The 121,976-nt window shown below is 40.5% G+C and overlaps 12 protein-coding genes and 10 non-coding genes across 30 annotated transcripts; 11 read left to right on the top strand and 11 right to left on the bottom strand.

The window, feature by feature from the left end:
- Positions 1–4,752: 4,752 nt before the first annotated feature.
- Positions 4,753–10,789, bottom strand: LOC116247246 (uncharacterized). 4 transcript variants are annotated; one of them, XM_031619317.2, is made up of 15 exons: positions 10,399–10,788; positions 10,253–10,315; positions 9,689–9,741; positions 9,485–9,565; positions 9,295–9,368; positions 9,130–9,212; positions 8,907–9,013; positions 8,030–8,169; positions 7,901–7,948; positions 7,238–7,290; positions 6,098–6,182; positions 5,956–6,022; positions 5,749–5,859; positions 5,376–5,471; positions 4,753–4,994 (listed from the first exon to the last, which is right to left on the bottom strand). In XM_031619317.2, exons 1-14 carry the CDS (start codon positions 10,656–10,658, stop codon positions 5,425–5,427), a joined length of 1,272 nt encoding a protein of 423 aa, XP_031475177.1. In that variant the 5' UTR covers positions 10,659–10,788; the 3' UTR covers positions 4,753–4,994; positions 5,376–5,424. The 4 variants fall into 4 exon arrangements, with proteins under 4 accessions (XP_031475177.1, XP_031475169.1, XP_031475161.1 ...); XM_031619309.2 differs by having other exon boundaries at positions 4,753–5,036; XM_031619301.2 differs by having other exon boundaries at positions 4,753–5,471.
- A 2,657-nt stretch (positions 10,790–13,446) lies between these two features.
- LOC116264951 (F-box protein SKIP27) lies at positions 13,447–15,336 on the top strand. The gene is made up of 5 exons (XM_031645427.2): positions 13,447–13,594; positions 14,020–14,360; positions 14,464–14,538; positions 14,632–14,723; positions 14,818–15,336. Exons 2-5 carry the CDS (start codon positions 14,076–14,078, stop codon positions 14,942–14,944), a joined length of 579 nt encoding a protein of 192 aa, XP_031501287.1. The 5' UTR covers positions 13,447–13,594; positions 14,020–14,075; the 3' UTR covers positions 14,945–15,336.
- A 1,168-nt stretch (positions 15,337–16,504) lies between these two features.
- Positions 16,505–16,576, top strand: TRNAD-GUC (transfer RNA aspartic acid (anticodon GUC)). Its single transcript has one exon. It is a non-coding gene; the product is annotated as a tRNA-Asp (tRNA).
- Positions 16,577–18,171: 1,595 nt separating this feature from the next.
- On the bottom strand, positions 18,172–18,278 carry LOC116246541 (small nucleolar RNA snoR97). The gene has a single exon (XR_004170725.1). It is a non-coding gene; the product is annotated as a small nucleolar RNA snoR97 (small nucleolar RNA).
- Positions 18,279–18,498: 220 nt separating this feature from the next.
- On the bottom strand, positions 18,499–18,616 carry LOC116246522 (small nucleolar RNA Z278). Its single transcript, XR_004170707.1, has one exon. It is a non-coding gene; the product is annotated as a small nucleolar RNA Z278 (small nucleolar RNA).
- Positions 18,617–19,102: 486 nt separating this feature from the next.
- LOC116246519 (small nucleolar RNA Z223) lies at positions 19,103–19,194 on the bottom strand. Its single transcript, XR_004170704.1, has one exon. It is a non-coding gene; the product is annotated as a small nucleolar RNA Z223 (small nucleolar RNA).
- A 258-nt stretch (positions 19,195–19,452) lies between these two features.
- Positions 19,453–19,538, bottom strand: LOC116246545 (small nucleolar RNA U36a). Its single transcript, XR_004170729.1, has one exon. It is a non-coding gene; the product is annotated as a small nucleolar RNA U36a (small nucleolar RNA).
- Positions 19,539–19,649: 111 nt separating this feature from the next.
- Positions 19,650–19,802, bottom strand: LOC116246548 (small nucleolar RNA snoR134). Its single transcript, XR_004170731.1, has one exon. It is a non-coding gene; the product is annotated as a small nucleolar RNA snoR134 (small nucleolar RNA).
- Positions 19,803–20,324: 522 nt separating this feature from the next.
- LOC116246540 (small nucleolar RNA snoR99) lies at positions 20,325–20,429 on the bottom strand. The gene has a single exon (XR_004170724.1). It is a non-coding gene; the product is annotated as a small nucleolar RNA snoR99 (small nucleolar RNA).
- A 3,473-nt stretch (positions 20,430–23,902) lies between these two features.
- On the top strand, positions 23,903–29,641 carry LOC116246354 (uncharacterized). Of its 2 annotated transcripts, XM_031618203.2 has the most exons (10): positions 23,903–24,128; positions 25,189–25,952; positions 26,073–26,261; positions 26,387–26,495; positions 26,894–26,952; positions 27,059–27,221; positions 27,335–27,405; positions 27,721–28,054; positions 29,035–29,403; positions 29,487–29,641. In XM_031618203.2, the coding sequence occupies exons 1-9, from the start codon at positions 23,996–23,998 to the stop codon at positions 29,385–29,387; spliced, it is 2,175 nt and encodes a 724-aa protein (XP_031474063.1). In that variant the 5' UTR covers positions 23,903–23,995; the 3' UTR covers positions 29,388–29,403; positions 29,487–29,641. The 2 variants fall into 2 exon arrangements, with proteins under 2 accessions (XP_031474063.1, XP_031474062.1); XM_031618202.2 differs by having other exon boundaries at positions 29,035–29,641.
- Positions 29,642–32,273: 2,632 nt separating this feature from the next.
- TRNAF-GAA (transfer RNA phenylalanine (anticodon GAA)) lies at positions 32,274–32,346 on the bottom strand. The gene has a single exon. It is a non-coding gene; the product is annotated as a tRNA-Phe (tRNA).
- A 3,610-nt stretch (positions 32,347–35,956) lies between these two features.
- LOC116250880 (uncharacterized) lies at positions 35,957–38,077 on the top strand. The gene has a single exon (XM_031624858.2). The coding sequence runs from the start codon at positions 36,670–36,672 to the stop codon at positions 37,633–37,635; it is 966 nt and encodes a 321-aa protein (XP_031480718.1). The 5' UTR covers positions 35,957–36,669; the 3' UTR covers positions 37,636–38,077.
- Positions 38,078–40,917: 2,840 nt separating this feature from the next.
- On the top strand, positions 40,918–45,370 carry LOC116257316 (uncharacterized). The gene is made up of 3 exons (XM_031634339.2): positions 40,918–41,039; positions 42,291–42,871; positions 44,422–45,370. The coding sequence occupies exons 2-3, from the start codon at positions 42,496–42,498 to the stop codon at positions 45,114–45,116; spliced, it is 1,071 nt and encodes a 356-aa protein (XP_031490199.1). The 5' UTR covers positions 40,918–41,039; positions 42,291–42,495; the 3' UTR covers positions 45,117–45,370.
- Positions 45,371–46,461: 1,091 nt separating this feature from the next.
- Positions 46,462–46,541, top strand: LOC116246546 (small nucleolar RNA U36a). Its single transcript, XR_004170730.1, has one exon. It is a non-coding gene; the product is annotated as a small nucleolar RNA U36a (small nucleolar RNA).
- A 259-nt stretch (positions 46,542–46,800) lies between these two features.
- On the top strand, positions 46,801–46,893 carry LOC116246520 (small nucleolar RNA Z223). Its single transcript, XR_004170705.1, has one exon. It is a non-coding gene; the product is annotated as a small nucleolar RNA Z223 (small nucleolar RNA).
- A 3,186-nt stretch (positions 46,894–50,079) lies between these two features.
- On the top strand, positions 50,080–55,686 carry LOC116246029 (cyclic nucleotide-gated ion channel 4). The gene is given in 8 exon segments (XM_031617706.2): positions 50,080–50,732; positions 50,735–50,856; positions 52,512–52,712; positions 53,426–53,736; positions 53,830–53,938; positions 54,108–54,344; positions 54,440–54,526; positions 55,024–55,686. Coding segments are annotated over 8 exon segments (1,920 nt in total). The 5' UTR covers positions 50,080–50,395; the 3' UTR covers positions 55,540–55,686.
- Positions 55,687–68,101: 12,415 nt separating this feature from the next.
- On the top strand, positions 68,102–74,071 carry LOC116255333 (protein TRANSPORT INHIBITOR RESPONSE 1-like). The gene is made up of 4 exons (XM_031631147.2): positions 68,102–69,323; positions 71,049–71,541; positions 71,979–72,743; positions 73,930–74,071. The coding sequence occupies exons 1-3, from the start codon at positions 68,818–68,820 to the stop codon at positions 72,729–72,731; spliced, it is 1,752 nt and encodes a 583-aa protein (XP_031487007.1). The 5' UTR covers positions 68,102–68,817; the 3' UTR covers positions 72,732–72,743; positions 73,930–74,071.
- LOC116255349 (uncharacterized) lies at positions 72,750–74,906 on the bottom strand. Its single transcript, XM_031631148.2, has 2 exons — positions 74,191–74,906; positions 72,750–74,071 (listed from the first exon to the last, which is right to left on the bottom strand). Exons 1-2 carry the CDS (start codon positions 74,326–74,328, stop codon positions 73,880–73,882), a joined length of 330 nt encoding a protein of 109 aa, XP_031487008.1. The 5' UTR covers positions 74,329–74,906; the 3' UTR covers positions 72,750–73,879.
- Positions 74,907–76,582: 1,676 nt separating this feature from the next.
- On the bottom strand, positions 76,583–82,057 carry LOC116246374 (mediator of RNA polymerase II transcription subunit 18). 3 transcript variants are annotated; one of them, XM_031618232.2, is made up of 8 exons: positions 81,725–82,057; positions 81,583–81,646; positions 79,382–79,418; positions 78,335–78,381; positions 78,073–78,172; positions 77,932–77,989; positions 76,941–77,297; positions 76,583–76,853 (listed from the first exon to the last, which is right to left on the bottom strand). In XM_031618232.2, the coding sequence occupies exons 4-8, from the start codon at positions 78,368–78,370 to the stop codon at positions 76,751–76,753; spliced, it is 654 nt and encodes a 217-aa protein (XP_031474092.1). In that variant the 5' UTR covers positions 78,371–78,381; positions 79,382–79,418; positions 81,583–81,646; positions 81,725–82,057; the 3' UTR covers positions 76,583–76,750. The 3 variants fall into 3 exon arrangements, with proteins under 3 accessions (XP_031474092.1, XP_031474091.1, XP_031474090.1); XM_031618231.2 differs by having other exon boundaries at positions 79,346–79,418; XM_031618230.2 differs by lacking the exon at positions 79,382–79,418.
- A 3,983-nt stretch (positions 82,058–86,040) lies between these two features.
- On the top strand, positions 86,041–88,088 carry LOC116247273 (vacuolar protein 8-like). The gene has a single exon (XM_031619342.2). It carries the CDS (start codon positions 86,185–86,187, stop codon positions 87,982–87,984), a length of 1,800 nt encoding a protein of 599 aa, XP_031475202.1. The 5' UTR covers positions 86,041–86,184; the 3' UTR covers positions 87,985–88,088.
- Positions 88,089–96,034: 7,946 nt separating this feature from the next.
- LOC116250454 (uncharacterized) lies at positions 96,035–98,320 on the bottom strand. Of its 3 annotated transcripts, none has more exons than XM_050079673.1 (2): positions 97,140–98,320; positions 96,035–96,869 (listed from the first exon to the last, which is right to left on the bottom strand). In XM_050079673.1, exons 1-2 carry the CDS (start codon positions 98,125–98,127, stop codon positions 96,214–96,216), a joined length of 1,644 nt encoding a protein of 547 aa, XP_049935630.1. In that variant the 5' UTR covers positions 98,128–98,320; the 3' UTR covers positions 96,035–96,213. The 3 variants fall into 3 exon arrangements, with proteins under 3 accessions (XP_049935630.1, XP_031479937.1, XP_031479940.1); XM_031624080.2 differs by having other exon boundaries at positions 96,403–96,584; positions 96,659–98,320; XM_031624077.2 differs by having other exon boundaries at positions 96,035–98,320.
- A 5,853-nt stretch (positions 98,321–104,173) lies between these two features.
- Positions 104,174–107,985, top strand: LOC116259298 (sugar transport protein MST3-like). Its single transcript, XM_031637042.2, has 4 exons — positions 104,174–104,398; positions 104,815–105,137; positions 106,178–106,807; positions 107,359–107,985. Exons 1-4 carry the CDS (start codon positions 104,266–104,268, stop codon positions 107,815–107,817), a joined length of 1,545 nt encoding a protein of 514 aa, XP_031492902.1. The 5' UTR covers positions 104,174–104,265; the 3' UTR covers positions 107,818–107,985.
- The last annotated feature ends 13,991 nt before the right edge of the window (positions 107,986–121,976 follow it).

Raw genomic sequence — 121,976 nt, forward strand, 5'->3', positions numbered from 1 at the left:
TGAGTTGCATAGCTGCTGTGTGCAGGAAGCTTGTTCACAGCCGCCCTCTTTTGTTCACTTTGTTCTGGCGACCATCGAGTGGCTACGTGTTCTTATCACTAATAAGATAGTTACCTAATTAGAACTCATGAAAATCTCTTTTGGTCACTTCATGAAATAATTTATGGAAAACTGAAAATGGCGTCCTGCAAATGGTTCTAAGAGAGAAGGAAGCCGCACTAGATACATTGGTTTTCTTTGTTTTGATTCAAGAAAGGTTCTATGTATACCAAATTTGGCAGCAGTAGTTTATATTTATGTCTTTCTCAGTTTACCATGCTCTGCGGCTCACGACCGCAATGTGTTGCTTCCTGCTCTCTCTATCTCTACAAAGGAACATTTGAATGCTTCTTTTTAAAGTTTATTGATTCAAACATCATTCCTTGCTTGTTGACGTTGCTTCTAAAACCTCTAGAAAGCTCAGTAGATCCCACATCATGCACTAGCTTTCTATATACAGTGTGAGAGAGATAGAGAGGGATACATAGTGAGGTTGGATGCTATGCTGGTATGGAATTATTTTACTAAGAGAAGCATAAGGAGAAAAAATTACTCTTTATCTTTTTTTTCTTCTTTTTTCTCTTTCGACTGTCCATCTTGAACCATTTACCTTGAAAAGATGGATGACAAATGATTTTTTACAAGTTTAGCAACTAAAAATATGATTCTTTACCAGTCAGGTTCAGCACCATGTTATTAATCGGTTGTCAAATTATGCTACGAAAATTCTTCTCTTTTAAGCATATTAGAAACTGATAGTGGAGGGTAGAGAGAGGAGATAGATCCAACCATGGATCTACATTCTCGATTTTGTCATTCATTAAGGAGAAAAGAAAGTTGAAATTCCATACGATAGCATGAGCAGGAGTAGAGGGCAGAGAGAACAGTGAGAGAGAGATGGAGATGGCGATGGCCTCCCATTTACAGAAACTGGATGTGGAGATAGAAGGAAAGAAAGAGAAAGTTGCAGAACCAATTCGAGAAGATGGTGCAGGTAAGAAAGAGGAAGCTAACTGTAGGTGTGGAAGAAGTTGAGCTAGGAGAAGTCCTGATTGCGACAGATATGCCATCTAGCGGTGGTCCATGGAGATGATGCACAGAAAGTTGAAGAAGACAAGGAGGGGAAGGCATAAGAATAAAGTGATCTGAATAGCAAAAGCTTTTTATATCATGGACGTAGGTCATCTTGCCTACGTCCACAACATCTCCAACCTCAATCATCTATGGTAGACTTTTACCACTATCTAAAACAACTGGAACACAAGCAGACGGTGTGGGGGTAATCCCATGATTTTAAGGAGCTCTTTACATTTCAGGTTGGTAGATCAGGAAAGTTTATCTTGCTGGCCACAATTACAAGATTAATTTCCATTATCATTTGAGTCAACTTCCTTAACTACCACCTGCTTCCAATTGGCATCATATCTTTTGAGATTTTTTCATACATGCTGATGGAACTAATGTGCATTGATAGCTATCTCCATCCTCAATCATTTATGATGGAGATTTTCCACTACATAAAAATAGATATTATGTGGGGCAATATCATGATTTTAGAGAGCTGTTTACATCTTAAGTTGTATATAATCAGGCAAGTTTATCTTGCTGGCTATGATTGTAAGATTTCCCATTATCATTTGAGCCAACTTCCTTACGCACCACCTATTTACAATTGGTGTCGGAGGAGAAGTTTCTGGTTATAATTAAGGGGGCACTAGTAATGACTTTTAAAATTTGTAAGGACCATCAACCATGTAAATGAGAAAAATTATCCTGAGGTGTCAACATAAAAAAAAAAAAGCCGAAAAAACTCCTGACAAGGAAAAAGGAAACAGTCAAAGGCAAAAGTTCCCCGATGAAGGAAGCACCTCGGAGCAATTTGAGAAATACTCAACACCCAAGTCCTCGCATAAGACCAAGAATTCGCAAGAAGTATCTCCTTTTTCTTTCAAAGAAATGGCTTCATCCCAATAAATACGAACAAAAGGTTGGATTCAGAACTGGAGAAAGGAATAAATCAAAGTGAATGAAACAACCTCAATGACCGCTTTAAAATCTTAACAAAAGGAGAAGAAATTTTATGTCAACTAAGATACTCGAACTAAAATGTTTTTCGGATGGGTGCACGTCTTGGAGACGTTTTGTGTAGCGATGTCCTCGAAAGTTGGCTCACTTCAACCAACAAAACGTCTCCTAGACATGCACCCATCTGAAAAATGTTTTAATTCCACAGATCTTATTTGACATGAAAATTAATTTTTTTGTGGCTTCTTTTGGACAATTACCCACATTTGTCTCTGTCCCTGATGTCAGATCTTTTCAAGATTTTCTTCATGCATGCCGGAAGAATGGAAATGCATTGCGGGCTATCTCCATCCTCAATATGGTGGGGATTTTCCACTTTTTAAATTCATTGGTATACAAGCAGATAGCATATGGGGCAAGCCCATGCTTTCAGGGTGCTCTTTACATTTCAAGAGCTGCAAGTATCAGTAACGCAATTAATTTGTCACTGAAATTTGTATAAGCCAATTTATGCACCTGATTGCTCAGGTGTCTGAAAAAAAAAATTCTGTAGCGCTCGTGCTGAGCTACTGAACCTATTAAAAACGAAAACTTTTCCGTCATTGGTAAGTATCAGTGACGAGTACTTTCGGTAACGCATATTTGCGTTACTGAAATATTGGTCTGCAGACAACAACTTCTGTTATTGATTGTCGTATTCATCAGTAACGCAATAAGTGTGGGGCTGATAATTTTCTATACTTTGCAGGACATGAAAAAAATGCTAGCATTTGCACTCAAAAGAACACTTGCATTATGCCTAATAATAGTAATATTTGTAATAGTACAAGAAAAACAGGTCACAACACATAATAGTCAACATAATGCTTCTTTCACACTACAAGCACGGTCACCGGCAAGCGCAAAAAGTGTTTTAATCTATGTCACCTGGGTGCGTTTCCTTTGAGCTGTGCGGGTGCGCACCCAATCAGCACCCGATGATGAGCTCGCACCCAAACCGCACCCCGGGGTTGGATCTAGTTTCGAGTCGAAACCAAATCCAAATCAAGTTCATCTGCGTGTATGGTTTGGATCTGGATCTGATTTCAAAATGAAACCAAATCCAAAATCCACAAAATCAAATCCACCATTCTCACCCGTTACCGTTAAATCTAATTTAAGACATTTATAGATATATTATATGTTTTCTTTTCTCTTTCAAAAAAAACGATACAGGACTAAAGAATGGTGGCTTTCATATAAAACGATCTGTTTGTCTTTTTTTTCAAACATTTCTTTTTTTATTTTTTCCCACTATCATAAAATGTATAATTTTAATTGTGTTATTCAATTTCTACGAAAAATTAATAATAATAATAATATTACTATTAATATTAATAAAATATCTTCACCGCACCGCCGCACCTAATTTTTTTGAGATGTGCCGCACCGGTACCCGCACCCGCACCCCGCACTCAGGTGACATAGGTTTTAATGCATCGCAGATCCCAAATGTAGAGAAGGAAATACAAATTAAATATGTAATTCATACTTAAAATTACTTTAGGGTACTTAAACAGGAGACGGTGAATCTTTTCAGCAATCGTGCAAGAGGACTTGTGTTTATGGCACCGCCTAGAGATGGAATTGCACAATTCCAATCGTATCATGATACTTAAAACTGGCCGCTTCGAATGAAAACAAAATCTTGAAATCTAAACATGACTGAACTGGTATTCGGATCGAAACATTTATCCCAGATCAGCTTCTTCTTGGAACCTAAGTAACGGAATCAAGAAAGTGCCGCACCCATATCGACATGGCTCAGGCGCGGACTGCCTGCGGTCACAAACAGAGGCCTTTTCATTAAATCATTGACAAATCATAGTTTGTCAATTGCTAGTTTTATCCTTATATATATATATATATATATATATATATATGTTCTCGTGAAGGTCGTTATTCGTTCTGCGTTGCCACGGCCACGGTTCTGCACAACCCTCATAAGTAAGATAGCTATACCTGTGTCTCATTTTCAAAGATCATGTGATAAACACCGATTTTCTCAAACGATAATCTTTTAACGTGAGAGTATCATACAGACGAGTTTCAAATCTACAAGATGATAGAGGAAGAGCTCAGGAGAGAGTATTGATTGCGTCAGCTTCGCCACCTTGAGGCAAGGCAAAAGATAAGACAAGTTTTTTGCTTTACGAAGGAGCAATTCACTTGTTGGTCAATGTTATTTGTTAAATAGTATGTGCTTTTTGTGCTTTTCCGTCTTGGACTCGCTCTCACACTCCAGTATACAGGTAAATTAAAGTGGAATTAAATCTTGACATATAAGAAAAAATGGGATTTACCAGACCAACCCATTTGTAACATTAAATATATCCAGTGAATTACAAGGATGTTGGAAAATTTTAGGAATATGATTTAGCTGATAAGCAAGTCATGTTTCAAACCAAATACCATTTCATCCACTTTCCAATGGGAATACAGCAGCCACTTGCCTCCCATGGCCACAACAAAGCCTCTCTTAAGGAGAGAAACCAGTCAGGAAAACCTCATGGAAGCAGTGTCTTTGATAGGTTTAATATCAAGATCAACTTTGTGGAATAATAAATCACATCTGCTCATTTGATAATGAAAATTTTTTATTCTTTCGCTCAAGCATCTAACTGGTGAATCAGGAAGGGCACTCAACTCTAAAACAACTAAGAGCAGGGGATTTAATTTCCCAAATGACACAGCTTTACATCTTGCACGACATCCAGTGAAAATTACTACATGGTCTTCAGTTTATAATTGACGTTCACATTGCCCTTCACATGTTTACTAAGATGTGGATGAGGGCGTACCACGATACCCACCAGAAGTGCTTCCAGTACCTCAATTTTCCTTGTCATTTTGGTGCAATGACATTTACCAATTGGACGCCTGCACAGTATCTGCTAGGACAAGGCATCTTGCATCAGACCACCATGCAGCTTCTGTGAATTGAAGTGTCGTTGGGAAAATAATATTCTTCATAAGGAACAAACATACTGCAACAGAAACAAAAAAAAAGGATACTAGAAAAAAAAACACATGCTAGCAGCTGAAACACAATATTGTACTACAAAGTTACCACAAGATCACACTGATATGATGATTTACCGATTAAACGTTAGTCTAACACTTGTCATGTTCTAGTGAATGAAGGAGTACGAAAAGCCTATAACTATCAAGTAAGACGATATGTGAAGTATCTCAATCAGTACATAAGGTTTTAAAAAAGGAAAATTATAAAAAATTATTGGCCTTGAGACATTAAACATCGTCTAAGTCACCTTCCCCTGTCTGTGCGTTTGAATCCTCAAGATTGGCAGAACAACCTGTTCACCATGACCAAGAGCAGCTCCAAATGGAAGCACAGTTCTCTTCTTCTGTTCCCGAAAGGGAAAGAGTACATTAGTTCACAATAAAAAGGCCAAAAAAGAAAAAGAGAAATAAACTAATGCTTGTTGATTCCAAATAGGATCTCATCAAATCAACTCTTGAAGAACAACTATGTATAAGGATGGCAACATGTTGCCTTAGTGGAACAGGATATATATGTAGCCAAGACATGTAGGAATATCCATAAAGGATCATACTTGGAGGCCACAAGTAGCAGACAAAGAATAAAAGCCATAGATAAGGCAAAAGAAGTTAGGAATGAACCACTTAAAACTATTCTCTCTTCATCAGTTTCCGGTATGAAAAATCTGCGATGTCCTGATGAAGTAGCAGCCATTGGGAGGGAGGGATGGAAACAAAATCCATTTACAGTATCTGTCCAAAAAAAGTCATGATGATTAGCTTTCCAAGATAAATAAAGGAAAGATAAGTCTTTCTTTAACAGGGAATATTTGAAAGGACAATATTCACCTGATGCAGCCTGAAAACTTGCAGTCCATTGTCCAGTTTGAAGGTCATAAACATGAACATGCCCGTCCTGTTCAGAGAAGTGGAGTGAACAAAATATGGATAAAGGGGGAAAAGGGAATAAAGCAAAAGAATAGGGTAACACCTGCCCTCCAGTCCCAAGATGTGCCCCACAAGGCTCGATGTCAAATGCTATCCTCTGGTTTGTGGATTCTGATGATCTGTATAACCTAAGTTTATGGCCCAAATAAACAATGTTGGCACTTCATATGTGTTGAGTGGAAGCAAGACATTTCTGTCTGGTGAAAGCAAACTGGAATCAATTGCAGACAAACCAAAATGTGCAACAATGGACACAGTTGTGAAAAATATAGATTGATAAGCAAAGAATCATTTGTGTTGTTAAGACCATTAAAGTATGGGCTGCTACAACTATTATCTGCTTGAGCACCACTACCCAGACATTCACAAAGCTCCAAAGAAATTCATGGCCTTTGGACAAAAAAAACAATTGAATGCCTCTGGCATTCAGGCAAGAAAAGAACTGTATGATCTCGGTGATTAAATCAGACATATCTAAGATAAAATGGATGGTTGAACTTGTTGAAATGAGCTGCAGAAAAAGGAGTCCACGGTAAACAATGGGTTTCTCTTTTGCAACATGCATACGTTTGAGTACAAAATAGCAGGAACTTTGCATAGATAACTTAGCAGATGTTATTTTCTCTTCCTTGATTGAACATGAAAGTCCACCAATACTGGACTTCAAATGCGTTTACCGGTCAGCTGATTTTTTTCACAAAGACACTGATGAAGCTCAAAACATGACAAGAATGTTATTGATAAAAGGATTAGAACTGGAAAACTACAAATAGCATCAAGTTTTGGAGGCTTGACAGCATGTGAAATTGACTTGTAACATTTGGCCAGTTTTCACTTTGCTTTGGGCTACTACTAGGCTGATATGACTAGTGTAGTGCAAATACAAGCCAAACAATATACTGTGTAACTTCAGCCCGGACAACAACTTCCACATTACCATTCAGGTGTTTGTGTTCATCAAGTTGCAGCAGATCCATGAACCGTGGACTCAGATTTAAAACTAAACAGAATCAAGAACAACTTGGGGTCATGGTAGTGGCTTTTGCATACTATTTGTAGCAGTCTAAAAAGTAAATGTGATATGGGAGAGAAGTTTCATATTAGCAAAAGTATAAAAAGCAAAAGAAAAAGTGCATTGTGATGCCTTTACATTAAAGCATGATTTCAAGAATGAGCTTCTTACTTGTATAAAATACTGACTGTATTGCGGACATCCCAGCATAATATGTAAGGATCCTGTCAAAAAATAAGATTATTAATTTTAGTAATAGACAGGAGAAGGAAACTTGAAACGAGTTAGATCTAATATGACAGATCAAAGAAGTGCACGTTACTACAAGAAACCTATATCCCACAGAAAATGGCTACAAAATAATTCAAATTCTATAAGGAGAAACAAGATGAAGGATGACCTGACACAGCTTTTACTTACACATGGTAGAGGACAAAAGATTCCTTTGTACATTTGAAGTAAAAGTAAGCACGAGAAACCAAGATCAGTGGACAGATAACAATACTAGTCCTTGCAAAATGATTGGTATCAGAAGGTGGACAAACAAAATTTTCCTTTAAAAGGAGAAGAGACCCATTCATTAGATATGAGTGTACATGACAATTCCTACGGAGGTAAAACTGTTACCCATAGAATTTAACAACACAGTAAATCAACCAATAAATAAATAAATGTACACATGCACTAGCCATCGTTTTAGCTAAGTGTTTAACTTTGCTTGAGATAAAAGAAATAAAATTTCACCTTCATCTCTTTTCACATTTATTGAGCAAAAGATACACGTCATCAATTTATATGTCAAAAATGGTTACGTAAAACATCCAAATGTATTACCTTCCGCCCTCCTGTATACAGATAATTTCCATCCTTTGAAAAGAGAACCTACAAGCAAAAGTAAAAAGAAATCAGGAATATTTGAGCTTGTGAAATTGTGGACAAATTAGTATCATGACTCATGAGTACCTGTGTAACTCCACCTAATTGTCCATGGAGTAAATACAGAAGCTCCATTGTATTCTCTGCGTAAATTGCAGTGGTTTGACTGTATGACCCTGCTGCAAGCAGCCCATTGTAAGGACTAAACGAGATGCAGGATATAATCCCTGCAACAGTCAAACAAAGAAAATCACATAAACTGAAGTCCAATTATAGCAAAATGATGGAAAATTCTGAAGAAACCCAAACTCTAACCACCATGGAGACAGCCAAGAATCTAGATGCCAATAAAACAAACATAATGAACCAAGATCTCAAGCTGCACAACTACTAACTTGAGAAGCTAAGCATAAATATGAAGACTAGCAGTCTAAATGGTTACTGCGAATTTGGTGCTATTATTGCAGTTTTACAGACGGTAGTAAGCAACAAACTATCCTTTCATCCAAACAAGTATTACAAATAACTCAGAGAGACATAAGCATCATAAATCTCATCAGTATCATATTCCAAATTTTTTCACTGATATGGTAGTTGGTACCCCTCTTCCTTCCACTGTATGGGACATATGGTAAGTTCATCCACTCTTGTAATGAGTATGACATACAAGAGGATCTGAGGTCAGGCACTGGCCTTTAGCCTTCTTCACAAGTGGACATGGCAACACTAAAAAATATACTAAAGAAGAGCTTCAACATTTCTTATAGTTCACCACTATACTGACATCATAATAGCCTCTTATGGACAACAAGGAAACTGGAAGGAAAAAATTCTATAAAGCGAAAACTATATGAAGATTTCCAGGATGTTTCACAATTAGGCAGCATGATGAAGTGATGAAGAAAGCATTAAGAATAATGAAGGCCAACACAATACTGACATGTTATAGTGATATTTACAATACCTGGCAGACCATCCTTATTTCCACTAAGGGTTGGATAGTGCTCAAAATCTCGACCAGGACGATGAAGATCAAATGCTCTGATAGCCTTGTTATATCCGGCGAACAGCCTGTAGGAAATATCACATAACAGGAGGCAAGGGTAACAAATTCTGTTGATGAACATGGACATGTAAAAGTACTAATAAGTACAGAAGAATCCGTCTAGATGTACCCATGTGATTACTTTGTCCCGGAAGGACTGAAGGCAACTGAATATGCTGCAGTTATTTCATCCATATTATCATATGCACGGTATGTACAACGAAGCTGCATTAGCAAAAACAAGAGCTTTAACATCTAGAAGATCTACGATCATGTAATCATCATTTAATCGCAACAAGTTCCACACCTGACCAGATATAGAATCCCAAAGATGAACAGGGTGATCACGAGTAGTAGTTGCAAATACGCATGTTGCTGGATCTGAATGCAATTAATTTGGCAAATATAAGGGCCGTGAGTCCATTTTGGTACCGTGGTTTTGTTTCCAACATAATGCGATGGATCACATATACTACAAAGATTTACTAGAAACTCACCTGAAGAATGCATGAAAGGATACCAGCAATGGTCATATACAGATTCGCCCTCCTGAATAACAAGTTTTGAGTTATATGAATCTGCAGATTGGAGCAACAAAAGGTCAGATACATCTCAGAATCTGCAAGTAACTAGAACATTCTGATTGAAAGAACGTTTTAATCAAAGTATATTTATTTTACAAGTACTTTTATAGACCTCACCTTCCCCTGAGGCATAATCATAGGCAACTTGAGTACCGTCATCAACAACTGGGCTGCATAGATCAAGGCAATAAACAGGGCTCAGTATGGCTTTGCTGATAGAGAGGAAGGTAGCCAATGAGGTAAACGATTGAATCAGAACGATGACCAATTCCAACATGAGCATTTGGCAGAACAGATGATTGACGGATTGCAGGCGCTCGCATCACAGGACATAGTTACTTGGGCAGGGACAGATGATTTCTGAATCCCAGTGGAAAATGCAAACCAAGAAAAAAAAAAACCATGCCCATCCAACTGGATTAACAGGTGTTATGAGGAAAATCCATTTTCCTGATTTACTCGACCATTCTTCATAAGGGGGAGCCATCAGAAATCCCTTCGCCGCAGGCAACATAACTGTCCAGAGATCCAACAGACATATTCGAACAAATTCCCTTCACTTCCAGGAAAGCAAATGTGTGTGGGTGTGGGTGTGGGTGTGGTTGTGCGTGCATGGGTGCGTGCATGTAGGTGTCGGTGTGTGAGAGAGAGACAGAGAGACAAAGAGAGAGGCAGTGATACCAATCGAATAGCCGGAGAGAGTTATCCTCCACGCTAGTAATGAAGCAGGAACCATCCGGAGACCTAAAGAGAAAACCCAAAACGGCTCAACGAAGAAAATTTTCACAGGAAAGAGAAAGCGAGAGAGAGGTGGCGATTTTACATACCACTTGATTCCTTTCAAGAAGTTGCTTCGATTAGGGGAGGGAGTAGAGGATGAGAAATCGGCCCTAAATTGCCGATAGAAATGGTGGGTCCTGACGGGAGGTTCGTCGAACTTGAGGCGAGCCCATCCCAACCATTCTCCTCCGCCTCCCTCTCCCCTCTCCTGTTCTTGTTGCTGTTGCTCTCCTTCTCTTCCTGCAAGACCATGGTCGTTGTCAAGGACATCAGGAATCGACAGCTCCCTTTTCTTTCCCGTCTCCATCTTCCACAGGATCGAACTCTACCGCTCGCGCCTCTTTTTAGAGAGAGGGAGGGAAGGGATGGTTTTGAAAATACCGCGAATTTTATCGAGACACTCTTAGCCAAGAATTGTGGAACTGGAAAGTTCAGAAATGTGGAACTGGAATTGTTTCTAAAAAATTATGGCGCATCTAATTAATTTGGCTAAAGAATGTCGATTAATTTTGAAAAGAAAAAAGAAAAATTATTGTGCTGAATTGAAATTGTGGTATAAATACGGTTCCACATTTCTTTTCTTCCGTTTTTCATGTTCGTCTTCACTCCAGCATTCTTTCTTCTTGGCGACCGGCGGCTAATGGCCGGCGACATTTTCAATTTAATACCAAGATACGAAAACCATGGATTTAAAATCAGCCCACGCCTTTAATCTTCAATCCAACTTTTTTTTTAATGCAAAATAACAATGTCAAGTGAGGAACTTAGTTCCTTATTTTGATGAATCATGGATTTTACTATACATCTTTTGCCACATCGGTAAAGACATACCACATCATGTCCGTTGTTTTAAAATTTAAAGTAATCAAATGCCAGTTTATATCATCCCATCTCCTAGATCACAAGATCTAATTACGCAAAGGGTCTATCTATCTTAATTTTCGATTTAAGAACTGTAGATTTAATATCACCATTATGCATCGTATTCATGAGTCTCAAGTCGAACGGGAGGGCGTCTGCGCGAGATTTCAAGATGTAAGCAAATTCGCAGTGTAAACATAAAATTTGCAAATCCTTGTCAGAAATAAAGGATCCAAAATCCTAAGAACGGCAAGAGTTCATGCCATGAGATTCTAACTAAAACTACTTGAACGTGACAGCAGAACCTAATCATCCGAATAACTTACCTATGGTGATCTTAGATCTTGGGATTTTAGATTTTAAGATTCTAGATCCGGGGTTTTAATTTTTTATTTTTAAAGATGCATAAATTAGATGATGAAACTGTAATCTTTTTGCATTTTTATGCATGACGCCTAAGTCAGACCCTTTTCCATTCGACTTGATATACATTAAGTTTGAAAGGTTAATAAATATCTTAAACTTTTTGGTTTCTAAACATACGACGTGTGGGAACCTCGGTGTCTATAGAACAGGAAGACCGATGAAGGAGCGTTTGTTTGAGGTGGAACATACGTCCCTTCCACAACCGGAAACATTATTATTGTGGGACGTGATGCGCACAGGTAGTGTCCCCCGTTTGTTCCGCGAGAACAACTCCTTTTCCGGAACGAATTAAACGCCATCTTATACACTTTTCTATGATCCGATCTTCATATTTTTACTTTTACAGCCACTCAAAACCTATATAGACAAAACTAGAATGTATGCATTCTAATTTATTATGGTTGGCTGCCTTCTCTATCACTAAATCATAGTTTTCAAAATAAAATAAGTTTTTTACCTTTGGAAAATTCAAGGCCACCTATTGTTAGCATTTATAGAGGATAATAAGATATCGTTTATTGACAAAAAAAAAAGCAGGAATATTAATAAATATAAAGAAATCGTGAAGAATATACCGCATATTCTTATCTAATTGAGGCAACAAGCAAGCAAGCGTATATGTAAGTCTTCGGCAAATGGGTTTTAGTAAAAATGATATATCTGCAAGAACCACGATCTGTGGCCGTCTATTAGTAAAACGAACGACCAAGATTTGAGATGTCTTCGGTTTCATTATCTTAAGTTGTTTTTGTTCTTTCTGTTAATTAAAGCAAACATACTAAAACGGATCAACTTTTCCTTTCCCGGCGAGCAAGCTAGAGTTAGAAAGAGCACCTGATCTTGATCTTGATCTTGATCTTGACTCAAGTAATGGAGATCTTAACCTAACTACAGTTTGAGAGTACTGTTAACTCCAACTCAATTACTTACGTGAACCCGAGTGTTATGATCAAACTTAGATTTGGATTCAGATTCATTTTCAAATAAATATCATGTATCCCATTTTAAACGCCGGTTCTTCACAATGGCTAGATTGACAAGACCTGACCCATGTCCATAAGGACCATATCCAAGTCCATGTTCTCATTTATTGTGCAGGTCACTCCAGCCCGGATCGGATCGGATCCGGATTAACCCCATCGATGCTCCTTCCTTGCTCAGGAAGTTTCCCTCGGATCCGAGACGCAGCCCGGAGAGAGAAAGGGAGAAGAAAACAAACGCGTTCGAAATCCAAGCTGGGTCCGACGTGTCGACCCAACCCGAAGGAACCGCCCGCCCACTCAGCAGCCTCCACGTTTGACCTTCCCTCCAACGGCTAGTTTTCATGGAGAATCCGAGGCGGCAGATCGCCTGGTCCGCAAATATTGGCCGTAGATCGACCACGCGTGGAGCATCGATTGGCGGAGGCGGTGGTTTGGGCGGGAAAAGAGTTCCGCCGCTGGACATTCCAGGAAGATCCCGAAAGTTCAGCCCCATTTTTTGTCCTTTTCTAGAAAAATTGCAAAAAAATCACCCTGCTCCTGAAAGTGAGATCTGAACGAGTGAGAGCATTTGTGAAACAAGCCCAACAGCTTGTTCTCTGGATGTAACTTCTTCCGATCTGCTTTCAGGATATTGTACAACTGGCGGCACGCCCGCCACGGGCTTGACGTATGAGGATTGCTGTTGGGATTTTTTCTTTCTTTCTCGGGTTCTGGCCGCCGAATTTGGTTTTAATATTTTAACCGCATGTGAGAGGTGGCGAGAGTACGAAGGTAAAATTGGTTTTACCGCTGGTGGGTTAAACGTGGGGGAGTGGGGGTGTTTTAAGGGTGAAAGGAGCGAGAGCGGGAGGATTTTTTGTGTCGTTGCAGTTGGAGACAGACAGGAAAGATTGTGAGGGGCGCGGAAAATCATTTCTGGATTTGCTGTTGAGGCGGGAGTTCTTCTTTGCGGCTTGGCTTCGAATTGGCTGTTGTTGGTATTTCTTCTTTCTTCTTGGAGATATGGTGGTTTGCCGTTTCTGTGATTAATTTGTTTGTTTTCTTTGGGCATGATTAAGCCTTTTTTCCTTGTCAAAACTAAGATTTATTTTGGTTTCTTGGTTTTCTGTGGGAAAATCTTTTGTTAAGAGAAAGGAGATCCACCGTTTGGCTTTTGTCAAGATGGTGTTTGCCCTTTTTCTTCTTGGTTTGTGTTTGTTGTGGTTGTTCCGGTTGGTGAACTTCCAATACCAAATGAGGAACTTTTGATCCTTTCTTTTGTGATTTCTTTTGTTTAGAGGTCACAAACTCTTTTGTTTTATGTGAAATCGTTAGTTCTTGTTGGAGATTTTTTTTTTTTCTTTTGATGTTGGTTTCTATTGGGTCCTCATGTGGCTGTACTTCGTTTCTTTTTTCCAGATTCCGGAAGTTGGGTTTCTGAAACAGTTAGGAGTTTCATCTTGTGGTGGAATAAGATGGCGTTGGGAAGAAGTTGGAGTTTTGCAGAATATGGCCAGGAATGTTTGAAGTCTTCGTCGGATTTCCTGGAAGTGGGGAGCCAGGACGACGGATTGGAACTGACTTTGTGCATGCGAGCAATTGGAAGGAAGAGAATTATCGTCCCAAACCGATCCGAGTTACCGCCTATGAGTTGTCTCCGCGAATTCCGACCCGCAAAACGCCGGAATTCAAATGCGAACCTGGTTTCAACGGACCCATCGAGAAATTTGCATCTTGAGGCTCTTCCTCTGGACATCCTGGTTAGTTTTGTTTTGTTTCTTGCATTTTTTTCGCCTTCTGATGTTATCCAGTTGCTAATATGTGTATCTTCTTTATTTGTTCTCCATTTCTTGATTCGTTCAGGTGAGAATATTATGTGGCGTGGACCATGAAGATTTAAAGCAGTTGTATCTTGTCTCTAAGACAATTAAAGCAGCCGTAAGAGTTCTTTACCAATTGAAGCCAGAGTCTCTGTTTGAGCAAAAGATTATGCGATTTGTTTTCTTAATCATGTGCACAATGCATTTGCAGGCTATGGTTGCTAAGGATTATCATTTTGCATTTAGCACTCCAAAAGCTACGCGTTCAAGATCAGTAGCGCTGGATTCCTCAGAAGTCTCAAGGTGCGTAATTTGAACTCAAATTTCTTTCTTATAAAGTGTTCAGATGTATAGATAGATCGAACTAACATGTCTCATTCCTTTGATCATTCCACAGTATTTCGGCTGAAGGCAATACTGAAGCACCAAATGCTCCATTGCGTCATCGATACGCGAAAGCGCGATCTGGCAAGAAATTTGCTGAAATTTCAGTGAACTTGTTCTGCTCCGCGGCTGAGGATTAATGAAGAGTGCTGCTTTTAGTTGAAGGCTTGAAGCTAGTTTCTCTTTTTTTCTCTCTCTTGTAACGATATGTAAATACGGACACGGCTGATGCTCTGTACATATGTTCGTTTGCAATTCTTTGGTCACGGTGGCCTTGTCCCTCAATCTTCTCAGTTGAGGGATGAACACCATTGCATTAGGCAAAACTTCAGTTACAATTACGGTCTTTCTAGATATTGGTCTTCTCCATTCACTAGGCAATAACGAGTAAACAGCTATTTCTGCATATGGCTGTTATGTATATCAGTCCGATTACCTGAAAAGTTGTTTTTTCAGTTTTATGTAATTTTATTACCTTCGTACACATTCATGTTGTAGCTTTTTAAGTGGTCAATAGAACAGCTTTTATTTACGGTTCACGTTTGTAGCTTTCAAATGATCAAGAGAACAGCTTCTATTAACAGTTGTGAAGAATCTTTTCCTTGTTGCTGTAATAATGTTTGCTCGGAATTTTCGAGATATGAGAATTTGCGAACATGGTGGCGGAACTTCTATATAGGAATTCCTTTGCAGTTTCTTCGTGCCTTTCTTTTTTTAACATGCAACTTCAGAGAAGAACTTGAAATAGTTCAAACATTTCCATAATGTTTATAGATATAATCGAACATAAGATTATACCCCTAGCATGTTCGTCTGCTGACTGAATGTCCGACTTACTGATCTGGCTGAGTCTGGTGTGCACGAATGCTTTATAGCAAGATGACATATTGGGAAAAACAGCTCTCATATTCTTTGCTCTTACAAAAATTTGAAGCTATGTAAATCCAGACCGCTCCCTTGAGCGTGTCATAATCGTGTAATTGTGTATAACTTGAAAGAAAAACATTTCAATGTTTCAGTGAAATTGACAATCTCGTGTGATAGAAGCAAAGCAATTGAAATGTAGTTTTGGAGGGCAAACGTCATTTTGCCATCAAAAGCTGATTTTTCAGCGTGTATCCAGGCACTCCCTTAAACTTTTAGTAAACCTGGCTTTAAATTTTCTTCCTGCTCCTTAAAAAAAGAGGGCCAGATAATGCAGGCGAGGCACAGGCTTACGACAATTGAATCTTCGGATTCCTAGTCATAAATTTTATGAAAGGATGCCTTGGCAAGGGTATACTCTGTGTTGTTCTGCAATGTGGAGTAGAACTGCTGCACCTGTTCTGCAGGTGAGTCCACTGGCACACGACAACGTCGGAGGCAGTGAGCTCTACCATTAAAGTGTGGTTTTGTGCATTCTTTACCATTTCATCAATGCCCAAATGCAGAACAAAAAGTTGAGTACTGTTCTTCGGATCGAACTCCTTCGCCGAGTGCATTCCATTCCCATCCTTGTGAAGGGGCAAGGCAAATAAATTGTTATTCGATTCTTTTTCTTTGTTGTTTGATTTGTGAGTACATGATGGTGCCTTTGTCGGTACTTGCTAAAACCAGTTGCTTTAGCCATTTCCATCTTCCACGTACCCTTCATTAAGGCTTCAACTTTAACCGACGCCGCTTGTTAGCTTATACACTAAAAAAGCGATATTATCATCCAAGTCGTTGTAGTATAGTGGTGAGTATTCCCGCCTGTCACGCGGGTGACCCGGGTTCGATCCCCGGCAACGGCGCCAATGATTTGATTATTTTTTGTTTTTCTACTGGTTCGTATCGTACTTAAGTTCACAAGCCACTTACTGCATGTCAAGCACGTGCCTTCTGAGCTTTTCCATTGTAGCCCATTTTTGTGCAATTTCTCTTCTTACATACTTCTTTTTTGCCCCAAGCTAATGATATTTTCATTTTCTGCATTGCAGTCTTATTTATGTGATTCTTTAAACTAAAAAAGTTGCAGATGCAAATGAAGGACGCACGAGTTGTTGATTCTCAAATCCCAAACCTCTCAGCTGTAAACGATTCAACAAACTACAGAAAAGCTACCTCATTAATCATCTGTTTACATCAAAGTTAAAGCCGCTACATAGCTGTGTATGTCCACGAGACATGGTCAGTGCAAGGGGCTCATGTTCATTATAGAAACTGCATGGTCCAAAGGAGGAACTGGAGAACCGGTTGCTAGGTATAGATATTCTCGGCTGCAGTCGGATCGTTGCCGACTCAGCCCAAGAAGAGAGATTTGGCATCGAATCACGGCTAAAAGAATTGAAGTAAGAGTTATATAGACGGAAACTCGGAAAGTATGCTTTCGAGATCAACTTCTCTAATCGTCGAAGTATTCTTTGGGAGAAGGATGAACCCTTGGATAATCTGTCGTTTGTAAGTCACTTCTTAGAATCTAGAGTCAGGTTGTACAGTAGGACAGTAGTATAGATCTGAAATAAAATAATGTACCCGTTGTACAGCTTTAATTGTTATTCTTTTTGCTCTTTGGAGAAGTTCCCTCTTTTCGAATCCTTCTGGTCATGCTTTCAACTTCCGATTATGATATGGAAAGAATGGAAGAGGGCCTCCACATTTCGAGGAAAATTGGGAGGACATTTTGGTTTAGATTCCAAGCTTTTGTTACACCTCATGATTCAAAGCCGGACAGTCAATGAAGAGCATTCAGGAAAATAGGCATCGGTTTCCCATCATTGATCTATAACGACCTGAAAATACATAAAACATTTTGCTTTCAAATACATCAAATGAACTTGAATTTTTCATTGGACGAACCGGAATACACCTCTGACGAGTTTCAGTGTTCAAGCTTTATCAACTCCAAATTTTCCCAACAAAAATTTTGGGCTTGTCAGCAGCACGCTTTCAATTTCACAGTATTGTCATATAGAGTGAAACATTGTAGGTTGGTTTTCAATGATGTAAACCAGGTTATTTAACACCGGATCTGTTTCCTGAAGAAGACCGATCCCGATGGAACGCACGTTAACATGCGACGATCTGCAAGTAATTATAATTCAAGAAAACCAAGGAGCCGTTTTGTTGATAACAGAACTCATCAATAATTCAAGACAACTAAAGCAGCTTTTTATTGATAAAAGAATTATCGCCAACAAGGAAGAATTGACCACTCGAGGTAGTTCATAAGATAACTGACAATTCAAAGTCTAGTCCATCAACAAAACTGACGGGCAACAGATTGGGGCAATCGGATAGTCCCTCACGAGATTGCTCCTCGCGACTCTTGAGATCAAAATCCAAGAAAAATACATTTAACAAAGTTGAATACAGACAGCCCTGCATCGAAGGAACAAAACTTGTTTCCACATTTGGTGCGGTAGTTTTGACTCCATACTCACGGAAAAATGAGAAGAAGCTGATGAACGCACACAAATTTACGAGTTAATCAGCCTCTGCGCCTGGGTAATTAGACACAAAGGATAGTTTAACTCAAATATGTGAAAAAGCATACACCATATCAATCCAAATGACAATAATTTAGATAATCGATAGAGCCTTAACCAATCTACGAACAAAAAGACCATGTAAAGTTGGAGGTTTGAAAATCGGCTTCACGTCTGCCGCCAATAACAACGATGGATCATAAGATCAATTCGGCAACAAAACCACCGATTTAAAGAGAAGAAAGCAAGCCTCAGACAGAGTCCTTTTTTATCAATGGCAAACAATGGCAACTCCAAGTAGGTTCTCCTTGATATCAAGGTCTTGGAACCACTATAAGCTCAACAGTCGGACGGATCGTCATTGGCAGGGACAGAAAGTCTCTTTAGTGACTTTGCAGTCACGAACTGAAGATACGAGTAAAACAGATATTTCTTTAAAACAAAAAATAGACAAACATAACGCAAGCGCAGTCAAACAAGAGGAAAGAGCATCATGGTTTTAAAATCTCAGACAGGAAATCAGAGGAAAGGTATCAGAGGACGCATGAAAAGCAGAAGTTGCTAGGTTTGTGTATCAAATCTAGCACATTCTAAAAAAAGACGCTGAAGAAACCTATCAAACAATCGAATGACATCAATGACAGGCTTCAGTAAGGATCCAAGTCTTATCATAGAAGCCAGTGGCTGCTCCAAGTAGGTTCTCCTTGTAAACAAGGTCTTGGAACCACTGGGCCTCGAAAGAGGATCAATCATCACCAGCCACAACAATCAGGCGAAGATGCAGTGCAGAAATAAAAAACCATCATGACATACAAAAAAACTCATATGACAGGACAAACATAATATTTATTGACAAGGCTCAGTTCTTGATCAGCTCATCAATCACGAATTTTCAGAAGCAGAACTGGCATTTTAGAGCTGTCATTGTATCTTCACAGCCAAATTAAAAGTCGCTAGAGATTGACAAGGGGCTATCAGATTACTAAGAATCTCTGAACGCAGAAAAAACATCAGCTTTATAGCGTAGACAGGTATGATAAAGAGTGCGTTCATAATACAGCGGAAAAAGACTCGTGAAAACGGAATAAAATCAAACCTAACTATTTCAAAGTTCATATAAGCATCATAGCACAAACACGGTTTTCCTCAAAAATAATCTACAAAGGATAAATAGAATAAAAGAGATCTGATATTCAAAAAGTTGGCTCATATTAAGAAATTCAACCATTAACTTTCGTGTGCTTCATGGATTTCAATCAGAAGCGCGGATAAATTCAGATCATTGCCAACAATATCAGTACCTTTTGACAAACATATATTTCCACAAGAATGACGCAACAAAAACTATGATATGCAAACCAAGGAACAAAATTTGCATTCGGAAGTGAGGAGTTTGAAGAGTTGTGGGTGCAGCTTTGACACAGATCAACCGTGGAAAAAGATGTACAAATCGGTTGATCTGCAACACTCGGCACAGCTCGATCTAGCACATAGCAATGGGGCTGCCTTCGTCACAAGATATTTCAGAGGAGCCCGGGGTTTGCTCGTGCATCAATCAACCAATCGATGAGGAACCAATAAAAAAAACGAGAAAAAAGTAAAGGCAGTGAGGAATTAAACTTGCATTTCAAAAACGCAATTTAGAGCGACGTAGTCAAGAGCTTCTTCCCCACCTACGGATCACAAAAAACCACTTTTCTACCCATCTTCGTCCAGTTCACACGTCATCGCTTCTACACACCAATGAGAAACTACAGAGAGCCGCAGCCTCTTCTAACGCTCCTTAATCATGACCACCGGACCTCTATCCAATATCAGGCAACCAGTAGTGGAACGACTGAACCCGTTTCCAGCAATCCCTCCCCTGATGGAACGGATGTCAGAAACAGAGAGGCGTAAAACGAGCGATACTACTAAATGGAGCGGACTCTTATTTAACTAAGTGACCCACCAAAACAATGCCGACAAAGACAATGAATACATCAAACTTAAGCAGAACAGCAAATCTAGCTAATCTTCAACAAAAAGGGAAGGTGAAAACCGATGTTCTTTCTACTATGATTTTGAAGGGAAGAGATGTTCCATCGCAGAATGGTCAACTAAAGTCAATAAAGAAGATAGTTGACAAAGTGAATTGATGGAGTAATCCAATATCAGGGACGGTTCATCCCTGAGGCATCCAAGTGAGCCAAAGGGGCTATGTTGCAGTCCCTAGTTAAAAAAATCCACCACCCAAAACATCCCGAGTCACAGCACCAAGAAATCTAGTGAAGACTTCTAACAAAACCCAGAAAAACAGAAGATTATGGACACCCAAGTTCTGGAGATAGAGACGAGACTGCCAAACTTCAGCACTACCATACAGCTGATACTCTCATCACAGCAACACCAAAGCACCTTACAGAAGCTCTTCTTCCAAATAGCAAAAGATCACAACCCAAACCCTAGAGAGGAAGAAGATGGAAGAGAATCGCAAAACAACCACCTTTGACAAAACCTTCACTCAAGACCACAAGAGAGGGAGAGAGAGAGAGGCAGCAGCAGCAGCAGAAGCGTGATGAGAGGAGAAACAAAGCGCCTTTTTTATACATAGCGGGGGGCAAGCAAGGTGAAGAAAAAAAAAAACCCTAACTTGGATCGAAGTACAAAGGTTGCTTTTTACCTTCGCTGAAGGGTCGGATTTCGGATTATGACCTACCCCAGTAATCCAGGATCCAAATTTAAGTTCAGATCCAGTTTTTTGGTGAAATTTTCAAATGGTTATTTCTTGTTTTGAAGGTGTAGTACAATCTGGAAAAGAAATTGATTATCGTAATAATATTGGTAAATTATTTGTTCATCGACCAAATTTAGCATACGTACCTTCCAAGTTCATTGCTTTAAATGATATTTAATTAATTTAAATGGCAGGTTTTTTATTTTTAAATAAGAAGCAGAAAAAAAAAAGAAAAAAAAAAAAGGGGCATTACCGTAAAAAGAGATATTTTGAAATACCTCATTTCTCTTCTTTCTCTCTCCCTCTTCAATACCAGTCCTCGAATCCGTGACGTTTCATGGTACCGTCAACTAATACCACCACAACGTCAGGGACTGGCCGGTGGAAAGAAAGTGAGCTAAAATTTTCAACTCATATTTCTGCCGTCTTTTTAATTTATTCGGCAAAATATCGCTTCCTCCTCCCTGCCGCTTTTAATTTATTCGGCAAACTTCAGTACCTAGAGCGAAGATCTTTTCACTAATACAAGCTCCCCAAAAAATATTATGGAAGTGCTTTATATTCACAAGTTTCCTAATCCCCGGTAGAAATTCAAGCATGAAGATGGGCATTGGCCGACGTAGTTATTTGCCGATGCACCAAGTTAGCGTACATAACTTCTCTTGCTTCAACTGATCTTTGACTGGTTTTCCGGAATAAAGAGGAAACAAAAGACAAAAACTTAAAGTGTGATGAAGGGCGTAAGAAATTGAAGCATGGAGAAAAGAGGAATGTTGAAGTAACTCATTCTTTGTTCTTCTTTTGGCCCTATCTTTTCAATGGGGTGAAAAATACTTCGCCACTGTGGAGGGAGATTGTTTGAACCTATGCGATAGTTGGTTTAAATTGAAGCGGTTTAGTCAGAACGGAGATGGAAATTTTTCTTGAAGGGGGCTGATTTATATTGTTCAAATGCTTTTATTATAAAATCTTATAGGGGCAAATGAAAATTTTTAAAAATTATAACTTTAAAATTTAATTTTCTCAATTGCTATTGGAAAACAATAATACCCACAAAAATCAAAGTAGGGTTACACCCAGGGGCAGAGCCAGAATTTTTTCTAGGGTCGGGCCAAGACAATTTGCAGGCTGGGTCGGGCCAGGGTCGGGCCAAGAGGAACGACGAGGAGCGACCGATCGGGCCAAACTAAAAAAAATTGATTTTTTCAATGTAAAAAAAAAAAAATCTTGGGCTCACCCAGGCCATGGCCCAGGCGGCCCCCCCCCCCTCCCTCCGCCCCTGGTTACACCACCTATACGACCTCAGAGTAGTTATCGAATGTTCCTTAAAACCTAAACTATAGCTCTTATAGTTGCCCATCAACTAAAAATTTCTCGCTCTGATTAGCCGTAGTTGCCTAGCGTTAGGATTTAGTTAGATGGTTATTTACTGCCTTTGAAGTGGAAATTTTTTTTCACTAGTACAAACTGGGGAAAATAGTTGCTTGCCTCTTTTGATCAAATTGATTCCTCATTTGAATCGCGTTTATTTTTCATCCTTACGAAATGAATCCCTCTTATTTACACGGGTTCACTTACCACTTTAGAAACGGTTCTATGGTAGATAAGTTTGTTGTTTGCTGCCATGCTATTATTATTCACAAAAATAACCAAAATTAAAGCAACTGCTACGATGTTTAAAAGTATTTATTTCATGAGATGCAAATCATTTGGAAAAAGCCAAACAATTTAGCATAAACGTTTATAAAAGCTGAAATATGTAGACAAGTCCCAACTTGAGGCTAAGACTCTTATAATTGCCTACCCCAGTAATCCTGGATCCAAATTGAGGTTCAGGTCCAGTTTAATGGTGAAATTTTCGAATGGTTATTTCTTGGTTTGAAGGTGTAAGTGCTCCCTAGTGCAATCTGGAAAAGAAAATGATTATCCAAGTACTTTATATTCTTATATTTTGAAAGATTTTCAATGCATGGTAAGAATTCCTACCCTATACAATGTGCCCATAATGGGCTTTCTCAATAACATCTTATAGTGTTGATAATTTGTTTTGTAACACAACAAAGTTGGCATTCAGACATTTCCTTTTTCTGCTTTGGGTGGCTTTTAATGAATCTAAAGGAAACCAATGTTAAAATTTTGTTGGATAGTTATTCATTGTTTTTCTACGCTGGAACTTTTTCACTAGTAGAAAGTAGAAAACAAAATTATGGAAACGTTTTTAATTTTTTCTTGATGCCGGGCGGTAATGACTTGTATAATCTGCCAATGGCAGGTTTTCTTAAATAGGGAGCAGAACAAAAAAAAAGGAAAAAAAAAAAAAAGAATAGGTGCTACAAAAGGAGGTATTTTGAAATACCTCACCCTTTTTAAATAACTTAAATAAACCGTACCAGTCTTCGAACCCAAGACGTTGTAGAGTACAATCAACTAATACCACCACAAAGCCAGGAGCCAACTGGTGAATGAAGAGTGAGCTAAAATTTTTAACTCTTATTTTTGCGGTCTGTTTTTATTTCGGGAAAAAATCGGCAAAATATCGCTTCCTCCCCTCTGTCGCTTTTATTTACCACTGCATAAACGGTCCTATAGTACTTAGAGCGAAGATTTTTTCACTAATAATACAAGCCTATCTCTGTATATAATAAGGGAGTGAATTTGCCTATCCTACGACCAGTGTTTAATTAATTGAATTGTATTATAATTTAATTCATATAGCATGGTTCTTGGGTTTAAGGAGGAGCGAAGGGGGATCTCATCCTGTTGCATTGAACATGATCCAGCATCGGTCATGCTTGACCTGATTCGTTTGCCAATTTTGCTTCGAGCCTTTAACCGAAACCATACCGCCCTAGAAATCGGGTCGGGTCTGTGATCCACAAACAAGGTCATCCGGCGAACATAATAAATACCTGCCACCGCCCTCCCGAGCCGAAGCCTGTGCTTCGCGTTTGCAGCTTCCGTGGAGTAGGATTTCCCAGTGGCATAGAGGAGCGGGTGAGGGGAGAAATTGTTTTTTCCCGGCAATTTCAATGACGTCTAATGCTTCCCGAAGTCTTCACGTGGAGGGTGAACCGGAAGCCAAGCGACCAAAGGTCGCCGGCGACTCCATGATCTCCGGCGTTAGCGAACGCGTCGAACTCAACCCTGCCGATTGTAATCTGGGTTCGTGCTTTTTTTTTTTTATTATATATATATATATCTCGCTTATATTTTTAGCGTTTTCAGTTTCCCATTTTCCGCCGCAGTTCGATTTCGTTGCTTTGTTTCCGGCCTCTTCGTAGTCGGACGTAGTGAATTGGTGCGTTTGGGCTTCGGTTAAAATGATATGCAAAGAGCAACTGGTTTCTTGCTGAAACGTGTTGTTTGTGGGAGTTTTAATACTTTTTGTTGTTTCCTGTTGCATTTTTAATGGTTATGTCGTGAAAACATTATCCTTTTTCGCGTGTTAGGGCTTAAATTTTTTTTCTCGCGTGGATTGAAGTTCTTTTTTTTCTTTATTTTTTGATGGTTCAATGGAATTAGTTATCAAAATTCGAAAGCGTATGATCTCTTAGTTAGGTTCGTAATGTTGGTTGAATCATCGGGTTGGAGACTGGAGTAGCACAAGAGAATTATTTCAGTGGGGTGTTAAAAATACTTCGAGAATGCGGAGGGAGAATGTCTGAATTTATGTAAACGTTGGTTTAAAGTAGAGCAGTTGAGCTATCTGATTCGTGAAACGGCGTCTTAATTTTTTGTCATTGAGCAACTATGGCGAGGGAATGCGGATGCAAGGGCAGTTTAAGATGGGTGAATTGGAGGTTGTATTCTGTGTGGACACTGACCATGTTTAACATCTTTCTTTTTTTACAAGTAAGCATTCACCAAAACTAAGCAATATTGATTGTGGTGGGTTTGGGGTTCCTTTTGCATCCTCGCTAGTGATTGTGGGTTGGTCTTTCACTGTTCAGTGCAATAATACCACAGGAAATTAGAGGGTCTTCCATTGTTATTCAGTGCAACATGTCACCAGACTTAACATTCTTGATCTAGATGGGTTTTATTTGTTCGAACTTGGATGTTCGGTTTGAATTAGTTTTGAATATAATTTTGTAGAGGTCCTGACGGTAGTTTTCCTTTTTCAACCGAAGCATATCATGAAAATTGTGCTCTACAAATTACTCAAGTTTGAGTATATCATATGGTTCATTTTAGCTCTTACATCTGCATCTTTCTTCAACAGATTTCAATATAGAACAAAATGGTCTTCAAGGTCATGCACTTTACGATGGGGGATTTGCTTACTGCTGGTCTGGTGCTCGTGCAAATATTGGAATTACTGGAGGAAAATACTGTTTTGGCTGTAAAATTATCTCCCAGCAACCAGTTGATATGGAGGACACGCCTCCTGATCAGCAGCATGTATGTCGAGTTGGTATTTCGAGAGGCGATGATAATGTTGGAAGTCTTGGTGAAAGTGAACACAGCTTTGGTTTTGGTGGTACTGGTAAATTTTCAAACTCAGGAAAATTTTCAGATTATGGTACAAAATTTGGTGTTGGTGACACTATTGTCTGTTCCGTGGACCTTGAGAGCAAGCCGCTGGCCGTGATTAGCTTTTCAAAAAACGGGCAGTGCTTGGGGACTGCCAAACAATTTGATGCCGGACCTAGGGGCCTACAGATTATAGACTCTGTGGCCAAGACACTGGCCTGGGAGTCAGCTTTGTTCCCACATGTCCTCCTGAAGAACGTTTTGGTTCAGATGCAGTTTAGTATTGAAGACGGTTTGGTCCCAGAAGAAGGTTATAAACCTTGGAATTGTGCTGTCCAAGAAAGAAATATGATATCTGGGCCTACGTTCCTTGGTCCTGAAGATCGTGAAGTAATAATGATGGTAGGCTTGCCTGCCTCTGGAAAAACCACCTGGGCTGAAAAATGGATAAAGGATCACCCAGAGAAGCGTTACATTCTTTTGGGAACAAACCCAGCGCTTGATCAGATGAAGGTGTTTCCAGTTTACGGCTTTTCCCCTCCTTTTGATTCTATTAGTTGTGCATTAAGTTTGTTTTGTAGGCAGTGCACTTTCAAGTATGTAATACCAGTTCAACTGAGTTGTTTCCTGCAGGTACCAGGGTTACTGCGAAAGCATAATTATGGTGAGCGATTTGATCGTCTAATGGATAGAGCGACAGGAATATTTAATACTCTGTTAGCAAGGGCTGCCAAGACTCCTAGAAATTACATTCTTGATCAAACTAATGTTTATAAGAGTGCTCGGAAAAGGAAATTAAAGGCCTTTATTAATTGTCGTAAGGTAATGTGTATGAACTTCATTATACACATTAGAAGTTGACTTTTTCCCCCCTTGTTTTCAGTTTTTCATTTTGCTACAAGAATTCTGATCGCCCTTCATCTTGACTTCCTTACCAAGCTGTTTAGATTGCTGTTGTGATATTTCCAACTCCTCAAAACCTGAAGAATCGTGCAAAAAGACGATTTAAAGAAATGGGGAAGGAGGTGCCTGCTGAAGCAGTAAATGAGATGCTAGGTACTCCTGAAAAAGTTTCGTGACATCCTGACATTATGTTCTTTTAGTTTTTGTGTTGAGTTGAAGCCTGATATTCAATTGGACTGCAAACCTAAGTGTTTGCAAAGCTTTCTTTTAGATTTTCTCATCTCTATGGTACCCCATGGGCGCGTCTGTTTATGTCTATGAATAGCAAATGCACGTCTTAGGTGCCTCTTGCATGCACATACTGTTCAAATGCATGTGTCATTCATGTATAAACACACATGCATGAAATAATTTGATGGGAGAAAATCTATAATGTTGTTAATAAATGATCAAAGGAGCAAAAAATTATCTGCAAACCTCGATTAAAATATAAAGTAGGTAGGGGTCTTTTATGGTTCTAATTCTTTAAGAACATTTTTGTTGATTCACAGCCAACTATGTATTGCCAACAAGCAAGGACATGCCAGGGACTGACGAGTTGTTTGATGAGGTAGGTTAACTGGCTACATTCAGTTTTCCTTTCTGTTCCTTTGCTTATGTTCTTGTCTTGCAAATTGATGAGTATTTGTCGTTAATCCTTCTGTTCATTGGTTAAGATTCTCTTTCCAGAGTTGAATCGGGAAGATTCACAAAAATATTTGGATGACATGAAGCATGAATTAAGGTCCCCATTGAAGCCAACAGACGTTTCTCCATATTCACGAGAAGGTTCTGTTCAGTCATTTAGTAGATGTGGTCCACCTAACATGATTAACACAGGTTATCACTCGAAGACTTAACCTTCTGTCCTGTTCATTGCTGAAACTGAATTCTAGTAATGCTATTTGTGGTGTTTTTACTCATGTTTTTATGTGTGAATTCTTTAATCGTAGGAGCTCCTGGGTCTCCAAACTTTCATTCACCTTTTCCACGTCCAGATCCTAACTTTCCATGTCCTCAGCAGGTCAGAATTAAGCTTTGAACGTGATGTAAGCTTGATTATAGACTAAAGGGTTAACTAACTAAAGAGTTAACTATCTGGTTCTTATTAATGCACTGATAGCATGCGGTATTCAGACTACAAAGATTTAGTACATATGTTTCTTCTGTTGGTGGCATCAGAAATTAGTTAATCAATATGTAGGTTTCGCAATTTTTGATACTTTGGTGTTGCCTTCTGGTTTTTCATTTCATTTCATAAGATTAAATACCTTGCGGAGTAACTTTAGAAATCATGTTTTTAATAGTTTCATGCAAATCCTTGAATGGGAATCTGTAGGCAAGATCATATTCTGGTCCTGAGTTGTATGAAAGATCCGGCCCTCCTCCTGGTGGATATAGTCCAGGTTTCTCCACTTCGAGTCATGCATTTCCAAGGGATCATCCGTATGGCACCAGCTCCAGGTACGGTAGTTCTCTAGCAAGGGATGACTCCTACGGTGGCTATAGGGGCAGCGACACTTACAATGTGTCAGGGTTTAGAAGTCCCATGAGTTCCTTATCATATGATGGTCGAACTGGACCTTCTGGGGATTTCAGACTACCTCATGAGGGCCTGCCAGCGCAGACCATGCCTCCAGTTCGTTTGCAAAGTCCAAGCCCTGTGTCTGCTGGTGAGAAGTCCTTTCTCTTTTCCTTCCTTTTTTTTTTTTTTTGACTTTTTGGCTATTGAGGAAGTGCCTGTGAGTGGATATTGTGACTTTTGATGATGTCTAGTGTGCTTTGCGTTTTAGTGTTGGCTACAGTTTTGTTTTACTTGATTGCTGATATGATGTGTTTCGACATTGATATCTCAAATTCCAATAAAAAGTTTTTAGTAATCATATTTTTTTGGGGCTTTTATTTTCAAGGCGTTTCAACAACCAACTACCTTCGTTTTTGCTTATTTTACTAGGAGGCTGTCTGTGGTGTTGGTAACTTTCTTGTGTATGGTGCAAGGGTGTGGGATTTGGGGTTTGAAACTCTAGTCATGATAGTACTGGGGACAACCGATTCTTGCCATTTTCCCCTTATCACTTTAGGTATTATTTCCTCCTCATGCGGGGAGCAGTGAATGTATTGGTTTTTTGTAGTGCATCAGATCAAAAGTTTGTTTCGCTTCCCTTAGTTCTTTACCTTTTTAATCTCCGAAAGGAAGCAGAATACACTGATGTGTCTCAATAGTTAATACTTTGAACGTGGATACGTAAATGGAAGCATGTCATTGCTTTTTGCCTTCACCTGTTTCAATGGAACTATTTTAACTTGTTTCATGTTATATTTTTCTGGTCAATTTATCTTCATATCTTCACACTGCATCGTAGGACAAAAGAAACTCAGTTCATATTCGTTCAGTTTATGTACTGGTATATTATTTATTTTAAAGAGCTTCAACTCTTCCGGTATATAAGAAGTCTTTCTCGTCTTCATATGGTGGCTTCAATGATAGAACCCTTAGGAGGCCGAAATTTTTTTCTGTCGGATGTGTAAATGTTGGTTGGTGCTACATCTTGAGATCTCTCAAAGGTTATCTGTTGCATTTACCATCTTCTATGTTTAAGATCTTTCATCTTAATTTCCAAATGTCAACGTTTTCTCTCTTTGAAATTTGCAGGTCCACCTCGAATACATTCATACGGAGATCTGCCCTATGGTTCACCATATGGAACTCCACCTCCAAAGCGTCCATATCAAGATTTCTCACCTAGAGATTCATATTCTGGTCTGGTCCATGGCACCCCTCCACCAACGCATCCGTATGGAGACAGGCCCTCTGGATCTCCCTATGGAGTTCAACCTCAAAGGCATCCCTATGGAGGTGTCCGCCCTGCTGGTAGCTTTGCAGGCTCTTCCCCATACGAAGCTCCACCTCCAAGGCAACCATATGGTAATGGGGGCTTGCCTCCACCAGTCGGCCGCTATTCTGGACCATACTCGTCCTATACACGCCCAGACTCTAGTTTCTGATAGCTTCTGCTTAGAGGTATTCACATGGTGCATGTTTAAATTGCCAATTTTGTTGAGTGTATATTTAGCCGACTGATTTGGTCGTTGTATGTATTGTAGTGTGATGGCTACAGATGTTTCTTTTACCACCTACCACCTGTTGTTCCCGTGTAGCTCGCAAGCACATGTGCATATGGGCACCTGTATTTAAGGATACGGCCAACAGTTTAATGTATTTCAACATGGCTATTAAAATGAGTTAGTTTGATATTAAATTTAGTTCTTCAACGAATAAAAGCTAGATGATCTGCTCCAATTATTCTTGTCATGCAAAAATGAAACAAGAAAAAGTGCAAACAGAACCCACGTTACTGTCATCGAATCCGGGAATCTCCGCGACAGCGCACAGTGATACCATCATTTTTTTAGAAACAAGCTGGTATGGTGGCAGATGGATCTGAGATACGGTCATCACATAATTAGCATATGAATCATCAAATTCGTGTCACGGATAATGTACTGAACTGAAGGTGAATGGGTTGATAAATTTGGTGCATGTCCGGAGATAATTTAACAGTGTTAGGGTGTGTTTGGGTGATAACTTCAAGCGTGTTTGAATGATATTACATAAAATGCCCAAAGCCAGGAGTAAGCGGGTCCTTAATCTTACTGTTAGATAAACTGGGTTTGCGAGAAAGCTCATTGTTTTTATCTTGTCACTCAAACAAACAAATCAGGTTTTTAAGAATTATAAGTTTCGTTCAATCCCAGGCTATGCATCACCCAAATTCTTTCTTTTTAGTCCGGTTTGGAGGAATGCCATTCATAACAGGTCTGTAGTAGGTCCATGGTTGCAATGTTTCCTACTGCATTTCCTCAGGCATAAACGCGTCCGACTCACATTCAAATTCATAATCACAGAACTTTAGTTTGCAGGTTCACCAACTCGACTTACCGTGAAATGGCGAATATTCACATTCTCAGGGGCATTGAATTCCAAGTCGGACCCGGAGGCAGCTGCCTCTCCAACCGCGTAGATCTTAGAGACGACGTATGCCATTGAAGCGAGCCCAATCACAATGCTACACACATGTTTCCGAAGAAATTGGACTGGGTCTGATCTAAGGGTTTTATCAATGGCTAATATAGTGGATAAAATTCTGAGTTGTTTCTGGTTCGACATTTATGGGGCATTTGGTTACTCGGCATTTGAAATCCATAGATCTGACGTCGTATGCTTTTGCTGATATGGCAAAAGATACATGAAGAAATCCATGGTTTATTAAATTAAGGATCTTAGGTCTGACGTAAGACCCGACATTTAATATCCTTATATTACCTCTTTGCATTGAGAAAAGGGTGGGTTTAAGATAAGAGAGGAGAGAGTCTGACCTTAAAACCAAGGTTCTCAAATCCTGAAGATCTCAAATCAGGGGCCGTCAAACACGCCTACAATGTATTATTTTGTTGGTACATGATCTGGTTCTTTTGCAAACTTTTGCAGACACTCAGTTACTCAAATCTTTTTCATTGACAGAATCCGACTGGCCGAATTCACTTGTGTACACATTCCCATCGTCGCACATATATAGTTGATGATCTTGAATGAATGATGGAGAAGTGAGGGTTGAAACCCCTGACACAGCTAGACCTCGGTTGTGCTAAGCTCTTGCTCCATTTATATGCATGTTTGCTGTTTCTGTAACTGGTTATAGACGCTATGACATAGATCAATGTGAAATTGTACCATTACAGATCATCGCAGCAAAGCCCGCCCGACTTTGTTGCTGGTGATGATGGCGATGATTTTGACGATTCGATGCATGAGTTTGGCTTTGCCTCCAATCACCAAAAAAGGGAAGATATATTTGTTTGATGCGGACGCTGCCTTTGGAATCTCCGCCATTACCACAAATTTTCTTCAATTTTTCAAAGATCATAGATGAGCTCGCTCCTTCCACCAATATGCTTATAAGCCTGTTGACTCTGAGAGGTTCATTGATCACATATGATGTATGGCTGATAAAATTAATTTATTTTGTAATCCAAACAATTAATAGTTGACTGCCATCTTATGAACAACAAAGTTCTCAGTTGCAGGAGAGAACTTTGTCAGTGCTCTTGTGCAGTCAAATCATTGGCTGCTTTTGCTATTCTTTCAAACAGGTAGTGAAATTGAGAGGCAGTGAGGAGATTAAAAATGATATGGTTAGTTGTTGATGGGTGGACGGTAGTGAGGAGATTAGAAATGATATGGTTAGACTTGCTTTGTTGATGGGTGGTTAGTCTTATAATGGGGGACATCACCATACATTCACCGTAGCAGCAGTGAGAGAAGGGTGATGTGGGAGAGAGAAGGGGAAGGGGCTGCAGGTTTGTCAAGAAAAAGGAGAACCTGCTGGCCCTCCTTCCTTTCTTTGAAAGGGAACCATCAAGTCCCTTTTGATCCCTCTTTTAACCGACTGAAAGAACGGTGACTTTTTTGGTTCCTTCCTCACATACTCTCTCTCTCTCTCTCTCTCTCTCTCTCTCTCTATATATATATATATATATATATATATATATATATATATATATATATATATATATATATATATATATATATATCTATATATCTTAAAGAGTTATTTTGCAATCTAGAGCAACCCTACTCATCCATGTGATGACTCATTGTCCATTAGTTTTATGGTCACTGATCATAGACATTATGTACAATTATCTGACTTCGATCAACTAAGCACATGAAAATGAAGTTGAATTAACTTTGGTACGGCCAAAAGCCGAAACCTAAGAACGATAATGTATTTTGTGCTCGGGGTGGACATATGGGGTTTCAAACTTTCTTGAGAACGGAAAAGCAAAAGGCATATTTCACTTAAAAACATATATATTTCCTCAAAAACGAAATGCGGTGAGCGTGGATCGAACACGCGACCTTCAGATCTTCAGTCTGACGCTCTCCCAACTGAGCTATCCCCGCTTGATGACATCGTATCCCAGTGATTTTTTTTATTGGTTAATAATTCAGTGAAATTTCTCTGACTTCATATATTCTATGGAAAAAGGAAAAGAGTTCAACTGGTCAGGGCCTTATCTCACCATGGAAAAAGAAAAAGCTCCCCCTCTTTTTCCAGTGGAAAGCAAAGTGGTCACCTAACTTTGCAGAGAGAGAGGAATGTATGTAGGCTTCACTTTAAGACTTTCTCCTCAGCTTATGGTCCCCTCGAAGCCCCAACCACGTGCTATACCATCTCTTGCTACTTACTACCGTATTTTTCCTTCTTCCCAAACATGTAAGAATCAACAAAATTCTAATGCAATAATACGACTTTTATGACCTGCCGTTTATGTATATTTCAATGTTCTTAAGCATGCGGGTTCCTGGATCATAACAAATCCGGCCATGAGTTAAGGTTTGGCTTGACTCGCCCTGGCTCGTCTTTGATTTGCCCCTAACTTGCTTGATTCAGCTGCAGTAATTTGCATTATAGTTATTTCAACACTCGACCGAGTCGACAAGCCAACTCACTTATAGAATGATCCAGTCATCGGAGTCACGGATTTGCCAACTATAACAAGCAAGCGCCGGCCGGACGGAAGAAAGGAGAGGCATCGGCGCACCGGCAGCCGGCCACCACCCATAGCTTTTTGTGGTCCCAGGCGCCCATGCCGGAGCTTTCATGGCGGGGCCCTAGGGCTCGGCCTTTTAGTGCCTTTTGGCTCCCCGTCGTTGAAAAGGTATGACGCGCCAAAACTGCCGCTCTTAGTTTAATTAACACCATCATTAGCCTCTGCTTAATTCCGAAACTGCCCCCCCCACCCCCCTTCCAAGTCATCGGCTGAGCTTGGTCGTTGACCTTATGGATTGCAGCTCATTTCAGAAATGTCGCCAGCAGTGCTTCGATCGAGCAGCTGCTAGATGGTTTATTTGGATGATGTTTGTCTTTCACAATTAATTTTTACAAGACTTGAAAAATAACACCATATTCTTGACTGTTGAATTTAAAATAATATTCATAATCATATTCTATTTTCATGAATATGAACACATTAGCCTTTGAAGTATGTGTTATAAGAACATACACACAGCTATATTTCAAGAACACGATGTTTTTCTTATCAAATGACCAATAATACAATGCAAAACTTTATGTTTTCGGGTCGGGAAAACGGCACCTGATGAGTCTAGAAATCTGGAATCATAACTTCATCCCTTAGAATGGGATCATCATTCGAATCAAATTTCTTTGTTATTAAACCTCATATGTTATCTTGAACCAAAACACATGTTACTGTTATAGATGGATGATGCTATATAGCCATGTCAGAGACCCAGTATTAGGATTATAACCAGATTTAAGGGAAACTTAGTTGAGCCAATTAGAAGGTAAATATGTTTAAATGGTTTCGGGTTCGAACTCAGATCCATATGGTTTTTGAGGCAGGGACACTTCCGTAATTTCCCAACTTGAAGCAGCACCATCTAGAAAGTACAAACTTTCTAGAGGAGCCATTGGTTATCAGCAAGTGCCAAACAACAAGGAGGACCAACAATAGCTTATATGGATCAAATCCTAAAGGCAAATTTATCAATGTGGAAGTCAAAAAGATGACACCAACTTTTCTCATTGGCCCATACAAGCCCTGTACATGGCACCTCAGAGAAAGTGATCCACTCTAATTAATATATTAAATCAGTGGATCTGCTAACTTTTATTTTGGATATGGCCTATGGCCCCCCCAACTTTCAATGCCCAATGTCCTCAACCTTTTCATAAAAGTTATGAAGATCACAATGAGGTCAGATAATTATATTATAATCACTATAATCATGATCATCAACTTAATCGAAGCCAATTTACATTAACTTTTGTTTAGACGCGCACCCCGGTTAATGCAACACTAATGAACTTTCTTGATGCATGGTCTCCTTTTATTTTATTTGCTTTCGTCCAACTATGCTTAACTTCGTAATGTCAATAGAGTATAGTTGAGCGACGGAGCTTAAATTATTGGTTCCGCACATGCAAAGGTTCTAACTTGAAACTGCTCTTGGATGCTTTTCAAAAGTTCCGGTCATTTCACCAGGGAATCCTTGAAAATCAATGCAAAAAACGATCAAATCAGGTTACGATACAAAAAACAATAATAATAAGAGAAAAGAAGACCAAATTCTAAGATGTTTTCAGAAGTTCTCATCATTTCACCACCTGGAAATCAATGCAAAAAACGATCAAATTATAGAACTTTCAGTTTAGGATAAAACGATAAAAGGATGGTAGGCAATAACTAAGGCAAAAATGTTTCATATTTTATGATATAAAGCTTGCTAATGAAAAAAAATATTTGCTGCAATTGTAGCTCGAATAGATTAAAAGGTGGTTGATGATCAAATAAAAACAGTCTAATCCCACATCGCTTGTGTTCTCTGTGATGGCCAACTTTTATTGACATTCTTATAATACAAGAATAGCTGGCCCTCTCGCCTGCTCGCTCGCTCGCTCGCTCACTGGAAACGTGACCGCTTCACGCTGGCTGGGACCCACGGTTCGGGAGCAGCTGGGCAGCACCTTCAGTCAACCCCAACCGTCAATCTCCCCTTGTGTGTTGAATGATGGTTTTCTCTTTTCTGGAATATTTTCATTTTTTTTTTTTGGTTTTATGTTCACAAATATAAAGGAAAAACAATAATTTTGTAATTGCATGCATCTTTTAAATAATGAAAAACTCACTTCACTAATAATACACTTACCTGCTCATTCATTCGGTTATTTGACAGTAGAAACACTTTGTACATGTTTCATGAATATACTCTACAAATTTGAGCAATTTCATGGAACACTATAACTATTGTTCCATGAACTTGATCTAATCTTTTGGGTAAATTTATAAGAATCTTCACTTCTGCTAAACTACGTCTACGAAAACCAAATTTTCGATTTGTTATTTATTATTAGCTCTACATTAGTATCTACGCACAAGAGCCTTGCCCTTCTTGCTCCCCATGAAACCAGATTAGTTGTTTGTCATCTATTGAGATTCCCATCTTCAAACCCACGGGTATTCTATTCAAACAAGAGTAAATTCGTCCGCATTTGGGCCAAACGCGCAATGATCTACCAAAATGGACTGTGGTAGCTGTCCACAACATTAAATATTTGTTCCACTATAGCTTCAGATTCGACGTTTTAACAAAGAAGAAATTAGAGAAGATGCTTCGCCATTTAAAGCTCTCAATAACATTGATAATGAATTTATTCTTATTGCGATTGTCGTTGTTCAACTATGGCACCGTAATTTTCAGCGGCTGATCTGCTCGAGGTGTAATATAATGAGATGCCATAGGGGAATGTGAGACATAATAAACTGTGATGCCATGGGACAATGTGATTATAGGTGCCATTTAGCTTGTTTCCAATTTTATGAATTTTACAAGACGGATGTTAATGGAGAGAGAGAGAGAGAGAGAGAGAGAGAGAAGTTTTTCACCTTTTTAAAGAAAAATAATTAAATAGCTAGTCATGTCGCAGTGTGCACATGAGCTAGAAATAATCAAACATGGCAAAGTTGCAGATATTGGAACAAAGTTATTTCTACAGCAATGGTGTGTACCAAACTATCAGAAACTGTGCATATGCAGGCCTTTCGGTTGCGGCCTCTACATATTCTTTTCTTTCTTGCCTGCTATGACCTCTTCCAGTTTCCAAGACAACCGAGCCTCCACCCACTTGCAACCTAAAACAAAAGCCTCTCTCTCTCTCTCTCTCTCTCTACAGTATTCACAGATCAAGTACAAATTTGTTGTCTCGTTGATCTCCAGTCTTCACAGATCACGTACAAGTTTGTTGGATCATCAGTTCTATTCCTCGCCTTCCTCTTTAAATGTCGTCCTTGTTCACATGCAGAGTCGATTATTCTCTTCAGAAGTCTATCTTGATCAGTCCGTCAATTATTCTCTAGAATGTGTTCTTCTCTTTTCCCTTATGCGACGCACTCTACCAATTTTCTTGGGCCATTGCTCTCTTTCCCTCCCTCTCTCTCACGCCTGTCCTAAGTAAGGACACCGATTTCAAGCCATCGTTCTTTCTCTCTCTAGAAATATCAAAGTTCTTTGGTGGTTCGTCACATGGGTACATCATGATTTCTCAAGGCCAGAGAAAACCGATCGTGAGGACGGTTGGTTAGTGTGGATTTCCTCGGAAGTTCTAATCGTCAAGCTTTCTCTCTCTAAAGGGGATAAAAGATTCAGTCTGAGGAATGGTCGTTTGGTGCGCATTGGGAGTCGCTCGGCACTTTCACAACGATGGGTTCCATGTTATCGTCTCCGAATTCCAACCCCTTGATCTCCATTTTCGTCTGCTTCCACTTACTGGTCCTCCTCTACGCTCCCCACTTATTTCTCAGGCTACTTTTCTCGCCGGTTCTTATCTGCACCGGCGTCCTCTTGGCTGGAATTCTTCACCTGGGGGCGACCAAGAAGCAGAAACAACTCGAATCGACGACCGCGAGGCAGAAGCAAATCGAATCGACGACCAAGAAGCAGGAACTACTCGAGTCGACGACCCAGAAGCAGAAGCAACTCGAATCTCCGAAGTCGGCCGTTGAGATCGAAGACAAGGAGTGCGAGAAAGAGGAGGCGCGGGAAGACAGGGAGTGCGAGAAAGAAGAGGCGCGAGAAGACAGGGAGTGCGAGAAAGAGGAGGCGCGGCAAGACAGGGAGTGCGAGAAAGAAGAGGCGCGGCAAGACAGGGAGTTCGAGAAAGAGGATGCGCCGGAAGAGAGGGAGTACGAGAAAGAGGAAGAGCGGGAACCGGAGGTGGTTTACCAGCAAGAGAGGCGGTTCTCCGACATATTCGTGGAGTGGCACCGACGAGCCCCACTGGAGGTGATATACGAGGACTCCGAAGGAGAGAAGGATGAGGAGGCCGGAGATCGGCCAGAACGTCCCCCTGCGGCGAGAGAGCGGGTAGAGGCGTGCTCCCTGAGTCTTTGTTATCCGGACTCCGACTCCGACAGCTCGTCGGACGATGGCTTTCCGGTAATCGACGAGTGGGAACATCCGGAGAACCGATACTTCCGGTGGGAGGAGGAGAAGGACGACGGTCTGATCGAGATACCCATCTTCTTGGGCGGCGACAGGTGCCGGTCTGAGGGCAGGGGGCCGGGTTTCTTCCCTGCGGACGAGGACAATCTCATCGAAATTGATCTGTTTCATCAGACGGTTGTCAAGCGACCGGACTTTCCGGCGAGGATTCAGGCGGCCACCTGATACCGGTTCCTGCCTCCAGAGGCTTAATTAATCGGAGACATCCTGTCACTAATTCGTCTTTATCTCATATTAGTGGCTGCTTTCATAACTTTCTTCTTCTAATTTTACTCTGGCGGAAAAAAAGCTGTTCTCAGAATCCACCACCGTCCTTGCTTGCTTTATTGTTGCAAATGGGCGAAATACAGAATCGATGTTTTTGGCATTTTCAATTGGTACCAGTTCCAATCTCAATATGACTTTCATGTACTTAGTTGATTCATAACCGTTCAATTTGCAAGATCTAGATCTTGTCGCCTCAACGGGAGATGTTTTTTTTTTATTATTATCATGTAATCATACATATAACAATTGAGAAAGAAAATGTTCAAGAAAAATCATAATTTGGTTTAAAAGGGAGTGATCGTTTGAGTTTATGCTAATAACAATTGTTGATTTTGATGGATCTTGCAATTGTTTTCCATAGCCAGTTTGGGGTTTTTCTTTTCCTCTTGGAATCTGATTTTCAATCAATTTAGCCATTTTCATCCCCACAGGGCTTTCACATCAAGTGTTTGCAAGCTTGATTCATGCACAGACTTAGAAAGCCAATCCAGTGGCTGGTCATTGTCTGTCGTCGCTTGCTTGAACCAAACCATGCATTTCTTGAACAAACAACATTTTATATTTCTCTTCGACTGTCATCTAATGGTCTCCCCTTCTGGCTATGTATATATTGCGTGTTCAATGGATGCCAAAATTTTATATAAGTTTTTTTTATGAAAAAGTTGTTCTGTCTTTATAAGTAATCTGCTTTCATATGATGAACATCATAATGGTGTTGGTTCGCTTTTCCTTAAGAGGAAGGCAAAGGAGAAGTTCCAGCACTTTGTGGTGATGGAGTGAAATGTTTGAGCTTCTAACTAGCAACGCCCACAAGATACTCATTCCAACTGTGAAGCATTAGGATTTCTTACGTCTTTCGATCACAACTTTTTCTTTTTGGAGAGTCTTTGCTTCCACTCTAGTTGATGATTCTGTTGCCTTTCTTGGCTAGCAACACGGCTCACATTGGTTGTCGGATATTGTAACACCTCAGAAATTGGTCTTAGCCTTTTTGGAGTTGAAGCTGAAACTACTAAGGAACGGATTGGGATCTACGAAACCAAGTGTCTGAGCCTAGAAGTAAATCGAATTGTTATAGATATACCCAAGAAATAATTACAAGTCACTGCACAACAAATGGGCGATCACCACACAATATTTGAAGCATAACAAATAGGTGCTTAACATTTTTTTTTTAAATTCTCAAATGGACGCCGCATCACACATAACAATATGTAACTATTTCATGAACATAACCCAAAGATTGAAATAGATTTATATAACATCTTAAAAAGTGTTTGATGTATTTGCTCCAACTTTTATTGTAGATTCACGGAACAATGACGAATTGTTTCATTTGCTAAACATACATACCCTCAAAGTTTTTCATCGCCATCGAAATCACTACTAACTTGCGATCATATAACCCAAGATGTCTCTACATAAAGCAAGCAAAAATCTCCTACTTTTAAACACAATGCGGTTGCCCAAGTGATCAATGACCATGTGTTTGGTAGGTCAAAATTCTACAGCTACAGGATCGGCATGATTTGATACGAGTTAGGAAGAAGAAAAGAAAAGCAAATACATAACTGAAACAAAGGAGTAAGAGGAACTAGGGGAGATGAGAATTGTTCTCGCATCTAGAAGCTAGAATTTCCAAAATTATTAGAAGGGGATGGGCTACATTATATCTCAATCTCCCTATCTTTAGATGTCAGTTATCTCTTTCTCAAACTATTGGTACAGGCCTGAGGACGGCGGGTTTAGATCATCCGGTGCCGAACCCAGATCCGAAAACTTTTTTGGCAAGCCAAAAGGCAAGAAACTCAACTTGTACAACTTTTTTGTTTTCTAAAAAGCAAACAAAAGATTCTCGGGTCCCAATTATCTGGTTTGCTTGTTCGGTGCATGCACGTCTCTCGATAAAAAAATGTTATTCCTGTTCGTTTTCCTGCTATTATATGCTTGATAATCTAAACTTTCACTTAGGTCTAAAAAGAAAAAAATTTACTTCCCAGATTCTTTTGCCTTAGTGAGAAATCTTCAAATGTTTATGTTAGAGAAGAAATAGGGTCGACATTAATCAAAATAAATAATCGAGTCAGTTTTGAGACCTGAATGAAGAATATCATGAATTGTCCACAAATCCAAAAAAAAAAATGATGTTTTTTTCAGATTGATTTAAAAAAAGAGGTGGGCTCATTGAGATCTTAATAGGATAGAAAATTGCATGTACGTAAAAAATATCTAGATCTAGGAAGGAGGGGACCCAAGGAAAGGCTAGTGAATCAGACTTGCCACATCCAAATCAGTTTGAAACATGGCTCATTAATGAAACATGATATTTTAAAAAAGAAAAGATGACTTGAGAAGAGCAACAGACTGCCAAGCAGTCCCTACCAAACACATGGATTGTTGCATTCAAGCCTCCCCCTAAATTATGTGCGCTTCATTTGTCACCATCTACTGCTGAAAAGCCAAATGCAAGCAAGTTTCTTCACAGACTTCAAAAAGATGCACACATATATATATATATATATGTGTGTCCTCTTTTACACTAAGTGGGGAGTAACACCTCTTGTCTCTTCTACTACTTTACTTATGGCTTTGTAATTTTAAGCATCGATTCATCTTTATGTCCAGTGATGATGAGAGCAATGAAAACCTTCAACACTTTTTTCCAAATTAATCGATAAGAAAAAAAAAACAAATTAAGGAAAGAAACCATTATCTATGGATGTAGATTGATCAGATTCGGATTAGATATCCAATTGGATTGCTTCAAAAGATTGGACATGAGAAAAAAAAACTAGTTAAAAACAATTGAGAAGTAAGATCGGATTCAGTTGAGTTTCAAATAAAAGATTGATCGGCTTCAGATCTGGAATTTTCTGGTGAAACCCATGTATCTAAATCAGGTCCGGTCCATACTTGGCCAAAGTGTGAACCTCTTGGTTTGAGTTGGGCGGAAGTCATGCTTGAAGGGAAATTAGGGGAACTGAAAATCTGGTTAACTGAATTTGAACCAGGTACAGATTCAAGGGGATACTGATCCGTACCCGGATAACCGAGATCTGACATGGGCTACCGAGGTCCGAACCTGAGCTAACGGGTCGGACCCAGACACAAACCGGATGTGAATCTCGACAGTTTATTATATCCAAGCTGTTTGGGTTAGCTAGCTCCTGGTGTGATGGATCACAACCCAGACTCGACCCGATTTACTAATTTGTGCTAGGCCCCCTATCTTCATCGTCCAGGGTTCTCCTCTCTCTCTCTGTGACTCCTCCCGCCTCTTCGTCGGCCCTTCTTCCTCAAAGGTATGGCGGCAAACCTCAATCTTCCTTCGTCAGCTTTCTTATTAAGGATATTGACGCGTTTTCTTACCTTCACTTTCGGTTGGGTTCTTTGTAGGGTTTTAGGGGTTTTAACAGGCGAGATTTAGCATTTCAGTTGACTTCTTAGTTCCTGAACTTGGCTAAATGCGATTTTCTGTTTTTATTTCTGTTTTTAATGTCAATGCTTTCCCTGCTTTTTCTGGTTTTGTTCCTTCTTTCCCTGGTTTCATTTGTGGTTCCTCTTTTCTCGTAATGCTTAACGTTGGAATTATTGGCCACAGCAGCACTTTTTGGTAGTTGTAGATAGAGCCTGCTGTGCATCTTCGGTCGAACAACCAGTTTTGTGCTGCAATTTTGTCCCGTGAGAACAGGGTCATGTTTGAAGTCGTTGCTTTTGTGTCCTTTTGTATATTGCAGATCGTTGCAACTGAATTTCTTGGAGTTCTGGGTTTCTCAGAGATTCTGGAGACCTGGTGGGGATCGATAATTTTAGCTCCCCGGTTCTATGGTTACGAAAAGTAGTTTGATCATTTGATGTGCTTGTGATTTGTCCATCCATTTTTCAGCTTTTCTTGTGTTGATGAAGAGGCAGTCTGATTTTTGTTTACTTTGGGAGGCTGTGAGCTAATATAAAAGTTCTAAGCTAATGAGAAATGTGATACTCCGTGATGAAGTTTTAGTAGAAAGTCTAAAATGCAATTTTAGCATCGCAAGATGTGAACTCAGAAAGTCGAAAGCCTACAAGTTATATCTCGAAAGGAGCAGCACAAAAGGTGGAGCATCCTTTTCTGCCTTGGATCAACTCAATTATAAGTTGACCTGCCAGTGTCCATTAGGAATTTAGGATCATTTCTGACTTGGTTGGTGTCTGCATATCTTCTTCACTCCATTTGTTTTTTATGGTCTGAAGCATCCAAGTAAGTGAATCCAATTATAAGCTGGACCACTCAGCCATGAAGGAAACACCGGGAGCCACTACATGCTTCCTTCTTGATAAAAGCTCAAACAAATTTAGTGACTTACGTCTGTGAAATATTATTTGCATCTTTAATGATAATTAGATGGATAAACTGAATGCTAATAAATGTTCCATTATGTTAAGGTTGATTGTTGAAGTTTTAAGAGTTAGGGTTGAAAATCACTTGTGCGTACCTTTAACTTGAAACACAAGCACCCGAAATTTTCTCTCCTTTACTGGCCTATTTATGATTTGTTTTCTCCTTTTTTTTGCAGAAATTTTCAGGCGGCCAGCTGAATGTGATTTCCCTACATGTAACATGCTCGTTGGGGCATGTTGTCGTATGAATTCTGCTCTCCAACAGCTACTTTACTATTCAGTCACTATCTAGTGAACTCCATCTAATAGCTCCCTATAGTAACATGTTTTTTAATAGAGCGGAAACTTGATCTGGCTCGTCTCCTTTGAGTCTTCACAAGAATGTCTTTTTCTATTCTTTCTTGTCCGAGTGCAAACCCTGTGAATGTGCCCAGCATTGGTACCCGTCATAATAAACCATCTGCGTGGAGAGGATCCTTTGGGAGGAGATGGGTCATAAATAATAGGATTCAAAAGCTAAACTGCCTTGAAGGTCAGGGGTTGTCCTTTGGTTCTTCCTTGCTCTCGTCCTACTCACTGTTTTCCTTCCACAGGAAGGGTAAACTTGTCACCCATGCCACAGATGAGGAAAATAGCTTGGCAGATTATGTAGATGAGGCTGAGAAAGAAGCAAGAAAGACAAGTACGCTTCCAGATAGATTCAGGAACTTAACTAAGGAAGCCCCTGATCGTCCTGTTAGATGGCCTTGGTTGATCGGTATGTTCTATCCAAATTGAACCCATTCAAGCATCATTTCTAAGAATTACATGTGTGTTGTTCCCCTTGAAAAATAACTGCAGTGACCTCTGATATGCTAGTGAGCATCTAGCATGTGCCTGTACAGAAACAGTTGCAAAATAAATGTAGCTTTTGCACCATGGTTTTATGTAGTGAGGATTCCAGTGTAACTGAATTTTCTTAATATTTTATGTGATTGCATGAAATTCGATTGCATGAAATTCACGGTGTGCTATGGTGCTATCAGCTAAAAACATGATTCTCATTTGTAAGCTTATTAGTTTTGTTCTTGTCAGTTTGTTGAATGAAAAGTAACTGGAAGCGGAGCTTATTTTCTATTTCTTGTCAGCTTATTTTGGCTCTTTAAAGTACAAAAATTTCCATGGATTGGCTGCATGTTACTTGGCTGTAATAGTACCATTTGACATGTTAGACTTGCTTTCGAGGGGTTGATCTCTGCCTACCTTCTGCCACATCTCTTCAGCAATCCCCGTTCTACTACATTCCAACCATTTTCCTGCCAGAACGTTTCTACACTAGTACATCTTTTTTTTTAAGCTGAAACATGCCCTGACCTACATTATTGGATTGAGAGAAGAAAAGATCCATCTAGAAAACTATTATGATCATCCTTTCCTGAGAGGAAATTCGTGTTACCTTTATTTAGTGAAAACATAAGTACTCGATAAAAGTAAATGTTGATGCATTTGAGGACTACTCTTTCTCTCTCTCTCCCTCTCTCTCTCTCTCCACCCACATTATGCCACATCCATTAATCCACCCCCTTTTACTACCTTGTCCAACCATTTTCCTGCCAGAATGTTTCTGGATTAGTACAGCTTTTGATCGTTTTATTGCTGAAAAATGGCATGAAAGAATTCTTTATTTGGTTTTGAAAAAGGAAAGTTGGGCTAGGAAGCTGTTCATTACCACCGCCCTTTCCTGAGACCACATTCATGTTTGGCCTTCATAGAATGGTAAATATTGACGTATGCACAACTCTCTTTCTGTTTCACATGCACACATATACTCTGACACATACCCACAAACACATACTTGCAAACCCCCTCCTTGCACACACACACACACACACACAATCACATTAATGAGCGTTATGTTCTACTATTGAGTTTCATATCAACAGGATAGTTAAAATAATGCCAACAACTATGCGTGGTTTACAATGCTAAGGGTCATTATCTCATATTACATATAATTATTCGACTTGTGTTGCCATTCCATACTGGTTTTTAATTATTTTCCACCAATTTTTCTGTAACGTATGTAATTGTGCCATGTCCCTTTTGCCCCAATATATTGCCCGAATTAGAACGTTGTCAATGTCAGTCTGATATCTTTCACGTAATTAATTGGCATCAGTTGTGGAGTTTTATTGGAGACCAAATGACAAGAGTTGGGCGTGTGATCTTTGCTAATTATAATTGTTTTCGATACTTGATTTCTTTTGAAGTGAGATCTATTCCTGTTCATGGTCCAAAATAACCTCTGTGTATCTTGCTTATCTACAGCGGTCGTATTTCTTCTTTATGCTTGGCGAACTGTTCTCTGGGAACTTGCAAACTGGAAGAAGCTTGTGCTGATCATACCTCAGTTTTTGAAATATCTTTCCAAGTTATTATTGGCTTTCATATTCCATTTCGCCGGTGACCTGATCACTGGTATTATCTGGCTAGTTGAGACTGTCCTATACACTCTTCGATCATTCTACTTCAGTATAGTAGCTGCTGCTCCAGTACAGGAGCTGACCATTGTCATTTTATTAACATCATCAGTACTTGCTATTGCGGAAGCTGTAGTTCCAGAGTCCGTCAGTGGCCAGCCTTATCTTCTAACATTTGCTGGTTTTGTTGGTTTTGGAGCTGTTAAGGGATTTCTTCCAGAGGTGATATTTTGGTTGCTTTTGGTGGGCATGTTCTGTTTTTCACGCTTTGTTGGTAAGAGAGATCTTGTCTCTGCAACCTTGCCAGTAGCATCATTGTTGGTTGCCATTGGTCAGCCTTGGGTCAGGGCACTTGTAATGCTTTCCTACACGGCTCTTGCTATTACTCAGCATTCCAGGTCAGTCCGCGGCAAAGATGGTGTTGAAGATCTTCCTGCCATTGGAAGGCAGCCAATCCCATTGCTTATTGCAGCTTTGGCTATTGGGGTACATATAGCAGCAAAATGGATCCGTTACAGGCACTTGACTTGGATGATAGCCTAATGGCTGATAGCTTTGGATTGTGGAGCAGGTTCCTGTGCTTGAATGGTCAATGTTCTTAGTTTGGAAGCCTTGGTCACAGCTGTAGTGTGTTGAGGATTGCATATGGAATTGTCTGTAGTTCGTGCCATGGTTGAGGCGATGTCTACTTGTATATTTTGAGAACTTTTTGCTTTTTTCATGCTGATGTCTGTAGCTAGGCATTTGAAAATTTATCTTCCTTTTCGTTTTCTAATGCCAGAACATTAATTGGTAGAGTTCTGCGCTTCACACCGAGCCTATACGATCCCTGGAGTGCACTTTCCTAGGTTCCTAGGTGCTGTGAGTTGTAGAGTTCAAGTCAACCCTGCGTTGGCTCGTGTGGTGGTGGGCAATTCGAACATTGTAGCCACAAACATGAGGTAGAATCGGAGAGAAACAGTCTTTCTTATATGAATACTGCATTGTTATTTGTTATATAGAATCAAGAATTTCGCCTTCGGAAATCGAAAAGGGAAATTAGGATTTTCTGTAACCACGCTTTTCTGCCAAACCCGCCCGACTGATGGGGGTCAAATTTGCGTCTCTAATCTGATGAAGTCGTGGAATGCCAATGTGTGATCCAACGATTTAAAAAACACAGGTGTCGGACTCAGACTGGATGCTCTGGATACAACCCAGTAGTGTCGATCGCATCGATAAGTGTTCCCCCATGTTCTCTTCTATGATCTATCCAAGAGTTAGCGAGTGGGATTTAGGGCGTTCGAGATGGAATTCAAGCTGAACTCAACTCGGCTCCGGAGTGTCTTGAAAGAAGCTCCAACTCTTTTAATAAATGTATTATATATATATATATATTTTGAGCTTGACTGAGATTAACTGAGTTAAGCTCACTTTACTCGGTCTCGACTCGTTTACATTGTCGAGTTCATTTCTTAACTCGAGCCAAGTTTATCGAGTAGCTCGGCTTGTTGACTTTTTTCTGGAGAAAAAGCCTTTACCCCGGCAGCGAAACCATGAAAGAAAGATGAATTGGCGCCAAAATACTGGAAGGATATATTCTCCATTATCTCTGGTTGCCAAGGAAAACCAACATTAGAAGTTACATTTCTGTTGAATCATTGGGTTGCAGCGACGTCTATATTTTGTCCTTTTTATGCGAAGGATCCGATTTGCGAGACCTGAAGTCGTCTTTGCTCTTCACTGTAGTAATTCGGTTCGCCCCTTATATTAGCTGCGAAGTTTCGCGGTTCAGCTGATCTTGTACCTCATCTACCATGGCTGAAAGCCTGAACCATGCCAAAGCTGCATCAACAGCCGTTTTGATTTTCCTATGTCGATCCCTTTTGTGCGGCCGTATAGGTGCAGTTGGCAATGATCTGAACTTAGCCGCGCTTCTGAGTGCAAAGTGTGAAGCATACTAATGGTTGAATTTCTGAATATGAGCCTACTTGTACACCAATGTTATGCCTTTTCCGCCTTCGACGTTTATTTGGAGGCAGTTCGTCTTAACTCCTGTTGGTAGATATTTTGTTATGTTCAGTTGAGTTTGTCGATCCATTTGGTTATGTTTACATGGTATTGCCATTGGTTCCTCTTTTTGCCCTAGCAATGCTGAAAAATCTCCTGCTCTGCCAGTGTCAGGCATCTTAGTTGCGTGTTTTACCACATCAAGTGTTATTTGTGCGAGTGACTTACTGACATTTGCTTTCGTCAGTCAAGATAATTTGGCAGCTCCTTATGCCATTTCTGCTTCAGAAAATTCATGATCGATGAGCTGATCAACAAATTTGAGACACATGCAGTTTAAATTCATTCGGCTGCTTTTGTTTGGATCCAAAAAATCATATACTGTTTTTTAAGTTTACTCTCTTATATCCATGCAATTTTAACCAAGTTTAATCGCTGCTTAGTGGACCGTGAAAATTTAGAAGGGCAATTGCATTGACTCATCAGTCTTCTTATCACTTCATTCTGCTTGGGTTTTCTGTTGATGACGTAGTCTTTGTTTGTTTTCTGTCTCTGCATGCTTCCAGGTCCCTGAGTATAAGTCTGGCAAGCTTTTGATTTTGTTGGGTGACCTGCAAGATCAACGCTCCATGTTTCTTTTTGGTTTGTCTTCGTGTTACTGATAGATGCCTCGAAGATTCCTCTCTCCCTCCTTGGGATTGTGCTCCTATGAAATCTTATGTTGGATATGAAATTTGTTTATGGTTGTCATGTATACGTTGGTCTGAGAAGAGGAAAGCGGCTGGTGATGATTGATCCACTTTTGAGGTTCAGTGGTTCCAAGACCTTGTTAACAAGGAGAACCAACTTGTAGTAGCCACTGCTTCCTGTGGTAAAGCTTGGATCCATATGCCATTTCTTTGACATATCATATCGTTTGTTTTCTGTAACCCTTCCCCTTTTGCAGATTTATAGTTGTAACATGTACTTGTTCTATATCCTCCATTTAGTCAGTTGGGTGGTTGTGTTTTCTACCTCTGTAGGTTCTTGTGCTGGTACATGCTTGTAACTGGTTCATGGTTATGGTCAAACTCATTTAGGTTTAATGGGTATCGTGTTTTTTTAATGTTATGCTGAAGTTTCATCTGTTCCATATATATATATATATATATATATATATATATATATATATATATATATATGCATAAATATCCATATTTCATTGCCAATGAAGATATCTCAATATATTGAGCTGTAATGGTTCCAAACCTTTATTGAATTAGTCTGATTGGATTGGGCATTATGTTCTCTCCTATTTTATCAGGTTGTCATGATGTGTAGATACATTATTTGTCTACCTTCCATTTTATGATATACGAAGTTGAAAATATGACAAAGATTTATTCATGGTGATTTTCTTTTCTTCTTCCCTATCATAAGAGGAGAAACCTTTTCATAATTGTAAATAACTTTTTCGTGTGAAAAGTTCGTATTAAACACGACTTTCCAACGTGTGCTAGGCTCCGATACTATCTGTTGGTTAATTTCTGCAGGAAATGTATGTTCTGTAAAAATTTATCATTTAACCTTAGCCCGTGCCAAATTATTTGGAGTAAACAAAACAGAAAGATATACAGACCTACGAGAAAAGTGAATTAACTTGCGCCTTTTTTTAAAAAAGGGTTTTGCCTTTCGTAGAAGCAAAAATATACAAATAAGGTATTTAGACACTGTGGAAACGTTGTATCATACAATTTAACGGAATGCCAAAACCGATGAAACCGCTTCAATTGATCTGATATTACAATGAATGGCCAATTGTATATAAGCCGTGAACTAAATTTTCAACATATTTTTCTAGTATGATTTTTCTTTCTGGGCTTCTAAGAAGTTTTAGAATGACTGGATAATAGGCAATTAGACAGCCGTGGCCAAAAATATTTGACTTGTACCACCATCCTTCATCGGCGTAATCCTGGGAGTCGAGCCTGAACTACTCATAGACTCCGCAGTATTATCGGTTTCTCTGTTTGCTGATAATCGTTTTATTTTTTGGTGGTCTACAAGACACGCATAAACTGGCTTTGGAGTTTTGGCGTTCCATGAAAGGATTGAAGCTAGTTAGGATTTTTGGCACTTCGACTGCTTGTGTTTATGGGTAAAGAAAGTAACTTAGTTGATGTCACGAATTCCGTTTGTCTTCCTTGTCTCTTTCCACCATCGGGTTTCCCTGTTTCGTTTGTGTTGGTGTCTCTCTCCCTGTCGGGTTTGTGCTACTGGTTTACAAAGATCCTTCCAACACGAATTGCTGTCCAAGCCATAGCCACAGATCTTTCTTGGACCATATACACGACGACATTTGGCAGGAGAGAGAGAGAGAGAGAGAGAGAGAGAGAGAGAGAGAGAGACTTGTTTCTGTACGAAAACGTACTTATTGGGCGATGCATGTGAGCGGTTTCATGTTCATTTTCATTCAACTTCAATCCTGCAATCTTTGTTTCTGCTATTCTCTCTCCCGAACTTTTCAGTGTATACGCAAAAATATGCATGTGCGATTGAGTCGCCCCACCAAACTTTTTAAGCAAGTAAAAATTAAAACCAAAATGCGAAGTTAACTTTGAAGGTAACTTCTTTTAGTCTCCCGAAAAGAGGTGGCTGGGAAGAGGTCCCATACTCTACGGGCAGATGGTATTTGAGCTTCTCTCATTCTCTCTGTGCCTTTGGGTCCTGAGATCCGTCGGAGTTCACTCTCACTTTTAAAGGTCCCAAGAATTAGCAGCCACTAAAATCAAAGCGCACAAACACTATCCACATGTACCTTGTTCTGACCAGCTATATCCTTTGAGGGCAGATGACATACAGAAGACCATATCAATTAATAGTTTTTATGGCTCCTCTTCCCCTCTCAGTAAGGTCTAGTTTAGGAGCGTCGCATGCTCTATAAAGCATGCTATATATTAGCAAAGATACACAAGATCAGGCTCTATGTGGGTCGACTCTTCTAGAATGAACATACACTGCTGAATCCGTTACACCATGCTTTATAGAGCATGCAGTTGTTATACATTACTGATGTTGATTCTTGATTTATGCCTCACGTTCATCTGCAAAATCACGTCTACAGAGCGCAATCAGTTGAGGCCGTAGACAGAAAACAGCAACTTCTACGCAACGTAACGATACAATCACAGCGGTTGATGGGCCACAGGAAAGGACGTGTACCGCCGAGTCCGAAAGGAGATGTTGTCACTTGCCTACGAGACGCAGAAGATCAGAAAATTACAAGAGACGGCAAATGACCTTTCGATGACTATCTTGGTGCTATATATAGATGTGCATCCCAACAAAAATCACGAAGCTGCAGGGAAGCATCCGTCGCTCTCAGGCGCCTGACATCTCTCTATCTTTCTCTCTATACATGTATTATCTGAGGGAGTGCTCATGTGTTCGACCTCCTTCAAAAGAGACCACGTCAAGTATATAGAACAAGGTGTCCAACTTTTTCTTTTGCTTACAAGGAGCTTTCTAACATGTGTTGACACTCGCCTTTGGATTTTATCGGAAGCTCAAAATGGAGGTGTTTTAATCTTTTCAAGCACCCGATCTGTAAGATATTATCAGTTTCTGTGGTATATATGCAAGAGATTAATGAGGTTGATATTCTTATCGTCGATATTTAGCATCATCCAAATTCTCTATTATTTCTAGGTGTGAGATGTGTGTGTGTGTGTGTGTGAGAGAGAGAGAGAGAGCGAGAGAGAGAGAGATTCTTACTGTTATAAGTTGTAGAGGAGTTCTGTTATTACATAACCGGGCTTGGGGGAAGAGAGAGAGAGAGAGAGAAAGCGAGGGAGATGGACAAAACTGAAGAAGGAGAAGAGGAAGAAGACAGCCAGACTAGTTCACATGATAATGGAGATCAAACATCTGATCAGAAGCATAGCCAGGGGATAGTTCTGGACCCCAGGAGCAGGCTGATCCAGGAATGGAACAGGGTCTTCCTTCTAATCAGCGGCGTTGGCTCGGCGGTCGACCCTCTCTTCTTCTACACCCTGTCCGTGAGCAGCCGGTGCAACTGCGTCTACATAGACGGGTGGCTTGCGCTGACAGTGACGGCGCTGAGGTGCATGGCGGATTTCGTGCACCTGTGGCACATCTGGCTGCAACTAAGGTTGGCGTATGTTCCCAAGCCCTCGCTGGTGGCGATGGGCGGAGGGGGCGGCTGCAGAGTCACCCCCGTAAAGTCGCGCTGCATTACCTCAAATCCAAGAAAGGCTTCCTCTTGGATGCATTTGTCATCCTCCCTCTGCCTCATGTAAGTAAGCCAGCTCTCTCTCTGTTTCTGCCACACACTCACTCACAACATTGCATGAATCCGTATGGTGGGATGTATCTAATGGTCATAGATACTGTAACCTAGGAATAACAAGAATTGCATTCAAGTTGCTGTCGGCAGCTGATCTTGCGGCAATTAATTACTTTAGTAATATAGACTTAAACGATATCAACTTGTTAATAGATGATCTTACAAACTTTTATGTCATTATCATGCTTGCCGGTCTGTAATGATCGTTGATATATACATATATATGTTGAACATTTTCTCATGTTGTTTTATCTGTAAGAAAAGCCAAAATTTTCCAAATTATTGCAGTCTTATCTTCGCCCTCGTTTGGATGTAGTGGTAAACTGGACGATGGAAAAGCAGCTAGAGCTTTATCATCCAACCTAAAAGGTAGGCAACCTCCACATGATCTAGTTTGGCATGTGTGCATGTGCCTACACTACCCTTCAATACACGCACACAAAGACAGCTGTGCCTGCAAACCGACACAATATGATGCTACTGAATTACTAAATATCGAATTATTTAAACATTTAATAATCATGGGGAAAAGCTTCAGTTATTAATTGAGAAATCACAACACTAAACATATTTCAAAAATATATAGAGATTATGAAGCTTGCAAATGCTATTTGTGAAAGCACATTGATAATGATGATGGTGGTGATGAGCGACGAGAACGATGCTGTCATAATACAGATGGATGGATATGGGCATGCTCCTCCATGAGGACCCTGGCGTGGGAGATCAGTTCATTTGTCCTTGTGCTTAGGTAATCTTGCACTGCACGTGTCATGGTTATGTAATTTCATGCGTCGTGCCACATATGGCATGACTTAATCGTTTTCATTTTATCTGTAATGTGCATAGTTATCTACCAGTATGTCTTCTTCAGGTGCTGACAGTTAGCCAAGATGACTGTGGTAGGTAGGGCTTATCCCACACAATTAACAGCAATTCAATGAAGTTGATGGGGATTGTGGTAGCTATATATCGTAGTTATTCGATATTTATGAGTTTTAATCATTTGCGTAAGTTCTTGTATTTGTAAGTACAAGATCTGAGGTCTAAAAGTTAAAACCCAAGGACTTTTGCTTTGTAACTCAAACATTGGTCTCGGAAAAGAGTAAGTTTCATTCATGCAATTTTATCCTGACCAACTGGCCACAACTAGGCGGGACTGATCTCCAAGACCTACTGTGCGCCTTGCCATCTAAACACAAAAATCCAGTTACTTTGAATTGCTTCACGTAGTCTTCCAGCATTACTTGTTCATATGAAAGCTAAGTGGCAAAGATTATGCTGTTAACTGATTTTAAACATGCTTTCTTGGCTTGGATTCCTAAGAGTTCAATCCATGGATCTGATGTGGTATACTTGGTATGGTTTGCTGATATGATGAAAAATCCACGGAAAAATCCATGTCTTACTTCAGAGCTAAGGTCCATGCTTAAGATTTTTATTTACTTCTTTCCATTGAGAAAATGTCGTATTTAAGATTGGAGGTTCCTAGGAGGTCCAATCTTAAATCTACGGTGCCCAGATCCTGAGAATATCAGATCTGGAGCAATCAAACACTCTAGTTTATGTAATTAACGTACTGAATTGGTAATTGTATATGTCAGCTTGTGGTGTGGGTTGTGGCCCCAATTCTGATCGCCAATGGGAAGACGACATGGGTGATGACCGTATTTCTGGTGACCTTCCTCTTCCAGTACCTGCCGAAGCTCTACCATGCCACTTCGCTCCTCCGGCGAATGAATGTCTTTGGGACCATCTGGTGGGGCTTTGCGCTTAACATGATGGCATACTTTGTTGCAGCTCATGTAAGTAAGAGATTGAACACAGGCTCTTTCATCTTCACTCCAATGTGCAGCGTTCCTATTACCTGCGAATTCATGCATTCAGTTTTTTCTGTCTTACTGATAGGAGGATGTACCTGCATATCACTGTATAGAAAACTTTGTTATAGACAAATAATTTTGACAAATCCCAATGTGAGATGGGATTCTGGATTCCCAAACATGGAAATCATCTGATGCGCGAATCTGATCCATCGGTATGCAATATCAACATCAAACAGTACTGGGTGAAACCAATTATTTAATCTGTTGTGCCTTCAAAAAGCCAGGATCATGTGCCTATCCACATATAGCTAGTACCAGCTAAATTTGGCTACATAAAACAGACTGGATCAGATCCTTACATCTTCACATGCAACAGTTCCTGGAGTTTCTCCCGTATCACGTTCCACTGTGTAAGTAGGCAATGCCCATTTTGGTACATTCTAACTACTCTTTCCTCTCCATATTCATACCATATGGTGTTTATACAATGTAATATATGAGTTGTCATCTCCGTCATACCATGGTTTTGGCATTCGAGTAGCCTTTCCAGTCCAACCTAAGCAAAGGTCTCTTGTTCTTGTAACAGTGAAAGATCTCTAAGGTGACCTGATTAGACGGCTTCTAATGTATCACACCTTCTAGCTAGCATCGATTATGTGAATTTTAGCTTAATGATCTTTTAATGTGTGTAGGCTTCAGGCGCTTGTTGGTACCTGTTAGGGATCCAGAGGGCTGCAAAGTGCTTGAAAGAGCAGTGCCTTGAAATGGACGGCTGTGGATTGAAGGTGTTGGGTTGTAAAGAGCCCATATACTATGGCGTTGACGTGGTGAAGGGCGGCATGAGAATGGCATGGGCAGCACACAGAGCCGCTGGTGACGTGTGCCTGGCGAGCAGTGATAAATTCAACTACGGAGCCTACAAATGGGTGGTGCCCTTGGTCACTAGCACAAACCGTCTTGAAAAGGTTTTGTTCCCCATCTTTTGGGGACTAATGACATTAAGGTTCAGCTATGACATATATTCATGCAAATTTCATGTGTGTGTGTGTGTTTTCTTAGATAATATGGATCAGCCATTTTTCTTCTGCTTTTTTAGCACGTTCGGAAACTTAGAGAGCACTACTGAATGGTCAGAGGTGGTTTTCAACATCATAATCTTGACCAGTGGTTTGGTATTGGTGACCATGCTGATTGGCAACATCAAGGTAATGACAGAAAGATAATGCCCATATTATGCACATATTTTTCTTAGCAACACGTTTCATTTTAAACTTAATCACCATTAATGGTTTGCTCAGTCTCTTTCTATATCGTGGGGTGTGTATGTGCATGCTTTCAAAGCTCTAAAAGGTATGATGGTTACTATGTGTCAAGGTATTCCTCCATGCCACAACTTCGAAGAAGCAGAAAATGCAGCTTAAGATGAGGAACTTGGAGTGGTGGATGAAGCGGAGGCAGCTGCCTCAGGGCTTCCGGCAGAGGGTCCGGCAGTACGAGCGCCAAAGATGGGCGGCGATGCGCGGGGTCGACGAATCCAACATGATTAGGAACCTGCCTGAAGGCCTGCGCCGGGACATCAAGTACAACCTATGCCTCGACCTTGTTAGGCAGGCAAGATCGCTCGCTCACTGTCGACACTCTTGTCGTAATTTATTTTTCTTTTCCTTTTTAAGTTACTAAATTCTTGTGTCTTATTATCCGATTAGGTTCCTCTCTTCCAACACATGGACGATCTTGTTCTGGAACACATCTGTGACCGGGTCAAATCGATTATCATCCCAAAGGGAGAACCAGTAAGATCTTAAAAATCCATTCAATCCATCTCTCCAAACACCCCATTAGTAAGAAGAATCTTGGAATTCTTGACGTGGTCACGGTATCCGTTCTTGGGGAGCTCTTGTTGAAGAAAATTGATGCAATAGATAGATCCTCTTTATAGAATTTTTCCAAATGTTTGGTATGTTCTATTGGTAGATTTTACATCATCATTTATAAAACCTAACAAATATTTGTAAAATAAAAGCATGAAAATAGGAATATATAATAGGTAAACGAGAATGATTTTTGGCTCCACTGTTGAAATTAGATGGTTAACAACATGCAGGTGATCTTTCGAAGATTATGGCTTTCTGTTTCTCGATACCTTACTGACCTTTGAAAATAATGTGGTAAAATAATTGATAATTTCAAAATTAATGTTGCCCTCTTCAATCATGCTTCACATCAACTGTTATAAAAGTTCAGAATTAGTAAAGTTATTTGGCTAAGGAAACGAGTATTAATTACACAGATAACGAAGGAAGGAGAACCAGTGGAAAGAATGTTGTTCGTGCTAAGAGGCCACCTGCAGAGTACCCAAGTGCTTAGGGATGGCGTGAAGAGCTGCTGCATGCTTGGGCCGGGGAATTTCAGCGGGGACGAACTTCTGTCTTGGTGTCTGCGCCGCCCTTTCGTCGAACGTCTTCCGCCATCTTCTTTTACGCTGGTGAGCCTAGAGACGACGGAGGCGTTCGGGCTAGAGGCCGCGGATCTGAAGTACGTGACCCAGCACTTCCGCTACAACTTCATGAATGAGAAGGTGAGGAGGAGCACCAGGTACTACTCCCCTGGCTGGAGGACATGGGCAGCTGTTGCCATACAGCTCGCATGGCGCCGGTACCGGCACCGACTGACGTTGACGTCGCTCTCGTTCATCCGGCCGCGCAGGCCCTTGTCAAGATCATCTTCTCTAAAGGAGGACAGACTCAGGCTCTACACTGCTATGCTGACATCTCCAAAGCCTGATCAGGAAGATTTCAGTTTCTAGTTTGAATTTGGATCCGATCTCCAAGTTTCCAGATCCGTTTTTTGCCTTGATCTAGATCTCATAAGGATTCAAACCACTTCTCTAATATTGTTAGTTTTATAATCATCTCATACATATGAAGGTTCCAGCCTCCATGTGTTGAAGTTCTGATCAGGGTTCCTTCTGTTGGATCACGGTGAGTTCCACATGCTTGGATCTTAATCGCTCCCCAACTTCTTACTCTCGTCAGTGCCCATGTGTTTATGTTTAGATCCTTATCTGTAGCGTGTTGGGCAGATCTTTTTTTTACCATGTAAGAAATCATAAAAGAAAGAAACCAATAACGATATGTAGGAACATTTTCAAATAAATTTCATCATTCTTAGGCAAGTTTATGTGCATCTTCTTGTGAACCAAATTCATTGATTTGACTGACAATCTAAGCCGAGAGTTTAATGACTGTTTCTAAATCATCTGACCTAGTTGGTGATAGGGATGTACAACGAGAAAGCTGAGCTCGAGTTTTCATGTTGCTCGACTCAACAAATGACATGGTTTTTTAAGGCAATTAAGGGACTAGTGCCTATGGGATTCAAAATTGAGATACGTTGATTATGATGGTGCTCAATAACTATCCAACTTGTTAATATTAATTTGCTCCAACTCATGAAATCAAATTACTCTTATGATTTGATAGCTATGTCCAACATTATGTAGCTTGTTTTCAAGTGCTATAGGATGATGTCATTCAACATTTTATGGTCGCGAGTCATTCACTAGCAACGATGTTTAGTTTCTCGGCTCTGGGGGTCCCAAAGTACATTGAGATAAGAGATAAGTTGTGCATACGCTTCCAAAGTCCTCCTTGCACTATAAAAAGGGGGCACTATTGAACACTATTTTAGGTACAAAATAGTTGTGCAATAATGCTGTAAGAAAGCACTTATCCTTTGGACCATCCATAACGATGCATGAATTATATTATATGGCTTTTCAGAAGATGTAGAAGTACCAATTCAACGAGTTTAGCAGAACCAATATAAAGTCTTTTTTTTCTTTTTATATAGATGAAAAACGCTGATTTTTTGGATTGCCTGGAGAAGTTTGTGACTTGAACTTCTTAAAAGTTCGAAAAAGAATACACGAGAAACAGGTTTAAGGTATATCTTTGCAATCAATCTGTTGGATTAGCTTTCCCCAATGCTGAAATTGGTGCTATTTGTTTGGCTCCTTGGTCAAAAACTAATTTGATTTTCAAAATGTGGGGGTAGTTGTGCGTTGGATCCCTACATTCTTAGTGGACTGACTTGACAGGTTATAATAATTTGGTGCTTTCGACGGGCGGTCCTGTCCTTTCCCCTCATTCAAACGGTTCAAGTTAGACATGGGTCTCGACATATAGATCAGAAGCCACCATATGGATTCCTGATTATGACTCATACTGAGTGGAACGGACCTGGTTACATTGTATATGATATATTACTTGATTAAGATTTAGTAATTGTTCTTTTAAAATTTATCTCTGATGGGGTTCACACAATAGACGAAACAAAGAATGGCAGGTGGTTGGCATTAGCTTTTCGTGCTTCAAAAAAAAGGGGGAATGAAATACCAATATGCAAGTTAAAATATAGTGAAGACATCATTCCTATGCACCAAAAACATGCTTGGTACATATCATGTGGAAATGAAAGGTTGGGAGCTTTAGTTCTAGCCATGCAGTAGTATGAAATACTACTCCTCCTCACCCAAAATTGTTGTTTAAAAATTTAAAAAGAAAAAGCCCTGAATAAATTGAACTACTATCTTTTGTATATTGATATTAAAAATATCTCAAATACCTCTGTGAAATTGAGGTATCTTTCCAAACCTCAGTGAAATTCCATGCAGAATATTGAAAACATCTATTAAGATACAAAGTGGTAACAGTAGGGCACGTGTGATGAACTCTCAATGTTTTTGAAAAGTAGGCCAATATCACTTTTTAGACTATTTATTTGATGACACAAAATTGAATATTTATTTTGAAGCTACATCACAAGAAGAATAAAGACAGATGTCTAGTCACAACATGCGTGTCACGAATTCATGGCTTGAAATTAAACTACAAGAATCATGATTTCAGAAAGGCGCCTAATCATGATCTAAAGCATAAGCAAGCGATCTGTTCGGAACCAAGCTGTCTTGATCTGCCTTCGGATTCAGTTCATCCATGATTCGCTTCATTAATCTTTGTTTAAGATTCAAAGATTAAGAAAACAATTAATTTAGTAGAGTCAAACGATAGGTAACAAATGAAAGCTAGAAAAAACGGATCATGTGATTGACCAGGGCGCGGTCTTGATCTCCTCAATTCTCAAAGCAAGAAAAAATAATCTGAAACAACTTGAGTTTTCACGTGATATGCTTGTTGGAAGAATCCTAAAAAACTATTGCTTTCTTCTGCCAATTGGTCATAATTGGTGCCTCAGTTCCACAATCTCAAATTTTTCGAATTTCAAAATTTTCCATCAGATGAACGTTACGAATCTTAAAATGATGGAACTAGATCATCACACATGTACAGATGGAAAACCACCCCTAGTGACTCTTTAATTTGCTGGAGTCCTTTCATTTGCCTGCTAAAGGAAAAAGACAGAATAAGATTGAGAATTCACAGTTTAAATTTCTAAAAGTTCAATCGATCTTCAGATTTTCGAAATCTTTGATTTCTATTGTCGAATATACAGATTTTATGAGATCTTAAAAGACAGCCACGTCTTGCATGTAGCTAAAAGTTAAAAAGACAGACGTGTGCGATCGTTGGCGATTAGATCAGTCCCTATCAAGGCTTTAATCAAAGCATATTAGAATAACAAAATCTGCTTATGATTTTCTTTTCCCCGAAAGCGTTAAGTTACGCTTTTTAGGGAAGCAAAACAAAGCCAAAGTATAGATGCTTATTCAAAGTCTTATCATTAGAAGAAAGTGGCTTCATCTCTGGCAATTTCTCAAGGGTTTGCCTAATAAGTTGTAAGAATTTTGCCTACTTTATAAGATGTCTGGATCAAACTGTGGTGGCTCATCATATCATTGACCACATCGAATACTTGTTTGAACTTGGGTTTAAATTATTGGCTTCATGATCCATGTTCCTCATGTGCTGCCACATGAACATGGATATGGTTGACCGGATCTCACGCTTCTTCTACATGCCCCATGAAGATTTTGCGTGCTCCTTCCGAGATGGCCGTGTTACTATTCTTTTCTTTTTCCAATGCACCACCGCCAACCGCCATGTGTACGTGTGCCTCTCTCTCTCTCTCTCTCTCTTTATATATATATGTATATATATCTATAATGTGTGCACGTTCGCAGAGCAAGGGAAGGATATTCGGGCAATAATGATCAAACAGCTATATATTGAGATTTATTAAGGAGCATGTTTTTAGTAATGATATTTTCGTATCTCGGAATGACCTACGATGCCATTGAAACAACAGCTCACAGTGCATAAAAAATCTTGTAATACGGAAATTAGGTTTTATAATGGAAGAACTTGATTCGACGCAGTGTAGTTTATGGTAGAAAAGTGTCTCGAAGGCACACAATTTGATCAAGAGGCAGGGTTTTATAAGCGGTTCAAAGATACTGCTAACTAGAGAATATATCGCCAACTACCATTGGTTGTAGATCTTGGAGGTTTCTTGATTAAAAACACATATTATATAATAACTTGTGAATTTCAAAACCAAGTTGTACATGTGTGTGCGTGCGTCTCCAATCTCTCGTGTGTTTGTGTGTGTGTGTGTGTGTGTGTGTATATATATATTATTTAGTCAATCGATAGCGACAACCTAATTGCAACTTGAGTACTACTCCATGTTACAGAGTTGTTCATGCATGGGGTGTGTAGAAGCAATTTATAAGGTTGTGTGCTATTTCTGTCTCTGCAGATTATTGACGCCTTCTTTATAACCTTTCACATTTAATTCTGTTATTTCTATCATTGTGATTGTTTCTGTTAGATAACAGGCATTTGCCTTGGTTTCCTACAGCATGCGTCAAACTAAAACTAATGAGTTTGAAAGGAATTTAACTTCGAGTTAAAACTTCTTGGGAGTAACTTAACAAGATCCCTTTGAGTACTTATTTTCATGTGAAGTTGTATTCTACATAGTTTCAACTTGTAGCTGAGGAGATCTGGGAGAATCCAACCAATGACTACCTATATGAGGGCCTACAGCCAGCCTGCTACTCGGTATGAAATAGTTTGAAATTTTAAAAAGCTGGTCGAACCAATTTGGTAGCACTGGATAATAAGAAAGACATGGGAAATAGAACAGGTTGCTTGAAGATGGTGGATCTTCTTCCCGGGGAAGATAAAAAGGGATGATTGGCATACTCATAAGCGTCCAGCCTGTTCAGAAAAGTTGATCTGCACTCTCTCGAAACCAAGTAGTTCTTGCTTTTGATTTCATGATAGATCTAAGGAAAGTTTCGTTCTTTTTCTTACAGATGGGGCACCCCGCGCAAAATAATGTGTCAATCATCAGCCTTATGTGTAACAAGTTGTGGATCAAGTGGGGACTCTGCTAATTAAATTCATTTGTATCCGAGCCCATTTAATATGCATGTGTGTGCGTGCATACATGCATGCATATATGTGAAACCGGTCTTCTAGGAAAGTAGAAAGTAAATGTGCTCCTACGAGCCTGTATCTGAGTGACATATGGGCTTGAGGTGGCAGTTGCCCACATGGTCCTTTAAGTTTTATTTACTTACATATTGATGCACATAATTTGCTTTTTTATATATTGTTCCCATTAGTCGACCTTATATTATATATTCGAAAGGGTCTAAAATTTTTTGAAGTAGCATCTCTCATTCAAAAACTCTTCGCTCCCCCTTTGCAACTAGCTAGACGACAGACAGAATACACTCTAGAGGTAATATTTTTTCTTCGGCAGTTTTACTTTGTCTAGTAGTTACTAGACGAGAGATGTGATACTGTTGTAATAGTTAAGAGTACCCTTCTCCTCAATAACAGCACAGAAGAATGTTTTTGTGGAAGAAAAGTGCTCGATCACTGGTTTCTGGTATTTAACTGGTACATGTATCTGCTCTAAAGATTAGCAATGACAACAGATTCATGAAACATTACAACATGGTATTTATTTCATGAAGCTGCCTCAATTTTTAGTTTTACAACAGATTCATGAAACAGTTTTTGTTATAAAACTTTTGTTTCGTCTGAACCATATAATTCGACAAAAACTTAAGAAGATATAGTAGTTCTGTCCCACTAAAAAGAAACTTCTGGCTCGGGCCCGGTAACTCCTCAAGTATATTGAATGGACATGACAGATTCTTCAACCAAAAATTATTTCTGAGCTTGGAAGACACCCTTTTGCCTGTTGCGGCAGAAGTGCCAGCAATGACATTCGCCACTCAGATTTTTTGGGGTTCCCTCTGTGCTGCGCTGTTGATCTTATCAGATCTGGGAGCAGCGCCATCGCCATGGATGGTAGCTGCATCCTTCCCCTTGCTGGATTCATCATTCCTTTTCAGTTATTATTTTAAAGGGGAGAGCTAGCTATCCCTCATATGTACTTGTGCCATTCCATCTGTAAAGCCAGTTCACTAGATTCATAGAAAAGGGCAGAAGATTCAGTGAAGCTCCAATCTGGCGCCTGGTTGACCAAAATGCCCATCGTCTTCTCTGGAGATAAATTTGTGGACCCAAGAACCGGTTCGCTTCTGTCCTCCTCATTAAAATGTGGACCTTATGGTTTATGCCATACAAGCATGGTTTGTTATGGGTTACTATATTTGAAATCTCCCCAAGTTCTTAATAAAAAAGATTAGGACGCCCCATTATTGCACTGAACCTTTGTAAGAGAGAATTTAATTTTCTACTTCCCTTTAAATTACTTGATCCAAGAGTAAAAGAAAAGAAAGGTACAGATTCAAATTAAATTATATATTCTCTATTATACATTTTTCTTTTTCAGTACAAATTCATCTCATTCTTCTCTCTCTAGAGAATAGAAAGAGAAGCTACCCATGGTGCCTGTTTGCACAATCAACATCTTTATCTTTGGCATCGGTTCCCATCCCGTACCCAAAAGTTTAAAAAAATTAAAATAAAATAAAATAAAAGGCGTTGGCTTTTAGCTCTTACAGGAACACCACATACAACCAATACCTTCATGGCACGCGTCCGCAATGGACAAATATTTGAAGCTATTTAGTGGGGCCCACCGACCCATTATTTCAACGCGCAGTGAACTAAAAGGGGAAATTGACAAAATCCTGGCGCTAATTTTTTCAAAGTGCCGATATACGGCTAAGAAAACACTTTTCCATAAGCTTAGAAACTTTGGTTTCTTTGTGTTTTTCTTCTAAAGACGGTAATATATAAACCAAAATCTTTGAGAAAAGAAAAAATTTGTAAGATACTAATAATCTGTGAATAGATTGGGAGAAAAAAAAAAAAAATTGGCAGTGGTAAAAACTAACAACCCAAATCCTTGTTGGCCATAAATGTGGAGTCAGGCACTCGGAAAAAGTATCTCACAGACAGATGCAACCATTTGTTCTCTTGCTCTTATCGTTATCTACAGTGACAATAATAAATGTCTCAAATACATGTGATTGACCGACCATAAGGAGGGCCGGCGCTTCCTCTGGGACCTCTTTCCTCTCATATCTTTATTTTTTTTTTAAAAAAAAAATGAGAGAGAGAGAGAGAGAGAGAGAGAGAGAAATCTATCCTTTCATTGGTGCTGGCACTATTTTGTACTTCATTGGTCCAAAAGCTCAACCATGAATACCAGACTGATGGAGTATACGTTTGAAATTCTAATCTTCCAGTCATTCATATGAATTATAAAATGTATATGTACATGACGGGAAGAGGGACAAAGTAAAAATATAGAATTTGGGAAATATTTTAAATTCGCACAAGAAGTGGAGATGAGAAAAGAAGTAGTTATCGTGCCTTGTTTTAGTAAACTAAGTTTACTTAGTGGTTTTTTTACTTTTATTTTTTTAATTAGAAAAGCTGACATCCTACGTAAACCCACGTGAGATTCTGGCCACGGGGGGACCCGTTTACACTGATTAAACACGATATTAGTTTTCGTAATTGCAATTAAGCGTCTGATACGTTTCTTGGGCCAATAAGATTTCGGCTTTTCCAAAAATTTCAAATTGATCATGAAACTGTATTAAAATCAAGTATCTAGAGGGAATATTCGGATAAATTTTGGGGCTTCGCGTAAAACGATTTGTCGCTATCGGCTTGAGGGCAGCACAGGCAATCAATGTAGGTCCGGCACTCGCGTCCCCCTTCACATGGCCTTGGTCTCGGATGAACTGGCGAACCGGTGGGCCCAGCAGAAACCGACTCGGTAAACCTGCCTCATTCGTATCGGGTTTAACGACTCCGTTTGGTTTGGGTTGAGTCGGTCTGGGCTGTTGACTCGGAACGTGACAAAGCCTACCGAGAATGGGAATGGGACAATTATGTACCCAACTGCCAAACCGTATCGATTAGGTAGTCGTTTGATCGGCAAAGATGTTTATGACCAAACTAAAGGACATGAGAACGTTTGCTAAGAACATGTTGTTCATGGAACACAACACATGTTTCTAAAATACATCCTTTGAAAGATATTAATAAGGGAAGAACATGAATGGTTGTTCATAAATTCAACAATAAAACAAAAAATACAATCGCGATATGTTTTCCAAAACAAAAGCATAGTGTTATTCAAACATGTCCTTTTTTTCTAATACTACGGCCAAACGCCCTCTATGAAATGCTCGCACAATTAGATTAAACAGATTCAGGTCGTTGAGATATCAAACATGACCAATTAAATTTCACCAATATGGTTGAGAATGGGGCCACGCGCTAGTGGAGCGTATGTATAATTGAGTGATGAATCTTGGGTCCCTAGAGCACGTCGGGCCACAAAGGCAAAAAACTGGGTTTCGTGAAAGGGACGGATCACTTGCCCCTTATTTCTAGACGCCAAAGATTCTTTTCGAGAATTCTCAAAATCACCTGCTTCACACGTTAAGAATGAGTAAAATTCGTTAGATATCTCCTACTTTTTTTTCTTTTTTATGGCAGTTTTTATTGACTCCTCTTTTTTCTTACTCTTATTGATTGATTCGCATTAGGATCTTATTCTAAGGCTTTTTCTTTTGTCAAAACGTGTGCCCTTTTTGAAATTTTTGCCATGCCCATCGTGGATTATGAGCTCAGTTTGCCGTTTGACACGACAACTCTCCAGTTTAGAATCGTGTGAGATGTGAACAATCTCATGAAATCTTGTGAAAGAATTCGTGAACTTGGGCACGCTCTTTGAGACTTAAATTGGGATCATCTGATTATTTCGTGAGCTTGAGCCACATTTTAGGTTTATACAGCTATATGAATCACCATCTCTCATTGTTAAATTCAGTTAATTTGGTCTGCCTAACCCTAGCTTGCCTATATAAAAGGAAAAAGTGGTGTTCTCTTAATTCTCTTTCATAAACATCAATTAAAGCTCATAACCATGTTACTTTTTAACTAATCATAAAGTCTTCCGACGGATTTCGCCTTCTAGTAAAGGAGGAAGTGCGCCGCCGATTAAACTAAATTGATTTAAGCTTAAACTAATGGTTAAGTCAGAATCAGATCAACCTAACCAGGTGTGGGCCGGGCAGAGACTTTGTGAGGGCGGGCTGAGATGTTCTCCACCAGTCGTCGCCTAAGCTAGGATTAGTGCAAGTCCAAATGCTTGATTACCAAAAGGGATTATATTAATATACCGTCCGAAGACTATTTCCGTGTGGGACCCACCTCGCCAAAAATTTCATCCCCTCGTCCAATCGTTACTCACGTTGCTGATTTAAGTGATGATAGCCCCCAACATAAAGATCTTTCGGATGTTGACCCCTTCAATGGCTTCAAGCCTGCGGTGCTATAAATATATTTGTCACATTCAATACGCGTAAAAGCTTTCGAAAAAGTAAAGATGTTTCTGCTCTTCTTCTACTGTTGACTTTGTAAGCGGTCTATATATATATATATATATATATATATATATATATATAGAGGTCTAACCTCTATCATCACCATGGTCATCACCAAATCCCATCACCGTCATCAACAGATGCACATACGAAATCATCTTGAAAAAAGCTAGGTCATTATCTTTTACAATCTTTTGAAATGGTGGTCTTAAGTTTTTGTGAAAATTCCACTGAATTATTATGTTAAAGGGGGCACATACAGTGTTGTTATATAAAACAAAGATAAAACTAGCACAAGGACATAAACCTGTAAAAGCGATTCATGTTTCTTATCTTTTCCCCATTGCGTTTATGGGCAGATTAGATCCTTTACAAGTAAAATATTTATAGTTGCCTAACTTACCTAATACAATTGTAGGTAAGTTCATTTTTCCATGGGGTTGGAATGCTGGATTTGGTACAATAGCACTTGTAACTTGTACTTTTCTTCTTCCCTCAAAGGCTACTTTGTCTCCTCAATGAACTTTTCAAGTGGTCAAAAACTTCGAATAACAAACACGCAATACCAGTTCAAAACTCACAAGTAAAATCAACAGTATAAAGTAGTAGTCGATTTTTTTCCTGCACTATAATTGAAATGTCCAGTCTCTTTTGCTTTGGCTGCCAACTTTTTGACAATGATGTAGCACCACATAAGGTGACATTGAGAATGATAAAAATAGAACCTGGAAAACAAACTCAAAAATGAAAAAAAAAGAAAAAAGAAAAGTTGTTCTATTTTTGTGGCTCTAAGCTAAAGACAAAATTTGGTTCCAACTTGGGTAGCAGATAAATCTCCCTTTAAGGAGTAGATTCTATGGGAATGATTTCTTTAGTGAATGTAAAGAGTGATTAGTTCAGATTTTCTTTTCCTAATGAAGCAGCTTGTGGCTTTCAATGGCATAGAACTTCACATAGTGCATCTCAACTAATTTTGAGACCCATTAGTATGCGTTTAATTGCCTCTACGGATTTGAGATCTTCAAATTTAAGATCCGACAGTTTCCCAATGCAAAGACGTAAAATAACGATCTTAATTATAAACCTTAGGTCTGATGTAAGATCCTTGGTTTGATAAACTATACATTTTTTCCATGTATATTTTGTCACTTCAGCAAAAGTATGCCATATTAGATCCACATCAAATCCATGGATTTCAAATCTCGAGTAATCAAACGCCCCCTTGGGGTTGTTTAGAAGAATATTGTTAATGGAAATACGAGTGTTCTTTGCAGTTCTCTTAAAACATAACCATGCTTGATGAAACAAACAGGCTTGGATCCACATTCAGATCTTGTGTATCGTATTTGAATATGAATGGTTCAAATATGTTAATACGGGTGAATGTTTTCTGGAATGGATCTGGCTGGCAGGAGATCGGGTTACCATCTAGATCCGATCACTTTGGATTCTCCACTACCTTAGTCATATTGATTTGGACCTGATTGCAACGGAACTCGGTGCCCCCATATGTCCATATCCGTGGATATGGGACGGACCATGCTCGATTAAGAGACTTAGGCAAAACGGAATTGGACCTGGACTTGAGTCAATCGCAAGTGACAAGGATGGTCCATTCTAGAATTGACTCATCCTGTTATACAGGAAAAGTATGGTCCCACCAATTATTGCCACGGTCCCAGAGAGCGATTGAATCCAGATCTGGTAACTCGAACCGGGTTCTAACCGAAGATGCAAACAAATCCAGTTCAAATCAAAGTAGCCGTAGGTACCCACCAATTATTCCCGTCCAGCGACTTACAGTCTTCTGACTCATCCTCTTATCCAGTCCAAACATTAACTTATATCCAATCCAAACTCATGGATCGGCCATCTCCGATTCACCCGTTCGCCCATGACTCGCCGATACCGAGTCCCCAAAGCCTGCCTCCTTAGAACGTGGAGCATTATTAAAAAAAGAAATCAATAAATGGGGAGATCCCCCATATAAGTTCCTAAGAGCCATCATCTGAACCGTCGATTCAAAGGCGCCGCCTGCCATCATCTGAACCGTCGAATCATGAGAAAACCAATAAAATGCGCTCGTCAACGGGAATGCGCATCAGGTTTTCCTGACCCATCGGAGCCGTGCATATAACGATCGGACGGTGCTCGGCGAGCGATCGCTTGGGGGTAAATCGTATGCAATGATTGCTCTCTATATTTTTTTTTTTTTTTTTTTGCGTTGAAATGATTTTTTTGTTCCGTGTAGGGACGGATAAGAGAAACGCTCACCGAACTTTAACCTGCGGTTAAAAAGGAGGAAAAAAGAATCTGGAGAAATTAATCATCGGCTTTGTTCATTGTGACATAATATCTTACTGTTTTTTTACCTTTTTATTTTCGATCTCTTACGGGGCCTTATTATATATTACATCGAAAAATAAAACCATCTAATAAAATAATAAATGACAGAAGTTTTTGGTGAAGATCGAGGCCCAAAGCTTCCCTCGTGGCCTTCCTCGATCCTCGTGGTTGTTTGGGACGGCGAATTACCAGAAACCCCAGACTTCCAACTGCGACCAACTAAACTGCCATTACCGAGCCGTTGCCTGCCCTTCTCCGGCTAGAGTTCTGTTCCGGTTCAGAACCGTCTGAGAGCTTCAATTTAATAGACTTGATTACTGTGGTTTTAAAGCATGTCGATTAGGAAAATATTCATCCAAAGCAGCAATGGAAGCATTATTAAGATAACAAAATGTCACGACAAATGATGTAAAAGATGGTACGGCGACAATGACCTCGGTAGGCCGTCTATCAAAATGATTGGTGAAAACGGAAGTAACGAGAACGTACCCCACGCCATCCATGGCCATGGTGAAGATGACGATGATCCAAGCTAAGCCAATGAATACTACTAATAGCATATGCGATGTTTTATTGCCGCCCCAATTATTTGTACCTTAGCAAGCGAGAGCATCAGATTAAAAGTTGAACGCCCAAGCAAAACCATCTTTAAACACTAGATTTTAACCGATTGGTTTGAGTCATGATGTAAGTATGAATATGCTTAAACTAGATGTAATATATTAAGGGGTATTTTATTAACTCCGATATAATTTGGTGTTGAAACCATGAAGGTCCGGTTTCCCCGAGACAGTTATCTGGAGAGGCTGTTTAAGGCTTTCTTTTATTTTTCCGTTATATACGCTACGATTCTATTGACGCATGCAAACGCAAAGACTGGAATATTTCAAGATATCGCGGATATTTATCCGCCCGAGATTTTCCTGAGAGGTTACGTTGCGGGAAGGGTGCTCGGAACCGGATTCTGGTGAGACGGAACGACGGGGGTTCGAAACTCGACTCGGGTTCGCGAAGGCCGTCCCCTTTTACGTCGGACCTTTCTCCCGACTTCGATAAAGAAAAAGCAGGTCGGGCATGTTGGACCGGATCCGATCCGAGGTCCCACCGAATGGGCTTTTAGTAAATTTGGGAGGAGAACATGTGCTTTCTGGTAACTGATGATCAGCCAGCACTCCACTACAGCAGGCGAGGTGTCAGGTAAACTCGCAGAGCTCCTCTCTCTCTGATTTTCTTTTTTATATTTAATAATTTGCTTTCCGATTGCCCAACTTGGAGAGATTCGTGAAATCTGAGTCGTCAGAAGAGGAGATCTAGGGCCCTCTCTCCCTTTCTCTCTCTATCTCAGTAGAACGGAGATATGTAGTTGGATCGATCGAGGAGGAGGCTGGTCTTCTTAATATCTGTTGTCTCTGCTTGGTCTCTCATGGTGGATCGCTCTGTGAGCTCTGTGCTAGGGTTTGGATTTTGCTTTACCCTTTCTGCGGGAAACTTTCCCCCAATCTTTTGAGATATTGGAAGGTGAATGCTGAATCCCATCTTCTGAAGCCCATGGTGTTGTGTTTCGCATCTGATCCAGGGGGGGGATTCCTTCTACGAGGTTCCTGGAGCCGTTTTTAAGGGTTAGGGCTTCCTTTTTCGTGGATTGCCGCTGCTTGGATCTTGGAGGACCACGCTTGATCTTAAAAAGAGCGAGCTTTTCTAGGGTTTTTCGTGGTCTCTGAAGATTTTGATTTTTACGTTGAGCTTGAGTGCTGGAAGTAAGGAGAAGGGGTCTGCTGAGGGGAAAATGGCGGCTCTTCAGCTGAGGCTCTCGCTATGAGGTTGGGGTTCGGCGGGGCCTTTTGGATGTGAACCTGCCATGGACAATCTCGCTTTGATCTAAAGAAGTATAAGCTTGATTTGCTGATGGCAGGCGTTTGTTAGATCGTATTTTTGGCAAAAATGTCGGTGGCAAGGAGGAAAAAGGACGCTGCAGGCGGGGAGGAGGACGCCAGAGTTTCCTCCTTCCCTGATGAAGTTCTGGAGCACGTCCTTGTCTTCTTGAAATCTCACAAGGATCGCAGCGCGGTTTCACTCGTATGCAAGGATTGGTACGCCGCGGAGAGGTGGAGCAGGACTCATGTGTTCATCGGGAACTGTTATTCTGTCTCGCCACAGATCCTGGTCCGGCGATTTCCTAACATCCGGAGCATCACGCTCAAGGGGAAGCCTCGATTCTCCGATTTCAACCTCGTCCCGCCGCATTGGGGTGCGGATATCCACTCATGGCTGGTTGTTCTGGCTAAGGCGTATCCTTTCTTGGAGGAACTCAGGCTCAAGAGGATGACTGTTACGGATGAGAGCCTTGATTTTCTAGCGACCTCCTTCCCGAACTTCCGGGCACTGTCGCTCGTTAGCTGTGACGGATTCAGCACGGATGGCCTTGCGTCGATTGCTACACATTGCAAGTATTTCTTCGTCCCTCAGTAATTTCTGTGTTGGCAGTTTGGTCTTTTCTAGTTTTGGGGATGAAAGAAATTATGCACATGATGCTATTGCAACTGTGCGTTTTAATGTTGGATGGCTTCTTGAAGTTGGTATTGCAGGTTGTGTTTGTGAACAATATTCTCTTGCTAGATGTTGCTGCTTAGTTAAGGCCTAGATTTTTTTTTTTCTCTTCTAACGATACCTCTGCAAAAATTGCCCTTAATATGTGTTTATAAGCCTCAAGATCTGTCTAACACATGACTATTTTCTGAAATTTATTCTTCGGGCTTGCTGAATGGCACAATTACCGATGGTGACTGGACGTTGCAACTGCTTCACTCTCAAATTTGGGATCTGAAATCACACCTGTTTCCTTTGTTTTTCACTTGTTACATGAGGTTGACTTTATGCTGGCTGTCTGGTTTAGGAAGTTTGAACTGACACTAAGTCTCTTTGCTGACTTTGAGGACTTTTTGCGGCTGTATTTGTAGGCCTGGATAGGTGTGATGCTCTTGCCTTCTATGATTCTACAATAGAACAGGAACCACAACACAAGTTGAATAAATGGTCCCTATCTTTTCTCCCCATTGATCTAAAATGGAGTCCCGATCCCTTTACTTCATGGTTTCTCGGTGTTGCAGAAACTTTTATGTTCACTGAAACCACGCCTGAAGCTTCATGGAAGATGCAACTGTGCTTAATCGCTATTCGGGCACAATTTTCCTGACGATGATTCTTTAAGATTGCAGAACCTTCTCATGGACACCACCTAAATTTTGTTTTAGTTTCATGAATCCGTCTTACTCACATACACTTTTTAAGTTGTTCGCCAGGTTGCTCAATTCTTAGCGTATTACCTTGTAAGAAGATGTGTTTCTACATTATCTTTGCATGTTTCATCAAATTAGCGTTCAGTATCAGGTACGCAGAACTGGATGCGAGCACCTGGAATAGCTGTCACATAAATGAGGATGATAAGATACAAGAACCTTTAATATGTCTACATGTATCTCTAAGACGATCAGAGAAACTGAAGATAACACATTTTTATACGATACATAGTGTCCATAAGAAAATCAGCATGTTCAATTAAATTCAAGATGCGACTTGCTTGGTCTATATCTGAAATAACCACCTTAGACGTACTTCTTATTTAAATGCCCAAGCAGCAATATTGTTAGTGTACGTTAAAGCTATTGATTGCTGATTGACACTGGCAGTCCACCGATGTATAATTTGGCATAACCTAGCATTTGGTCTGTTTCTCTTAGCTGAAGATGCTGAGCTTATTTGCTGCCTTTGGTAAATTTACTTGTTGGTTCTTTAAGGAGAAAAAAGGGACCATAATCTTCATTCTGCCTCTTTTGTGTCCTTGGTGTCAACGTGCTATTTAAATGCTACTGGAGTTTGCCTATGTTCATATTTTAGGATCCATTTTAATGTTTATCTGGGTCGAAATTGTTGAGAGTATTAGTAGCATAATTATTTGGCATTCTTAACTTGGTAGGTGGCACCCCGTGCCATGTTTGCCATTCTGATGTTGCAGTGGTGTACTTTGAATGGTTTATTTTGTATTCTTGGACGGAAATTGTGTTTCGAGCTTGACTTACGGTAGATGCTGGTGGTATCTGACGTGCTTCGTTATGTACTTTATTTTCATCTAACTTTCTTTTGCTAATCTGATTAATTATACGTTAAACTTTCAGGAACTTAACGGAGATGGACATACAAGAGAATGACGTACTTGACCTTGGAGGGCACTGGCTAAGTTGTTTTCCTGAAAGTTTTTCATCTCTTGAGATCCTCAATTTTGCAAGTCTCAATAGTGAAGTAAGCTTCGATGCTCTAGAAAGGCTTGTGTCACGGTGCAAATCACTGAAGGTTCTGAAAGTAAACAAATGTGTGTCACCAGAGCAGTTGCAGAGGCTTCTTGTTAAAGTTCCAAACCTGGTGGACCTTGGCACTGGGTCACTTTTACAGGAACTTACTATTCGGCAATTTGCTGAGGTGAAAAGTGCATTGGGCAACTGTAAAAAATTGCATACTTTATCTGGCTTGTGGGAAGTAACGTCGTTGTATATTCCTGCTCTATCTCTGGCTTGTGCGAACCTTACATTTTTGAATTTAAGCTATGCTGTCCTTCAAAACACAGAGTTGGCTCAGCTGCTTGCAGGATGCCCTCAGCTTCGGCGCTTATGGGTATGTGATGATATCAAACTTTTCTTAAGCATAACCTATGTTTACTTGTTTCGTACATTTCCATTCTAAGAAGATGGTTTCTGTACACTTCCAGGGCAACTAACTAATTTAGTTGGGCTTATAAATTAGTTCACGTTCGTAGAAACGTGTTAACAAATTGGGAGCTTCAACCATGTCCCAATAACCTTTGCTACATGGGTGGGTTGACTTCGATACTATTGGATTGGGCTCAAGGATCGCGTCTACTGTTTAATATAGTGAGACGCTTGGGTTGTTATTTTGGTTAGTAGATTTAGCACCATGGGTTAGTCATATTTATAATTGTAGGCTGTAATCCAAGGTCATTGTTCCTCATTTTGGTTATGCTTCTTGAGAATGGTTCGTTCTATGCACTCTATAAAGTATAATATGTCTTCTCCGTTTTTTGATCCTGTCAGGTCTTGGACACCGTTGAGGACAAAGGGTTGGAAGCTGTGGCATCTGCATGCCCAGGCCTGGAAGAACTACGTGTTTTTCCTGCTGCTCCTTATGAACCAGATCTTAGTGGTGTGACGGAGTCTGGTTTCGTTGCTGTTTCTCGTGGTTGCCCAAACTTGCGCTATGTACTTTACTTCTGTAGGCGGATGACAAATGCTGCTGTCGAGACGGTGGCCAAAAACTGTCCCAACTTTACTCACTTCCGTCTTTGTATTATGAATCCCTGTGAGCCTGATTATTTAACAAATGATCCGATGGATGAAGGTTTTGGTGCTGTGGTCAAGCATTGCAGCAAGATACAGAGGCTTGCTGTATCTGGGCTTCTCACTGACCGCTCATTTGAGTACATTGGTTTGTATGCTAAGAACTTGGAGACACTCTCGGTCGCATTTGCAGGCAGCAGCGATCGGGGAATGCAGTATGTGTTGCAAGGGTGCCCCAAACTGCGGAAACTAGAGATCAGGGATTGCCCATTTGGGAATGCTGCTCTGTTGTCAGGGCTGGAGCGTTATGAACAGATGCGCTCGTTGTGGATGTCTGCATGCAGGGTGACGATGAGTGCCTGCAGGATACTGGCAAGGGAGATGCCTAGGCTAAATGTTGAAGTGATTAAGGATCCCGAGGGTGATGAGGCGCATGCAGATAAAGTGTACGTCTACAGGTCGGTGGCTGGCCCCAGAACTGATGCGCCACCCTTTGTTCTTACGCTCTGATCAGGGTCCCTGGTAAGCTTCTCTTTGTTGAAGTTGCTCATAGATGGGCTGTGAACGAGTTTATGCATTTTCTTCCATTTCTGATGTTATATTATGAAAGACAAGCCGTTCACGTAGCTACATATTTCTCTTGGGCAGAGACGTAATATGTAATACTGGTTACTTGTCAACAACTCATAGGAAAGCTTTTCTGCATATCATATTCCTAGGATACTTTTATGCCCGTATGTAAAAACTTCGTATCAAAGTCCGGCCGTGCATGTATCTTTGTCATGGTAATGGTATCTTTTCCCATGTCTTCTATGATTCGCTTCGGGGATCGTCATGTGCTGATGATTTCAAACCAATAGTCAACGTCAACCCTTCTCCATTTGCATTGTATCCCTAATGTTTGCCGTTTTGTTCTTGAAATCTTTTAGCAAAACTCTGTCATTTTCGTTACCCGCTTGAACATTTGTCAGTTCGAAATGTCATTTTGAGGGATTAATTATCGATAAGAGCATTTTATTTAAATGCGAAGTATGATGTACTGTACACGTGCAACTGCTGGTATAAGATTTATACGTTCCCTTGGGCACTTTGTTGTTATTGTTTGAAGCACAGGCATCGGGCTAGGTGGTGCAAGAATAGTGATCCTCTCGGGTTCTATGTTTACTCCGACGGATGGCACTATTACTCTCTCCTGTCTTCTCTTAGTTCTCGTTGTTCGTGTCAACTGTCACTACGCTCCTCGTATTTGCGGACTAGTCTGGAATCATTCTAAATTATCATGTATAAATGCAGCTTCCATCTTGGCATCTTCTTTGTCGTTTCTTGAACCAGGAGTACCCAATCGATTGAGGGCAGTAGCTTTTAGTTATCTAGTTCAGGCTGGACTAATTTCTTAGTCGCTTGTATCAATCTTACGGAAACATTTTCCTCATTCCTTGGTCAAGTAAAACGATACAAGGGAAAAGCTGTGGCCACACTATTTTTGCTTTATTTCTCAACATAGTCTCATCTTCTGATTAAAGCATTAACTCATGGGCAGTCATCTCATACCTGACGGCACAGCCATCAGCTTGTTTGCTTGCAGCGGTTCGCCATTTTGTTGCTTTTCAAACATTACTGTCAACGTTGCTGCTGCGTTGCTAATGTATCATGTTTCTTCATGATTGCACTTTATCAATGGAGACTAATTGGCTGCCGCTTGTCTCAGGCCCAGCTGTTCCTTTAAAGAGGAGGATGGCAAGGCTACCGATGCAGAAGTAGATGAAGCAGCCATAGCAGTGGGTGACAAAAGATCCGAAGTCTGTTCCAACCACGCATTGCCATCCTGTGCCATACTTCCCGTCAAACTCCTGCAGCATATGCTCACCTTTTAGTATTTTTTTCACTTCATAGGATTTCAAGGTCTCTGGTATCAGCAAGGAAATCACTAGTAGGGTGGTAGTAGCAGTAGCAGACTAGTAAGTTTTACCATTTTGATGTAGCGAGCTATCTCTGTGGAGTCAGTGACGTCGAAGAAATCTAGCGCTTTCGCCGCAAGGCTGACTGCATGCTGCTGCATGGGCCTGAGCATATCTGTCTCTGCTATCACAGCCTTGCTTTCTAACATCGTTTCGCCCTTTGCGTACTCTCTCTTTTTGAGTCTTCAAGTCCCTCCTTCCTCTGGGTCTTTCACAACTGCTCTTGTTGCTATATTTTCCAGAACGCGAGAGTGGTGGGGAGGAATTTATGGTGAGGGGCAATTGCCATGTCACATGGATCTGAGATGGGTGGTAAGCTTCATGAATGACACGCTAAGCGGGACCCAGATGACATGGCAGGCAACTGGCATTGCTCTCGTGTCTCTGATAAGAAAGGCGGTGAGGGTGAGGAGGTGGTGGTGGATGGGTGTGGGTGGGTCGAGCTTGGAGCAACGTGTTGAATCTTACGTCCCAGGCTGCTGTGGGTGGTGGTACGCGTTTTGGTATGGTAGCTTCTCGCGTTTGTGTAGCATTGCTTTACATTTTTCTGTTTTGTTTGTTTTGTAAGAGATTAGAAAGGGGAGCAGATGACCACGTTTGTGGGGGCATGGGCCTCTGTTTGTTGTTTCATCTAGGGGCGATCATTGGAACTTTGGAACAGTTATTGTTTAATTTAAATTTATTTAATCCCTTGAACTTCGTATCAAGTTCTATGTGGTTTTCTATCATAATTAAGTTCTTAGTTCCAGTTGTCCTTTTTAATTTTCCTGGTTTCCCTTGGAGTGGAGAGGGGGAGTGTCTGTGATGCGGTTTGGTGCTCCTGATACATTGCGTGGGAGAATTGTGGTCATGGCAGTATGTCAGTGGTACATGATTCAATACTGCAATGGTATTGATTGGTATTCATCGTGGAGATGATTTGGATAATGATTCAATAGTTGTTGCTGGTGGCTGCCGATGAGGACACGAGAAAGTTATATATATATATATATATATATATATATATATATATATATAATGCTGATTATTTGGTTTTTTCTGCCAATGGTTTGGGCTGACGCTGATGGTTGATGACGGTGATGATCATGTTGGGAAATTATTTTAAATGTCTGTCGGCAGGGATGGTCGTGTCCACGTGCTTTGCAGCCAAAACACCACTTGGTTTTATATTTGTCGGTTTTACAGCATGGTTTTTTGTGGTTAAAATGTTCAGTCTTTGTTTGGCGAATTTGGCACTTATTTCTGGTCGACAGGGCACCTTTGGTCCGTTCAAACGGAAAGGAAGTCCCCTTCGTGATGTCTGAATATCATCAGCTTCTTTGCCTTTATTTCAGTATATACAAGTTATGTTAGACGAACGGGGGCACAGTAAGTGCTTTGCATTTCTGTGCGCAGTTTTTGAGCCTTGAATTTGGGAGTGAATTTTTCCACTCTAGACCGATCACGTTAGGATATTTTTTTGTTGAATGATCAAGTAGTTAGATATCTCGGACATTGTTTCTGAAGGTGCATGTTTACCATGCTTCATTGCAATTGTTCCTTGTGTAAAACTCGCAATGCTAGAATTGACCTTAGGATAAAACTGGAGTGATTCGGTGAGTCGGTCGTCGAATCGATCAGAATCAGAATTGCAACAGTCTTCAAAAAGAACAAAGACACGAACTAGTGTAATGACATGATCTTCCATGTCTTTTTAACAAGTCAGACATAGCAAATACGATCCTTTCGATTTCTTCACCCGGAAGTAGAGAAAAGAGCTTTCGAAGGCTATCTCAACTGCTCATCATATCCCAGAATTTGATGGATGTCTCAAATTGGAAGATCGCCCAAAATCTCATCCTTCGCAAATAATACTCAAAACATCCACCGTAAACAAATTAAGTCTCCTTTTTATACATGCTGGGTTTAGGCAATGTTTAACGGGGCATGATAAGAGACGCAGCTTCATTATCGAAGCGCAAGCACACATTTTTGTTATATGTCCATATGCTGTGCATATATGCACATGTATATGTCTGTTGACCTATATGGCTTCATATAAATTGATCAACAACGAACATCACAAAAGTTAACGCCAAAGATTTATCTATGTCTATCTTGTCATCATATAGAAAGCGTTCATAACATAACGATCAAGTCCAAGGAACACGTAGCATTATTCGTCCAAACAAATAAGAAATAGTTTCCACGCTTGGACCGACTAGTGACTCAGACAAATTCATGACATGTGAGCATCTGATTAGTACAAATACACAATCTATTGATACTAGTTTATTTCCTTCTGATAAAAAATATCAATTTGGTCCTTTGAGCACAAAGCAAGTTTTCCAGCGAAGATACACACTGCTCACAAGGCTAGTTTTTCTTTGCGAAGAGGTTTTATAAATGTTCAAACACTGGAAATGACTCAAGTAGAACATTAACATTAAATGATTATAACAATGATGATTGGGGTGATGGCGGTTGTGATGATCATTAGCGACTGCTAAACTGTAAGTAGGATTAGTTTAATGAAACCACAGCTTCATTTACAGATAAAACACTGATAGACAACTAGTTTATAGAGTAGTATTACAAAGTGGTACCACTCCCATTTGACATGAGTGATGCAGCGGCGGCGGCAGCAGTAGCAACCACTCCTGTTGGAACACCAGGTTTTGAGAGATGTAGGAGCCTGAAAAGAAAAGCAAAGTTCCATGAGGGCAAAAATTTTGGTACGTCAGTCTGTCTAGTATTATAAATAAACAGTTAGGCAACATACGGTGCAAGATGTTCACAAAAGGATGAAATGGCTGCCACTACATCAGTGTAATTATCAGCGGCAGCAGGGGATGTTACTTCAACTAATTGAATGCCCGGTGTGACAGGCACTGCCTCATCAGTCGCATGCAGCTTTGGCATCTTATTCACAGAAGTCACAGCAACAGTGATCCGAGCACCTCTTTCAAAGGTGAATGCAAAGCCTACTCTCAGAAGTTCATAATCTAATTTGTAGCCAAGCCCATAGAAAAAGCGCAACGCGTTCCTGCTTACTTTGCTTTCAACTGTTGTGCGGACTAGAACTGAAAGTTGCTCTGCACCAGCACCTCTCATTGCGCCACCTATATGCTTCACAGTCCTACATAACGTAAGAGGTAAGGAAGCATCTCATCCAAACAGATTTAAATATATTGCTTCCAAAGCAGATCACACATTCATTCCCATCTTAAGGGGTTAAAATGAAAAATGATTAATAAAATAATGATAAGAGAAACAAAAGGACGTAAAGGTATGTTCTCAACTACTTAGGAGTGCAGGCTCTTATCCACCAAGCGAGACAAGAGGCTCCCCCCTCCTCAGGTTACTGTGACTGGTAATGGCATACAACCAGAAGAGTGGTGGGAGAGACAAGGTTATGCGCTGGGTAGCGCAGCATACCAGTTTCAGGTATGGAGGCAACCAGGCTTACTAACCCGACCAGTCCACCCAGCAGGGTAGGGACATAAGGATATACCAGAAAAAGCTTTATAGAAAACAAAACACTTGTACACAGAATAAATGAAGCAAACTCAAGGTAACTGTATTCAGAACTACTTTTTTCAATGAAGTAAAGCAAAACATTTTGACGAATTAATTAAAGCCCGCAAACATTTACTTTGAATCAAAGATAGGTCAGTAAAAAACTCGCAACGAAAAACCTATTATCATATGCTTAAACTTTCAGCTGAAATAGAAATGCAAACTTATATTAAAGGCAAGAAACTATACATTACCAAGATGGTTCAGCCTGCTCCAGATCACAGAGGAGACGCACCTCTGACGCTACCATTCCTGGAAATAAGAGGAATATACAAGTATGATCATCAGATTACCAAAAGGAAATGGCAGCATCTCGTGAAACCAACTTGGCTCACCAAGATTCGGTCCACTTTTCAGGCAGAGCTCATGGATCCTGAGGCGTTGCTTTGGAACACCACAAAGGCCTTGTAAGAGGATCTCCAGGGCCTCCACATGCTGCGAGAGAATGAGAGAGGCATCGGTCCCCAAAATGCATGAAAGCATATCAAGAAATCATATAAAAACATTTCACATAAAAAAAAAAAACCTTCTCAAGTTCCAGGATGACACAGAAATGCAGGATACAACCACTGGAAGAAAACAATTATTATAACTTACTTGAGTCTCTATAATCCCTTGCACCACGCACTCCATTGTGTGTCAATCTACAATTGATTCCGAATATCAACAAAGAGAAAACATGGACATAACTTGACTAAGGCACACAATGATCCCAATGAACTTAGTTTCTTAAGAGTAAGCATATCTCTGAAAGCTGTCAGAAACCAAACTCCCATTGACCAAACAAAGTCATAGCAAGAGTTCGCAAAACTTTTATTTGTCAAGAGGGATCCATCCAGGCATTATAGTCTTAAGTTTTGGATCTCACAAAAACGGAAGACATGGCCATAACCTAAAACTTTTTCAAACTTATTCCTAAACTTTTAATGCGGGTGTTCTACAACTCTTATAGAAATTCGCAACTCCAAAATCCAGTCGGTCAAAAAATAAAATATTACATATAAGTTACATTAGATATCCGCTTCATATGCATGAAGCAAAAAACATAACATGACTAAGGTCCTATGGTTGCATAAGGAGGAACGTTTTTATGTTCGAAAGAGTAAACAGGCTAGACCCACAAGGGCTTGTTTAGCTAGAAAACAGTGTTAGCCAGCTCAAAGGATGAAAGGCTCAAACTTAAAACAAGAACAGGCTCGCACTAACGCCAGTCACGGGAGGCATGCTTTCACATTTCTTTCAGGTGTTTCAGGCTTTCAGCAACTACTTGTCATGCACCATGCCAATCAATAGACGAACCGAAGAAATGTCTCCCCTACTCTCGACAAAATGCAGTATAACATGCACCTGGAATGAAACTATCCAGAGAAAACTATTCGGTGGCCGTAATTCATGCCCAAATGACAAACAACGACTTTAAATCATAGACTCGTAAAAATTTTGAATACCTACTTTGTTTTCTTTTATCGGATACCATTTCATCCTAAAACCATCTATGGGAAGCCCACCCCTCGATGAATGGGAAATTGCACCACTAAGTCTTGAAAACAACAAAGCCACAATGCAGCAAAAACAAGAACTTCTGGTTAGCTGGTCAGAGAAACTCACTAGATTCCATCGATGGAAGGGAAGACGGAATCAAACCTTTTACTCCGTAGGAGTAACTCCTTCAAATTCAGACCTGAGGATGAAAACCACCTAGTCAAGAATCTCCGTCGATCCAAGACAGAGAGTCGGGCAAATAATATAAAGCGGAAGGAGTCTCAGACGACAGAGAACGACCACAAAGGCAGGAAGACACCGGCAATCAAGCAAGTAGAACAACAGATAATCAGAGAACAAAGATTCCCGACGAGAGAGGGGGGAGGGGGGCAGAGAGAGATCTAGAAGACGATGCAGGAAAGGAATGACTGGAATTTGGAAAAAATGGGGAATTGTAGGAGAGGATCTAAAGAGATCGGACATAACTGCTCTTTGGGACATTCATACATTTAGGCCCTGTTTGATGACAGGGAAGAATTTAACGTGGTAAATTTACCATGGAAAAGAATGCTGGAAAAAAATACAAGATGAAATTTTTCCCTCTTCCAATCTGAGGCCCTGTTTGATGATAGAGTAGTTTTTTGTAGGGTAAAATTAACTGTGTTTGGTGCACATGGTAAAATATATGAGAGACTTTTGTCGTTTTTTTTGTTCTCCTCCAATTTCACGTGGGTACAAATTGGAAGATGATCTTTAAAAACAACAATCCAATCCGGTTAAAACATGAAAAATCTTGCATAAAGAAATATAACAATTAACTTACTTTGACACATTGCCAAAGAAGGAATAGTAAGTAATACTTTTACAAGGTAAAAGATTTTATTACAAGAGAAGAGGAAGCACTAGCAACTACATTCTTCAGAGAAGATACTTAAGCCTCCACATATAAATCTGAAAAACGTTTTATGTAGCAGAGACAAATGAAAAACATCTAGTGCAACTTAAATGAAGTAAAGGAATCAAAACGTACAGGATATGAAATTGAATAAAGAAACAACTAGAAGTGAAGCCTCAGGATATATAGCCAAATATTGAAAATGGATAAAGAAAAACTTGAATAAATGGAAATAAAGACTCTACAGAACATGTAAATCATGAGTCTCAATAAAAACATGCAAAAAAAGTATGACTAGTTCACAGACTCTGTTCCTGTATCAAATAGTGGGGGTACAACAGCGAAAAGGAAAGCAACAAGCATAAATTTGCATTGATGCCACCAAAATCAATGGACAGAAGCTAATTTTGAACAAACTGAAATGTTTATTTCAATTTACAAGTGAAGAGTAAGCTTTAGGTTCTTCTGCAGGAAATATCTTAAACCCTGCCTCTATATACAAGTTCAGTAAACGTTTTACATTAGTACAGGCAAGGAAAGTCATCGGTGCAACCTAACGATATGAGTAAGGCCAAATGCAAAAGCATAAACTCACAGTAGCCATCCCAGCTCAAAAAGTGGCGATAAGAGAACGAAAAGGAAATGGCAAGCATGAACTTACGTTGATGCTTACCATGTCAATAAATGGTAGGTAATATTTGTTCAAGTTAAAACTTTTATTACAAGTGAACAGGATGCACTAGTAGCTCCATTCTTCAGCAGGAAATATTTAAATCCTGCTTCTGTAGCGATCTCTAGCAGCCGTGTTAATGACTAGTGCATACTGCAAGTCTGTTTCACATGGTCTTTTCTCCATAAACAGATGATCGGTTGGTAGGAGACAGATAATATAAACTTAGAGAATGGAATGGGATTTTAGGTAGTTGGCCTAAGAATCCAGAAAAGTTCTGGTTAATTGCACCAAACATGTGAAATTGGAAAAGGACAATCTGGGGTCAAATGTGAAAGAAATCCACTCATGTAACTGGCCTCCCAACAGAGATTCAAGTCATCAAGTGCAATGCTTCTTCATTCTTAACCAAACAAGAAACTATAACAAGGTTAGAACATTAGAATGGAATGAGTGAAGGACCTGAGAACTTTCTGCTGATAGCTCACCGAATATACCCCATTCTTCGGATCACAACAAAATAAAAAGAAAAACGGCGCAACAACCCAACAATCGGTTACTTAACTAAAGGGATTTGCTTAGAAGATATAAAAGAAAAAACAGTATAAAAGAAAAAACAGAAGCGATGCAAGCTACTGACTCAGAGAATAGAACTCTCAGGAGAATACATGCTTGAGTTGCAGAAAGCATTCAGCGAAAGGAATAAGAGAGAGAAAACAGAGGAGCATGAAGCCATGGTACCCACCAAACATAGCATGATAGAAGTGAAAAAAAAAAGGGGAATCGTGAGAGGCATACCTGAGTAAAGGAGCAGCCAAGAGGGATAAACCCAAATTTCCTGTTGAAGATGGTGCCTGAAGGCCTGCGTGTGAAGAGAGAGAGATGATTTATTGACAGAACGTGCGTGTGAGAGAGCGACAGAGAGACGCATAAGGCTCACCTGGGGCTGCAAGCGGGCGACGTTGGGGAAAGAGGAGAGGAAGGAGAGAGCGAGAGAGCAGCGAGAGAGGAGAGGAGCGAGAGAGCAGCAAGAGAGGAGAGGAGCGAAAGAGCAGCGAGAGAGGAGAGGAAGGAGAGAGCGAGCGAGCAGCGAGAGAGGAGAGGAACGAGAGAGCAGCGAGAGAGGAGAGGAACGAGAGAACCAGAGAGGAAAGGCAGCGAGAAAGAAGAGGAACGAGAGAGCGAAAGAGGAGAGGGGAATCGGCGCTTCGACGGAGGGGAAAGAGGAGAGAAAAAGGAGAGGAACGAGAGAGCTAACGGCTCTCAAAAAAAAATCTGCGCTAAAAAGTCCGACGAGGTCGGACTTTTGTGCGGGTTAATTTTTCCTTCGTCGTACCAATTTACCGGGGTGATGCACTCACCATAAACCGAGTGAAATTCGTATGCACAGGATTTTTTCTGTCAAACAGGGCCTTAATTACCTCGGATTTTAAAGGGTCTCATTTGCCAAAGGGATCACCTTAAATTTATAATTTGAGTAAATTATGTGATTTTCAAAAAAAGGTAACATTACGGGAGTTAGCAGGTGTTTGATTAGCTTTAACCCAGTTTTATTTTAGATCTTCAGGGTCTAACTAAAGTTCATGAACTTAAAATCAGGCCTTGAAGTTTGACTCGAAATGTTTTAATTTGATGAATAATAAGTTTTAATCTTCCGTGACACAAGACAAAATAATGGTCTAATCTTCATAGAATACCAAAAAATAACACTTCTTCTGATCTCTCGCTCTTCTTCTTCTTCTTCGTCTAGCAATATTTAAAGTTTAGGCCACTCCATTGGCAGGAGTAGTCTGGGCCTGCTAAGTGCCTTCTTGGGCTGGCCATTTCCAAAATCAAACATTGCCGGCGGTAGTCTTCCTGTCCATGACACACTTGATTGCTCAGACACTTCAATTTCTATAATGACGATCCACACAAGGTTTGAATTTAATAACCAACTGTAATTAAGGCAAACATGAGAAGATCTTGATCCCACACAGACCTGACCAAGATGCATGACAGACCATATATATATGGAGTAGTGCATATTGTTCATACATACAAAAGGGACTGTTCCAATTAGGTGATCAGTGTCTCAGATTATGAAATGGCAGTGACGACAGTGTAGTCTCATGACAATTACAGGACTGCCAAAGGGTGTGGTCCTAGAACATTAGGACACTATCACATGAAAGATGACCATGTACCAGAAGAGATCGTAAGGGTGGAGCTCTGGTCTACTTTGGCGCCTGCACAACCTGGTGTTTGTCTTCCTGCTGTGCTTTTGGATCTTTCTCGTGAAATTATGGTTCATTTGAAGTAAAAGACATGGACCCAATAGAAGCTTATGGTGTAAACACAAGGTCCTTCTGTAGCCTCCTAAATAACTGACAGGACTGGGAGATGATAGTGGAAGCGATAATCAAGGTGATGACATATGACTGGGACTACTCGTATGTTGCAAAGTCCAAGTAGAATGTATGTATTCATTGGGTATCCCCTTCAGATTGCACAGACCTAAAGCTACCAAACTTTCATGGATGACACCCTCATCTGAACCCAATTTTGTGAAAACTGGGTTTAATGAGTTTCAAAAACCTTGTTCTCTTTTTTTTTTGGGGTTTGGGTGATACACCCAAAACCTGGTTTTTTTACTCCTTTTTATAAAACCAGGTTTTGTCAAAATTGGGTTTTTCTTACACTCAGTTTTGACACCTAAACACTCCAAAAACCTGGTTTTGGACACAAAACCAGATTTTACCTCCAAAACCTGGCTTTGAGGTGTCATCCAAACACCAGGTCAGTAGTTGACATGGTTTTTCTTTGTTTTGTTGGACAATTGACAATGAGATGACTGGATTGGCGCCAATCTTAATCCACTTGCTCCAATCAGGCAGATTTAGTAGTGATCTAAAACCAAATGGTTCATCATTCAGTTAGCCAATCTGGATTCAGCTAGTCACATGGGTGTTAAATCAAAACAAGATTACACAACAATGCTGGAATGTGTCTCTGTGGCTCTTTATAGATTTAAACTCAAACCCAACTTTGCATATGACTAATCAGAACTGACCTGTTGAATGTAATAATGACTATACATCTTCCCTGAGTTCGGGCATTAGAAATTCCACTCGACAATAAGGAAAAGGCAGAGAACACCAAGAGAAATTGGCTACTCATATCTTCCTAGTACAGCAATCTTTGGTTTTACATGTCACAGGTTAGCACAGAGATGACAAAAGAGACTTCATGCTTGGAAATGATTCCTTCCCAAATTCAGAGATGCAAAGCAGTCGGGTTCGGGGCAGAAAATTACATTGGGCATTGCATGGGAATCGGATTCGGCGCAACAGAAAATGACAAAATTCTCCTAGCAGATCTGGCACATTTGCAGCCCTAACTCCAACAGTAGAAAGACTGCTAAAAAAATTCTTATATCTTTGAAGGGAATTTTTACCCTTGTAAGATGCTGCAGCTTTCATATGAGAGAGCATGATTAGTGGGTCATACTAAAAATCTGAAAAATGCGTGGTTGTTGAGCATACTAAAGCTAAAGATGCAAGGGCAGTAAGAACTTGCTGTTCCTTCAATTGTCCAGGGAAAAACAAAGGAGATCATGAGTCATTATTTTTCCCTGCTTCTTAAGAGATTGTGGTGGTTGAAGGTCTTCATTTTCTTTTCCAAGATATGGACTTTAAGGGAAAGGAAACTCCAAAGTCTTGTCCACTTACCTATACATTGAGCCTCATTATCATCCAAGGCCATCTCCAAAATTGAGGAAAATTTCACAAAATGATGGGCTTTCAAAGTTTTTCTTTTTCCCCCGTTTTAGTAACAACCTGCATTGGAGCAGGCAGGCCATCTAATGAAGATGTTTGAAATCTGAGCATGTTTCTTGTTATTTTTCCAGAAGTTTTAGCTTCTTTTTGTAATTATTTTAAAAACCAAACCCATGACTAATTATGTGTTCAAAGGATCTAGCTTTGGGGAGCCCTAGAAATGTGATTCTAGTTGAAGCATCCTTGTTGCAGGTATGTACTTACCATAACTAAAAGGTTGCCCTCTTCTCACAACATCTGATCTGAAGGATAAAGTAACTAAACAAGATGTGATGTGAATTGCCCACAGTGTTCCCCAAAAGCTGAACTTTGAGTAGTTTGTACTAGACCTTGTTGCTAAATTGAAGAAGAAAAGAAAAAGAATTTTCACTTAGATGCCAACCTTGTGCTCTTATCCTCCAAAAAGGGCCTCAAGTTTATGGAGTTCTTGATGCAGACGGTTGGTTTTCTAGGAAAACTGTAAAATAGAAATCTGGTTTGAAACTTTTGCAGTTTCTCCATGGTGCCTTTCCAATTCGAAAAACACATTGTTTCGGGACTTTGGAAAGCATCTGTTTCGTCGATTACAGAAAAATGGAGAACAAGAAAAATACATCAACCATAACTTGTCTGATGTTTCTGACTTGGAGTTTAGAAGGAGATCCTTGTTGAGCAGCAAGAAAACCTGTCGCTGATATATTAGCATAATTAGAAGCACGAGTGCCTGATGTTTTGAAATTAGGAGCAAGAGATTCACGCTCCCGAAAACAAAATTTTTGAACAGGAAGACAACATAGTAATGTCCTTTTGCTCATAAAACCAGATTATCAAATTCAAAACGTTGCTTTATAAAAAAGTTGGTGCTGACACGATACATTTTACCTTCCATGTTGGAGGTGTCTGATTTAAGATACAATCGTATTATAAAAAATGGGAAGTCTTGAGGCTGTGTTTGATTGCTTTGATATCACTAATGATATTAATAGATTGAATTTGGATCAGATATCTGTTTCAAGAAAGTCGGATACTAAAAAAAATTGAACATCCGATGAAGAAATCAGATTGGGTTCTCATATTCAAATTCAGTTTAAAATAAAAAATATCTGCTCAGCGTAGGATTCAGATTCGGTTTTAAGCGCATATCTTATATCCAATATCCATGCATCATGGAAGTTTGTTTGTTATATTATTATTCAATGGCCATTTTCAAAATTAGGGTTAAAAAGTTGGAACACACGACCTCCATCACGGGGGGAGTGAGGAACACGACCACGATGTCCTCCTGTATCCGAATTTTAGCCATTGCTAAGTTACCAAATTACCCTCCGCCGTCCCTTGCTTCTCTTCCACGATAAGCAAGAACAGACTGCCCATCGACTGAGGACTCGCTCGTAATTATGGCCCGACAGACCCACACAACCGTCACCCCTCTTCCTCTGCCCGTCACTCTCCTGCATTTATCCTCCAGCCACACGACCATCCCGTTAGCAGACAGATCGGGTGCCATCTTTCTCTCCGCTCGCTCACTAGCTCTCCTTCTCTATATGGTTCCGGCGATGATGGAGGACGAATTCCGGTATCCATGGCCGCTGTACAGCCGTAAATGAAGCCATCTCGTTACTTTCTTTCTTGTAGCGTCGTGAAAGTGGAAATGGGGGAGCAGGGAAGCGATGCGGGGCGACCGGAGGAACATGACGAGCAGAAGGGGAGATTCCAGCAACCAGATAACGATCTCCAGCGTGCCTTGGACCTAATCGTGGTTGTGACGGCGCTCACCCAGTCGACCAGAGCCTTCGCGGCAAAATGGCAGTCCATTCGCGCCAAGCTCGAGCGGCTGCGCTGCGACCTCTCCAACGCCCTTCTTCTCCTCGCCTCGTCCTCGGCCTCGGCCTCCGCCTCTGCCGAAGGGGAAATTCCGGACGTGGCAGCGCCGGAGATTCTGTCGACGCTGACGGACTGTGCTGCTCTGGCGCGAAGCTGCACGGAACTGTCTTACAGCGGGAAACTGCTGATGCAGAGCGACCTCGACGGGCTCTCCGGCCGTCTCGACGTGCACCTCCGGCACATCGACGGCATCTACAAGGCAGGGACGCTGGGGGGCCACGCACTTGCGCTCGTTGTTTCCCGGCCACCGACAGGGGCTTCGAAGGAGGACATGCGCTTCTTCGTTCGCGACTTGTTCACTCGAGTCCAGATCGGAAGCAGAGCGATGAAGTCGGACGCCCTCCGCACTCTCGAGGAGACTCTCCGCGAGGATGACAAGTACCAGAGGATCGTTGTCGAGACTGGGGACGTGGCTCAGCTGGTGACGTTTCTCGAGTCCGATGACGCTGAATTGAGCGAGAGATCCGCGGGAATCCTCTCTGCTGTTGCGGCGGACGAGGAGAACAAGGCGGAGCTCGTTGCCGCCGGCGTCGTCTTCCCGGCTATCAGAATGATAGAAACCGGTGGAGCACAAGGGAGGGAGGCGGCGGCGACGTTGTTGAACCGGCTCACCGCGAACTCCGAGAACGCGTGGTCCGTCTCGTCTCAGGGTGGCGTCACAGTAGCATTAGCAATTTGCCGGAAGGAGGAGGGGGCACTCTTGCGTGAGGCTGCAGGGATCCTGAGGAACCTCGCCGGAGTGGAGGAGATCGCGCAGTTCATGATGGAGGAGGGAGTGGCTTCCGTCATGTTCCGGCTTCTCAAGTCCAGTGACGAGGAGGCACAGGCATGCGCGGCCGATTGCCTTCGAATCATGTCGGCCGGCGGCATCTCTGCGAGAAATTCGATCATTAAAGAAGGAGGGATACCGTTGCTTGTTTCCGTCTTGGGATCACAGTCGCTCAAGTGCCGGGAATTCGCATTGCGAACAATAGGGAACCTCACATCCTCGCCAAATTCCGCAAGGCTGGTTCTCCACGCAGGTTTCCTCAGCCAAATTCCGGCCATCTTGAGGCGAGGGGACTTCTCCGTACAGGAGCCGGCAGCTCGAGCCGTACGCGATATCGCGAAGCTCTCTGAAGACGCGAGGAAAAGCGCGGGAGAAGCCGGAATCATGCCGGAGATGCTGAAGCTACTCGAAGCCAAGTCTCTCACCGTAAAATCCCTGGCTGCGGAGGCGATCTCCGAGCTCCTCACCGTCCCGAAGAACAGGAGCCGGTTCGTCCAGGAAGATGGCAGCACCGTCCGCATCCTCCGAGCGCTCGACACGGACGAAGACTCTCGGGTAAGGCAGTTCCTTCTGCTCGCTCTGGTTTGGATATCTAATTCGCCCGCCGGCAGGCGGAAGATCTCGTCCTCCGGCTCGCTTCAGTCGGTGGAGCGCCTCGCCAAGAGCGACGTCCCAGAGGCAAGACGGATCGTCCGGAGAGTCTCCGGCAACAAGTTCCGGAAGATCCTGGACGGAATTTGGAAATCATGATCCTGTAACTTGTAAAAGAAATTTTCTCGCTTTTTCTTCTTTTAAATTTTCTTGATTTTGTGTTTGGTGTTGCGACGTCTCAACCACACCTCTTATTTACGCGAGTTGGGAGCGTAAACGATGCATTGCATTGCTTCTCATAAAACAAACAAAACTAAAACGCCCATATGCTCCTTCCATCTTGTACACACGACCGTGTTCTTACTATGTAGGCTAAACTAAACCCTCGGTTTCGGCTCTCTGATTTATGTGGCTATTTATTCCAAAAGAAAAAAGCCCGAAACTCCGGCGTTCTTGAACGAGAATAACAATTTAATTTCATGGAAATTCTTCATAACAATAATAATTTAAGAAGATACCATATTGCTTCCTGACTTTGTTCTTAAACACGGACGAAAGAAAAAGAACAAAAAAACAAGAAGACTCTACTCTGCAAAGAAATACCATCCAGTCGATTCTCTCTTGTTGGCGACAAAAGAAAAGTTGCAGCGATCATGTACTTGTTGGAGGCATTGTCACATTCTCTTGGTTGTATCGAGGAATGGGAGAAGTCGGTTTTCTTTTCACAACGCTCGGCGCGATCCCCGTCCGGATCGGGCCGTTAATTTAAAAAACTTTCCGGCGTACCCACTCGACCGAGAGGCGGTTTCCTTGTTTCTCGAGCAGCTTCAACTAAAAACGAAGCTCGGGAAAGATGCCAGCCGGAACAGCGGGAACCTGTTACAGCGAACATGGTTGACGAACATTCACCCTGTTTCGTCCTATTTCTTAAATTTTAAAATAATTCTTTGATGGACAGATACGACGCACACCAACCGAAAGAAAGCGGATATATTCCCGTAATAACGACACTACGAATAATAAAACAACAAGTATATACTATTTTTAGGCACAAGATATATATGCATAAATGTAAAAGCTTGCTTTTTTTCCCCTTGGGGACCAATAAGCCGGTGAAAGGGGATGTCTGGGGACCAGCAGAACCAAGTCCCTTCTTGATCCAAACAGTTTCCGAAACTTTATTGCCAAGTGGTTATCGTGAAATTGACCCTACACAATTGCCTTCATTCACCACGGTCGGTAACCGTGAACCGATCAACAAGGAAACCGCATCTTCGTTCCACAAATCCCAATTACCTGAAAATCATACTCCTCTTCCCTGATTTAATTGCAGAATTTCAGTAAACGAATCCTATTAATCACTTCGTTAGTGTACCAACTTAAAGATGATGTTCAAATGCCATTCCCCATGCTGTCGGCTCTCTCGACAAGACAACTAAAATCCTGCAAGTGGCAAGTAAGATAGACGGCAGAATTCCGGCAAACCGGTAGAAATCCGGCAACTGCGGCCGATAGTGGATTGGGCCGATTGAAGAACTGGGCCCAAAGTAAGGCCTCGACTAGCCTAAGTTTTTAGAGAGAGAGAGAGAGGGGGGTGGGGGCGCACATGGAGGGCGAAGTGGACAGAGCGGCGAAAGCGGACGAGGTGGAAGGTCGCTCTCAGGGTGGTGTGGGAGCCTGAGTCGAGAGGGCAAAGAGGGAGCCTGCCTTCGCTGTGGCGATGCCATTCAGAGGGCCAGAAGCGTTGGCTGCATGTGCTTGCAGGGCCTGCCCGCCTGCCTCTCTCTCTCTTGCAAACGTCTCCTCTGCGCGCATCACATGTCACCACACCACTCACGCCCTGTGATTTTTGATACCTCCTCCACCTCATATCTTCATCCCAACCAAAGGGAAGCCGACGGTGAGTTTGGTTGGTACGATCGGATTTGATTAGAAACATTATACAAGCACGAGCTTAAGCTTAATTTCCCTCGAAAATGGAAGCAGTAAATAGATCGAAGAAACAGAAAAGGCAAGGTTTGATGGGAATTGTATGCATGATTGGTTTTAAAATTTAAAGAAATCCAATCGAACGATGCAAATTTAGTTGAAAAAGTAGAAAATTCAGTTGCATTTTCAAAATGCTGAAATACCTTTCAATGGATGAAACCACAAACGGGTTTTCTTAATTGAGATCTCCCCTCATATGATTTTCTTAAAATTAATAACTCAAATAAGAAGGTCTGGCACTGCTCATAAGATTTTCTTTCGTCTCCAGAACTCAAAACTCTTGACCGTCTTTCGTCGAATTTCAAGGTGTTCAGTCCGGCCACTAACGAGGAGAGTGGAACTCTTTACAGGAAACCAACAAGAGTCCGTGGGCGTGGTACGTCCTTTCTTGAGCGATCCTGCGATTTGGGTTGTCCGGAACAGGTGTGTCCGTTCCCCCTACCAGATCGGATACATGTTCTTATTTTTGATGAGAGGGAGTTGGCCTCTGCAAATGGGTCGACTGCAAATGTAACTCTGTTGGGCAAGCCTTTTACAAGAATTTGGGACCATTTTAGAGAGAAAGGGAAAGAATCTTTCACGGAATTTAGAAGCCAGAGACATCAGTGGTCCAATGAACATTGAAGAATTATTAGGCTCTTAGCCCCACAAGAAACTAGAAACACTTTCATGAGGCTATCACTCTACTCCAACAACAACTGCCCATCCCTTTTAAATCCACAAGGGACAAAAGACACCAAAGCGTTTTCACATGTCATCAAACGCCACTTAGGCCAAAGTGGTTGCTTATAAATCGGGACATTTCTAGGCATCATTGAAAGAGGACCAGAGTAGCAATTTTTCTTTTTTCCATTCAATATCAATCTTGCATACATAAGATGATAAAAGTTTCATATGTGAGTGATATCTATGCTCACCAATGGATCAAATACGAATTGAATGTACCATTTACTATACCTGATTATCTCATATACTAGGATTTAATTTCTGATTTCAATATAAACAATTAAAACTCATATCATACCCAAGTGTGATTTTAAATTCACACATCACATCACATCCGAATCCAAATCCGACCTTTAAATGTACAACTGAATCCAAACCGCATTATGATATATTAACAACTGACTTTCAAGATATATATGGATATTTGGACTAGAAAATGAAATGAATCGTTTGTCTACTTGAAATTCGACGTACCACCTCAACAAAGACTCAATGGCTGACATGTGTGTTTAGAAAGATTCCTTAAAAAATCATTAAGTGGTAGTCAAAATTAGTCACGAAAACGTGAAGCAAGCACTTAAAGGCTGATTGCTACCTCCAACCAAACCATAGCAGACATCATTAAGCTTTTCCAAGTGCAAAAGGCTGCTTTTCTTTTTGACATCTCCGGGTTTCAAAGTTCCTTGGTTTATCCTCATGTTTTCTTTGCATATCTTTAGACCATAACAACGTCCGGTAACCTCACAAAAGAAAAACTTTTGTCCTTTTTTGCTTGCTTTGTTCTTTCGGGCACCCAGCCTTTATTGGGAGCTGTTCCGGTGGGGAAAGTTATTGCCTAATGATAGGTGTTGGGGGACAAAAGAGGTCCTCCTTTTGGTCTTTATGCCTTTTCTTTTTCCTTTATAATGTTGGCAATGTTAGGTATAGTCCAAACCAGAACCCCACTTGGAAGGGAACACAGGTTAATGGAAAGAGAGAAATGGAGCAGCTCAACAGATCCTCCTCTATTGGGCCATATCTATAAGTAACAAATAGATAACATAGATACCATATATACACACACACACACAGAGACAAGCGCAAGTACAAGCCCGTAATGTTTTACACACTTGATTCGATAAGAAGAGTCCACTCTCTTAAAGCTGTATTTTGTTTGTGCTCACATATGATTCCTGTGGCGGAACCAGAAATTTGTTACTGAGAAATACTAATATAAGAAATCTTAGATTTTGAGAGGCACCACTATGTTTATAAAATAAATTATGTAGCCGCATAGCTTCCCACTGCACAGTGGCACACAACCCTAAATCTGAGGGGAGTTTATTAACTGTTTAATGTAGCATTTGATAGCTCCCCATGCTGAGGGAATCTCATTTGGAGCAATAAAGAACCGAGTTCAGCTACAGCAGTGGAAAAAATTGATTAATTGTAAGAGATGCATTTGATCCTTTTTATTATAAAACCATGGGCATCATGCATTTATTCTCCCATTCAATAATTGAAACCAGTGCTGGTCTCCGCATTTAAATCAGATCATAACGAGTATTGCTATTTATGACGCCATAGCCATCCACTGGTATTAACTGTTACTGACATGACAAGTTCGGTTGGCGTTCATGGACCAACTGGGATGATGGTAACCACGGACTATCCATCAGGCAGAGGGCAGAGGGACCTCCTGCAATTTTGCACTCGAAAATTTTCTGCAGTATCGTCATTTTAATGGTACGTTTTTATTGTCCAACAACTTTTACATGGTTAATTCTAATTTCTAACCATAGCGAAGGAAAGGAAACAGATGTTGAGGGAATTCTATGATTCATTTTCTTTTTCCCAGTTTTGCTTCACCTAATTTTAGGGTGTATATATAAATATGTTCTGGTAAAGGTATACACATAGAGCACTATATCTGGACAACCAACTTGTTCTAGAGCATTATAGATGAGGTTCCCTGCAAGAGTTTTAAGCATAACCATAAATATCATTTTCATATTTTAAATGGCAAGGTCTTCTCAGGTTTAATACAGCTTTTTCTGTTTTTCCAATGTCCATGCAGGGATCACATCCATATTGTTAGAACTTGAAGTAAGAATCTGGTTAATTTGTGCAGTGAGTACTTGGGCACTGATCCCCAAGTACTGAGTCTAGTCTACAAAGATCTGTTGCGGTGTAAGAGTTATGCCTTATAGTGGCCCCATAAGAAGAGTTGAAAGCCATTGATGTGGCAGATGAAGAGAGCATCATCCGAAGCTGGCGGTTGCCCACCTAATTGGATCAGTACATTAATCCAAGGGACCCCCTACAGTTGTAGGTTCATCCCCATGTGTACGTATAAGACAATGTCTACTGAAGATAGAGAGCGAATTGTAAAAAACACGACCTATGTTGCAGTACAAACGATATCTCAACAGTAGAACTTAAATTTTGAATAAAGGGTGAAGTATCGGGTACTTAATGTGCATTCATTCTCATTGAATAAGAGCGGCAGGCTTTCTAAGTTTCTTAGGTACATCCTAAGAAGGCCTGTTGTTCATGTCCGCAGGTTTCATGAAGGACATGATGTAAAAGGGTAGGCGTTTCTTGGACTACAAGATGTGAGTCGTAGGCTGCTTTTCACCCATTGCCGGGTGCACACCAGGACGAACCGGTATAACAGGTGGCTGCTTCTGGCTTAGAACACTTCAAATTTGAAATATTGGCAGAAAAGTGGGTGAAGAAGCCACTCGTGTTCGATTACTTCTAATAATCGCGATGGTTTGCTTCTTAGGACTTCTAGTTATGTATATGAAGAAAGAGGAAAAGGAAAAAATGGACTGGAAGCTCTATAAACCTTTAACAATTTTAACGTCTGTTCTGCTTAAATGCTATTAAAATGATAGCAAGTATGTTGGTTGTAAGTTAAGAACAGAAGCTTTTTTTTTTTGGGTTTAACCAAGATGCAACTTCCACATATGGTGACCAAGTGGTACGCTGCTACTTAGTTACCCAGCTCAATCATGAGGGACATCGGATATATTGTGATGAATGGAGTTTTGAGAAAAATAAGAAGAAAAATATGTAAATTGATGGCAAATAACAAAAACACCCATCACCTTTTCTCTTCTTATTTATTTATCAACCATTCATCGTGATAGATCAGATGACCCTGGTGAGCGAATTTGACTTGAACAGACACCAAATGTAGTCACGTAAGTTTCATATATATTCTAGAAAATCCTGCATTTAAAAATGGAAAACTTGAAAGGTGCAAAAACATTAGGCAATGGTTGAATTTTGTTAGCTACATCTGAATCCAATTTGGGATGGTTAACATTCTGTTTGGATCTGACATGCAGAAACTGCATTAAAATCAGAATACTACCTCGCAGACTTCATTGGCATTCTTCTTCTTCATTGGATGGACGGAATTGTTATGTTAAAATAGTTAAAATAAATACTGTTCATGAGAATTATAACCCCTTCATGTATATAAACCAGGTGGCGAAGAGGGGTGCTATGTATATCACAGCAGGTGACAGGAAGAAAGCTGCAAAGGTTGTGGAGCGTAAATCCTATATGAAGTTGCGGACATACTGCTCTCCAGCCTGAGCCTTTCCATGGTGTTGTCCATCACAGGGTTCACCGGGCTTTCTCTGTCAAGAAGCAGGATCATGGGGTGGTAAAGTTTTCCTAGTCATAAAGGAGAAAGACAATATTCAGTATCTCACATACATGTCAAGAAAAGGTTGGTTTTGTTGGCAATGTCAATGGCATGTCTGGGTCTGGAACTTGTGAAGCTACAGACATAATACAGATATCATCTCAGTGGGCAAAATATAACTTGATTTTTCTCAAAGCTTGAGACCAATTTCTTGGTGAAATTTTGATCATAACTATAGCGAACTCATCTGCATGTAAAGTTCAACCATTTCAGCCTTCAACGCCCCTTCTATTTGCCGTAGAAAGTTAAACAACTCCCGCAGGTTATGCCTTCTGAGGTCTAATTTTTGAGTTGTGACCATCCTCAATTTCTCAAATGCATGCTTCAATCGCCACTTGTGACAGCATATCTGAATTTTAGCAATGAGCACAATTTGATTTCACACCCCTGTTTGAGTTATTGGGTGTGAAATGTCATCCATGTAGAAGCAGAACAATTTGGATATCCACTGGTTTCTTTTTCGCAACAACATAAGCTGACGTTGTTGAAAAACTAGGTGATTTGGGAACTAGAAACTGCACTAAACAAAATCAGTTGCAAAGAACGCTGTGATAAGATCGTTTATAACTGATCCAGGTCATAAGCAAATTATATCAGCAAAGGAAGGAACCTGAAAAAATTGTTCACACGAAGTGACTAATCTGAAAAAAGAAACAGGGAACAACCTTCACACTTGAGCACACTAAACAGCTCCTTGCCTGCAGCAAAACCATTGTAATAAGATGAAAAGCTATGACACGATGAACTAAATTTGGTGCACATCAACAAAATCAGTTGCAAAACATGCTGCAATAAAAGTTCTCTTATAAACAGGATCCAGGTTAAGAAAAATTGTTCATACGCAGTGGTGACTGAACTGAAATTAGAAACAGTGTACCATATTCACACTTTGCACCATTCAAATAGCCCTTTGCCCGCACAAGCTCCATCTTTATTCATCTTGAAGCAGTTTCTATAATCAGATGAAAATCTCACAGCATTCAAGAAAGTTGGTGGTTTGGGTATTAAAGCCCACACATAAATAAAATCAGTTGCATAGAACGCTATTGATAAAATAGTTTGTAACAGATTCAAGTTAGAAGCACATGAAGCAGCAAAGGAAAGAGCCTGAAATAGTTGTTCAGTGAAATGTGACTGACCTGAAAAAGAAACAGAGTAAAATCTCCTTGCCTGCGGCAATCATTGTAATAACGCCTGAACATCAACAAACTCAGTTGCAAAAAAATTGTTACAATAAGAAAAGATCCAGGTCACAAGCAAATTATACCAGCAAAGAAAAGAGACTTAAAAACTGTTCACATGAAGTGGCGACTGATCTGAAAAGAGTTACAGGTACAATTTTCATGCTTTCTCATTTCTAAGGTAGCTCTTTGACCGTACATGCTCCATCTTTGTTCATCTTGAAGCAGTTAGTGCTCATAAAGCATAAGAGAGAACAGGGTTGGAAGCATTTTCAACGTTGAATAAGGACCAATCTGAAATGAGAAACGACACAGAGATCGCTCAAAACCCTTTGCACAAAGCCAAAGTAGAACTACACTTGAAGTCGATCTTTATTTTTGTGGGGATCATCGTCTGAATCAGAAACTTCCCTAATATTAACTCTATCTGCACTCCTGTATATTTATGTATCTTATCCCTTGCAGATCTAACGTCGCTAAGAAAAAGGCGCAGTGCAGCATACGTAGAATGACAGACTAAGGAAACATCACGGACTCATTGAATGCTGAATGATATACATGCGACGATTGTAATAAAAAAACCTTGTTCTTTCACATCTCAACGAAGTAGTTTATATATTTTCAATTCTTTCTTCATCCGTTCAGGTTCAACATTATTGTACCATCAATAGTATATATGATGATAGCACACTAAACTTTGCACGATTATCATAACAGTAAAAAAAAAAAAAAAACAATGGGAATCATGAACTAGTTACATTCATATCGTCTTATTCGAAGTCTCTGACTGTTTCATTCTTCCACAAAAGAGAGGGGATCAAGCGATCTACTTGATACCAATTCATCTTCCTGAAAGTATGATAACATCCCAATGCGGTCTACAGCTCTCTTGACGCAGCCTGAATCACGAGGGCTTTCTGGCGTCGTTCGGATTGTTCTGATCTTGGGAAGAAGATTGGCCATGGCGGTGACTGGAGATTCTTGCATCCACATCTTCCGACGGGGTGCCGGACTTTCCTGCTCAGGTTTCTGGGGAGTTACAGGCTCTCCATTGTCAACCGTTCCATTATCGGCGTCAAGAACCTCCTTCGCTGGTTGTCTTCTAGCCTCCCCTCCTGTTTTCTTAGCTACTTCCTTTCTGCTTGCCTGCAACGACTGTTTGCCTATGACTTTCAGGTTAGTCTGTGAGCCACATGCAGCTACGCCTTTTTTAGACACGGTAGAAGTCTTAACATACCGGCTGCCGACGACCCTCGAGCTTTTCATATTCCCAGCCACTGGTTTTCTTCCGCCGCCAGCTTCTTCTCCCTGAAAGAGGGTTTTAGGCTGTGTTAAATTGATAACTCCATCTCTCTTCACAGGTTTTTTCGATCCAACCGTCAAGAATCCCGGAGTTTTTGAGATCGATGGTCGTGGTTTTTTTGGACTCAAGCTTGAGCTTCTTGGACCTTTAGCTTTCTCAATACCTTCCTTGGGCAACTTGTAGTAGCACGATTTCCGGCGAATTTGCAGCGAGGCGATCGGTTGATCAGGAACTTTCCCGGAGTAGTCTCTTCGGCCGATACCTGCTACATTGTCTGGGAAGAGAGTCTTAGGCTGTGTTAAATTGGTAAGTCCATCTCTCTTCACAGGTTGTTTCGATCCAACCGTCAAGAATCCCGGAGTTTTTGAGACCGATGGTCGTGGTTTTTTAGGACTCAAGCTTGAGCTTCTCGGACCTTTAGCCTTCTCAACACTTTCCTTGGGCAACTTGTAGTAGCACGATTTCCGGCGACTTTGTAGCGAGGCGATCGGTTGATCAGGTACTTTTCCGGAGTAGTCTCTTCGGCCGCTACCTGCTACATTGTCTGGGAAGAGAGCCTTAGGTTTGGCTAATGTGGTAACATCGGCTTTTCTTACCGGAACTTTTGCTCCAACTGTGGGGAAACCACTGATTTTGAAAATCCGTGGCGCAGGTTTTCGAGGACTGAGGCTCAGACTCCTCGAGACTTTCCTCATTTCCTTTTGCTCTTCTAAAGGAAGCCTTGTGAAGCAAGATTTACGGCGGTCTTGCTGGAATCTGGTTGGCGGTTCCTGCAACTCCACCATTTTCTTATGCAAGGATGCGACGCCCGTCATGAACTTGGCCGCCACAATTCTTCCCCGCCTCACCGGCTGCTTCACGCAGGCTGCAGTCTGGAGATTGCAGGAATCTCCAACCATGACCTCCACTTCCCGCTTCTTTTCCTTTTCTCCCTTGTTCTTTTCACATTCTGCATGCTGCTTCCCCTGTGCCTGCCCCTCTGCTTCGGCAGCCGCTGCTTGTTGGAGTCGGAGCTCGGCCAATTTTCCCGTCAAACGCCTGATCTGGTTCTCAATATCTTCGATCCCTGCAGAAATCCTGTCGCTCTCGGACGTGTTCTTGGCCGCAGAAGAAACACCATTTTTCAGGATCGATTTCAAGGGCTTCTCCACAGTGGTTCCAGATTGAGGCTTAAGCGGCTTCTGCGGCCGCCAAGAATAGGCAACCGATGAGAAAGCGTCCGGGCTCCGGTTTTCCTTGCCGGAGTCCGATTCCATCGAATCGAAGAAGCTCGGCCGAGGTGACCCCCACGAGACGTTTACGGTGGCCATCTCTTCTTTGTCCTCTTCTTCATCATCAGAAAAGGCGGCGTTGTCGAAAACATGAATGTTTGGGGTATCCGTGGCTTCGGTGAACGCCAACATTCTGATCGCCTCTTTCTGTAAAAAGAGAAACCCAAGTTTCCGATCACGAAGAAGGAGAAGAACGACAACAAGAAGAAGGTGGTCGGGTCGGATGAAACTTTTCTACACAAATGGAGTTCTTGAAAAAAACATAGAAAGAAAATAGCGCCTTGGGAGCCAATTTTCTTTCTCTCTTTGCAATGAAGTGAGTGTGTCTCGGGGAGGGAGGGTTTAAAGGTTTCTTGACCGTTAGTGGAAATATAGCCGTTGGACTTCCACCACCGACATTGGAACGTTAGATTCTTGGGGTCAGATCAATCCCGGCTCTCCATTTTTCATCGATCTCTCGATGCGTTTAGGCGACGGTTCTAGGTCTCAAATGCGTTACATATTTAATTTGTCCCGTTTAGAAGTTCTTGATGCTTCCACAGAAACTATGATAATGATTCTCTTTGACGCAGAGGAGGCAAGGCCTTTGGCCCCTATGTACTTTGAGCTCTCATGTCATGTACCCATACATAAGGTTTATGAGCTTGTGTCATCTTCAGTAGCATTACAGTTCTACTACTCAAATATGGTTTTGTCTGCCTTATAAACAGCCATGCACATTCACATGGACACTCACATAAAACACTCACACACACATATCAAAGAACTAGAAGCACTTGCACACTAACATGTAACTATATGCATAAATGTCAACAAGATAGAAAAGCATCCATCAAAGCATAAAATTCTTTTATGCTTTAAGAAGTGTAGGACAAAAGGGTAATCTTATTTTATAATAGATGCTCTGCCATTGCCTTTGAACAGGAAACTCGCTTACGTCAGCCATGGTTAGTGGCAAAAATGGACTGTGTCTGGACTAGATCCCAGTATATCAAATCTCAAATATGAAAATCAGAATTCAAATCTAAATGGATCCAATAAAACGGAGTCAAATATAAATCAGAGAGCTCTGCAATATAATACATACATGGGAATTTTCTTAATGTTTAACAGATTCAACAAGAAAAGCTTTTGTCCACATTGGCGTTGAGCTAATAATCGGATTTGAATTGTCTTGCCGAATCCAATCATTAGAAAGTCATATTCGAACCAAACATCCGATTCATCTGAACCTTTTTTTCATATCCTCATTCCTAGACTCCGGAAGATGTACGCCAAAAAGTATGATTTCATCTGCAAGAATCAAGATTTGTAAATGCTGTCTGCCCTTTTCCAAACTTGGTCGATATTTGTTATTCTGATCGAAGTTGACCTTCGAATCAATCATCACTTCAGCAGTCTCCCACTAATTATTCCTCTCGTTTGGAAGTAAAAGAGTATTCTATCATTTGATTCCATATTAGAAAATTACAACAACTTCTTGCCCACGTGCGAGTACTTAATAGCAACCAATTGAAACAGTATATCAAGTAATTAAACTTATGATCGACCACATCATGAAGAAGAATACAATCGAAGCAAAGTATTTTCGAATAAGTTACGTCATATTCTTCTGCAGTCCTTAAATATCACTTCCACGCTGATGTTCTTCCTTTTTTCTTCTAATTTTTTGACAACCTGGAGAGTTGGTCAGGCCACAAGTCAACCATATATATATATACATACAAGTATGTTGGACTGCTTGATTTATAATTTAGTTACAATATTATACATTTTTTTATAGTATAAAAAAAAACAATAGGTCAGATTTCAGTAAAAAAATTTTCAAGGGGATTGGTGCAATAATAAGCAACCAGTTTTTGTTTTGAATTGTTAGAACGTCAACTTCCTATACTGCAAAAAAAGGGGGGAGGTGGTATCGAATTTGCAAGTTAAAACATAGCGAATGTATCACCACCGAAAGCAGATATATTATGTTAAGGGAATATGAGGAAAGGTGAGGGCTTTGTTAAGTAGCCAACAAATACTGCACCAAAAAAATAGTCATTCAACTTTGTTCGTTGCATCATTAGTCCAGCCAAATGGACGTTGTTATGGTTTCAACCCAACGCGAACGGCATCTCACTACAATTTTTCAAAGGCCTAAATGTGTGTGGGTTGAAAAAAATGGACCTTCAATTCAAGGTCTGCATCTCCTGATGTAACTAGTTAAGTGGAGTTGTCAAAGTAAGTTCCCATTACGGAGACAAAACACAAAAGTAAAACCCAAAAATTGAGAAAACAGAATGTTCATACAAATTCGGAACATTCTCATTGGTGAAATAAGAAGACGACAACTGCCACTAGTCAAAGAATGCATTGGTCCAAATTAAGCATGACAGATAATCGCCTTATTTAAAGGCACATTACAAAAATATAAGCGCATATGACATGAGGGTCTTAGCCTTGTATGCGATTGCAAAGAAGTGGTGGAGCAAGACAAGCCAGTTGGTCGTCTTCTCTATTTGAACAAGATGCTTTGCTCGGATCCAGTACGAAAGTAGGTGTGGGTCCCGAACTAAACCGCGTGAATTGGTTTGCCTTTTTCCCTTTGCTTCACAAGAGGTCAAGCCAGCCGCCTGCGAGTATATCGGATTTGGACCGACTTTTTGCCTTGGGGTGTACCGAATTCAATTTGTACTGCTCTACTTCCAACAACATTTGGATTTGGACCTGCAAAGGTTTGGATATAGGGTTTGTACCGACCTATACCTGACCCGACCCGAAAGAACTGAGAAATTAAACCCGTGAAGTTGGGAGGTCAGATTCAGGTCCCATTAAATTAAAGATCTGACAGTAGCTACTAGTCTGTCCTGTCCTGATTCATCACCGTTATCATCATCAGGTAATACCGCCTTGCACGTAAGTTATGATTCATCGTCCGTATCTTACCCCGTCGGCATCATTTAAAGACCTGTTTGACTGGGAAATGAGATAGAGACACCTTGTCCCGTGATGCCATCGCTTTAGTGTTTGCCGCCACATAGTCCACCATCTCATCCTCCCTAGTTCCATCCCAAACCAAGCAACCATAGTGGGGGGCCCTTCCGGTGCCAGCCGCTAACTCCCTTGCGTAGGGCTATCAAATTTGACCGTCAGCATTATTTCTTAAAGAAATTATGAACACGACGCTTATGGTTCACATTGACATATATATAAATAGTCATGACGGGTCAAAATAATGAGCAAATTTTTAAATACGAATAAGTTTGAAAATGTGGAACAGAGTGTACCCAGCAGGGATGGACGAGTCCAAGAGGAACACGTATATTCTGTGTGAACCTTTATCTTATCTGGGGAAAGAGCCGTTCACTGCCCTTGATGTCAAACCCTTTTATTTAGGTCACTATACTGAAAACCTCTGTTTGCTTAAACATTGCACTCATATTTAAAAGTCAAGGCTATGAAACACAGCAGACTATTTGCAATGTTGTAGAGAAAACATTGTAAGTATTGCAAGTTCAAAACAATGAGAGGAAAAAGAGAGAAACAGAGCATGTTGGCAGAAAGTCAACCCACGTAGCAAGGCAAGGCAAAACTAAGTTCTCCATAGTCGAGCCACCTTGAGTTCGACTCAAACTCACTCAACTAAGCTCCAACTCAAACGTTTCGAGCTCGTCGAGTTCGAGTTACATAAACTCGACTTTATTAAACTCAAGTAAGCTCAATATAAGTTTTTTTTTTTTTTTTTTTTTGGTAATGTTCAAGGTCTTAGGAAATGAATCAAGTCAAAATGAGAAGTTGATAAATTAGTTTAAATGAGTCGAGCTCGAGCAGAGAGTCTCTGAGTTGAGCTTGAGGTAACCTTCTACAGCTCGACTCAAGCTCAAACCAAACACTATGACGAAGCTTGAGCTCAACTCAGCTCGCAGCTTTATTCTAGTGGACAGCTAAAAATTGATGTTTTAAAAAAGAAAAAAAAAGGGTTGACTAGTCAACTATTCAGAGAAAAAGGGGACTCGTGGGACCCACTATTTTGTAGTCCAGTCAAGTCAAGCAGCCTCTAAATCGTCAATGTTGTGACGTGTACGCTTATTCCGTCGCCACGTAAGACAGACCGCGTTTTCCTCGCGCAAACAGATTACGCCACCGTTTCCGTTTGAGCCTCATAACTAAAGCGCTTTGGCACTTTCTTTTGGAGCGGATTAAAATCGATTTAGCGAAAGGTCATGTTTAATTGAAGTCCTTCTGAATCTAAAACGTTATTATCGGTTCCAAAATATGCATACTGTTAATTGTCTCTGGTTGCATGTGAAGGGATTATCAATCAGTCAAGCACATGGATTTCAAGACTGGCTAAATTATTATAACCTGGACCCGAAGTGGATCTGGATCGATATATGGACCACAAATGCGTGTCTTCAGAAGAAACAGCGGATCGCCATACGTTACCGGGCCCCATTTTCAATGACAAGCGACATGGGGGGTGCTTGATGGTGATACTCTGTCCAGAGGATCTGAGACACACGCTTGGGGTCCATCGGTTGAAGTTACTTGGATCCTTCCCTTTTGAGGGATCCGCATCAGCTGTTGTTGATATTATAGAATGGTGATGGCCGGTGCATGAAAAAAAAAAAAAAATTTCTTCATTTGTTTTTAGCTTAAGTTTATTATTATGGCTAATGTTGGTTCCGTGTTTGATTGACAATAGGATATGAAAAAGCGACCACGGTTTCGTACCTTTCATATTTGAATCGTAGCCCAATCCATGTCAAATTAAGCAATTACATCGGATCGTAGTAGTTTGATTAATGGACATCCTTATCTCCAAAATACGTGACAGCTTATACCGAGCTGGAGAACAACTACTTGCAGCCCTAGAAATGTGCAATATTGCCAGGTCAAACACGTGCAACGTCCGTTCTCCTCACCAACTCAACTCAGTGAGAACCAATCTGTCATTCACACACACATATGGAAACCGAACCAAACTTGCGATCGGGATTAGTCCCCATAATGATGGATAAGGCATATTGCATGGTGGGAAAAGTTCCCACGTTCACATTATTGGCGGGGATAAGACCGGATAATCTTATCCGCTGGAGATTCTCCCAGATTTTCGTTTCTAAGTTTGCTCGCGAGAATCAGGAAATTTTAGGAAGTTTCTTCGCCAGTTTATGAAGGGTGGATATGTTAATTAGGGACATTTATGAGCAGCTTCTTCACTCCGACTGGTGAACTGTCACTCTTCAATTACAGATGAACAACGGGGGTCAATGGATGTTGAAACATCCTTGGTCTGATGCAGAACCACAATTTTGCCACCGTTAGGTTTCTCTTTGTTTTCTTTTTTTGTGCTTAAAGGTTGACATAGCGCTGCCACCAAGAATTGAAGGTTGTTTCAAGGTCTCAAACACCAGTTTCACTCTAATTCAAACACAAAATCGGATGACATAGCGCTGCTCCTTTAGCCTTAACACCTTGTTACAACCGTGATCCTCTTCAAAGGCTTGTTTGTTGGACCACTGAATAAAAAAGGCCTTTTAGGTGAGTGGTAGACATGGGGGAGAGATCCCGAGAACGCGGATGTTCCTCCCCATTAACCCCTGCCTCCAAGGTCCAATCTAGATGGGAAGTGAGATAATCTTCAAGTACTAGAGCGACCTGCTATGATATTAGTTATACATTTTCTCACCTACCACATGCTGCGCTAATTGTTTCACACCGTCCTAATTGAATATAAGGTGCGAAAAGGTATGTACCCTACAAAAAGTATCTCTTGTTCATACAGAAAAAAAAAAAAAAGACAACTTTTCGGTAAGTTAAAATTGAAAATAAAGAAAATAAAATGAGTACAAAAGATCTATCTTGTTTAAATTACAAAAGCATCTCCCTTCTTAAACCGATTCAAAATGTGGGGTCGGATCATCTAAAAAGGGAGCTGACGGTGGCGGCAAAAATGGAAAACCAGCCGAACTATTATTAATGGCAAGCTCGTAAATTCTCCAGTAAACGGGCCCACTTTGCAGAGTCGGGCGAGACTCCCCGACGGACGGATTCTGCGCCGACGGCGTTCACACCGTCCGTTGACTCCTCCATGGAGTCTTCAATTTTGCTGATCTGGATTTGAGATAATTATCCAAACTGCAAGTTAACAATCCCTGCCCGCATCTGCTCTATAAATAGATGCTTCTGCTTCCGTTCCACTTCCGTCTTTCCTACCTCCTTCTTCTTCTGCTTCCTTTTCTCTGATTTCGGCTCTCCGACAAGTGTTTTACAGGAGAACGGGAGATGGCTGGTGGAGGGTTCGCCCACACCGGCGTGGTCAAGGACTACGCCGGGAAGGTCACTCTGTTCGTCGTTTTCACGTGTATCGTGGCCGCCACCGGTGGTCTCATCTTCGGATATGATATCGGGATATCAGGTCCGCCAAATTCATAAGTTTGTTGATTATCTTCTCCAGCTTTCTGACTGTTCATGTTCTCTGCTATTATTCTGGAATTTTGGTGTCTGAAGCCAGCACTTCGTGATTCGTGTAGAGACCTCAGACGATCGAGTGTTCTTCTAACTTCTCTTGTCAGAGAATTTGCTAGTGTTTGTCCGTTTCATATTTCCATGAGCAATTCGGATGAAATTTTCTTGCTCTGTTCATAGTTTGAGGTGGAGGAATAAACATTCAGAGAATAGCGGCTTCCGAAAATTAAATTATTTATTTTTTTTAATCTTTAAGAACGAGTCAGCTTACATCTCTCAAAAGTTCCCCATTTTTTGTCATCTATTTACCTTAATTTTAATTCTGCAGATCAGTTTCTCTAACAGTTTTTCTCATCCGGATTGTAGGTGGAGTGACGTCTATGGATCCATTCCTGAAACGGTTCTTCCCTTCCGTATACAAGAAAATGCAAGAAAACAAGAACACGAACCAATACTGCAAGTTCGACAGCCAGCTTCTTACAACATTCACTTCATCTCTTTACGTTGCCGGTTTGATCGCCTCCTTCTTCGCCTCGACGGTCACTCGTGTTTTCGGGCGAAAGCCGTCAATGCTTTTCGGCGGCATGACTTTTCTGGTCGGTGCGGCCGTCAATGGTGCCGCTAAGGACGTTGCCATGCTCATTATCGGTCGTATCCTTCTGGGTATAGGCGTTGGATTCGCAAATCAGGTGAGAAGGCAACAAAATTTTCTTCCCCTTCGTGCTAGTGTCATCCCTCTTTTCCCTCATTCTGGCGCAGCTTTTCGTTTCTTCCTTTGGACAGTCAGATTAAAAGCCAATAATGTGTTTTCACTGACCGACAAATTCAGAAAAAGTGGTTTCTATTTTTGTTGCTTCGTCTCTGGTGTTCGCTGACTCTTCAAAACACAATTCTTCTGAAACTTTAAATTCCGGCTAAGAGATTATTTGTGAATCTGCTGCTTGTTCCACTTTTTGTTTTTCGTCGGACTCGAAAATGCCTTCCACTTTTAGGGGCTTCGTCCAATCTTCCTTAGTGGGTCCTGTTGTGCCCACCTTTGGCCATTGTTGTTTGAATAATTTTCTCTTTCATTTGTTTGATACGGCAAAGACTTTGAAACGGGCGCAATATTATGGACGACTTTATAGTTTGTACGATTTCCTCAGCTTGTAATTTTCTGGCTCCATAGACATTATTTTCCTCGTGGCTGAATATTTTACCATAGCAAGAATCATCGCATTCTGTTACCGTCGTAATATTTTAAGCTATCCTTGCAGCGATGTTTGATATTTTTGGTTAGGTAAGTAATGCAATGAACAAGTCAACGACTTGTAATTTTTTCTTTTCGAAAGTATCGCTTACCTTTAAAGATAGTCTTCTTCATTTTTAAAGTATTTACTCTTAACCGTCCTTGTCCACCAGTTGATGAACCTATCTTTTTTTTTTTCCTCGTTAAAAACATTGTGTTCAGACCAATTTTTCTCCTCAAAGGACAATATATTCTCCTAACCTAACAGCCTTTTAAATTCTTAACATTGAAGCACACAGTTCATGAATCTTCCATCTGCTATAATAAGAATTATGCGCTCTGGTCTCTTTATGCAAAATAAGTTTATCTTACTTGGAAATGGCACCTTTATATAAAGAAAGAGAGAGATGGTCAAGATTTTTATGATTATTTATCTACCAGCTCTCCTCCCTTCGATATGATTGCTGATGAAGTTACCTACTCTTGCCTTTGACTCTGCAGTCGGTACCAGTCTACCTCTCGGAAATGGCTCCCCCAAAGATCCGAGGGGCACTCAACATCGGCTTCCAACTCTTTATCACAATCGGCATCCTTGTAGCCAACCTCGTCAACTATGGCACCAACAAGATCAAAGCGGGTTGGGGTTGGCGTCTCAGCCTGGCCTTGGCAGCGGTGCCCGCCATCATCATGACCGTTGGTTCCGTCTTCCTCCCGGACACCCCCAACTCTCTCATTGAAAGGGGCCACCACGAAAAGGCCAGACGGATGCTTCAACGCATTCGCGGCACCACTAATGTGGAGGAGGAGTACCAGGACCTCGTTCTCGCTAGCGAGGCCTCCAAACAAGTCAAACACCCCTGGGCTAACATCTTGAAGCGGAAGTACCGGCCGCAATTGGTCATGGCCCTCGCCATCCCCTTCTTCCAGCAGCTCACAGGCATTAACGTGATCATGTTCTATGCTCCTGTGCTGTTCAAGACCATTGGCTTTGGCAGCAATGCCTCGCTCGTGTCCGCTGTCATCACTGGGGGCGTGAACGTCGTGGCTACATTGGTGTCCATTTACTCGGTGGACAAGTATGGAAGACGATTCCTTTTCCTCGAGGGTGGAATCCAGATGTTCATCTGTCAGGTACGTCTTTGGGGACTTCTAATAGTGTGCTATGATGCTTCGTTTGCTGGTACTGACTCCGTGTGGTCAATTGACGAGATCGAAGAACAGATAGAGCATGTTACGTGTTTTAGACTTGTCTTTGGGGCTTTTATTACTGTGTCATGACTTGTAGGTTAGCTTTCAAGGAGCAGGGTTTTATGGCTGCTAGTAAATGGCTTTGTAATGCCTAAGAACATGCAAATACGGATGTCGAATTCGGTTAGAAATTAAAATGTGACAAATTTGATTTCCATCGAGTATTAAACCCTGTTGTTGCTTACAATCCCATCTCTTCAGCTTCCATGTTCTCCTTCATGCACCCTTTATCTCATAACACTATTAACACAATCTCTAAGAAAGCAGAGGACCCGATAGCCTTCTAGAATTACTTGCTGATAACATATCCACTGTCTGACATCATAAATGACAAATCTCGTAAACGACATTCTCATTTTCATCAATTTTCTCTTCTTTCTTTTTCCCATTTTAAAGTGGACTCAGGGTTCTGTGTTCTAATTTTTTTCTTACAGGTGATCATTGGGATCATCCTTGGTGACAAGTTCGGGCTTTCAGGCAAAGGCACCCTGTCCAAGAGCGAGGCCGACCTTGTGGTTTTCTTCATTTGCTTGTACGTCTCTGCCTTTGCCTGGTCCTGGGGTCCCTTGGGATGGCTGGTGCCCAGTGAGATCTTCCCCTTGGAAATCCGTTCAGCAGGTCAGAGTATCAACGTCTCGGTCAACCTCCTCTTCACCTTCGCCATTGCCCAAGCTTTCCTTGCTATGCTCTGCCACTTCAAGTTCGGTCTCTTCTTCTTCTTTGCTGGTTGGGTCCTTATCATGACGACCTTCATCTTCTTCCTGCTGCCTGAAACCAAGAACATCCCAATTGAAGAAATGACCCTTGTGTGGAGGAAACACTGGTTCTGGAAAAGGATCCTCCCTGCTGACGAAGGAGAGGTAGAAATGGAGAAGCCAAAGACAGTAACATAAGACGCTTTAATTGTAAAAGGCGAAATATTGTTAGTAAAAGCATTTTCCTTTTTTTCTTTCTAAGCTGTTTACTATCTTATTGTTACCGAAAAGACTGTTTACAGTCTTTCACTATTCATGTCTTTGATGTGCAAATTACAGTGATTGAAGTTCTGATACTTTTGAACATTTTACTGTTTCAGTTCCTCTGTGTATATAATGGAAATAGCAGTTTCCAATCTGGTATAACTGGAGCACGTTATGTTATCTCGATTTATTTCCTGCAATCTTTAGTTTGGTAACAATGTTGGTGGTTTAATTGGCATGTTGGTTTGCTCTTTCGATCTTCCTTTAGATAGAAATTCGAAAGACTCTCGAAAAGTTGGTATGGAAGCGCGATTATATAATCCCAAAAGAGAAAACAAAGAGATCTATCACATTAGTTTTGCAAGACGGACCTATATTATGTGGCCATTAACTGTTGGCAACAGCCTGGCACATATCGTGGCTGAACTGTGCTAATCTATTCTTTCGATGGAAGTTGATGGGAAAAGTCCGGAGCTACGTTCCGTTCAAAGGATGTGGCAATCCCAATCTCAGAAACTCCTCGCACAGTGGGCAAGTAGCTCCCACCCTCAAACCTTTAATGGCTAAAGCAGCAAATATTGTGGCGGACTGTTTGCTCTTTCCAAGAGAATGCATCAGCCCAACTGATCTTGAACACGTTCTTATAATTAACAGGAAGAAATACCTTCTAGGACAATAGAAGAACAAAAAAAGGTTGTGTTCTAGGGTCACCAACAGCCAAGTGAGTGTTCAGGTGATTAAAAGAAGATGACGACTGAGTTGATCCTACTCTGCCCATGAAGCAAGGAATCCCTCCTTATTGATCAAGGAGTTGGATCAAATTGAAACAACACAACCCTTTTCTGTTCAAGCAATGGTGATCGCAAAATTGTAACTAGGCATGGTAAGTAAACATGTACACCATACACCTGGCCGACGTGCTCAAAAATCAATGTCACCAGTCTGTCCAAAAAAGAGGCGCTAAAATAAAGTATGTGGATCTCATGCAACAATAAAAATAAGGATGAGAAAGTTCATCTTCTTTTCCACATCATTCTTTGGATAAGGCAAACTCTAGAAGAAGGCGATAACCTCAGCTTGTAGCGGTGGAGGACGCGAACTTCCCGTGCAGGAGGTTGAGGATTATCTAAATTCACAAACTTTTCCCGTCCAGAATTCACCATCACGGGTCTCATGAGGCTGTTTTGCTCAATCTTTGGCCTACAGCAAGCCAAAAGTGGCCGGCAAAAAGAAAGCCGAAAGGTCGTCATCTCTTCAAAAAATTAGAGGCTGGAGTTCATATATGCGTTCATCTCTAAAGATCCTGAAGAAAGTGATGATGTAACGCATATTGCGCAATCGACCAAAAGGTTGGAGGAACAACCATCTTGTCACGCTTTTACCATGAAAACGTAAAAGATACATAAGTAGGCAACAACCATTAAACCCTTCGTCGTGCTCACGTTTTGTTGTTTCTCTGTTTTTCACCGTCAAGCCAAATCAGTACTCTTTCATTTGAGAAATTTTAGTTCCATTTTCCTGATTACCTTATACTAAAAAATGATGGTTTTCTTCGTTAGGGTCACGCTTTTTGTGGAGGCTGTCAAATAAAGGTTTCAAGTTTTCCTCGGTTAACTTGAAAGCAGAAAACATGAATCAACTGTAATCATTTTACAATATTATTTTGTGTTTTAGCAATCTTTCTGTTTTTCAAGTAAACGAGAAACCCATTTTAGGCTCTTTTTTAATCATTTTCCTAAACATTACGGCCTTTATAAAGAAAATTGCAGAAAAGCAGTCCTTTTTGAAACTATATATATGAAAAAGGGAATTCCATTATTTCTTATCCCTTTACTTTTTCCAACTTTTAGTTTTTGAACTGCACGCATCCCGTTTTGCGTGCCTTTTGCCGTAAAAGACTTCAATCAGATCTCCTAGCTAGAACAGCTACTACCTTGTCCTTGTGGACGATGAATTTCCGTTTAAAAGTCAGCAAATGCATGCACACCCATTTATTCTCTATACGATAGCACCTAGTGAAATTCAACTGTTTTGGTTCACGCCCTATCAATTACCCTCAGACTGCTCACCTGTGAATGGTCATCATAGATCTGCTCCGATAAGTTTTCTCCTGAAGAACACTTTGATTATCTCATGAAACAATTTGGAAATGAAATACTGATCTTCTTGAAGCCACTTGACCCAGATGTGTTCCTCCCAAACCTCTCTTCTGCTTCGAGCTAGCGACTCTTTTAGCATAAATGGAGAGAACCTCTCTCGAATAATTGCCTCTCAGCTCAATTGAACTTGGTCTAATTTCCTTGGGATCTTATGACTTTTTTTGGAAATAATGTCGCTGTATGCATTTTCACTAGAGCCATTGGACAACTCACAAACTCCCTCAAGCTTCCCAATCAGCCGAACCCTCTAACATCCATGAATTCTACCATTCCATTCTCTCATAATCCATGTTTTTACATTCGGAATTGTAAATTCCATTATCTCATAATCAATGTGTCTTACCTTTTTATTCCTATGGATGTATATGTGTGCAATTCTTGCCATCAGTGAGAATACAATTGTCTTCCTTTCCACTTTGTTTTATGTTCCATTGTTCGTTCGCCAGAAATTAACATGGTATCAGAGTCTCTGTAATCAGAAGAAAGATGAAAAAAGGGCTAGGAATCATGAAACAGACAAAAAACCTAACTTTGCCGACAGATTCAGCAGCCAAAAACACTTCATGTTTGTGGATGGCTCATATGTCAACTTTCTTAACTATTGATTCATGTGGGTGCACGAAAGCTACTGCAAGTCCTCAATTTCATGAATAATTCGTTCAAATGTTGATGGGATAAGTCATATCATCTACAAATGGTAAGTGAATGACAAGTGAAGATGGATCACCATTATCGATTTGGAATGGGAAAATGGATGTTGTGAACGAGATTACCAACGACTTGATCAAGGAGTTGGTAGCTTGTTGGACTAAAGATATGGCAAACGCTAGGTCCTATGTTTCCCACTCATCCTTTAAAGAAAATAATGGTAAGATTGAGTGTCTATCGAACTCGACTAATGAAGAAATACTTTTGTTTTATCCAATGAGTTAACTGCATGCCCCATACTTAATTTAAGGGGCATTCTCGTTTTTTTATTATCTTTGTTTCTATTTTAAATATTTACTTAGAAGAAATCACCTTGAGCATAAAACCCAAAAACGCATGCACAAAGCTGATTATATATTTAGGATCAACAGTTGGAGTGCCCTCAAATAAGGAAAGAAGATACGCTTTTTACCGAACACATAAATAGCATGTTATCTCAATTCATATATATATATTACATGCCCTGCAAATTAAAACAAAAAGCAAAAGCAACCATTTTAACAGAAACGGTGGTACGAGATCTCAAGACGAAACGGAAGTTCTTCGGCTGAGTGAAGAATGAATACCGAATTGCAGTACCACTACCCTTCTTTTCAAGGGGATCGGTCGCCGCCCTAATGGAGATGGAAAGTAAACAAGTCAAGCATCAAAGTACGGTCACATCCGGTAGCAGGCTCCCCACCACTCTCATCCCCCCCTTGGGCGTCTTCCAACTACTCAGGCAGCACTCCAAGGCACAGAAACTTACACAAAAAAAGTTTCAGTAGGAGAAAAATACTAAAAACTAAAACAAATAAATGCAAATAATAATCTGTGTAAATTTTTTTTTTTTTTTCTACCTAATCTCCATATGAGTGACAGGGAGGACAAACCGATGGGTGACGGCCAACAGGAAGGACGGAAGGAGGCAGCCTGTCTCGCTGCGACGGTGGGTCGAGTGTCAACGATGAGAATGAAAGTATGAAACGATTCACACGAACAACTTACAGTCTGACTTCTCGGACCCTCGACGAAATGGAAAACCAGCAGAAATAAAAAATATACTAGCATGCTTTCATGTTCAGACGGTTTAGACAGCACAGGCACCAAAGAGGTCGAATAGACTTACTTGGATTCGATGAACCGTGGCTCTGATACCACCGACGGAATAATCATAGCGGAACGGCGTCTTCGTTAAGCTCTCGGCTGTGCAGTAAGTTTACCACCAACATCGTCTCTAACCCAAGAAGCAGTACCTCTAAACAATAGAAGTGGCTGAGAGGCGTGGGTTGATTCATCAACATTAGATGAATAGAAACGTTTTATTGACCGCCTCTTAGGATTTCCCCAAATCCCAGCTATGGTTATGGCATTGGAGATTTATGGTAAGAATGTAAATAAAAACATTGTTTTAGAAATTTATTTTCTGTCTTGAGAAAGAAATTTACTGTTTATTGTTGCTAAGACCCTTTGAATATGGACCGTCTTACAGACCCCCCACAAGGTGGTGGCAGATGCATTGCCAAGATAATTAGGAAATGAATGAGAACTTTGAAATTTGAAGGTGAAGTAAAGATGGCAAGTGGTTGTAAAGAGCTCTGGCATGTGGTTTCAGTTCAGGTTTCAATCTTTGCTGTTCTATATTTAGGTTATAAGTTCTGAACTTGGGTTCACCTACCAACATGTGAAACTTAGTGACATTTGTTAAAAAAGGCAGCCAATTGTGGAAGTTCAAGATGTTCAAATATTTTTAAACATCATAAAAAAATGGGCAAATGAATTTTTTGCCATTGTTTAGATCTTGCTCAGTCAAGAATCAATTGCGAGGACTAGGTTGTAAAATTGAGATAAGAAGTTAAGATTTTTAAATCTTGTAGATCGTGTGATAGCCTCATATGTCAGATCCAAACCTTGTGTGCGTGCATGTGTGTGAATGACTAAAATGTGAGAAGATTGAAGAAGTTTTGTGCTGATGCTGCCATTTCAGACTGTACATCCAGGCTTTGGGGAGAGGTACTTATCATCTGTGCTGTTTCAAGAGTTAAGAGATGAAGCTGCAGCCTGTTCCAGTGGATTGAAGAAATTAAACATCATATGTACAAGGCTCTCTCTCTCACATTGCCCACATGCGATGCATGTGCTGATGTTAGTAATTCAAAGGCACGAGGTAGAATTCTTTCATGTTGAAGTTATTCTGAATATAAAAAGCTCTGTGATCCTATAATCATTTCAACGGAAAGTAGCTTCCTTTCGCATCAAACCTGCTGGAGGAGGCCTCCCACTTTTAAAGCCATATGGGGTTTAAAAAACACCATGCATGGCGTCTACTAGGACCAGGGGAGTACTGATTGACCAGTCTTCTTCGGAACAAACATGGCGTCTGCAGTGCCAGGTGTCCTCCTCTGTCTCATCAATGGTTTCCGTTATTGCCGTAAAAACGAAAGGCTTCATGGATCATTTAATTTAGTGGCTACTAAAAGTGGTAAACTTACTGTGGCATTGTTTACGTTTTTTTAGTTTTGTGGCTGCCATTTCATGGAGAAATGAAAGTTTCGATATGGCATGTTCATATTTCTATGTATTAGATTTGTACTCATTTCTTGAATCATTTTCAATATATTGGGTTCCAAGACGAAAGAATAACTTTTTTTTTTTTTTACACACATGAGCCGAATAATGTCTCTGTATATTCCAAAAAACGTTAAAAAAAACTTTTTTTTTTTTTCAATTCATTGGCTTTCCAACAATGTCTCCGTATCCATTTTCACTCACAACAGACATTGGACAACTCACAAACTCCCTCAAGTTTCCCAATGAGCCGAATCATCTCACACCCATGAATCCAAGGTTGGTGTGGCAGACGGGCAGGTGGCGTGTGAGGAAAGCCATTCGTCTATGCACTCTGGGTTAAAGGCGTGGTTGCGCTGCGGCAAAAGGCAGAACTTGTCATCGTCGTGGAACTCGGAGAGGCAGACCGCTCACTTGACGGAGCCCTTGAGGCCCTTGATGGCTGATTAGGTGAAAGTGGGGAACGATTCTATCATGCTTGAGTCGAGGCTGCGGTGGACGATGTGGGAGAGACTGAGGTGGGCGTAAAAGGGCAGGTCGCTCGGAGACTCGTTCTCACACAGGCAATTAACCACCCAGATACAGCTAGGAAGACATTCATCTTCCAACTAAGAAGGTGCAGAGACTCTAGACAGATATTGATGAAAGTTAATGCAGCTGCCTTTATGAAGAAGGTGAACGGTTTAACTTTTGGGTTCTCCAAAAGTTCCATCGTTCCAAGACATGTGCCCTATTTTAAATTTCAGTTTTTTGTTTTTAATATGGTCATTATATTTTCAGTTTTCTGTTTTTAATATGTCCATAATGACCATAGTGGAGTTACCAAGAGTCAATGTCATTTATTTTTCAGTTTTTTCTTACATGTATATATATGGCCCTTTGAGTTGGCTAAAGGAGTGAGAGAAAGCATTTCAAGTGTGCTCTAAATTTTTAGTGTTGTGTGCTCTTATCACGTGTCATGCCTTTGTGATCACTTGTAGAAACAAGTGCTCGATTAGTGTGTTGTGTTCTTGTGTTGTGTCATTCACAGGAGCATAAGAAAAGGAAGTGCAGACAGGTCATTCCTTTTGCTAATAGTGGTATCAGAGCATGGTCGATTGTGTTGTCGTGATTGTTGGTAAAAGTGCAAAAGAGAGGCCTGCAAGGTAAAGTCTGCACATAACTTGTTCGACAAAATTTCTGTGAGAAATTTTTGTTCATTATGGCTAATGGCATGTCCACTTCAAATGTTTTTCAATCACTCATACCGGTATTTAGTGGTGATAATTATAGTTTTTGGAGCATAAAAATAAAGACCTTCTTTTTGTCACAAGATCTTTGGGATTTAGTTGAAAATGGTTATATAGAAAGTGCAGAGAGCTCAAAACAAGGAGAAAAGACAGTTGAATCAAGAGAGCAACGGAAGAAGGATTCAAAAGCCTTGCTTGTTCTTCAACAAGCTGTAAGTGAGACTATCTTTCCTCGAATTGCTGGTGCTACTAGTTCAAATGAAGCTTGGACTATTCTCAAGCAAGAATATCATGGTGATAAGAAGGTAATGACAGTGAAACTCCAAATCCTCCGTAAAGAGTTTGAGACATTGTTTATGAAAAACAATGAATCAGTCCAAGATTTTTTTTCAAGAGCTTTCATAATTATAAATGAGATGAAAACCTTTGGAGAGGTTGTTAGCAACCAGAAAATTGTAGAAAAAATATTGAGGAGCTTACCGCTTAAATTTGATCATGTGGTTACGGCTATAGAAGAGTCTAAGGATTTGACTGCATACTCTGCTAATGAATTATTGGGTTTTCTTTTAGCCCATGAACAAAGAATGAACAGGTCAACTGAGAAAAGTGTTGAACAAGCATTCCAAGCTCAAGTCAAGTTGGATGACTTTAGCAAAGAGAGAAAGGGAGCAACTGTACGGAAGAATGCATATCGCGGGCGAGGTAGAGGTAACTATCGTGGACGTGGACGAGGAAGATTTGAGGCAGTCCGAAATAAGTCAGAAGGAGGTGATACTAACAATCAAAAACATGCCCACAAAAACAGGTATTGTGTTTTTTGCAAAAGAAATGGTCATACTGAAGCGTATTGTTGGGATAAAGCAAAACAACAAGCTAATGTAGTGGAAGAGAAAGCAGAAGATGGTAACTAATTTTTTACTCATACAGAGTCAAATGAAAATATTGATCATGTATGGTTTTTAGATCAGTAATCATATGACAGGAAAGAGAGGCTTGTTTTGTGACATTGATGAATCGGTGAAGCAACAAGTTCGACTTGGAGACAACAAAAAGGTGCAAATTGATGGTAAAGGCACAATTGAGATATCAATTAACGGTGGTACTAAAAGGTTGGTACATGATGTTTATTATATACCTGGATTAGCATATAACTTACTAAGCGTTGGACAGTTAGCACAAAAAGGATATTTGATTTCATTTCATGATGATGTATGTGAAATCAAAAAGAAATGTTCTACCATGCCACCTATAATAGTGCACATGACAAAGAACAAAATGTTTCCAATCGAGCTTTCACACTTTGATGCATATGCCTTAGTAGCAGACATGAATAAAGTGTCTAAGTTATGGCACTTAAGATATGAACACTTGCACTACAATGGACTGAAGTTATTGGGGCAGAAAAAATTAGTTGTTGGTTTACCTCATCTTACCAATAATGAAGATATTTGTGAAGCATGTGTGTATGGAAAACAACATCGTCTTCCATTTCCAGTTGGGAAAGCATGGAGAGCAAAAACTCCTTTAGAATTAGTGCATGCTAACATTTGTGGACCAACAAGAACTCCATCTCTGAATAATAGTAGATATTTTTTACTATTCACTGACGATTTTTCTCGCATGAGTTGGGTGTTTTTTCTTGTTGAAAAATCCGAAGCCTTTGACAAATTCAAGGAATTTAAAGTGTTTGCAGAAAAAGAATGTGGGCGACCTATAAAAAAATTTCGTACTGATAGAGGGGGAGAATTTTTGTCAAATGATTTTGACAATTTTTGCAAATTACATGGCATACATAGACAGTTGACAGTAAGAAAAACTCCTCAACAAAATGGAGTAGCTGAAAGAAAAAACCATACAGTGGTAGAGATGGCTCGTAGCATGTTGAATGAGAAGCATCTTTCAAATGAGTTTTGGGCTGAAGCAGTAGCTACAGCTGTGTATCTTCTCAACATATCACCAACCAAAGCAGTCTGCAATATGACTCCATATGAAGCATGGTGGAATAAAAAACCTGATGTAAGTAATTTGAAAGTTTTTGGATGCATTGCCTACTCTCTGCTTGATTCTAGTAGTCGAGACAAAATGAATAAAAAGAGTGAGAAATGTATTTTTGTGGGTTATGGTAATAACTGAAAAGGTTATAGACTATACAATCCAGTAACAAAGTCTTTAATTATTCGGCGTGATATCATTTTTGATGAGAATGGATCATGGGAGTGGACAACAATAGAAGATCAACATATTCCATTTGTTGATTCAACTTCTCACTCAAATGCATCAACGTCAAGTGCTACTCATTCAAAAGAGACCAATTCAGATCATGAAGAAGATGTCGAAATAATTACAGATGAGTCTTCTCCACCAAGAAAGGTACGATCTCTAGATGATATATATGCTTCTTGTTCATTTGCTTTTATGGTAATTGAACCATCATGTTATGAGGAAGCATGTGGTAAAGAAGAATGGGAAAAAGCAATGCAAGAAGAGATCGATACAATTAAGAGAAATGATACATGGCAGCTAGTAGATTTACCACAAGGAAAGGAACCTATAAGTGTGAAATGGGTTTACAAATTGAAATATAATGTTGATGGAGATGTGCAAAAATACAAGGCCAGACTAGTCGTCAAGGGTATGTACAAAAATATGGCATTGATTATTTTGAAACTTTTTCTCCTGTTGCTCGTTTTGAGACTATTAGGCTAGTATTGGCACTTGCAGCTCACTTAAAATGGAAGGTATTTCAATTTGATGTCAAATCTGCTTTTTTGAATGGTGCTTTAGAAGAAGATGTATATGTACATCAACCACAGGGTTTTGTCATAAGTGGACATGAGAAGAAAGTGTATAAGTTGAAGAAGGCCCTTTATGGCCTCAAGCAAGCACCAAGAGCATGGTATGGGAGACTTGACACATATCTTCACAAAAATGGGTTTCGACGTTGTGAGAGTGAACCCACATTATACTTAAAAAATGAAGGCATTGATATGCTTGTGGTATGTGTTTATGTAGATGACATTATCTACATGGGATCAAGTGATGTGCTCATTCAAAAATTCAAGGACAGTATGATAAGTGAGTTTGAAATGACAGATTTGGGTTTATTGCATTTCTTTCTTGGTCTTCAAGTTGTCCAAACAAATAATGGTATTTTTATCTCTCAAGAAAAATATGCATTAAGCCTACTTAAGAAGTATAAAATGTTAGATTGCAAGTCGTGCTCTACTCCTATGAATGCAGGTGAAAAGTTGACTTTGTCAGATGGGACTGCTAAAGCCAATGAAACATTGTTTAGAGGTCTAGTTGGTGGCTTGTTATATTTGACTCATACACGACCAGATATTTTATTTGCTGTCAGCTTGGTATCCAGATTCATGCACAATCCATCATTACACCATTTGGGGGCAGCAAAACGTGTTTTGCGTTACATCCATGAAACTACTAAATATGGAATTTGGTATAAATCAGATGTTTGTTTTAACTTACTTGGTTACACTGATAGTGATTGGGCAGGAGCTGTAGATGATCGAAGGAGCACAAGCGTTTATGTCTTTACACTTGGATCAGGTGCTATATCATGGTATTCAAAGAAGCAAAGTACGACAGCATTATCATCTTCAGAAGCGGAGTATATTGCTGCATCTGCAGCTACTTGTCAGGCAATTTGGATGCGTCGAGTTTTGGAAGATCTTGGTCAAAGTCAAACTGAAGGGACACCAATTCATTGTGACAACAAGGCAACTATAGCAATGACAAGAAATCCGATTTACCACGGACGGACAAAACATATTGAACTTCGTCATCATTTCATTCGTGAGATTGTTGGTAAAGGTCAAATTGTGTTGAAGTATTGCTCAACCAATGAGCAAGTTGCAGATGGATTTACAAAGGCACTTTCATACCCAAAATTTGTGAAGTTTCGGTCTCACCTTGGTGTTTCAGACTTTGCATTAAGGGGGAGTGATGAAAGTTAATGCAAAATTAATGCAGCTGCCTTTATGAAGAAGGTGAACGGTTTAACTTTTGGGTTCTCCAAAAGTTCCATCGTTCCAAGACATGTGCCCTATTTTAAATTTCAGTTTTTTGTTTTTAATATGGTCATTATATTTTCAGTTTTCTGTTTTTAATATGTCCATAATGACCATAGTGGAGTTACCAAGAGTCAATGTCATTTATTTTTCAGTTTTTTCTTACATGTATATATATGGCCCTTTGAGTTGGCTAAAGGAGTGAGAGAAAGCATTTCAAGTGTGCTCTAAATTTTTAGTGTTGTGTGCTCTTATCACGTGTCATGCCTTTGTGATCACTTGTAGAAACAAGTGCTCGATTAGTATGTTGTGTTCTTGTGTTGTGTCATTCACAGGAGCATAAGAAGAGGAAGTGCAGACAGGTCATTCCTTTTGCTAACAATATTATCAAAAAATTGCCAGCCCAAATGTTCATCACAGGGGGTGTGAACGTCCTGGCTACATTGGTATCCATTTACTCGGTGGACAAGTACCAGAGGCTATTCCTTTTCCTCGGTGGTGGAATCCCGATTTTCATCTGTCCCCTTGGAAATCTGTTCGGCAGGCCAGAGTATGAACGTCTCGGTCAACCTCCTCTTCACCTTCGCCATTGCCCAAGCTTCTTCAAGTTCGGCCTCTTCTTCTTCTTTGCTGGTTGGGTCCTTATCATGACCACCTTCATCTTCTTCCTGAAACGACCCTTGTGTGTGGAGAAAACACTGGTTCTGGAAAAAGATCCTCCTTGCTGATGATGACGATGGAGAGACGGCAAAAAATCTTTTTTTTTAATCCCTTTTCCCTTTTTTTTTGGCGTGTCATTTAACAGTTGAAAAAACATGTATATAAAAACATCAAAAAACCAAAACATCAAAAAAATTTACATTCACAAAAATAAAATTTTTTAATTACGCATTGTATTTTTTAGATTTGAATTCAGTTGGCCCTGTCGAGACTTACTTCTCAAGAAAATACTCGCTCTACATTTGGGCTATACTTGTATTTGATTGCAAAAACTCATAAGGAGCGATATAAACGGCCAATTTAATTTGATGGCACAACTACTGAAACTGGAATTCCTGAGTTGTCAAGTTCCATGTTTCACTGGTCATTCGTATCGTGCTTGTCCATGACGATATTTAGGCTCACCCTGGTATCGTAGGCTTTCACATGGTCTATATGTATAGGATCTGCATTTGTCTTACGCAATTCTTCAGTCATGCTTTTCCAATGCGTATTCGTTCTAAAACACTAAGTAAGTTGATCTGGAGGTGTAAAATATTATTTGAGGAAAGCCAAGGTGACGTGTGAGGAAAGCCATTCAACTACGACACACTAGACCAACAGCGGCAGGTGACGTGTGAGGAAAGCCATTCGACTATGCACTCCGGGGTGGAAGCACTGGTAGATGACATTGAACACCAGAAAGGACAACACGCATATCAGAACAAAATGCAGACGGAAACTGACACGTCCGTCATCTTTTCTCCGTCTTCACAAAGATTGAAAGGAGGTGAACCACACGGCAGCAAAAAAAACTTTTTTTTGCGCTCTTCTTTTTGGCGTGCTCTTTTCCACTACTCGCCTTACGTTAAAAGGGAAACACCATTTAAAGAAAACTTGAGCCTCAAGTTCCTCCACTTCAGCTAGAGTCTCGCACCATTTTCTTCACTTTTCTTTGCACTTCAGCAAAAGGAGCTTGTCGTCGTCTTGGAACTCAGAGAGGCAGACCGCGCACTCGAGGGAGCCCTTGAAGGTTGAGTAGGTGAAAGTGGGCAGCGATTCGATCATGTTGGAGTCAGGCCGCGGTGGACGCTGCGGGAGAGTGTAAGGCGGCCATGGAAGGGCAGGTCAAGCACTGGCGGATGTAGTGTCGATGAACACTAGGAAGGAGAACACGCATATCAGCTCCAATATTGAGGTCTTGTAACTTAGAGAGGAATACCAGGCACTCGAGGGAGCCCTTCCCGATATTGAGGTCCTTGACGGCTGAGTAGGTGAAAGTGGGAAATGATTCAATCACGTTGGAGTCGAGGTAGGTCTTGTAACTTAGAGAGGAATACCAGGCACTCGAGGGAGCCCTTCCCGATATTGAGGTCCTTGACGGCTGAGTAGGTGAAAGTGGGAAATGATTCAATCACGTTGGAGTCGAGGTCACGATGGACGCTCCGGGAGAGCCTGAGGCGGGCGTGGAAGGGAAGGTCCGGCTCTGGCGGATGTAGATGACGATCAACACTACGAAGGAGAATGCGCATATCAGCACCAAAATGGAGACGGAACTGACATGTCCACCATCTTCTCATGAGTTTTCGTAATCAAATACCAGTATACCGGTCCGCCGACAAATTTATTAAACGGTAAAACATTATGGTAAGTTGTTCTAAACAAATTACATACAGATATGATCAGTATATCATCTATATAATACAAGATTACATACGGATATGATCAGTATATCATCTATATAATACAAGTGACCTCTGATTCGTGGTAACTTTTTGATATTTTTTTTATTACAATGACCCATTTGAAGTGCGGGGGACTATACTTTGCGCCACCATTGTACATTGCCTGTGCGATTAATTAAGGGTGGGCATCGGGCTGGCTCGATCGGGCCTGTCGGGCTGGTCAGCCTGGCTTGGGCCCGCGTTTAAAAATAAAAATTAATTTTTTAATTATAAAATATTTTTTAAATATAAAATATATTTGTTAACGATAAATATATATTGTTAAAATTAAAAAAATTATTTTTTAATTCTAAATAGGCCGAATCGAGCCGGGCCGACCCGACACCCAAGCCTATGTGCGTTAGCATCCTAAGGCATCCTAAATGCATGGGCGGACGCATGCCGCGATCCTGCCTCCCCAATCTTGGTCCCCCAGAGTTGGGGCCAGGGTTCCAAAAATCATGGTTGAATTTGAAGTGGAGGAGATCGCGGGAAGGCACGATTCAGCAGTTCCAAAAATCATGCTTAAGATAGTTTGGTTTTTTGATGTTTCTATATATATGTTTTTTCAACTGTTAAATGACACGCCAAAAAAAAAAGGGAAAAGGAATTAAAAAAAAAATTTTTTTGCCGTCTCTGCTCCGTCGTCTTCTGTTTTTTTTTTCCTACACCTCTGCATTTCTTCCTCGTGCACTGCTGCTTTAGGTTTTCTCTTCACTCACCACATCAAAATTGGGCGTGCGAATCAGCTGAGTTCGCCAATAGTCGCTTCTAAGTAAAAAAAAAATGTATGCCAAATTGTCTTAGTGGTATCTATTTCCGTTGTTGATATGAGTATATCCACTCTTATCCGCAAGTTGTCCTTGTGACAACAATATTTGGCCTTTTACAACTAAAGCGTCATATTTTACTGTCTTCGGCTTCTCCATCTCTACCTCTTCATCGTCAGCAGGGAGGATCCTTTTCCAGAACCAATGTTTCCTCCACACAAGGGTCATT

The sequence above is a fragment of the Nymphaea colorata genome, chromosome 1, assembly GCF_008831285.2.
Source record: "Nymphaea colorata isolate Beijing-Zhang1983 chromosome 1, ASM883128v2, whole genome shotgun sequence".
In the NCBI taxonomy this organism is placed as follows: Eukaryota; Viridiplantae; Streptophyta; class Magnoliopsida; order Nymphaeales; family Nymphaeaceae; genus Nymphaea; species Nymphaea colorata.

Coding starts and splice junctions, on each gene's coding strand:
- LOC116257316 (XM_031634339.2), top strand. CDS start 42,496: ATGTCTTTTTCTATTCTTTCTTGTCCGAGTGCAAACCCTGTGAATGTG. Junction 42,872..44,421: donor TAGATGGCCTTGGTTGATCG/GTATGTTCTATC, acceptor GCTTATCTACAG/CGGTCGTATTTCTTCTTTAT.
- LOC116246374 (XM_031618230.2), bottom strand. CDS start 78,370: ATGGAGTGCGTGGTGCAAGGGATTATAGAGACTCAA. Junction 77,990..78,072: donor GAAAAGTGGACCGAATCTTG/GTGAGCCAAGTT, acceptor TCTTATTTCCAG/GAATGGTAGCGTCAGAGGTG. Junction 77,298..77,931: donor GAGCAGGCTGAACCATCTTG/GTAATGTATAGT, acceptor TACGTTATGTAG/GACTGTGAAGCATATAGGTG.
- LOC116250880 (XM_031624858.2), top strand. CDS start 36,670: ATGGGTTCCATGTTATCGTCTCCGAATTCCAACCCCTTGATCTCCATT.
- LOC116247273 (XM_031619342.2), top strand. CDS start 86,185: ATGAAGCCATCTCGTTACTTTCTTTCTTGTAGCGTCGTGAAAGTGGAA.
- LOC116250454 (XM_031624077.2), bottom strand. CDS start 98,127: ATGTTGGCGTTCACCGAAGCCACGGATACCCCAAACATTCATGTTTTC.
- LOC116264951 (XM_031645427.2), top strand. CDS start 14,076: ATGGCGTTGGGAAGAAGTTGGAGTTTTGCAGAATATGGCCAGGAATGT. Junction 14,361..14,463: donor CTCTTCCTCTGGACATCCTG/GTTAGTTTTGTT, acceptor TGATTCGTTCAG/GTGAGAATATTATGTGGCGT. Junction 14,724..14,817: donor GATTCCTCAGAAGTCTCAAG/GTGCGTAATTTG, acceptor ATCATTCCACAG/TATTTCGGCTGAAGGCAATA.
- LOC116247246 (XM_031619293.2), bottom strand. CDS start 10,658: ATGGAGACGGGAAAGAAAAGGGAGCTGTCGATTCCTGATGTCCTTGAC. Junction 9,566..9,688: donor TGATTATGCCTCAGGGGAAG/GTGAGGTCTATA, acceptor TCCAATCTGCAG/ATTCATATAACTCAAAACTT. Junction 5,860..5,955: donor AAGTTTTCAGGCTGCATCAG/GTGAATATTGTC, acceptor TTTTTTGGACAG/ATACTGTAAATGGATTTTGT.
- LOC116255333 (XM_031631147.2), top strand. CDS start 68,818: ATGTCGGTGGCAAGGAGGAAAAAGGACGCTGCAGGCGGGGAGGAGGAC. Junction 69,324..71,048: donor TCGATTGCTACACATTGCAA/GTATTTCTTCGT, acceptor TTAAACTTTCAG/GAACTTAACGGAGATGGACA. Junction 71,542..71,978: donor CTCAGCTTCGGCGCTTATGG/GTATGTGATGAT, acceptor TGATCCTGTCAG/GTCTTGGACACCGTTGAGGA.
- LOC116259298 (XM_031637042.2), top strand. CDS start 104,266: ATGGCTGGTGGAGGGTTCGCCCACACCGGCGTGGTCAAGGACTACGCC. Junction 104,399..104,814: donor ATATGATATCGGGATATCAG/GTCCGCCAAATT, acceptor TCCGGATTGTAG/GTGGAGTGACGTCTATGGAT. Junction 106,808..107,358: donor TCCAGATGTTCATCTGTCAG/GTACGTCTTTGG, acceptor TTTTTCTTACAG/GTGATCATTGGGATCATCCT.
- LOC116246354 (XM_031618202.2), top strand. CDS start 23,996: ATGACGTCTAATGCTTCCCGAAGTCTTCACGTGGAGGGTGAACCGGAA. Junction 24,129..25,188: donor CCCTGCCGATTGTAATCTGG/GTTCGTGCTTTT, acceptor TTTCTTCAACAG/ATTTCAATATAGAACAAAAT. Junction 26,262..26,386: donor CCTTTATTAATTGTCGTAAG/GTAATGTGTATG, acceptor CAAGCTGTTTAG/ATTGCTGTTGTGATATTTCC.
- LOC116255349 (XM_031631148.2), bottom strand. CDS start 74,328: ATGTTAGAAAGCAAGGCTGTGATAGCAGAGACAGATATGCTCAGGCCC. Junction 74,072..74,190: donor TAGCTCGCTACATCAAAATG/GTAAAACTTACT, acceptor CATATGCTGCAG/GAGTTTGACGGGAAGTATGG.